Source organism: Fundulus heteroclitus, chromosome 16, assembly GCF_011125445.2.
Source record: "Fundulus heteroclitus isolate FHET01 chromosome 16, MU-UCD_Fhet_4.1, whole genome shotgun sequence".
Taxonomy (NCBI): domain Eukaryota; kingdom Metazoa; phylum Chordata; class Actinopteri; order Cyprinodontiformes; family Fundulidae; genus Fundulus; species Fundulus heteroclitus.
In genome coordinates, this window is record NC_046376.1 from 6,210,782 (window position 1) to 6,351,838 (window position 141,057).

The 141,057-nt window shown below is 43.6% G+C and overlaps 1 protein-coding gene and 2 long non-coding RNA genes across 3 annotated transcripts; 2 read left to right on the forward strand and 1 right to left on the reverse strand.

Annotated features, from left to right (window-relative positions):
- Positions 1 to 26,249: 26,249 nt before the first annotated feature.
- On the reverse strand, positions 26,250 to 27,295 carry LOC118566475. The gene is made up of 3 exons (XR_004933046.1): positions 27,107 to 27,295; positions 26,980 to 27,037; positions 26,250 to 26,916 (listed from the first exon to the last, which is right to left on the reverse strand). It is a non-coding gene; the product is annotated as an uncharacterized LOC118566475 (long non-coding RNA).
- An 8,701-nt stretch (positions 27,296 to 35,996) lies between these two features.
- On the forward strand, positions 35,997 to 36,938 carry LOC118566504. The gene is made up of 2 exons (XR_004933081.1): positions 35,997 to 36,263; positions 36,817 to 36,938. It is a non-coding gene; the product is annotated as an uncharacterized LOC118566504 (long non-coding RNA).
- Positions 36,939 to 44,241: 7,303 nt separating this feature from the next.
- On the forward strand, positions 44,242 to 82,413 carry ddx51 (DEAD (Asp-Glu-Ala-Asp) box polypeptide 51). Its single transcript, XM_036148784.1, has 16 exons — positions 44,242 to 44,513; positions 44,787 to 45,106; positions 47,034 to 47,176; positions 47,264 to 47,414; positions 61,209 to 61,354; positions 61,445 to 61,516; positions 61,589 to 61,695; positions 62,070 to 62,178; positions 62,273 to 62,418; positions 69,079 to 69,268; positions 69,358 to 69,473; positions 69,557 to 69,673; positions 71,625 to 71,726; positions 71,814 to 71,877; positions 81,955 to 82,089; positions 82,185 to 82,413. Exons 1-16 carry the CDS (start codon positions 44,491 to 44,493, stop codon positions 82,203 to 82,205), a joined length of 1,962 nt encoding a protein of 653 aa, XP_036004677.1. The 5' UTR covers positions 44,242 to 44,490; the 3' UTR covers positions 82,206 to 82,413.
- The last annotated feature ends 58,644 nt before the right edge of the window (positions 82,414 to 141,057 follow it).

A 141,057-nucleotide genomic window follows, 5' to 3' on the forward strand; every position in this document is an offset into this window, starting at 1 on the left:
AGATGACATACTGAGCCCGGTTCTGCTGGAGGTTTTTCCTTCCTATTAATGGGGAGTTTTTCTTTCCACTATCGCTTCATGCTTGCTCAGTATGAGGGATTGCTGCAAAGCTTCTCCAGGAGTGAATGCTGCTTGTCGGGACTTTGAAGCAATCAACTGGTTCCCTTATAAAGAAATGTTTGACCAATCTGTATAATATGATTGAATTTGAATTTGTAAGGTGCCTCATGATGACATGTTTCATGAATTGGCGCTATATAAATAAAACTGAATTGAATTGAATTGAATAGTGGACTACCTGCTTGGCAGTACTAATTCCAGAAACAACTGCAGGAAGGTGGAGGTCCCAGTCATTATGGCTTTTGTTCACGTACTTCCTCAGAGCACATTTTATGTTTTGATTTGTCCTTTCATCCTAAATGAAAAATATGATTTGTTATGCCAGAAGCTGTTTGAATATGATTATTATCATTAATTATAATTTGGTATTATAATTTTAATAATAGGTAATTCAAAATCAAATAGTAGCTGTAACAAAATATGGCTCAAATGGTGGTGATACCAGGCTATAAGTTTGCAAGGATTTATAACACTAATGCATTTATTAATTAGCTGTTATGGACTCATTTATGCTGCAACAGGAGGCCTGATCGGTTTCTGGCCGATGAGATTTATTCAGCAGCGTTGATAACTCAAATTATAACTGCATTTAGAGTTTAAACCCTTACTCCTTATCACCAATCTAATGTTAATGTCTCTGTATTTATGTCGGAGGTTAACTCAAAAAGAGGCGACTCTTTATTCTGAAAAATCATGCAACTCTGAATTGGAATGAACACAAACAATTACTATTCCACAGGTTGTCTTTAATTGAACCAAAAGCAATTCCCTGTTACAGTAATTCTCTGATTCAACAACCTTGGAAGCTCTACTCACTACTAAAATGAATACGCGAAAATACATGAAAATAAGTCAAAAATTGATTAAAATGAGAGGTAGCAAATCTTAGTTCAACTCACAGTTGTTTAAACATCACATTCAAGACGTCAGCATTTGACGTAGCAGCATTGAAAGGCAGAGACAGCTCTGAGAAACTGCAGGGTTTCCGCGGGGCATTGAAAGTCATTAAAAGTCATTAAATGAAATGTTTTAAAATTAAGGCCTTAATTAGCCATAAAAGTCATTAAATGTGATTATCTGTGGCATTAAAAATAGCTTTTTTTTTTCTAAAACAAATACGGTCATAAAAACAGTTTCGTCAGATATATTATCAGATATAACCGATTCCGCGTTGTGCGCGGAACTGCTTCCGGTTGATCGTAAAGCCGTATGTTTACAATGTTCGGCAAAGATGCTCGAGGCGGAGAAAGAGCTGGAGAATGGGGAAAATGCTAAAAGTGGATGGAAAACATGGCTGCAGCCTGTCGATGGTAAGGATGATGAAGGATTTTGCTGTGTGTGTAAAAAAAACAAAAATTAAGATGCACAATGGGTGTCAATGCTTCACGATCTCATTTGAAGTCGGACAGTGTATTTCAGGGTGTATGCGGCGCATACCCACTTATTTCTCAGTCAGCATTTTTCGGAAGCGATATTTGTGTCTTTTGTTTGAGCGCGCAGTGAGACAGGTATTCAGCGTTTAAACATCATGCGCGCGTGCTCAAAACTGATAAACTTTTCTCAATCCACTATCCTCGCTCGCGTTCGGTTCCGTGTCTGCCCGTGACCTAATACTTCCACGCTCACCACCAGCTGTGCGCGGCTCGCTAGATTCCGTGAGCTCTGACTTAAAAAAAAACTGTCCACCTCATCAGCCAATCACAGACAGGTTTCTTTCCATCCAATCAGAGTAGGGCTTGCAAATACTGCATTCAAATGGATTAAATGAAAATGCTGCAGCTTTGGGCAGAAATTAATAAACATAACGGTGGGATTTAAGAAAAAAAAAAACAACAACCAATAAACAGTTTCATATTTTAGCATAAAATATTTAGTTTGAAATAATTCCTTGAGTTACTAAATGAGGTATGAAAAATATTTTGTCTCTTTTCTTTCCAGCTTCTGGGTGATAATACAAAAGTTTCTTGTGATCATAATCATCATCATTATTTAAAGAGCACTTTAACACGAGGTAAAACAAAAATAACATCTAATAAAATTACTTGAGTAAAGACTCAACAGTTTAAAACAACAACAACAATAATAATAAGCTGTTTAAAACATTAAAAACAAACAGATGTTCTTTAAACTGAACTCTAAGATAAACAGGTAACCATTGAAGGGAGGCCAGGATCGGGTAATGTGCTTAATTTTATGTTTTTCCATTAAAATGTGTGCAGCAACATTTGAACCAGCTGTAGACATCTGAGTGAGGACTGACCAATTCAGAGATAAAGAGAATTACACTAATCCAGCCATGATGAAATGAAGGCTTGGAGTAGTGTTTTCATATTTATGCCTTGAAAGAATAGGTTTCACCTTTGCTTTGTTCCTTACATGATAAAAATGACTTAACTGAGGTCCTTTTTGGCTGTCAAGTTTAAAATCACCGTCCATTTTAAAATCGAGGGGCTAAGCATTCATTGCAGGGTGTCTAAATCAACAGGATCAGCAGTTCTTTGGGTGTTTAAACTGGTATGTTTGACAATTCATGATTTGCAAAGACAAAGAGATTTGAGTTTTGATGTTCTCCTCGTTATTAACTTTAGCTCTTTCTATAGATTCTCTTTCTCATTCAATTTAGGACTTTCCATATGCCTTATCATCTAGGTCTATATTAAAAAAACTACAGTAAAGTAATGAAATGTTGATTCTGGATGTAGTGTAGAAATTCCTTGAATATAAACCAAAGAAAATTGTACATTACCTGCCAGAAGCTGGGTAAAATCTTTAAAAAAAGAGACAACAGTATTTTCCCACCTCACGTAGTAGCTGAAGGAAATATTTTAATCTAAATGTTTTAGGCTAAATTATTTAGGCAAAAATGAGTAAACCCTAGTGATGGATTTTTGGGTAAACTAAATAGAGCAGTGTTACATGTCATTGTTTCTAAAACAGCATTTTTCTGAGCTGGGTTTAAAAGGGCAAACAATGAGAGTATACCCACTTCTCCAGGGACCACTACACCACTGCAGACAGACACAGATCAGCTGCAAGGGGCAGACAGCAGCTAACAATGTCAAGTTACTTTTCTGTAACCAACGCAGTCTTGTCCACATTAGCTACCGCAAACAGCACAGCAGCAGCTGGAGCAAACTTTACTGCCACTAACGTCGGGAAATCGGATGATCTGTGATCAACATTTGGATCCAATGCAACACTGCATGCGGAGGTGTTCTGTTGTCTGAACACAGCCATCAACAAGTTCTCTCTCATTTATTATATATATATATATATATATATATATATATATATATATATATATATATATATATATATATATATATATGGGTACTTGTTGATGGCATTAAATTTATTTCTACGAGCATTAAAAGAGCATTAAAAAGCATTAAATTAGGGTTACTCATTCCTGTATAAACCCTGAACTGGATGGGTGCCTTGACGTTGTCAACAAGCTAGTTACAGCTTAGCTACGCTGCACCTTCCCAAGATGGCGATTATGACGACACAGGATCTGCAACCTTGCGTGGTATGTAAAGGGGAGGTCTTTATGACGTAATCAAAGCTTACGCTAATGTGGGGTGGTACCTTGATTAAGAGGCGGCCTGAATGAGAAATTTAAGGGGAGAGCACAAACTGAGGTTCACAAAGAGATTTAACTCACTGATAAGGGGACAGGAAAGAGAGAAATGGGGAAAAGAATGGAAAAAGCGACCAGCGGCAGAGTCACTTATGAACCACAAATGAACATAGCCAAACTATGAAGGTTCTTTTGTTCCAAAACGATTTGTGCATTGCAAGCATGAATTTGAAGTTGTAGAGGGAGTTAAATTCTAAGTTTTGTATTTGTAGAATAAAAAAAAATCACAAGTACAAATTTTTTTTACACCTGTTACACCTTTACAATTTTAACTACAAATACACAAATTGTGTTCTGTGAGTTGCACATCAAAAACCTCTTACATTCTCAGTTTTGCTCCAAATAGTCCAGATCTATTGTTGCAAAACTATTTGTGCATTGTAACGTTGGTGTTTTGTAATTGTAGATTTTTTTTAATCTGTCACAAGTACAAAATAAAGTTACACCTCTTCAAATTGTGTTCTGTGAGTTGCACATCATAAATGTCTGACATTCAGTTCTGCTACAGTTGATCTAAAACAAATGGTGCAAAACAAATTCAAACACGTGTATTAAAATCTTCAAAAAAAAATTTTTTTATATTTTTTCTCCTGTAACACAAATACAAATCAACGAGTACAACTGCACAAATCTGCTGCTGTGAGTCACAAATTCAACTTTACAAGTTACGCCTTCATTTTCACTTTTGACACAAACGTCTCAACGGTAAAAATTATCTGTGACTTGTGAGTAGTACCCTTAATCAGACAGCAGGGGGCGCTGCCTGCTCGGTCAGTCTGTACAACCGGAAATACGGTTGGTACTGCCATAGACGTAATATAAGAGTAGACCCCCCATTGACTGTCGCTGTACAGGAATTACGGCCACCATCTTGGGGTGGTCGACCTGCTACCCAATCCTGCTGATTCAAGCTGAACACACTAATGATGCCTCAGCACTGTGTGGCTCATTTTTGTTTAAATCGACGGACTATCTACGTCAGGCTCAAGGAATAACTTTTCACAACTAAGATGAAATTAAATTCTTTATATTTTTGATTAGAATGTGAGTTTTCAGATGCTAAACAGCTACCAATACCTCTATAATAGACCAAAACCAGTGTAATTGGTAGAAATGTAGTTCTGTAAGATGGAACTGAAACCTCTAAAGTTTCTGCATCCTCCTGGTAAATGCAGGGTATGGATGCATGTTGATGATGTTGGGAAATCTGCTGGAACAACCTCCACCTACATGTCTTCCATTGGAATCTCCCATCCGACCCAGAACTTTACAAGCTCTTTTAGATGCTCTTGGGACCCTGAAAACAAGAACATAAAACTGATATTGTTATTTTAAAAAAGCAATTCTATACCTTTGATTATCACTGTTCATTCTGCATATTCATTGGTGTTGTGTTTTAAACATTAATTTCAGTTCAGAAAAAACAAACGGTGAATGCCAGCCACATCTTGGCAAAGAGAGTCGAATAATTTACTAAATCTTTGTGAGAAAATATCGCTTCTCAAAGAGTTCAGTCTTTTCCTCTAAATACACTAATATGGTTGGACATCATACTGTTATACAGAATTATCCATCCATCCATCTTCTGACTCGCTTAATCCCAAATGGGGTTGCGGGGGTTGCTGGTGCCTATCTCCAGCGTATACAGAATTATATTAATACATTTTTATAGAAAAAATATTTACATATTTCTGAAGCTGTGCTAAAATAGCAACATTAGTACATTTAACAAATCTAAATTATCTTAGTTGTAAAAATATAATCAACATTTTGCTTACAAAAAATTGCTTTCCATAGGAAAACAATTTCATAAAAGGTAAATGTCATATTCTAAATAGGTAACACCAATTTATTATCTTAGTTTACGTCTAAAAAATTACTATTATTGACAACCTGTTGTTATAAACAGACGCAAATATCCCAAGATTCTGCAAATGTTTTCAACAGAGCATCCACTGTCATCAATGTCCCTTAACTGTCCTTCTTCTGGCCATTTGATGTGATCCAAAACATCCTGTTTGGAAAAAAGAAATAAGTCACATAATTGTGAAGGTTAGATAAAGAAAGGTTATTGTTTTTACACACACACACACACACACACACACACATAATATATATATAAATAAATATATTTATAAATGATTTACTGTAGTACACAAAACACAGAATCCTTAACCACAATCAGTAGATTCAGTAAAATTATAAAAAACTATATAGTAAGTTGTGGGCTTCCTAATATTCTGCAGCCCTAATACAGAGGCCTTTTCACAGTTTCTTGGTCTGTAGTCAAATTAGAATATTTATTTTTCTGTTTGCTTTTATAGAAAGACCACAGTACCTTAAAATATTGATCCTTTGCAATCAAATTATGTGGAATACAATTTCTAAATGCACATCTTGATGACCCATGAGGTAGGTGGGCAGCAGTAGGATTACTGCGATAGGATGGCGCCGCAGACGGCAGCAACGGTATGTTGGTGCGTTGTTTTACTATTTAACTCTGGTTTTTGCGATGAGAGTGTAATGAACTGAGAAAGCGGACCCAGAATTCAGCCAGACCAGCAGAGGTTCAGTTAGATCTTTTATTAACAAAAAGCAAAACAGGGAAAAAACCAAAAAGGACCGTCAATCCAAAAACACGGTACAAAAATAAACAGACTAACGGGGCAGGCAGGACAGGAACAGACAGGAACAGGATGGCTCAGATCACTGGAGACAAGGGGTCAAGAATCCAAAAGCAAACCAATAAACAGAAACTTGCAGGAGGAGACTCACCCATACTCAAACAGATGACCTGGCACTGATGTCTGGTCTCAACAGTTTATATGGAGGATGAAGCAGGTGAAACCGGTCAGAGATGATTGCAGCAGGGGTGGAGTAAGGCAGGTGTGCAGAGTAAGTAATTAGACCAGACATCAGTGCAGAGGCTCAAAACAAGAAATAAATCAAAAACCAAACCTAAACTAAGAAGCTGACATGACAAGACAAAACTCAAAGTAGCCAGAAAACCTAAGACAGGGGAGTAAAATAACTAACATAACCAGAACAGAACATTACAGAGAGTTGACCAAAATGTGTTAAATGTGTTGCCCTAATCGGGTTCACGCTCCCTTGACCTCTTTGTTGATCTCCCTCCATGTCAGGGTTTTGATATGTTGTGGTAGTGCCAAATGCCTTTACTTTTAAATGATAAAAACTATTGCTTCTTTGCAGTCTTTATTAGGTAACTGCAAGGCTGTGACAGTAGGTAGCAGTAATCATAGCTACACAAACCATTTGAAATAAGTTTAATAATAAAAAGAAGTGTGAATTTTATCACACTTTTATGCTGCCTGGAATATTTTTATTTTCAAATTTTCATGTGCTGTCCTGGGACTAACAATAAAAGAATCAATAAAAAATCCAATTGCAACAACACAGCGAGTTATAGGACTTTTCATTATGGGATTAAGTCATTATTTAGTTATTTTTGTGACAATAAATTCACATTATTAATGTGATAACTTTATTATCCATCCATCCATTCATCCATCCATTTTCTGACCCGCTTAATCCCTTATGGGGGTGCTGGTGCATATCTCCAGCATTCACTGGGTGAGAGGCGGGGTACACCCTGGACAGGTCGCCAGTCTGTCGCAGGGCAACACAGAGACAGACAGGACAAACAACCATTCACGCACAAACTTACACCTAAGGACAATTTAGAGAGGCCAATTATCCTAACAGTCATGTTTTTGGACTGTGGGAGGAAGCCGGACTACCCGGAGAGAACCCATGCATGCACAGGGATTTGAACCCAGAACCTTCTTGCAGCAAGGCAACAGTGCAACCCACTGCACCACTATTTTAACTTTATTATCAATACAAAATATTAAAAATGCAACAACTTACTATTCACCCAATTTAAGCCAAAGAAAGAATGGTAAAAGATAAATGTTAATCCCATACATAAAAACTAAACACCAGTTTACTGAGTTCGAAATACCAGGAAATGCAACATACCTCTGCACTGCATTCAGCTGCTGCATGACTTGGAAAAACTGTTGACATTGTGTCAGGACGTGATTCCAGTAGTGTCCATATCCCAATTTCTTTTAGGCCTTGTCTGAGCTGTTGCAGTTGTTTTGACGTCCGTCCTAGCACCTTGGCATATCAAGAAAAGACAATTTTTTTCTCCCTCCTCTTAGGAACGTGACTAGGCCTGTCACAATAACACATTTTGCTGGAGAATATATTTTTTTTCCAAAAATTCAGATAAATTATAGCATTTCTGTTTGGAGAGCACCTTCAACTAATATAATGATGATGACAAATTAATGCAACATTAAGTTGTCTGCAATGCTAGCAGCAGTACACATAGTTGCTACGATGATAAATGTTGTGAACAAACTGTAGGTGAGTTCAGGAGCAAGAAGACAGGAACCAAAACATGGAGAGGAAGAGGACACAGAGAGAAAAATGGAAAAAGAGAGAGGAAGAGGATATACCAGTATACAGAAAAAGGAGGATAGAGATAGAGAGGAAGAGGAGATAATAGATGACAGAACAAGATACTGTATGAGAGGCATGACAGAGGAGTTGTTTGTGAAGAACATGAAGACACAGACCACACATTCCCCACGGCAAGTATGTGAGGAGTGTTTCTATTTTTAATTAAGAATGAGACTTGATCTTACAGCATGTTGAAGAAGGTTATGAAGAAGCCAGGTTCTGTTTATTTTAGTCAGTAGAGGTAGGTCCCATGACAGCGCTAAGTCATTCACCGCAGTCTGCTCATCTTCAGTCAACTCACTGTCATCATAGAGCTGTCAGATCAAGACGAGAGTTGTAACTTTTCACATCAATTATATAGTTATAAAGATCATAACTTGTGAATGAAACACATTTAACTGTTTTCATGCAGCTCACTTAAGACTTTATAATTTGTTGTCTGATCTTTGAAGTTGATTATATATATATCTACTAAAATGATTAGTATGAACTAATCATTAAATAATACATCATTTGGATATTAGAAAGCACTTACACTGAACTATTACGTTAATTTTACTTTAAGTTGTTGCAACCTAAAACAAATTTGAGATTATGCTTCTAAAGTATGAGCTAACACCACAGGTACACAATAGGAGAGAAAAATAAATGTACAATATTTCTACCCGTTGACATTGCTTTTATGATGCTTACTGGTCTTAAGGTTTCCCTGATGTCGATATCAGCAACATCTTCAAGCGTGACAGTGGTAGTCTGTGGAGAATTTGTGAGCATCACTTCAAGAATGGTAGGACTGAGGCCTGTCAGACGGGGTCCACCATGAAGGAAGGAGTGGCCAATTATTCTTCCAGCCACTACAAACATCTCATTTTGAGTTAGCACTTAGGAGGTGGAGGGAATCAAGTGGTCTGGTTGGCCGACAAACAAAACAGTGCTGCGACTTCCGGTTGGACCGCAAGATGGAGTAGACGTTTTTTTCCTAAGCTCCCACCTCGAACATTATTACTCTATTAATTTTCACTTCGTGTCTGTTAAACTAATAGTAACTATAAAGTTACACTGGAACCCTGATCAGTTAGTTAAACGATGACCAGCAGAACAAAGAAAGAAGAGCAGAAAAAAGACGAGGGGAACATCATGGCTGTGCTAACGGCTACGCTAGCCGAACACAAGAAATCCCTCTCAGCGGAGTTCAATGCGGCGTTTACTAAACTTGAATCCAAACTGGAGCACTTTGAATCCACCATTACTACCCACCACCAGCGAATTTCATCACTGGAAAATGTGGCCACTACCATGAGCGATGACATACAGGCAATTCAAGCTGAGCTAGCTACGGTGACCGGAGAGAACAACAGGCTGAAAGCTAAGCTAATTGACTTGGAAAGTAGGAGCCGCCGCAACAACGCTAGGTTGGTGGGACTTCCTGAAGGCATAGAAGGATCGCATCCGACAACTTTTTTTTCTCAACTACTGCTGGAGGTCTTCGGGGAAGATGTGTTGAAAAAGGCTCCAGAGCTGGATCGAGCACACCGGGTGCTAACGGCGAAACCGGGCCCCGGTGAGAAACCCAGAGCCGTAATCGTGTGTTTCCACAACTATCTGATCAGGGAGCTCGTTACACGCAAAGCCAGAGAGTTACGAGGCAAGTTGAAGTACAAAGGTACCCCGTTCCATATTTTTGAAGATTACTGCCCAGAGGTCTTACAACAGCGCTCAGCTTACCGTGGGATCATGAAGGAACTCTATGATCGAGGACTCAAGCCCGCTTTACGCTACCCAGCCAAAATTCATCATGACCGAGAATGGGAATCGAAGGTTCCTGGCTTCACCTGAGGACGCCAAGCGCTATATTGGCTCTTGTCATCCGCCTACCGCTGGTCCATCAGTGGAATAATGGTTAGCTGCACCAAGGTTTTTTTTTTCTTGTTTCTCTCTTTTTTTGTGTGTATTAATCTAGCCACCTCTAGAACTCAGATCATTCTTCATAGCTTGTCTAATGCAAAGCTATCTCTAGAAATTCTTTACGTCGTTGTTGTTATTATTCCGATTAACCTATATAATTAAAATAAGCCCTGGACCTGATTACGTGTACTTACACTGGCTGTAATGCCAGTTTGTATGACCAATAGACTGCTTATCTAGAGCCAGCATATCTATCTTGAGGTGTTTTAGCCGATTATTTTTGTTTTTACTCGGTTATGGAGTTTTTTCAGAAGTTCCTCTGCAGTTACGTTGGTTGAATTTGTGGCTATCTGGTTTGAGCTGGTTACCTTCTGACTAGTGACCATTCTAATTTTGGGAGGAGGAAAGTGTTAGTCTAAAATGAGGGAAGTCTCGCAGGGGATAGAAGATGCCCTGCTGTGCAATGGACACTTAAATGTTTGTTTTTGCTTTAAAGGGGGGCTGGGTTCAAATGCATGTGTTGTTACTCGTGGTATAGATGTGTGTGTGAGCGTGTGCTATGTGTTTTTTTTTTTTTTTTTTTTTTTTTTTTCCTTCTCTTACAGTTGTCGGCCAACAATATGCCAAGTATCAATCTCCGCTCAGCCAATTTGGACTGCCATATTGCAATGTATACTTCTCTCGTGGAATAATAAGGTATGACCAACACAAGTAATAATTTGAGGGTTGTTTCGTGGAATGTGAGAGGTCTGGGAAATGCCACTAAGATTGCTAAGGTCATGGCTCATTTGCAGCAACTTAAAGGGGACATATTCTTTTTACAAGAAACACACCTTCGTAATAGAGAAATAATGCGACTTAAAAGAAGCTGGATTGGCCATATATTTCACTCTAGATTCAACGCCAAGGCTCGAGGAACAGCCATACTTATTTGTAATAATATTATGTTTGAACAACACAAAATAATAGCGGACACGGAGGGCCGTTTCATAATTGTGTTCTGCAAATTACAAAACTCTCTGGCCATACTAGCCTGCGTCTATGGTCCGAATTGGGATGACGACACCTTTGTGTCTAGACTCTTTTCGTCTATGCCTGATATTGAAAACTATTATTTGATCTTAGGAGGAGACTTTAATATGATCCAGGATACCCTTTTGGACAGATCCTCAAAAAAAACAATCTCATTATCTAATGCTGCAAAAAGTCTTAATGTTTATAAAACTGAGTTGGGACTGGTAGATCCGTGGAGACATGGGAACCCGGCACTTAAACAGTTTTCCTTCTTTTCCCATGTCCACCATCCCTATACACGCATTGATTTTTTCCTAATTGATATCAGACTGCTTTCTAAAGTAAAAGCCTGTGATTATCACACTATAGCTATATCTGACCACTCACCAGTCTCCTTAGACTTAGAATTACTCTGTCATTCTCGTTTTAATTTTTGGAGATTTAATTCTATACTGCTTACAGAGGAGGACTATAAACAGTTTTTAAAAGATCAGCTTTCACTCTACTTTGATCTTAATGACTCACCTGATATATCGAGAAGCACCCTCTGGGAAGCCTCCAAAGCATATATAAGAGGTCAGCTCATTAGCTTTACTTCTAATTTGACAAGGAAGAGGTTACATTACACCAATGATTTACTGAACCAGATTAAAGAGGTGGATTCTAGATATTCAATCAACCCGGATCCTGACCTTTACAATGAACGTGTAAAACTTCAAACCGATTTCAATCTGACTACATCTACGAATGTTCTACTACAGCTAACCAAGACAAGGCAGCGCTTCTTTGAATCTGGTGACAAAGCGGGGAAGCTTTTAGCTTTCCAAGCGCGAGCTCAAGCAACCTCCAAATTAATTCCATCCATCAGATCAGCTACAGGGGAGATTCTCTCTGATCCCAGGAAGATAAATGATAGATTTGCGTCTTTCTATTCTGAACTGTATACCTCCCTAGCCCCTTCCTTGTCACATGATACACTTAATGATATCAACTTTCCAAGGATAGATGGTGAACTGGGGGGAGGTCTGGGTGGGCCTATCACTATAATGGAGGTGCAAGAATCTATCAAGTCTTTAAGTTTGGGCAAATCTCCTGGCCAGGATGGCTTCACCTCAGAATATTATAAGGCCAATGGGGATCTTCTGGCGCCAGTATTAAAGGCATACTATGCAACATTTTTCAGTTAATTAATGTGTTCCATACCGTTTTGGATGATTAAATGAGTCATTTCAGGTCGAACAAAGGTTTTCTCGGCCGTCCTGGGGGTCTGTGGGGGAAATACCGCACTTGCAATTGCAAGAGCTCTCGGCCCGCACTCACAGAAGTCTCGCGCAAGACCGCGAGAGTCGGTCTTGCTTTACGGCGAGAACTCCATGTGTTTTTGCCCTGCCATTCACTATATGCACGCGCGAAAGCAACAACAAAGAACCGCGTGTTAACGTCAAATAAACATGCAAGCATATCGAGTTTTATTATTATTATTATTATTATTTATTTATTTATTTTTTTTTTTTTTTTATGTTGGCGAGACGCTACCGCGGCGAGGCGGCGGTGGCGGCTGCGGCTTGGCGAGGCGGCGGCCGCGGCTTGGCGAGGCGGTGGCGGTAGCGTCTCGCCAACATAAAAAAAAATAAATAATAATAATAATAATAAAACTGGCGAGGCGGCGGCGGCGGTGGTAGCGGGCGCGGCTTGGCGAGGCGGTGGCGGCGGCCGGCCGCCTCGCCAAGATAGCGCTGCGGGAAGCTTGATGTTCATACCTTCACTGTGTTAGTCATTGTTTGTACTGCCGTTTTTTCCACTTTTCGTGGCGTTCGCCTGTCTGCTAAGCTCAAAACAACCGCGCCTGGCTTGATGTAGAACCCAGAACAGCTGAGCATATTTACGACAGTGCACTTTTACTTTCGCCCTCTGGGGGGAGCCTCGCTGGAAAATCAACCCCGGTTGCATAGTATACCTTTAACGGATGTGTATAATGAGGCCTTCTCAAACCAGCGCCTGCCTAGCACCTTATCAGAGGTTACAATATCGCTGATCCTTAAGAATGATAAAGACCCCTCACTGTGTAGTAGCTATAGACCTATTTCCCTCCTAAATGTAGATTTGAAGATTCTATCTAAAATTCTTGCAACCCGCCTCCAACGAGTACTTCCCCGCATTATTTCATTAGATCAGACAGGCTTTATGACTGGGCGACAATCATTCCATAACACCAGACGTCTTCTAAATATTATTCATATGCCAGACCCCTTATCTCCTGAAATAATTGTATCTCTTGATGCCGAGAAAGCTTTTGATCGGGTCGAATGGGGATTTTTATATAAAGTAATGGAAAGATTTGGTTTTGATAACAATTTTATCCTTTGGGTTAAGCTGTTGTACTCATCGCCAGTGGCCTCAATTAAAACAAATGACACGGTGTCCTCACCCTTTCCTCTTGGAAGGGGCACTAGGCAGGGATGCCCTCTGTCTCCCTTGTTAGTTACTATCGCGATAGAGCCTCTGGCAATCTGGTTGCGTGCGGAGGAGGGCTTTAAGGGTATTCTGAGATCTGGTGTAACCCATAAAGTGTCCCTTTATGCGGATGACTTGCTCTTATACATTTCTGATCCTCAAACATCTCTTCCAGTGCTCTTTAACATTCTAGAACAGTATAGCAAGCTTTCTGGTTACAAGCTCAACTACCAGAAAAGCCAATTATTTCCCTTGAACTCTTTGGCAAGAAACCTTCCTCGCTCAATTTCACCTTTTAAATGGGCTGAAGCAGGGTTTCGTTACTTAGGGATATTTATTTGTTCTTCTATGTCCAACTTGATGAATAAGAATTTTTTACCGTTATTAGAGAACATGGAGAAAGATTTCGACAGGTGGTCCTTATTGCCATTATCTTTGATGGGACGGGTGAACCTGGTTAAAATGGTAATTTTACCCAAATTTTTCTACCTTTTCCAACATGTTCCTATATTAATTACAAAGTCCTTTTTTGACAAGTTGGATAAGAAAATATCCCAATTCTTATGGCTTAAAAGACCTGCCAGACTTCGTAAATTAGTGCTACAGTCCCCAAATTTTGAGGGTGGATTTGCTCTTTCCAACTTCAGACAATACTACTGGGCAGCTAATATACAGAAACTATTATATTGGGGGTGTGATGCTGAGGCTTCACCTGCCTGGGTGCAGATTGAAAGGGCATCTAGCCGTTATTCGTTGTCCTCTCTGCTTTGCTCTCAGCTCCCCATTCCCCTCTCCCTGATAGAGAATAATCCCATAGTTAAAGCCACATTAAGGATTTGGATCCAATTCAGGAAACAGTTTGGCCTGCATGGACCCTCGATACAAACTCCTCTAGCTAAAAATTGTAACTTCATGCCTTCAGTCACTGATTTAGTTTTTAACTCGTGGCACGACAGAGGGATCAAGACTGTAAAGGATCTTTATAACAATAATACCTTTTCATCCTTTGCTGAACTTTCATCCAAATTCCAACTGCCCAATTCTCATCTCTTTCGGTTCTTTCAGGCCAAGGATTATGTTAAAAAAGTGTTTCCACACTTTCCTAATTGACCCCCTGAAACACTCTTACATACCCTTCTACAATTAGACCCACAACGGAAAAAATGTATTTCATTCATCTATAATTCTATTAATAATGATAACACCTTAAGACCTGAAGCCTTTGTTAAAACGGCATGGGAGGGGGAGTTGGGTGCTGGGGTGGAGGAGGAGCAGTGGGAGGCTGCCAAGGATTTAATTCATAAGTCCTTGATCTGTGCCCGGCATGTTTTAATACAGTGCAAAATATTCTATAAAGTGCATTACACAAATGCAAAATTAGCAAAGATTTACCCATCAGTCAGCGACATTTGCAATAGGTGCGGACAGTCGCCAGCTAACCATACCCACATGTTTTGGGCGTGCCCAAAGCTAAGCGGGTATTGGGGTAACATTTTTAAAACACTAAGTCAAGCATATAACCAGACAATTCTCCCCAATCCATTATCGGCTATATTTGGCATCCCTCCAGACCCGGGCCTTTCGCGTTCTCTGAAACAAGCCCTAGCCTTCACTACCCTTTTGGCTCGAAGACTTATCCTACTTAGATGGAAACTAAACGTCCCCCCATCTCATGACTACTGGGTCAGAGAAGTTCTTTACAACCTGAAGCTGGAAAAACTCAGATTTTCACTTAAGGGTTCCTCCAGTAAATTTATGGAGACTTGGAGACCTTTCCTATCTACTGTGGGTACCATGACCTTGCTACCTGATTCAGAAGAAAATTAAATTATCTGTAGGCCTTCTCATTGATATCCAATCCAATTCTTTGGTTTTTAACCGATATATATTCTTCGTCTTATAATTCATTTATTTATTTATTATGATTATTATTTATTTATTTTTTATTTATTTTTATTTTTTTCTCTTTCCTTCTTAATTAGTAATTTATTTGTATACTTGTTTAACTTAATAACATGTATTCTCAAGTATATATTCATTTATTTACTTAGTATCAGTAATATTATTTTTTCTTTATTTCTTTTCTTGCCTACCTTAAATGTGTGTGGATGGATGTGTGTGTATGTCGCGTTGCTAGAATCTGCTACAAGTTGGAAAAAAAACAAAAACAAAAAAAAAACCAGTGCTGCAAGAATGACCTTCAAAAACAAAAGTAAAATTAGACAGCAGAATTCAATATTAAACTCTATATAAACATTTAGAAAAAATTATTCTTGTAGTTCACATTTTAAGACTGGTTCACCCCAAGAATCCAGTCCCCTGGCAGAAACAGAGTAATGTTGTTTTTTTTGCTGTTAAGTGCCAGGAGGATTGTGGCCAGGTTTACAACAGGGCGATGAAGCGGCCACAGGCCAAACGAATAGCCCAACACAGAAGAGCCACATCATCAGGCCAGGACTTTGCAGTGTAATCTAATTTATAGAGTAGTGGACAGTCTTTCATGAATTAAGATGTTCTCATTCTTGATAGGGAAGAACGTTGTTTTGAGGGAGGAGTAAAAGAAGACATTTTAGTAAAGAAAAACCGCCCATCGTTACACAGGGGTGGATGGCTCTGGGTCACTTTGTTCCCCTCTTACAATGCTGTTACTGCGAGCCTAACTCAGTCTCCTTAGAATGACAAAACATGAATAAGACTTAAATGATCAGTCTTTGGGCTAATGGTCCCTTTTGAATGTGATCAAATGTGACCAGTTTCGATTTCCATCATAAACTTATTGCAAACGTTCTGTTTAAAAGGGTGAATTTACTTGTAGCTGTCAGACTGAAGTCCGTTGGAGAAGATGTAAAACACTTCAACAGAAGAAACCATACATACAACTTACTCAGTTTTTTGTGATTAACATAATTGTTACATCCCATCTGACTTTCATAAAGAGCCTAATGTATGTCAATTTCTTCAATTTGATTATTATTATTACAACATCAATCTTTCAAGTAAACAGACCTAAATCAAGTTTGAAACCATGGAGCATCTTAGACATGACCATACTGAAGAAGTACAGATTCACTCCATCACCAGCAGACACGTCTCCTGATAAAGACTTAAAATGACACATGCAACTAGTAAGGACTGTAGTGGAATTAAATTATCCATGTGACTCAAAAGTATTTCAACTAGTTATTTTAATTACCTGCTAACTTGACTTTGAACGGTCTGTTCCAGTCAATGTTTGGAGCTTTGTAAAAGCTGAGTAGCATGGCCTCTTGGTCTTCAATGTCTTCTGTGATGTCCAATTTAAATCTCAATGTAGGATCATCTTCCCTGGCTTGAAGCAACTGTTTTCTGTACTGGTCTGCTGCCATGACAGGATCAGTTATGGTTTCCCATGCTGAGAGCAAAAATAAATAAATACATAATTTAAATAAAATACAGCACTATAAAGTAAAAGTCCACTCTTGATCAATAGGTGCAGAAACAACTTTGTAGAGTCTTTGACTTCTTGGTATTCTTATATTCTTTAGTTTTTAATTTCTGGAGACTGAAAACTTGGTTACTATTTCTTTGTGGTTTCATTTGAACAAAATGGTGTTATCAATGCATTTACAGAAGTAAGCTAGACATTGGGGTAACTGAAACATGTATGCATTAATATTTAGATTTGCTGACCATTTTCCAGTTCAGTATTTGTAGAGGGAAAAAATATATCCTCTTGAGGCACAGAAGTAGATGTGCTTGGTGCTGAGCTGGAACCACATGTCTTTATGGGTTATCTATAGATCTATCTGTGTATTTAATTTAGTATGTTGTCAGTATTTACAACATCACACACAACATCACCTTTCCCCACAGGAACTTGCATGGTAAACCATAGCCTCTGCAGGAAAGTCCTCTCCACAGATTGGACATGGATCCTAAAGATCAAATATTCATGAGTTAAAATATATAAAACACAGGAATATCTTCCTTAAAAAAATTTAAATCACTAAGACTTTTGTTATCAGCATTTCAGAAACTAATCAATTATTTTTAAAATGTCCATTCAGTGCAGATTACCACACCACAATCATCTTCAACCTCCACTGTGTCGTACACCTGATTGTCAACATCTATGTTCTGAAACAGGAGTAATGGACAATACAAAATCCAAACAAAAGTAGTAACTTCCGAAAATGTTATTTTAAAGATATAACATCTCTTAAAATGTTTTCCATATAGGTACCACTTAAAAAATTATACGTAACTAACATTACGTAAAAGACTTACCTGATTTGTACATCTTTGGATATGAAACTGAATAAGAGGCAATGAAATCAATTCACCACAGGTCATGCAGTTGTTCTTGGGCATTTTTTCAAATTCCGGGGCATCAGACGGCAGTGGTTCCAGACTGATTTTTTTCTTGCAATGGAACAATGTAGATCACATTTTTGCCATTGTTTGATGCAATCCTTAACATCTTTGCCATGTAGCCTTAGTAGTTTTTCTCTGCCCACTGCCTCCTTTTGAAACAACATATTTTTGGGTTTTTAATACATTAGATGCAGCTGTATTTTTACATAATTAACTAAAATTCCACATTTACAACATTAATTATAAAATATTTAGGAATATTTGTTATATAAAGGGGGCGTATGGAAGAAATCGTACCTGAAGCTTTTTTTAGGAGCCATCCGCCTTTCAAAGATTGCATCTTTGTATACTGTTCAAGCAACAATCTTGTAATCTGAAATGAAATGTTTTTAGATGATACCGTGCTTATCCTTTCATAACATTTCACTTAATCATGAGAACATTTTGTGTCAACTTTTCTAATTTGCTTAACTTTTTACTTTTACACTTAGTTCACCTAAAATAATACGCCTCACCCCTTGTGCAGCCATTATTGGCATTAATATCTAAGTATAACTTGGTTAGATAGAAAGTTGCTTAAGACCAGCACCAGACAAACCTTGGCATCTTAGTTTATAACAAAACATATGACTTAGAACATGAATAAATACCATTTATGTAAGACCGTGTTACTAAAAGCCATAATTTCATTAAGATTTCACAAAATACCACTATTTCAAAAGTCCAAAAATAGATAAATGAGACCTTCTGTTAGTTACTATAGTGATTTGCTAGGCTAACCTCTATGTGATCTGCATCATCTGGTAATGTAATAGTCCTCCTTCCAAGGCCTGCTTGGAGAAGAACTGTCTCATCCTTTGGTGTTTTGTCACTGTTCAGAGGCTGTAGACAGAACTGAAAGTCTGTAAACTTCATATAGGACTTCCGTGGCTGTTCTGCAGATTTTCTTTTGCGTTTAAAGCCTCCAGAAAACATGGAGGGGAAAGATCTGCAATAAAGCATAACTGAAGTTAGAGTTTGAGTAATGTATGTACATTGAAATTAAATTGTTACAATGATTAAAATGATTGTCTTAGAAATTTCATGTCTTTCATGCAGAATTCTACGGTAATCCAACTGTAACCTGATAAATACATTTATAAGCTGCATCTGGTTAAAACGCGATAATTATCTGGTAAGAACAAGAAGGGTTGTCATTATAATGAAATTTAATGACAACCCATTATATCTATATATATAATAAGATATCACTCTCTCTCTCTCTCTCTCTCTCTCTCTCTCTCTCTCTATATATATATATATATATATATATATATATATATATATATATATATATATATATATATATATATTTATATATATAAAATATAATATGTATATATATATATATATATATATATATATATATATATATATATTTATATATATAAAATATAATATGTATATATATATATATATATATATATATATATATATATATATTATTGTGTTTTCTTTTTAACGAAATATAGTTCTATGGCATATAAATTTTTTCCCCACCACGCTCCCGGACTGTGTTTCTTTTACCCTCTGCGCTTTCCGTAGTTTCAAGAGTGCTAGAGACTGTAGCAAAACAGACCCGCGGTCACTGGTTGCACAGACTGTTTATTTCATGTGCTTGCAATTTTATTTCAAGGTGCTTAAAAATTTTATAAGTCACGGGTTGTTGTTTTTTTTAGCACGTTTCTGAAAGTGAAGTCGCTTATTTGTGCTCTAAAATAAGGGACGAAACAGCGGTTATTAAGAGGCCTGCCTTCACTAGTGTATCCAGCTGGAATATCCCTTAGGAGGGACGGTAGTAAAGGCAGAAAGAGCAACTCTGCAGTTTACGGTGCAATAACCGGTGATAACTGCTGAAAGTAGATTACTTGGGGCAGATCACCATTTTGAGCAGACATTGGTTCTGAAGATGAAATTTTAACATGCTGATAACATTGCAGAAACCCAACCCATAAACCATACTTTAATGCTTATTAATTTGTTTTCTCTGTATTTGACAAACTAAGGCTGAATTACGTTTCCAAACGAAGTACCTGGAGTTACCAAACAGTTACTAAACAGTCTCATTCAGGGTATTAAGCTCCTGCCCAGTTGCAAGCAAAGTGTAAGACTGGAATGACCTGGAGATTTAAAACCTTTTTCCAGGCGTAAACTCTATGAATATGGATATAAACAGAAAGCAAAAATATTCAAAGAAATTACTTTTTGACTTTGACTTTATTGAAATCTACAATTTTTATTAATTTATATGTATATGCCTAATATCTAGGTTAGTATCAATAGTTCAATTCAATTCAATTCAATTTTATTTATATAGCGCCAAATCATGAAACATGTCATCTCAAGGCACTTTACAAAGTCAAGTTCAATCATATTATACAGATTGGGTCAGATTATACAGATTGGTCAAAAATGTCCTATATAAGGAAACCAGTTGATTGCATCAAAGTCCCGACAAGCAGCATTCACTCCTGGGGAACCGTAGAGCCACAGGAAGAGTCATCTGCATTGTACATGGCTTTGCTGCAATCCCTCATACTGAGCAAGCATGAAGCGACAGTGGGAAGAAAAACCACCCATTAACGGGAAAAAAAACCTCCGGCAGAACCGGGCTCAGTATGAACGGTCATCTGCCTCGACCGACTGGGGTTACAGAAGACAGAACAGAGACACAACAAGAGAAACAAAAAAGCACAGAAGCACACATTGATCTAGTAATCTGTTCTACATTAGATGGTAGTAGCGGGTGAGCCGTCTTCTCTGGATGATGTCACAGTTAACAGAACGCCAGACCAGGTGTACCTACTATGAAGAGAAAAGAGAGAGAACAGAAAGTTAAAGCAGAAATGACAACACATAATGCATAATTGAAGAACAGTAGAACTCAATATAGTGAGAAAATTAGATCCTGATATACTCCAGTAACCTAAGCCTATAGCAGTAAAACTATAAAGGTAGCTGAGAGTAACATGAGTCACTAGTTATAATTTTTGTCAAAAAGAAAAGTTTTAAGCCTAGTCTTAAAAGTAGACAGGGTGTCTGCCTCACGGACCAAAACTGGGAGTTGGTTCCACAGAAGAGGAGCCTGATAGCTAAAGGATCTGCCTCCCATTCTACTTTTAGAGACTCTAGGAACCACCAGCAGACCTGCGGTCTGAGAGCGAAGTGCTCTGTTAGGAACATACGGGGTAATCAGAGCTCTGATATATGATGGAGCTTGATTATTAAGGGCTTTATACGTTAGAAGAAGAATTTTAAATTCTATTCTTGATTTAACAGGAAGCCAATGAAGTTGATCTAGGTTAGTTGCAAGGTTTTTTTAGCCTCAATATAAGTAGTTAAAGTGATAGAAATCATGTTGCTTTTATATCACCCTATAGCTCAGAAAGAAATTACTTTTTGACTTTGACTTTATTGAAATGTACAATTTTTATTAATTTATATGTATATGCCTAATACCATGTCTATCTTTGTTTGAGAGGCAAAAAAAATTACCGGCATGAAAATAGGTATTTATTTACATATTTATTTACACATTGTCAGGTACTGATTACTGAGCCTGAATTCAGCCACACACAGAGCTTCGTTTTAAGAGTTTTATTGAAGGAGATGAGTGGTGGAAAGGTAACCAGTAGACTGTACCAGATGGCAGCAGAGTGATGTTGACCGTGGCTGGAGCAGGAGAACGTAGTGGAGCCGAAGCCGGGGGACTTGAGGGAACGCAGGCAGGAAGGCAGAGACGAGGCTGGCTGGAGATGGGAGCACACGATGTGGGACGAAGGACGCTGGGAGACGTGAGGCATGAGCAGACGTGGGAAGGACGTTGACGAACCAGCAGTGAAAGCAGAAATGAGAGGAGTTTATGTAGGAGGTTGAACAGGTGGAATGAGTCCAGACTTGATTATTGCAGCAGGTGAAACTGATCCAGCATGGAGTGAAGCAGGGGAGAGAAGGTAGTGGAAGGCTCCGGAACTGTCCATGGTGCAGCAGGAGAACTGCATCCTGACATCACCCCCCCCCCCTCAAGGCCGAATCCCAGGCGGCCTAAACAAAACACCAGTTCAAAAACAGGAACACCCATCCCGGGTGGGCGGAGGGAGGACAGGACGGGGGGTCAGACTCCAACAAAAGGTGCCGGGAGAACAGAAACATCTTGAAGCGCGCTGAAACTCAAAAACTTCTTGAAGCGCGCTGAAACTCAAACTCAGAAACTTCTTGAAGCGCGGTGGAACTCGGGGAACTTGAGAGCGTGGAACTTGAGAGCGTGGAACTCGGGGAACTTGAGAGCGTGGAACTCGGGGAATTGTGAGCGACTGCTTGGGAGCAACGCCTCTTGAACGGCGGCTTGGGAGCAACGCCTCTTGAACGGCGGCTTGGGAGCAACGCCTCTTGAACGGCGGCTTGGGAGCAACGGAGGACGTCCTGGGCGCGGCAGGCGACGGAGCAGCAGAGTCCTCGGCAGGCTCCGTGGAGGACGACCTGGGCGCGGCAGGCGGCGGAGCAGGAGAGTCCTCGGCAGGCTCCGTGGAGGACGGCCTGGGCGCGGCAGGCGGCAAAGCAGCAGAGTTCTCGGCAGGCTCCGTGGAGGATGGCCTGGGTGCGGCAGGCGGCGAAGCAGGGTCAGCCGGCGGCAGAGCAGTAGAGACTCAGGCGGCGGGCGTCGCGGTGGGCGACCCCGGCGAGGCGCAGTCATCGGGCGTCGAAACGGCAGGGTCTTTGGTGGTGGTCGTCGCGGAGGGCGGCCCCGGCGTGGCTGGAACAGAGGCGGGCGTCGCGGTGGGCGACCTCGTCGTGGCTGGGTCAGCTGGCAGAGAGGCAGGAGGATCTCAGGTAGCTGGCAGTGGAGCTTTGCCCTTATTCTCCTGTCATGAAACTCCACTGAAGGAACCTCGGAGAGTTCTGAAGCTGAGAGTGGAGGAGGGTCCTCTTGGACCACCTCACAGGACCTTGGAGCTTTGACTGGAGGCGGATTCCCCTGGTCCGCCTCAGAGCACTCTGGAGCCTTGGCTGGAGGCGAGTTCCCCTGGACCGCCTCTCTGGACTGGAGAGCTGGCACTGGAGGCGGGTTCCCCTGGACTGCCTCTCTGGACTCTGGAGGCTTGACCGGAGGCGGGTCCTCCTGGACCGCCTCGGAGGACTCTGGAGGCTTAACCGGAGGCGGGTCCCCCTGGACCGCCTCGGAGGACTCTGGAGGCTTGACCGGAGGCGGGTCCCCCTGGACCGCCTCGGAGGACTCTGGAGGCTTGACCGGAGGCGGGTCCCCCTGGACCGCCTCGGAGGACTCTGGAGGCTTGACCGGAGGCGGGTCCCCCTGGACCGCCTCGGAGGACTCTGGAGGCTTGACCGGAGGCGGGTACCCCTGAACCGCCTCGGAGGACTCTGGAGGCTTGACCGGAGGCGGGTACCCCTGAACCGCCTCGGAGGACTCTGGAGGCTTGACCGGAGGCGGGTCCCCCTGGACCGCCTCGGAGGACTCTGGAGGCTTGACCGGAGGCGGGTCCCCCTGGACCGCCTCGCTGGACTCGGGAACGTAGACTGGAGGCGGGTCCACCTGGACCCCCTCGCTGGACTTGGGAGCGTAGACTGGAGGCGGGTCCACCTGGACCGCCTCGCTGGACTCGGGAACGTAGACTAGAGGCGGGTCCCCCTGGACCGCCTCGCTGGACTCGGGAACGTAGACTGGAGGCGGGTCCACCAGGACCCCCTCACTGGACTCGGGAGCGTAGACTGGAGGCGGGTCCACCGGGACCCCCTCGCGGGACTCGGGAGCGTAGACTGGAGGCGGGTCCACCGGGACCGCCTCACTGGACTCGGGAGCGTAGGGAGGAAGCGGGTCCACCGGGACCCCCTCGCGGGACTGCAGGACTTCAGCTTGAGGGTGGTCTTTTCTCTCGACGGCCGGCGGCTCTTTTCTCTCGTCGGCCAGCGGGAAGTCAGTGAAGACCGGCAGCGGCGAGATGTGTGCACCCACGGAGGCCTCGGGCTGAGGCACAGCAGCACCATCGGAGGCCTCGGGCTGAGGCACAGCAGCACCATCGGAGGCCTCGGGCTGAGGCACAGCAGCTCCCTCGGAGGCCTCGGGCTGAGGCACAGCAGCACCATCGGAGGCCTCGAGCTGTCCTTTCTTCCCGGCAGCCGGCAAGTCCTCTCTCTCAGCGGCCGGCGGGTCTTTCCTCTCGGCGGCCGGCGGGACGTCAGCGAAAACTGGCGGTGGCGAGATGTGCGCACCCACGCAGGCTTTGGCCGTGGCGTGCGCAGCAGGAATCTCAACTATAGCCAGCTGAGCGGAGGTTGCGTCGGCCGGCTGAGCGGAGGTTGCGTCGGCCGGCTGAGCGGGGTTTGCGTCGGCCGGCTGAGCGGAGCTTGCGTCGGCCGGCTGAGCGGAGCTTGCGTCGGCCGGCTGAGCGGAGCTTGCGTCGGCCGGCTGAGCAGATAGGCGCACACCCACGCAGGCTTGGGCCGTGGCGTGTGCGGTAGGAACCTCTGCGATGGCTGGCAAGGCGGTGTGCATCCTGGCCTCGTAAACTGTGCGGGTCTTGTCAGGGGCGGACCAACATGGGAGAAGGTCGTCCCTGTCCCCGTAGAAAAAATCCCACAGCTGATCTTCATGAATGCGGGGTGCTCTAGCCAGACTCTCCTGAGCGGCGGCATCTGCACTCGGCCGACTCACCGGGGAAAAGGAGGTAACGTCGGCTGCAGTTGGTGCAGCTTCAGCGGAGATGTCAGGCTTGGCCTCGGGAGAAATCTTGGGGCGCCGCGTCCGGCGTCTGCGCCGGGAGGGGCCGGGCAGCGATGTAGAGACTGCTGCTGACGGTGGGGCATCGGGAGCAGCAGCAGAGACAGTAGTGGCAACAGTTGCTGGAGCGGCGGGAACAGCCGAGGCAGGAGCTGCAGCAGCGGCGGAGACAACCGAGGCAGGTGCTGCAGCAGCGGCGGAGACAGGTGCTGCAGCAGCGGTGGAGACAGCAGAGGCAGGTGCTGCAGCAGCGGTGGAGACAGCAGAGGCAGGTGCTGCAGCAGCGGTGGAGACAGCAGAGGCAGGTGCTGCAGCAGCGGCGGACAGGCTGGCCAACGGAGGTCTGGTTGGGGGTGGTCTGTGGAGAATCTGGGCGTAGGCAGCCTGCTTAATCCACTCGATCTCCTCCGCTAGCCCAGTGATTCCAAGGACAGACAACACAGTGGTTTGATCCTTATAAAGGTTCCACAGGCTCTCCGCCGTGTCAACCCGCACCCAGGGCGGGTCAAAGGTGGGTAAAGTGTCCAGAAGCTTCCTCAGATCCAGGAACATGGTTTCAGCCAAGGAGCTCAGATGGGAGGCAGGCACTGGACTCTGTGTGGGCAACAGGCTCATTCTGGCTGGTTCGTACTGTCAGGTACTGATTACTGAGCCTGAATTCAGCCACACACAGAGCTTCGTTTTAAGAGTTTTATTGAAGGAGATGAGTGGTGGAAAGGTAACCAGTAGACTGTACCAGATGGCAGCAGAGTGATGTTGACCGTGGCTGGAGCAGGAGAACGTAGTGGAGCCGAAGCCGGGGGACTTGAGGGAACGCAGGCAGGAAGGCAGAGACGAGGCTGGCTGGAGATGGGAGCACACGATGTGGGACGAAGGACGCTGGGAGACGTGAGGCATGAGCAGACGTGGGAAGGACGTTGACGAACCAGCAGTGAAAGCAGAAATGAGAGGAGTTTATGTAGGAGGTTGAACAGGTGGAATGAGTCCAGACTTGATTATTGCAGCAGGTGAAACTGATCCAGCATGGAGTGAAGCAGGGGAGAGAAGATAGTGGAAGGCTCCGGAACTGTCCATGGTGCAGCAGGAGAACTGCATCCTGACACACATTGTGCAAACATCAGGGCGTCATAATTAGTCAATTAGCCATTATAGTCCAGAGTTTAACATTTGGCACTAGGATGTTTTCATTCCAATTCTCAAAAGTGCTTGAAAAATAACAAAATAAAAATATTTTTTGTACAAGCATGTATTTTATTAGTGTCATTTATTGCAAAATTGCATATTAAAATTCCCAAACAGGCTATTACACTTTCAGAAATAAAAGGATAAAACATGCGATTAATTTGCAATTAACCTCGAGTTAACTATCGACATTATGTGATTAATCGATTCAAATTAAAAATTTTAATCGTTTGACAGCCCTAATATAAATACATGTCTTGTGTCCTTCACATTTGTTAATGTGGTTGTACCAGTGTTTTACAAATGGGCAACTTGAATTAATAAAAACCAATTTAACAATTATACGGTTGTAATTAATTCTCCTCCAAGTCACCTTTAAGGCACACAGGCCCGCTACAGATGAGGCTTGAGACAATCTCACCCAATTCAATAATTTTATTTATTGCACAATTGTTTTGGGTTCAGTTTGATAAAACATACATTAAAACCAATCACACAGTAAAATGACAGTTTGGCTCACTCTAGGTGGCAGTCCAAATCAGGGTAGTGGCGTACAAAAGAAACGCAGCAAACAAAAATAAAAGAAAATCATGCACCAAACCAAAAAGCACCACCACCCGGAAAGTCCACCGCCAACACCACGAGCTGGCTGTTCCTGGCAAATATACAATAGACACTCAAATAACATGCATTAAATGATACAGTTTAGTCCACAACAACTCAAGCAGCAGTTATAATTAAGAATCCGTCTTGGGGCACACGGCCACACCACAGCTCGCGCCACCCAGAGAAGCACCAGAAGAATCAGTAGAGCTGGTCGCAAACCAGCCCAAATCAGCCACAGTGGACGAGGGCCAGGAGCCAGCTTTACGCCAACCAGGTTGACGGGTAAGCCGCAGACGATGGATACCCAAGGTAGCAGGCAAGTGGCAGCTCGGAGTAACAGTCTGGCAAACAGCCAGCCAAGGACAAACAGCAGCGTCTATCAAAAGTAGATGTCAAAAATAGAATCTGAACGTGTACAGAAAATAAGCTTCTCACTTACCCCTGAGCTCTGTGTAGTGCCTCAAGCAGGGAGGGGAATCAAACAGTGTACTGGCCACCTGGATACACAGGTAAAGCTGAGCTAAAGCTAAGTTAAGCAAACATTAAGAGTGTGGGAAGCTTCTTACCACAGGAAGAATTGGTCTGAGATAAATGTCAGTCTTTCATGCGTGCATTTGTATGCAGCTGGCATGCAGCACCAGCAAACGCCGAGGTCTGAACCAGAAGACAGACATGTCTGCCAGGTGAGGGAGGGCCCTTTATATACAGACAGCACCACAACCAATTAGATTCAGGCACCTGTATGGTGCGTTCAGGGCCAGCAGGGCATATTGCCACATTAATTTAATTTTTTGTTGTCTGTTTTTAAAGAGTATTAATACGTTTTCTGCTTGAAGCGGTTAAAGTAAACTAATACTCACTCCCGAGTCCAGACAGTAGATGGCACAAGTTGTTTAAGCCGTCATGCTTCCCCGGGTTCGTTAATTCGTTGTGCAGGACTTTAAAATAATAACTCAGCCATGGACGCAGAATTCCATTTCACCTTTGCAAAGGGGAGAGATGATACACCTGCCAACTGCGGGCAACAACTCTCTCTCTCCCCCCGTTTAGGCTTGTTTTTATTAAAGTTAGAAAATAGATTATACAATAAGTCACACAATGAATAACGCACACATCTTATCGCTATCTTACTCCCTAATAACTATCTTCTCTTGTTGTTTTCTCCTGCTGCGTGTGAATTGGAGTTTCTGTTCTTTCCCACTGCCTAGGAACTGGCCTTGAAACTCTCTCCTGATACATTTGCTCATAAACAGAATCTATTCAAATTCTCTTATTCTGATCAACAGACATGGCCTTAAAGCATATAAATTGCATATTAAAAGCATGTTAAACCTCCATAAAATGTAAATCATGTAAATTTACATTTTGGTGCAAAATGAATTTCTTTTAGCGGTGTCCCCTATTTCTTATCATGCATGATGTATTTTGCGATGCTTATTGTATCTTAAAGGTGCCTCTTTGAATCTTATTCAAACCCCTTGTGGGGTTAATAAACTCCAAAACATATCTATATATGTATATTTAGATGAGTTAAGTAAAAAGTAAAAGAAAATCCCTCATATTAGGAGGCAGACACCCTATCTATTTTTAAGACTAATGTTAAAACTTTCCTTTTTGACAAAGCTTATAGTTAGAGTGGCTCATACCCTGAGCTATCTCTATAGTTGTGCTGTGATAGGCCTAGGCTGCTGGAGGACATCAGGGTCTAATTTTCTCACTCTACTGATTTCCACTGTTCTTCAGTCTACTGTTCTCCAGTTTTGCATTGTATTACATTGAAATGACTGTCGTCATTTCAGCTTTTAACTTTTTGCTCTCTCTCTTTTTCTTCATAGTAGGTACACCTGGTCTGGCGTTCTGTTAACTGTGACATCATCCAGAGAAGACGGCTCACCCGCTACTACCATCTAATGTAGAACAGATTACTGGATCAATGTATGCTTCTGTGCTTTTTTGTCTCTCTTGTTGTGTCTCTGTTCTGTCTTCTGTAACCCCAGTCGGTCGAGGCAGATGACCGTTCATACTGAGCCCGGTTCTGCCGGAGGTTTTTCCTTCCCGTTAATGGGTGGTTTTTCTTCCCACTGTCGCTTCATGCTTGCTCAGTATGAGGGATTGCATCAAAGCCATGTACAATGCAGATGACTCTCCCTGTGGCTCTACGGTTCCCCAGGAGTGACTGCTGCTTGTCGGGACTTTGATGCAATCAACTGGTTTCCTTATATAGGACATTTTTGACCAATCTGTATAATCTGACCCAATCTGTATAATATGATTGAACTTGACTTTGTAAAGTGCCTTGAGATGACATGTTTCATGATTTGGCGCTATATAAATAAAATTGAATTGAATTGAATTGAATTCTTTGCTTGTTGATTTTTCCAGCAGTCTTCAGAACTCCTGCCTGACACAGAATATTTAGTTTTATAAAAGAAAATTGTCATGATTTTAGTTTCTGTCTTAAGTTTGAATTATGGAATAGTTTGAGTTTTGTTGTGGTTTGATTTTGTTCTTTGTTTTATACTATCTGTTGGGGTTCTGTAAGCTTTTAGCTCAGTTCTGTTCACCTGCCAGCTCACCTCCAGTCACTAGCCAATCAGTTCAGTTCAGTTTCCACCTGTCACTTGTAATTAGTCTTCACTCCCGTTTACCTGCTCACTCCACTATATAGTTCTGCCTCGGTCTTCAGTTCTCTGCCAGATCATTAACGAGCCACGGTGAGTTTTGTTCCAGCGTTCCTTTCTTGTGTGACCTGTTGATGATAACCCGAGAGCCTTTTTGATTCTGAGCCAGCCTGTTCCCTGATCTGTTTTTCCTGCCCTGTCTGACTGATTTACCGGTTTACCGACTAGTTTCTGTCCCATGGTTATCCGAGCTTGCTTTGCCCTGTCTGTACCTCTGCCTATTTTGGACTGCTTTTTGTGTACCGGATTTTGGACTGCCCTTTTGACTATTGAGCCCGCCTGTCCCTGTTTTCATTATTAAAATCCTGTTTTTTGCCTTAACCTCACTTGTTGGGTTTGAATACTGGGTTTGCCTGATTCTAGTTCATAACAGAATGATCTGGCCCCACTAAAACCTATCGCCCAACAAGTTTTTAGAGGTTTTTTTTTTCCCTCCACACGCTATGGCTTGGGAGGGGTCCAGATTGGCGTTCTGTCCCCCTGGTATCGGTCCCAGACGCCATCTCTCCAGCAGCCGCAGCAGCAGTAACCCGCTGCCTGCTCCGAGCTTACGATTGGGAGGGCTTTTTGTCACTAATTCAGGTTCTGCTCAGAATAGAGGGGATCACTCACCCAGCGACACCGCTGTCGGCTCTGCCCATGGGTTTTATCCAGACCCAACTTTGTTTATGGAGGTCGAAGCGGAGGTGGTGCGGGATCTTCGCCCGGATCTTTTTCTCTCTCTCCCTCCAGAGGAGGAGATGCAGGGAACGCTGTGGGCTCCGCCGATCCCGGCTCTACCGACAGAATCAAACCTCCAGCAAGTCCTGCCGTCCCGCCGTCGGAGGAGGGGAAGGAAACCTGTGGGTCGCTACCTCACCCGTTCTGTTCGGCCGACAGGCGAGTCAGTACCGCGCCCGTCCGTTGCCACTTCCTGCTCAGTGGATCGGAGTCCGGTGCTCCCCAGAGCTGAGCAGCCCACAGCGCCTCCTGGTGGCGCCCGTGATGCTGAGGATCTGGCTCTGGAGGACCAGTTAAGAGCGTTTGCCCCTATTATTAAAGACCTTAGGGAGGCTCTTTTCAGCCAGTATTCAGAGGAGCTGGAGGCTAAATTAAAGGAGGTCGAGGGGCACTATAGAGCGGCTCTCCAGGGTTTCTATAGTGGACTCAATCCTGTCCCCAAGGGTCCAGCCGACGCCCCTGCACCTGTCCCAGAGGACCCGCCTCCTACCTCAGCTCCAGTGCCGGCCTCCGGCAACTATAAAGCAGCACTGTCTGCGCAGCCGGCCCAAGACGTTGCAACCCCGGAGGGTCCGCAGCCGGCCCAAGACGCTGCAACCCCGGAGGGTCCGCAGCCGGCCCAAGACGTTGCAACCCCGGAGGGTCCGCAGCCGGCCCAAGACGCTGCAACCCCGGAGGGTCCGCAGCCGGCCCAAGACGCTGCAACCCCGGAGGGTCCGCAGCCGGTCCAAGACGCTGCAACCCCGAAGGGTCCGCAGCCGGCGCAAGACGCCGCAACCCAGGAGGGTCCGCAACCGGCCCGAGACGCTGCAACCCAGGAGGGTCCGCAGCCGGCCCGAGACACTGCAACCCAGGAGGGTCCGCAGCCGGCCCGAGACGCTGCTACCCAGGAGGGTCCGCAGCCGGCCCGAGACGCTGCTACCCAGGAGGGTCCGCAGCCGGCCCGAGACGCTGCAACCCAGGAGGGTCCGCAGCCGGCCCGAGACGCTGCAACCCAGGAGGGTCCGCAGCCGGCCCGAGACGCTGCAACCCAGGAGGGTCCGCAGTCGGCCCGCGACGTGGGAACCCAGGAGGGTCCGCCGCCAGTCTGCGACGTGGGAACCCAGGAGGGTCCGCCGCCAGTCTGCGACGTGGGAACCCAGGAGGGTCCGCCGCCAGTCTGCGACGTGGGAACCCAGGAGGGTCCGCCGCCAGTCTGCGACGTGGGAACCCAGGAGGGCCCGCCGCCAGTCTGCGACGTGGGAACCCAGGAGGGTCTCCCACTGGCCCACGATGAGGGGGTTCAGACGAGCCCTCTTTCAGGCCGCAACTCGGGGGCTCATCGGGACACTGGGCGCCGTGGCCCTCGCCCAGACGACAAGCGGCGCCGTGGCCCTCGCCCAGACGACAAGCGGCGCCGTGGCCCTCGCCCAGACGACAAGCGGCGCCGTGGCCCTCGCCCAGACGACAAGCGGCGTCGTGGCCCTCGCCCAAACGACAAGCTCCGTCGGGGGTCTCGCCGAGAAGACAAGCACCCAGAGCCCCATGGAGACTTAGAGGCCCCTGGACCTCTTTTGAAGCTCTTACCCCCTCATCTTTGGCTTGACAGCCAATTTCCCAAGTGGCTGACCAAACTGTCTTTGTCGGAGGTTCTGGAAGGGTTACTGATGAGGTTCTGGGTGTTAAAGGGTCTGGGAGCATCTGAAGCCTGTAGCCAGGTCCCGTCTGAACCTGTAGCCTGTAGCCAGGCCCCGTCTGAACCTGTAGCCTGTAGCCAGGCCCCGTCTGAACCTGTAGCCTGTAGCCAGGCCCCGTCTGAACCTGTAGCCTGTAGCCAGGCGCCGTCTGAACCTGAAGCCTGTAGCCAGGGGCCGTCTGAACCTGAAGCCTGTAGCCAGGGGCCGTCTGAACCTGAAGCCTGTAGCCAGGGGCCGTCTGAACCTGAAGCCTGTAGCCAGGGGCCGACTGAACCTGAAGCCTGTAGCCAGGGGCCGACTGAACCTGAAGCCAGTAGCCAGGGGCCGACTGAACCTGAAGCCAGTAGCCAGGGGCCGACTGAACCTGAAGCCAGTAGCCAGGGGCCGACTGAACCTGAAGCCTGTAGCCAGGCTCCTCCTGAACTCTGTAGCCAGGCTCCTCCTGAACTCTGTAGCCAGGCTCCTCCTGAACTCTGTAGCCAGGCTCCTCCTGAACTCTGTAGCCAGGCGCCTCCTGAACTCTGTAGCCAGGCGCCCCCTGAACTCTGTAGCCAGGCGCCTCCTGAACTCTGTAGCCAGACGCCTCCTGAACTCTTTAGCCAGGCCTCTCTTCTAGCTCTTAGTCCGGCGTTGTCTCCAGCCTTTAGTCCGGCGGCAGGTTCTGTTCTTTCTCTCTCCAGACGTCGGTTCCTGAGGGTCCTGTTCTACCGACGGTCCCCGAGGTTGCTGCTCTGCCGCCGGTCTCCGAGAGACCTGCTCCGCCGCCGGCCTATGAGAGACCTGCTCCGCCGCCGGCCTATGAGAGACCTGCTCCGCCGCCGGCCTATGAGAGACCTGCTCCGCCGCCGGCCTATGAGAGACCTGCTCCGCCACCGGCCGCCGGACATCTTTGCTAACCGGGGCCGTCCTACAGGACACCCGCCGGATTACCTGTCTCACAGGGGTCGTCCGCCGGGACGTCCGCCGGAGAACCTGACACGCCTAGGACGTCCGCCGGCGAACCTGACACGCCGAGGACGTCCGCCGGAGAACCTGACACGCCGAGGACGTCCGCCGGAGAACCTGACACGCCGAGGACGTCCGCCGGAGAACCTGACACGCCGAGGACGTCCGCCGGAGAACCTGACACGCCGAGGACGTCCGCCGGAGAACCTGACACGCCGAGGACGTCCGCCGGAGAACCTGACACGCCGAGGACGTCCGCCGGAGAACCTGACACGCCGAGGACGTCCGCCGGAGAACCTGACACGCCGAGGACGTCCGCCGGAGAACCTGACACGCCGAGGACGTCCGCCGGAGAACCTGACACGCCGAGGACGTCCGCCGGAGAACCTGACACGCCGAGGACGTCCGCCGGAGAACCTGACACGCCGAGACCGTCCTTCGGGACGTCCGCCGGATAACCTGACACGCCGAGGCCGTCCTTCGGGACGTCCGCCGGATAACCTGACACGCCGAGGCCGTCCTTCGGGACGTCCGCCGAACAACCTGACACGCCGAGGCCGTCCTTCGGGACGTCCGCCGGACAACCTGACACGCCGAGGCCGTCCTCCTCGACGCCCGCCTGAGAACCTGACTCGTCGGGGCCGTCCTGCTGGACGCCCGCCTGAAAACCTGACTCGTCGGGGCCGTCCTCCTGGACGCCCGCCTGAGAACCTGACTCGTCGGGGCCGTCCTCCTGGACGCCCGCCTGAGAACTTGACTCATCTTGCTTTGTTTTAGTTTGTATTTGGACATTTGTTTGACTCTAGCCCTCCGTCCTGCACCTCCCTCCACCCACCCGATCTAGTCTGTCTTCTTTGTCTTGATTTAGGCCGTCTGGAATCCGGCCTTAAGGGGGGGGGTTCTGTCATGATTTTAGGTTCTGTCTTAAGTTTGAATTATGGAATAGTTTGAGTTTTGTTGTGGTTTGATTTTGTTCTTTGTTTTATACTATCTGTTGGGGTTCTGTAAGCTTTTAGCTCAGTTCTGTTCACCTGCCAGCTCACCTCCAGTCACTAGCCAATCAGTTCAGTTCAGTTTCCACCTGTCACTTGTAATTAGTCTTCACTCCCGTTCACCTGCTCACTCCACTATATAGTTCTGCCTCGGTCTTCAGTTCTCTGCCAGATCATTAACGAGCCACGGTGAGTTTTGTTCCAGCGTTCCTTTCTTGTGTGACCTGTTGATGATAACCCGAGAGCCTTTTTGATTCTGAGCCAGCCTGTTCCCTGATCTGTTTTTCCTGCCCTGTCTGACTGATTTACCGGTTTACCGACTAGTTTCTGTCCCATGGTTATCCGAGCTTGCTTTGCCCTGTCTGTACCTCTGCCTATTTTGGACTGCTTTTTGTGTACCGGATTTTGGACTGCCCTTTTGACTATTGAGCCCGCCTGTCCCTGTTTTCATTATTAAAATCCTGTTTTTTGCCTTAACCTCACTTGTTGGGTTTGAATACTGGGTTTGCCTGATTCTAGTTCATAACAGAAAATAAGTTTTTTGTTGATAAAATGTGTTATACTTCAGAATTAAATATTATTTTGAGATGCTAACGTTGGTTACTTACATTTCTTAAGTTCCACAAATCAAAACTACTCTCTCCTGCTTCTTCTTTCGCCTGTTATAGCGTAGATAATATAACATTTTTTAATTGGGACTAGTTTCGTAGTCTAATATTCGTTGTAGTAACCGCGGTATTCTAGCGTGAATTAAATGTAAATTTCGGGCTGCAACAGCCAACCAGGGAGAGAGAAGGCGGGACTTAAGGCAAAACAACCAATGCGAGTGGAGTTAAACAGCACACAGCACAGTTACGTGCGCTGCTAAGTTAAAGCGACAGGAAAGACCGACGACTAGACACGCAGGCTGGCAGACGGAGCTGCGGCAGCAGCCACCGCCAAGCAGCGGAGCTGCGAGAGGAAAATAAGCGACTGCTGTAACAACGCTGTATTGTAAATTATAAACATGTTATTCACATCGAATTATTGGTAGGGACAATTAGGTCGGTCCAAAATTTTGATAGGGACATGTCCCTATGGTCCCTATACAAACCTACGCCCATGGTAATGTTACAGGACGAACTTTGGTGGATGATGAAGATTTGCAGGCAGCGTCACAAGACAAGAAGCAGCAGCAGCCGATTTCTCCACCCTCCCGCCCAGGACAGGTTGGAGGCTGTCTCGAGCCAGACCGCATGCAGGCCACATAACCTTGTTATGTTCATTTATAAAATCACTTGAAATGATCCCCCCCCCCCTCTGGTTTTTTTGCAAATCGCACACTGGGTACCATGGTCTAACAAAAGACCCAAACAGGTGGGCATTTTTGTTATTAGCACTGTTTAGATTTTGGTGAAACATAAGGAAAGGAAAAAACATAAGGAAATCTGCTACAATCCTTACAGTTTTGAAAGAAGCTTACATAATTATTTATTTTCATTTTATCAAGCTATTTTATTTTTATTTTTCATTACAATTATTGTTATTTTTATGTCGGACACATACCCAGTTCACTTGGACAAGATGTGTGCAGATCCGCAGCCGCAATGTTGCCAGCAGGTCAGATGAAATGGGAGGGAAGGGATGCGATTGAAGGTGTTCTTGTTCCAATATGATTTGTGCATTGTAAGCGTGAATTTGAAGTTGTAGAGGGAGTTAAATTCTAAGTTTTGTATTTATAGAATAAAAAAAAAATTACAAGTACAAATTTTTTTTACACCTGTTCAAATTTTAAGTACAAGTACACAAATTGTGTTCTGTGAGTTGCACATCAAACACCTCTTACATTCTCAGTTTTGCTCCAAATGGTCTAGAACTATTGTTGCAAAACTATTTGTGCATTGTAACTTTGGTGTTTTGTAATTGTAGATTTTTTTAAATCTGCCACAAGTACAAAATAAAGTTACACGTCTTCAAATTCTTGAGTACAAGTACACAAATTGTGTTCTGTGAGTTGCACATCATAAATGTCTGTCATTCAGTTCTGCTACAGTTGATCTAAAACAAATGGTGCAAAAGAAATTCAAACACGTGTATTAAAATCTTCAAAAAAAAACATTTTCTATATATTTTTTTCCTTGACACAAATACAAATCAACGAGTACAACTGCATGAATCTGCTGCTGTGAGTCACAAGTTCAACTTTAAAAGTTACGCCTTCATTTTGAGTTTTGACACAAACGCCCCAACGGTAAAAATTATCTGTGAGTTGTGGGTAGTACCCTTGATCAGACAGCAGGGGGCGCTGCCTGCTCCGTCTGTCTGCACCAACCGGAAATACGGCCTACTGCCATGTTGCCTTCGAAGAACGCAGCTCTCACTGTCATAGTAGCTGTGTCTCAATTCGGCGGCTGCGTCCTTCGAAGGACCCAGCCTACTCAGCCTTAGGAGGACCCAGCCATCGGAGGATGCTCCGGAGGATCCTCAGCCGTTGGTAAATGGGACGGTCTAGCCTTTGGAGCACTTCCTGGTTGCGATACGACGTCATCACGTCTACCCCAAGCCCGGCGAAAACAGCACCAGCGCCGATAAACGACGCAAAAAAATGGATATTGAATTTATTTATTTTTTATTTACTTGTTATTGGTGGAGGAGAGTCGGTTTACACGGCTTCGGCGGCAGTAAAACCGGCGACGAATTTTTCTCAGGCTGGAGGAGCGCAGTGGAGAGGTAACATTTACCTGCTATTATTTTCACCCACAGGGGCCTGCTAATGATCATAATATACCAGTTATTAAACAAACGCTTTTCAGCAGATTGATGAATATGTTTAAATATAAAATGTTATATTTATTTGTAAGACTTGATATAGGCTTATGTTTGTAACTTTAGTAATTTGAATTGAATAGTTAAATGTGTACAAACCCTGTAAATAACTGACTTAAATCACTACTTTCACTATCACTAATGTTGTGTTGAGAAGCCAAACTAATATTGAGAAATAAATCATTATTTGTCTAAATTGTTATCCCCTTACTGCCTGATTTTATTTGTAATTATATAACGAAAAAATAATACAGGAAATATAAATCTAAATATAAAAACGTAAAAAAAAAAAGTTAAATAGGGGATCTAGATGAAGTAAAATAAGTAAAGGCCAGAATTGTTTGGTCACAAATTAGCAACACCAGGCGTTAAGCGGTTAACATTCACTAGAATTATATCAGCTAAAATGAAATTGCTATCATCTAATCCTGTTCTTAATCTTCATGTCTCTATCCAGACACGGCCGATGTACTGCTGCATCAACTTAAATGCACAACATCTGCCTGGGAGCCGGTGACATCATGGCCCCAGACGATGAAGTGCAGGACGACATGCCAGAGGATGAGGAGGGGGAGAACGTGTTGGAAGCAGTCAGTGGTGCTCCCTGGTGGGACCAGCTGTCTGCCGAGGTGTCTGCCCTGGAGGAGGGTCTACCCGACCACGATTACATTTAGATGGCAAGTATAATCACTTTTTAGCTTTTCTCATGTAAGGGTTATGAAAACAGTTGTAGTAAAGTCATTTTCTGCGTCGTCTTAAACATTTTTAGGAACATGGCAGCCGTCGATTGGGTCAGCCCTGCAAACCCTGATGGACGATATGGTGAACAGTGGAGAGAGGCATCCCCCACCCCCCAGATGATGTCCCACTCGCAGTCAGAAGACTCCAAGGTCATCTGTGTGGCATCCCATCCAGTCCAGCAGCACCACCAGGGACTCCTGCTCAGTCAAAATTGTATATATGTATATATATATATATATATATATATATATATATATATATATATATATATATATATATATATATGTTCTTCAGTAATATTTATTTTATATCTTCTGTAAATAGTTAAAATGTTTTTAACTGCTCTGTTTTACTTTATTGTAAATACTTGTTTCCCTAAAAATAAATTGATGTTATCACTGAGAAGTTGTTCTAAGTTTACTTAAATTGTAAAGAAGTGATGAAACAGATGATGTAAAAGGTTAAAAGACTTTAAGAACACACAGACAACAATAACTTTTATAAACAATTTAATAATTTAATTTAACAATAACAGCAAAACAGAACATGAGGACAAACCATGGCCAGGTGGCAGCAGTAGGCTTCCCACTGACCCCCTGCCCTGTCCCTGGATCTTTGCATTCCTAAAGTAGAGGAAAACAATTTGTGTCAACAGATGCAATTTTCTGTAGTGTTTCTTTGAAGCTAGAAAAAAGGAGAGGACTTCTTTGAACTTGTGTGACTTTTACATATAAATGCAACATGTATATGGAATTATGCCTCAACTCTTACCTCCATCCGACTACAGCAGTGTTTTTGGCCCCGGTAAAGAGGTGGTTATTTTGCCCACGGAGTTTTATCAACTCCTCTGTATGCTCCCTGCTGCCTAGAACAAAATGACATGTAAAGCATATTTCTGTTATGTCAACAGGCTGTTCTGACTGTTCTGTATAATTACGCCGGTATTGTTCTTCAAGTGAATTATACTTTAAACCTTATTATACTGTACTGTAAATTAACTATACGTTATTGAGTATTCAAACAAAACGTTTGCAGTATTGACAGCCCAGCACAGCTGGACTGATGTTATTTCTTCAGCTGCATTAAGCTTTGACAGTTCTAATCACTTGTAATAAACTGTATGAGAATAAATTGATCGGATTTGTGAGGGACATGGCTATCAGCACAGTTACAATAAGATGTAGGTTAAAATAAAAAATTGTGACATTTTTATTCAGTCTTTTAATGTTGCTAAAAGTCTCGTATCAACAGATTAGCTCTACAAATTCCGGTGGCTCCGTTACCGTCATGTATTTTAATAATGTTCAGTTAAAAAAATAAAAACAAACTACTTACATAGCTGTACTCAGCACTACTGCCAGCGCTGCTGCTGCTTTCCATTAGTCTTGATGAAAATCCGCCTTCTTTCTTCTTCTTAAACTACAAAAAAAAAAGCGAGCAAAGCACCTTGGGAAATCTTATGGCAGGCAAGACCAGTAAGGATGGTCGCGGTGCATCCTCAGAATTCGGGGAAAAGGAGGACGCATTTGAAGGCTGCATTTTAAGCATCCTCAGAATTTTTGCCAAATGGGACAGCCTCCGCGCATCGTTGTGACGTCACCGGCCTTAAAATGCGTCCTTCGAAGGACGCAGCCGCCGAATTGAGACACAGCTACAGTGTACATTTAAGTTTGTTTAAATATTTGATTTTCTCTGTACTTAACTGTGCACTCCCACAGTTTTGATCACGCAATGGATTCGTTTGTAATCTTTTGTGACCTGCAGTTCTTCATTGAATCCATTTACAGGATGAACTCCCTAAAAGGGGATATTTACCAAAGATGTGGATTTTTATTCCAGAAAAATTTAAAAAATAATAAAAAGGATGTGTCCACCATTTTTATTCAGAGGTAAAAAAAAATTACAACGTAAATTAATATTGTATTTATTATAATATAAAATAATGTATTTGTTCTATTCTATATTTATTTAATCTATAAGTTTAACAATTTTTCAATGTAATATTTAAATAAGAATAACACATTTTTTTTGTCCCTTGGAAAGCAGTGTTTTCAATTTCAAGTTCAATCTAGAATATATTACACATTTAAGATGATTATGTTGTTATTTTATTCATTTTTTATTCTGGCAGGTACCTTACAGTCAAAGTAAAAATATTTATTTAAAATGTTAAAATAAAATATGCATTTCTGTTATTATTATTATTATTATTATTATTATTATTAGTAGTAGTAGTAGTAGTAGTAGTAGTAGTAGTAGTAGTAGTAGTTGTAGTAGTAGTATTAATAATAATAATAATAATAATATTGGCTCACCATCACAAAGGATGTTAATGACTGGGTAATGTTAAACAAATGAATTATGGCTCAAGCCTTCCTTAACCATCACTTTTAACTTTTAAGACTTTTACCATAAAGAATTTCATAGACACATAGTACTATGTCTACATATTTTATGTTATTTACTATTTTCATTTCATTTATCATATATATTTATTTACTCTTTACTACTAAGAAGTTTTAAGGTTTTAGATCTCTCTCTTACAGTTGCAGAAGGCCTGCAGAAAGCAGAGAAATATGTTGTGACTATGATAAGTGTTTTTATGAACTCTATTCAGCCATCTGGAGTGCTGCACTGTGTGAACTGCTTGGTTTTATCTGGAAGGTCACAGTTATTTTGCTTATCCCTACCCCTTAGATTCAAAATGGAACCAGGGATTCCCTTTCCTAATAAATAGAGAGGGGGCGACGGATTTGCTTCAGATCGGATTTGGACATCTGTATTAAGCATCTCCGTTCGATCTCCTTGCAAGATTATTTGAAAACCAATTTCATTGTTGTCTCTCCTTCTTGTGTTGTTAATGAATGTTTTAGGTGTTTGAACCTGACAGTATATATATCACTTATTAGTTCAGCTACATAATAAGAAATGTTTTGATCGATTTGTCTGGAGACCTGCTCATGTAGGTATAGAAGTAAATGAAGTAGACACACTACCGTTGAAAAGTTTGGGGTCACCCAAACAATTTTGTGTTTTCCATGAAAAGTCGCACTTATTCACCACCATACGTTGTGAAATTAATAGAAAATAGAGTCAGGACATTGACAAGGCTAGAAATAATGATTTGTATTTGAAATAAGATTTTTTTTACATCAAACTGCATTCGTCAAAGAATCCTCCATTTGCAGCTATTACAGCATTGCAGACCTTTTGCATTCTAGTTGTTAATTTGCTGATGTAATCTGGAGAAATTGCACCCCACGCTTCCAGAAGCAGCTCCCACAGGTGTGATTGGTTGGATGGACACTTCCTGCGTACCATACGGTCAAGCAGCTCCCACAGGTGTGATTGGTTGGATGGACACTTCCTGCGTACCATACGGTCAAGCAGCTCCCACAACAGGTCAATGGGTTTCAGATCTGTTGACTGCGCTGGCCACTCCATTACTGATAAAATACCAGCTGCCTGCTTCTCCTCTAAATAGTTCTTGTACAATTTAGAGGTGTGTTTAGGGTCATTGTCCTGTTGTAGGATGAAATTGGCTCCGATCAAGCGCTGTCCACTGGGTATGGCATGGCGTTGCAAAATGGAGTGATAGCCTTCCTTATTCAGAATCCCCTTTACCCTGTACAAATCTCCCACCTTACCAGCACCAAAGCAACCCCAGACCATCACATTACCTCCACCATGCTTAACAGGCATTCTTCCAGCATCTTTTCATTTGTTCTGCGTCTCACAAGCATTCTTCTTTGTGATCCAAACACCTCAAACTTGAATTCATTCGTCCACAACACTTCTTTCCAGTCTTCCTCTGTCCAATGTCTGTGTTCTTTTGCCCATCTTAATCTTTTTCTTTTATTGGCCAGTCTCAGATATGGCTTTTTCTTTGCCACTCTGCCCTGAAGCCCAGAATCCCGCAGTCGCCTCTTCACTGTAGATGTTGACGCTGGTGTTTTGCGGGTACTATTTAATGAAGATGGCAGTTGGGGACCTGTGAGGCGTCTGTTTCTCAAACTAGAGACTCTAATGTACTTATCTTCTTGCTCAGTTGTGCAACGTGGCCTCCCACTTCTTTTTCTACTCTGGTTAGAGCCTGTTTGTGCTGTCCTCTGAAGGGCGTAGTGCACACCGTTGTAGGAAATCTTCAATTTCTTAGCAATTTCTCGCATGGAATATCCTTCATTTCTTATAACAAGAATAGACTGTCGAGTTTCAGATGAAAGTTCTCTTTTTCTGGCCATTTTGAACGTTTAATTGACCCCACAAATGTGATGCTCCAGAAACTCAATCTGCTCAAAGGAAGGTGAGTTTTGTAGCTTCTGTAACGAGCTAAACTGTTTTCAGACATGTGAACATGATTGAACAAGGGTTTTCTAATCATCTATTAGCCTTCTGAGCCAATGAGCAAATACATTGTACCATTAGAACACTGGAATGATAGTTGCTGGAAATGGGCCTATATACACCTATGTAGATATTGCACCAAAAACCAGACATTTGCAGCTAGAATAGTCATTTACCACATTAGTAATGTATAGAGCGTATTTCTTTAAAGTTAAGACTAGTTTAAAGTTATCTTCATTGAAAAGTACAGTGCTTTTCAATGTGACCCCAAACTTTTGAACGGTAGTCCATATTATCTAAACAGGCCCTAAAATCAGATATCATTAACTTAAGTATTCCTTTAAGCAAAAGTGAGGGTAAATCTATTATTCAAAATAAAATCTGTAAGGTTTGGCAGGTACAATGGGCTAATCATGACACTAGTAGATATAAAATTCAAAAGACTGTGGAGGGTAATAGTTGTATGAATGGAAGGCGGAAAGAAGAGGTAGTCATATCTTGACTTAGAATTGGTCATACTGGACTTAATAGTTCTCTTTTCAGAACAGGGAAACATGAAACAGGGACTTGTAATTACTGTAATCAGGTGGAAACAGTGGAACATGTCTTATTAGAATAGAATTTAAAATTCTTCTTCTAACGTATAAAGCCCTTAATAATCAAGCTCCATCATATATCAGAGCTCTGATTACCCCGTATGTTCCTAACAGAGCACTTCGCTCTCAGACTGCAGGTCTGCTGGTGGTTCCTAGAGTCTCTAAAAGTAGAATGGGAGGCAGATCCTTTAGCTATCAGGCTCCTCTCCTGTGGAACCAACTCCCAGTTTTGGTCCGTGAGGCAGACACCCTGTCTACTTTTAAGATTAATCTTAAAACTTTCCTTTTTGACAAAGCTTCTAGTCAGAGTGGCTCATGTTACTCTGAGCTACCTCTATAGTAATGCTGCTATAGGCTTAGGCTGCTGGAGGACATCAGGGCCTATTTTTGTCACTTTACTGATTTCTACTATTCTCCAGTCTGCTGTTCTCCAGTTTTGCATTGCATTGAAATGACTGTTGTCATTTCAGCTTTTAACTTTTTGCTCTGTCTCTTTTTTCTTTATAGTAGGTACACCTGGTCTGACGTTCTGTTAACTGTGACATCATCCAGGGAAGACAGATCACCCGCTACTACCATCTAATGTAGAACAGATTACTGGATCAATGTGTGCTTCTGTGCTCCATGCTCAGTATGAGGGATTGCAGCAAAGCCATGTACAATGCAGACGACTCTTCCTGTTGCTCTACGGTTCCCCAGGAGTGAATGCTGCTTGTCGGGACTTTGAAGCAATCAACTGGTTCCCTTATATAGGACATTTTTGACCAATCTGTATAATATGATTGAATTTGACTTTGTAAAGTGCCTTGAGATGACATGTTTCATGAATTGGCGCTATATAAATAAAATTGAATTGAATTGAATTATTAGAATGTAATAAGTATTCAGAGGAACGTCAGCACTTAAAGTCAATACTAAATAGAGAGAAAATAGAAATCAATTCATTAGATTTTATAAAAAGACACTGAGTTATTTAATCGTATTTAAAGTATGTATGTATGTGCATATATATATATATATATACATTTTCCAAACTGCTTAATCCCTCAATCCCTTAATCCCACAGGGGTTGCTGGTGCCTATCTCCAGCATTCACTGGGCGAGAGGCGGGGTTCACCCTGGACAGGTTGCCAGTCTGTCGCAGGGCAACACATAGACAAACAGGACAAACAAACATTCACGCACACCTAAGGACAATTTGGAGAAGCCAATTAACCTAACAGTCATGTTTTTGGACTGTGGGAGGAAGCCAGAGTACCCGGAGAGAACCCACGCATGCACAGGGAGAACATGCAAACTCCATGCAGAAAGACCCAGGGGTGTACTCGAACCCAGGACCTTCTTGCTGCAAGGCAACAGCGGGTTTAGCTGGCAAAATTGCCTCGCACCGCCGTGACCGCTCATCCCACCGGCCGTCCGACGCCTCGCCTCCGCAGAGACAAGCCCCAACACCCCGCCACTGTGTTTCTGTTCTATAGTTTCTAACGTTTCACAGTTTTTTTTTAGCAATTTCTCCCGACTAGCCGACAGAAGCGTCTAACCAGTCCATCACTAAAATGTGTCCCCCGCGCAACACTGTGCATCTTAATTTCCGTTCCTTTTTCTTTCTTTCTTTTTAATGCAACTGCCCCATAGACATTATATACGTATATGACTGCCCCGACCAACCGCCGTCTGCACTCAGAACGCTCTCCTGCGCAACAGAAGCCAAAAATACATCGATCTGTCCTCCCACTTATCTCCACGCTGCACAATCCTATTTATTCTCACTAATATCCTGATCAAATGCTCCCTACGTGTTGAACACTTTTTACTTGTTTTACTTGTTTCTTCTTTTCTTGTTTCTTTCTTTTTAATGCAACTGCAACTGTTAATCTTTGTATCAATAAAAAAAAAAAAAAAAAAAATATATATATATATATATATATATATATATATATATATATATATATATATATATATATATATATATATATATATATATATATATATGTGTGTGTGTGTGTGTGTGTGTGTGTGCGTGTGTGTGTGTGTGTGTGTGTGTGTATGTAAATTTGTAAATTTGGATGTAAAATGTGCATACCATTGAGGTATGTATTATTAATTTCCCTCTGAGATCATTGTGGACCACACTCCAGTCTGGTAGGTGGCGATAAATGCACCTTAAGTTAGTTGCCGTCCGCCGATGAAAAACAAAAGAAGAAGGAGAAGTAGACGAAGAAGAAGAAGAAGCGGAGACTTGGTTGCGTCACATTCCCGCGTCTAACACGCGTTAAAAGGGTATTCTGTGTATTGTTAGAAAGGACAGAAGCTGCTTGAAAGAAGAAAAACATTTGTTGTGTTACTTTTTAGGGAACATACGCGGTCCTTATCAGTTCGAATGGGATTATTTCAGATATCCAGATCCACTGGGTTATTTTTTCTTTAAAGGCTTTGATCTACCAGTATAAATGTCACTGTTTCTTGTGAACAGGTAGGCATAACATTTTCTTCTGCAGCCTGTTTTATCACTACCCCCTCCATCAAACAGCGGGGAAAAAACGAAACAGCAAACTGTTTTAGCAAATGTGTTTTTTTTTATTTGTGAATTGATGGCTAAAGCTTAGAAAGTGACACAAAACCAATATGGATCAACAGAAGAGTGTACAATGACCGGCCTGCATTTTGTTAAGACTTTAATTAATCAACGTATAGATGGGAACCTCTATCTGTACTAGTTGGGATATAATTTTATTAATCTTTTCAGGTATCTTGGAGACGATGAGGACGGAGTTATCTCCAAGGAGTCCCATTCCCAAGCGTTGCTAAGCAAACTTCAGCAGAAGGTGAAGCAGAAGCAAAGACAGAGTTTCACAAAAGAGAGAGAATGGATTGAAGAAGAAACAGAGAAGCATGGAGTCACAGCGATATCCGAAGATGAGAGACAAAGCAATGGAAAGCATCAACTTCACAAGAGAAAATCAGAAGTCGGAGTTTTCTGTGATAGAGCCACTAACAAGTATGAGTCTGTGGGAAGAAAGAAGAGAAAGGGAGTGCCAGATATGATGCATAAGAATCAACAGTCAGGTGTGATTTATCTCTCTTCTCTATACTCACGTAGTCAGTTCATGCATGTGCCTGATATTCTTTTATTGTTATATTTCTTTGCCTTATTAATTTTGAATTTATTTAATCATTAACCCTGTTAGTGATGTGATAAATGGATCCCAGTCTACAACTAGTTATGATTCAGCAGACAAGCTGTAAATAACAACCCATTTTGGAAATTACCTTTAATTCAATTAAATTTTATTTATATAGCACCAAATCATGAAACATGTCATCTCAAGGCACTTTCCAATGTCAAATTCAATCATATTATACAGATTGGGTCAGATTATACAGATTGGTCAAAAATTTCCTATATAAGGAAACCAGTTGATTGCATCAAAGTCCTGACAAGCAGCATTCACTCCTGGGGAACCGTAGAGCCACAGGGAGAGTCGTCTGCATTGTACATGGCTTTGCTGCAATCCCTCATACTGAGCAAGCATGAAGCGACAGTGGGAAGAAAAACCACCCATTAACGGGAAGGAAAAACCTCCAGCAGAACCAGAACCAGGCTCAGTATGAACGGTCATCTGCCTCGACCGACCGGGGGTTACAGAAGACAGAACAGAGACACAACAAGAGAGACAAAAAGCACAGAAGCACACATTGATCTAGTAATCTGTTCTACATTAGATGGTAGTAGCGGGTGAGCCGTCTTCTCTGGATGATGTCACAGTTAACAGAACGCCAGACCAGGTGTACCTACTATGAAGATAAAAGAGAGAGAACAAAAAGTTAAAAGCTGAAATGACGACAACCAATGCAAATTGCAGAACAGTAGAACAAAGCAGAGTGAGAGAAATAGGCCCTGATGTCCTCAAGTAGCCTAAGCGTATAGCAGCATAACTATAGAGATAGCTCAGGGTAACATGAGCCACTCTAACTATAAGATTAGTCTTAAAAGTAGACGGGGTGTCTGCCTCACGGACCAAAACTGGGAGTTGGTTCCACAGGAGAGGAGCCTGATAGCTAAAGGATCTGCCTCCCATTCTACTTTTAGAGACTCTAGGAACCACCAGCAGACCTGCAGTCTGAGAGCGAAGTGCTCTGTTAGGAACATACGGGCAATCTTTAGCACAAGATGGGCAATATAGGCTAAAAATTACCACATTATTTTTTTGTCTTTGAATTTTCATGATAAAGTTTAAAAATAAATATTCAGATTGTAGCAGTGCATCTGTTTTAACACAGATAAATCATATGAGAATAAACAATACTAATGACTAATGTGTTCATTTTCAAAATCTGTTACAAATTGAACACACAGTTCCTTTAATAATAATAATACATTTTATTTAAAAGGCGCCTTTCTGGATGCTCAAGGTCACCGAATTTAAGGCAAGGTTTAAGTATTGTGGGACATTATGGATTACATGTAGAAGGGTAAAACAAAAGCAATAGATTTATGTACAAACCCCTTTTCCTGTGCTTAAGAGTTTAAACATGTTTTAGTGCAAGCATGTCAAGTTTACACCACTGGTGGCATCATCTTGGAAAAAATAACTAAATAATGGTGGTCCCAAAGATTGCATGATAGACCTCGTGTTGTCTATCTTACTGAATTTCAAAACATACCTGTGTCATTTTTACAGTCTCCCCCCTCCCCTCCCCCCCAGTAAAAACCTTAGAATGTTGCTTTCTGTCAGATGTTTGAGTCTTTACCCATGGTGTAAGGCACCTAGAACATCTCTAAACATTTCTGCCTCTTCATCTCATATATGGATGGAAATGGTGCCTGCCTGCAGTGAAGCTAGTGGGGGTGGGGGGTAGTTATAACATTTATAGATCAATAAGATGCACACAAAAGCTAATTTAATGTTTTGTTGCATATTTCATGAACCAATGACCAGACAGACTTACTACACTGTAATCTGTTATTTCTGTTTTCTTCTTTCCGCCATAGATACGTCAGTGAAGGATGTTTGTTCTGAGAGCTCATCATATGAAACTGAGGGGGAACAGGAATTGGAAGACAGAAAAAAGGACTCATCTGCCCTGAGAGGATTTCCTGTTCTTGGTGGTTTTGAAAGCAGATCTGCCCATAAGGTGTGATCATATAGGGAAGGGACCACATAACACCACTAAAATCAGGATTCCCTCCATCTATTTCACATTGTTGTTTTTTTCTCACAGATGAAGAGGGTCCTACCGCAGTGGCTTGCCGAGCCAGATGTGATTCACAGAGATATTAAATGCAACCTGGTCCCCATTTCTTCTACTTCTGGGGTTTCTGCTCAGCTCCTTCAGAAACTGGAGACTAATGGAATTCAGCATTTTTTTCCAGGTATATTGACTAATAATGAATCAGTATCATGCCTCTGCTTAATAACTTCAGCGGTACTTCAGCCCTGTGCGTGAAGTATACAGTCAAAAGAATACCCTCCAAATGTATTTTCCTAAGCTGGTTTCTGGCTCCTGTATGGCCCATTATAAGCCTGATGAATCATAGTAGAGGAAATAACTGGCACCGATAGAAAAAGTGCCTCTATAAGAATCCTGTGCTGCTGTTCGAGTTCATAAAGGTAAAATGGTATCCCGGACATCAAAGATGTTACAGACGTACCCTCTTTTTCTTACATTTCTTGTTTTTATTAATACATATCTCACTCAGTCCTGCTTTACGAAAGCAATTGAGTGGGAAATTAAATAGTTTATTGTGTGGGGTTGACAATGTTCTCTTTCATTGTCAATGAATGCTGCATTGTTACGTGTGCGAACTCAGACAGAAAAAGAACATATGTCTGCTTCTCTTCTTACTATAGCTGCCAGTAAAAATGTTCAGGTAATTTACCCAGATTGTAACCTTGGCAAGGAAACTTCAGATTTATTCCTCTGGACCTTAACTGCACCTTAACTTAAGTATAACTTAAATCTTTTATTCCACTTTTTAGTTTTAAGCATTTGGCAGTTGTTTTAATTGTCTGAGTAAATACAGTGATAACATTGAGACAACTTAATTCAACATACTACCAATTAGGGGTGGGCGATATATCGAATATACTCGATGTATCTCGGGTTTTCTTTGCCGTGATATTGAAAATGGCTTTAACGCGACCATCGCGTGCAAATTTTCACGGTAAGATCGAGCCGCTGTATTTAATTCACTGTGAGTTTAGTTTCTCCCACATTCTGTGAACGCATCATTCGTTCCGCCTCCAAGCCAGAAAGCATAGACATACGGAGACGCTTCGTTGGGCGCAGGTTCGCACGTCAACGTCACCTCCATATTGTATGTGGCAGAAAAAAGTTAAGTTCTGTTGTAGTGAACGTGGATCAGAGAAGATGCCTCATTCCTGTGCTGCATGGAAATGTATTCGGGCTGATTCACTACTTGTATCTGCCTTCTATAAACTAAGGCTGCACCATGTTGCAAAACTGGACACAATAAAGCTGCAGAGTGGCAACACTAGGAAAAAGCTGTGCAAGACCATTCTTTTTCAAGGTTTTTAGCTTGCATACAGTACAGACTATTTATACATAGATGTGGATATATAGATTTTCAAATATGAGAAAAAAAGACCTAGGACAATAAAGTAAAAAAAACAAACACAAAAAAACATAAAAGTGGTAATGTTATGAGAAAAACATCATATTATGAGAATTAAGAGGGAACATTTCCAGAATAGTCAGTTTGCAGAATTATTTCACTCCTGGAGTAATAGGGTCAGGTTAGATTATTTTAATTATTTTTATTCTTTACGAGTATAAAGTCAGGAGAATGAAGCTAAAGGGATACGAAAATAAACTTGTAATATTACAAAAATAAAAATATTCCAAATACAAAGTATATTCTGAGGTTAAAGTCCCTCTGATACTGTTTAAGTGACTGAGTAACTGCAGATTTGCCACATTTAAGATGGCGGACGCTCTGACGCATCGCAGCATAGGCAGAACCCGCCCAATGACGCGTCTACGTAAATGATGTCTATGGCCAGAAAGCGCAAACACGCACACACAACAACATACCCGTGCGATTACTTACGTTGATGAGACGCAGAGAACCATGGCAACAGTGGCCGTTTCAGGCAGTGGTTTGGATTTCAGAAGAAGGATGTCGAACAAAATGCAGTAATTTACAAAACATGCCTTAACACCATTGTCACAAAAGGTAGCAGTAGCGCAAATTTGTTCCACCTAAAAAGTCATCCAGTGCAACTCTTGTAAACTCCGCCTGTCGACACCCCCCAAACACAGAAGGAAACTTCAATTAAACCAGCCGTAAAACTGTTGAAACTGGCGTCTTCTTTTGCTAAATCCCATATGACAGAAAAAAACGTTTATTTAAAATTAAAATTTCAATGCTTTTGTTGACGGTGTCACTTCCTCGTTGTGTTTTGCATTAGACAATGTAGCCCCCTTGAAAAAGAAGGTGATTATTCACAGGAAGCTGGCTCCCTGGTTTGATTTAGAGCTGCGTTCTTTGAAGCCAGACTTCATTTTCTTTATCTACTTTCACCATGACTGACTGTTGGGTTTCTTAGGTTTGAAATACTCATCAACTTCTTGTCACCCTGGTGAAACAGCTCAATTTTTGTTTATCTGAGAATCAAATGTTTCTCCATAAGCCATTTGGCTTGTCCCTATGGGCCAAAATAATCTGATCATTCAATCAAATCAGTTTGCACCAATTTACAACACATACTATCTCAAGGCACTTTACAGAGTGAAGATCCTGATCTAAAGATGTTTAACCTTCTTCAAAAAGCGTCCAAAGTACCAATTATGAATAAGAAGTTCCTGGCAGCTATGTTGTTGTTAGGACAAACACAATTGGACCACAACAGTCAATGACCCACCACACCTTCCTATAGGCCCGTTTCCACTACACTTTTTTAACCGAGCCGAGACCAGTCCGAGCTCAGTAACCGAGATAACTCTTGTGTGTAAATGGTCAGCAGACATAACCGGACCGCGCTAACTGCAGACCAGTTCCTGAGCAGGTCTCGGACTGGTTTTTTTTAATCCCGGTTATCTGATAACGAAGAGCGCATGAGCTGACCGCGTCATCCCCTTACAGTCAGCTGACTGTCCGCGGGTTTTCCGGCGTGTCTGGCTGCACGTCCCGATTCACACTCCATTCAGACAAATTTCAGACATTCATAAAAATACTAGCTTCCTTACCGTGCCACACGGTTTCCAGTGATGATTCTGCTCAGCAGTGTGATGAACCTCAGTGTCTGTCGTTGTTTCCTGCGTCTCTAAATCCTTATTAGACGTTTGTCTTATCCACGTCCCAAAAGCCGACTCTGTCTAACCATATCATCCTGAAAGTTACGGGCGCCGCCATTTTGATTTGCTCGGTCACGCCTTCAACCCCAGAGAGCAGCAGTACCGCAGATCATCACTAGGAGGCGAGGAGCAACCAAGGAACCGGGATAGTGTGGTGTGTAAACGGTCGTCTCGGCTTGGTTAACTGATCCAAGCTCAGACTGGTCTCGACTCGGCTAAAAAAGTGTAGTGTAAACGGGCCTAATGAGTCATGTGGGTTGTTCTTCAAGTTTCTTCCTTTTTGTGTGGATTAGTAAAAATTCACTATTCAAAATTCTTGGTACTGCATTCAGATGAATGCGATTTGAACTGCAAAGGTTCAGTTTTTGCAACTCTAGCGTCTGCTCCTTTGGAGATGCTGGACACGCATCAGATGCTTTAAAATCTCTTTGATACAACTCTGCCCAGTTTTTTTTTTTTTTGGAACTTTTTATTTTTCAAGAATTTTCACAACAAAAGAACATTCCCTGAGCCAAGAGCAATAAGATCAATAACAGAAATACTGATGCCACATATACAATATTTAAAATTAAATGCAACACAATAAACCGGATCACCAGAGACTTTGAATTCACGTAAGAATACAGATGACGGAGCAGATTGCAATTCACTAGAATCCCTGCAGCCCAAAATCATACACCCAAATATAATTTCACCATATGCCATCTTTGATTGAACTTGTCTACTTTGAGTTGTAAACATGCGGTCATTTTTTCCATCCTATACACTTGGTTTACCCTATTCTTCCACTCTGCTATAGATGGTGACATAACTTGTTTTCAGTTAGCCGTAATAATTTTTTTAGCTACTAATAGTAAAATGTGCAAAATATACTTTTGGTCTACGTCAAAATAAACTGGTATTATACTTACTAAATAAAACAAAGCATTTGAAGGTATTTCTCTGTTTATAATTGTCTCTATTTCATTCCTAATCCCCTTACAATACTCACTGATAGCAGGACAGTCCCAAAGAATGTGCGTATGGTCACCAATCTTCCCACACTGTCTCCAACATAGGGCTGCTGAAGGGTTTTTGACAAATCTAGAAATTACAAACAGGGTGCGAAAAAATCTTATTACAATTTTCCAACTGAATTCTTTCCACATTTGGCTGTTAAGTCCTTTGTGACTGCCCTTGCACAATTTGTCCCATTGTTCATCCTCTATTGTAGAATTGGATTCTAATTCCCATTCTTCTTTTACATTATAGGTATTTTGATGATTATTAGATGAGAGAATTTTATACAAATGTGAAACTTGCTTCTTGGTTGGAAAGTTTTTTTCTGCAATGGTAATAAAATATTGTTCTATATCATTTGGATTTCTATTAAGTCTATCACTTTCCTTGTGACTAATAATGTAATGCCTAATTTGCAGGTATCTATATAAATGACTTACCTTTGCAGGTCAGAGAGGCCCCTTCTCTGTCCACTTTTAAAGCTCGTCTTAAAACCCATCTATTTAACTTGGCTTTCAACACCAGCGAGATCTAGTTTAAAGTGTATGTCTTTGTTTTTAAACTACTTTTAATTATAATTATTTTTATTTTGTTGTGTTTTTGGATTGTACAGCACTTTGTATCAACTGGGGTTGTTTTAAAGTGCTTTATAAATAAAGCTGGTATGGTATGGTAAATTAGGGCTGTCAATCGATTAAAAAAATTAATGTAATTAATTACATACTCTGTAATTAATTAATCTAAATTAATCACATATAATTTTTGCTGTGAAAGTATTTTAAATATTTAAATTCAAATGATTCAATGAAAAAACTCAAACTCTTATTCACATTTCATGCCTTCAGACGTTTTAACATGTGTCGTTGTGGCATATGTGGCACACAGCAACGTAGGGGACGCACTGAAAATAAATGAACACTCCCCTCAATATCAACTCTTTACAACAGTAGAGTGACATCCGCGCTACTTCAGGGTTACGCCGGTAGGCAAAAGCAGGACTGTTCTCGCCAAACACTGTGACAAAACGGGTGAATTAGAGCGTGCTTTTAGTTAATTTTCGAAATGTAAACAATGCCCATGACTTGTTGTGCTCCCGGTTGCACACAGAGGCATTCCCAATCGTTGGATGTACGTTTCTTTCGTTTACTGAAGAATGAAGAAAGAAATGTATGTTTTCAATTAAAAAGGACCCAGGCAGACAATCCCAATCGACTTTGGGAGCCATCATACCCCGACAGAATTTACAGTCTACACTTCATCTCCGGTAAATACAACTTAATTTTGCACTAGTCATTGTTCTGCTTAAATAATTAAAGCCGCAAGCAGCATCGATCGGCCCTGCAGCGCCGCTCTGGCCTATTGGACACCGCGGGGGTTCGCGCACCGCCGGCCGCCAGCCACCGCAGAAGCTGTCATGTGTTTTACATGCTACTTTTACTGAAACATCACGGACAGTCATTAGAGCAAATTCATAAACAATTGTTTTCAACAGCAGACAAACTGAACTAAACAGATGCCAATGTCAAACTGAACTCACGTCAACAGGAGATGTCAACTGAAATAATGATAAAAAAGATTACCTGAATTTGACGGACGTCAACATATTCCATATTCCAATCTACTTTTTAGGCTAATTATACACAATTTAGACCTAGTGCTATTTTAACAAACAAGCATTTTTTTAGTTGTTATCTCTTATCTGATGTATTTCTGATGTTTGGCACTTTGTTTTACCTCATGTTAAAGTGCTCTTTAAATAATGATGACATTCATGATGATTATGATCAGAATAAACTTTTGCATCACCTCCCAGAAGCTGGAAAGAAAAGAGACAAAAACATTTTTCACGCCTCACTTAGTAACTCTAATATTTTAGTCTAAATACTTTAGCCTAAATATTTTAGGCTAAAATATTACACTTTTTTTTTTTTTCTTCAATCCCACGGTGATGTTTAGTAACTTCGGCCAAAGGCTGCAGCATTTTGATTTAATTCATCTGAATGCAGTATTTGCAAGCCATACTCAGATTGAATGGGAAAAAAAATGTCTGATTGGCTGAAACAGCTGAGCGAGCGCACAGCTGGTGTTGAGCGTGGAATGAGCAGGTGCTGCGAGCAAAGTAGCGCGCGAGCAGAGATGGAACTCACCGCGAGGACAGCGGGTTGAGAAGAGTTTTTCAGACCGTGCCAGACCGGTTTTGAGCGTTGAGTTGTCTCACTGCGCGCTTGGATTGGTTCCTGCGCGCTCAAACAGAAGGCACGAATATCACTACATAGTTTCACAGAGTTGAGCGGCAGCGCTGTCCTCTTCTCTGTCTTCATGCGCCTCCCCTGTGACTCTTTGGCGCCCCCCAGGGGAGGCGCGCCTCACCTATTGAAAACCGCTGCTCTATACGACATTGATTAATCTGCGTTATTTCTTTTAATCCGTTTTTTTTTTTTTTTTTTTTTTTTATTAATCGAAATCAACGCGTTATTTTGACGGCCCTAATATAAATCATTTGCGGGGAGACCGAACTGTTCCTGAAGTTGTGCAAAGGACTTTAAGTCGGCCCTATCGAATAATTGGTTTAGTATTTTAAGACCTTTAGCTGCCCATCTCTTAAAGCCTTGGTCACATGTGGAAGGTGGAAAGTCTATATTGCCCACAATTGGCATAGCCATGGAGACTGACCCTGTATCTCTAAGCATCTTTTTAACTTCTGTCCATATTTATAAAGTGTGTCTGGTCCATTCATTTCCTATTTTCAATCTATTAACACCTCTGATGTCTAGGAAGGGAAGAGTAGATAATTGTATACCTTTAGTTTCACCCTTTTCTATTTGAAGCCATTTTGCTTCCTCATCCCCTCCAATCCAAGTCACAATAGCTGATAACTGCGCTGCCCAATAATAACATTTTAAATTGGGTAAAGCTAAACCACCCCTATTTTTGGGTAGATGAAGTGTTTTAAGTTTAATTCTTGCTCTTTTTTGTTGCCAAATAAATTTAGATATTTATTTGTTGCAACTGGGACTCTTACTGGCAGAGATTGAAACAGGAACAGAAGATGAGGAAGCAAGTTTATTCTGACAGTTTCCACTCTGCCATATAGGGATAAAGGTAGGACCTCCCATCGGGACAAGTTCAATTCAATTCAATTTTATTTACATAGCGCCAAATCATGAAACATGTCATCTCAAGGCACTTTACAAAGTCAAGTTCAATCATATTATACAGATTGGGTCAGATTATACAGATTGGTCAAAAATGTCCTATATAAGGAAACCAGTTGATTGCATCAAAGTCCCGACAAGCAGCATTCACTCCTGGGGAACCGTAGAGCCACAGGAAGAGTCATCTGCATTGTACATGGCTTTGCTGCAATCCCTCATACTGAGCAAGCATGAAGCGACAGTGGGAAGAAAAACCACCCATTAACGGGAAGGAAAAACCTCCGGCAGAACCGGGCTCAGTATGAACGGTCATCTGCCTCGACCGACTGGGGTTACAGAAGACAGAACAGAGACACAACAAGAGAGACAAAAAAGCACAGAAGCACACATTGATCTAGTAATCTGTTCTACATTAGATGGTAGTAGCGGGTGATCTGTCTTCTCTGGATGATGTCACAGTTAACAGAACGCCAGACCAGGTGTACCTACTATGAAGAGAAAAGAGAGAGAACAGAAAGTTAAAGCAGAAATGACAACACATAGTGCATAATTGAAGAACAGTAGAACTCAATAGAGTGAGAAAATTAGATCCTGATATACTCCAGTAGCCTAAGCCTATAGCAGTAAAACTATAAAGGTAGCTGAGAGTAACATGAGCCACTCTAACTATAAGCTTTGTCAAAAAGGAAAGTTTTAAGATTATTCTTAAAAATAGATAGGGTGTCTGCCTCACGGACCAAAACTGGGAGTTGGTTCCACAGGAGAGGAGCCTGATAGCTAAAGGATCTGCCTCCCATTCTACTTTTAGAGACTCTAGGAACCACCAGCAGACCTGCAGTCTGAGAGCGAAGTGCTCTGTTAAGAACATACGGGGTAATCAGAGCTCTGATATATGATGGAGCTTGATTATTAAGGGCTTTATACGTTAGAAGGAGAATTTTAAATTCTTTTCTTGATTTAACAGGAAGCCAATGAAGGGAAGCTAAAATTGGAGAAATATGATCCCTCTTGTTGATTTTCATCAGAACTCTTGCTGCAGCATTTTGAATCAGCTGAAGACTTTGAACTGCATTTTGTGGACTTCCTGATAGTAAAGAATTACAATAGTCCAGCCTTGAAGTAACAAATGCATGGACCAGTTTTTCAGCATCACTCCTGGACAGAATGTTTCTAATTTTGGCGATATTCCTGAGGTGAAAAGAGGAAACTCTGGAAACCTGTTTAATATGGGATTTAAATGACATGTCTTGGTCGAAAATAACACCAAGATGTTTTTACTTTATTACCAGGGGCCAGGTTAATGCCACCCAGATTAAGTGATTGGTTAAGAAGTTTATTTTTTGAGGACTCTGGCCCAAAGATTAAAACTTCGGTCTTGTCAGAATTTAGATGCAGGAAATTTAAAGTCATCCAGCTTTTGAGTCAATTTTAATTTTAATTTTCTTTATCAATTTGTTATAATTTGCATCCAACATTTGTGAGGGTTTGGGTGTGAGAATTATCCCTAAGTACCTAAATCCTTGTTCTGACCAATGAAAGATCTCACTAAATTGGCTTGGTCGTTGTCCAGATGTCATTATTGCTTCTGACTTACTTTGGTTAATTTCGTATCCAGATATATCGCCATATTACTTTAAGCAATGCATGAGCTTGGGGACTGATGTAAGAGGGTCCTTTTTATAAAGAATAAAAATCATCTGCGAAAAGGGCAAGTTTATGAGTTGCCCCTTCCCCATCCCTGATTCCTTGTATGTCTTCGTCCTGACGTAGGGCTGGACGATGTAGAAAAAAGCTTATCGATTAAAAAAATGCATATTGATCGATATCGATAATTATTGAAAATATTTAAAACCATATTTTATGTGCAGCTCTGCCTGGACATTTTATGATATTGCTAAATGATTTAATTTTGATGAAGAACACAAACACAGAATTCCAATTAAATCTTTATTTAACCAACTTTTTTAACCATAACAGAAATTTTTTAAAGAAAAATAACTTAAGAGACCTGAGTTATGTTATTAAATAATGACAAAGAATAAACTAAAGTGACCAGTGAAATTACCAAAATAAATTTACCAAATAAATAAATAAATAAAATAGCCTATTTAGGTGGGAATAGTACACTAGTTACTTCTCAGGTTTCATAATAGAGAGGCTGACGCAGGGCAGAAGTCCGAGGTTGTGGCGTGGGAGAACACAGATTGCAGCTCATTTTGCACTGATTCCCTGCACTCGTTGCACAATTTAGGGAGCGCTGTTAGAGAAAAACTTGCGTCCCGGAACTTTATATCGCGGATCAAGAATGGCGAGTAATTGTTTTAAGCCAGGATTTTCAGCTGCAGAAGCATATCCCTCACTATGAAGCACGTTACTGCATGCGTGATATCCTTACGCCGCTTGGACGCTTTGTCATTGTATCACAAAGAAGGTAGCCCAGTTTAGCTGCTATACCTGCTTTGTTTTGGAAGAACTTCCAGAAGATTCCTAAGAAGACGCGTAGCAGCGCGAGCTGTGTCAGCCCTGCAGCAGCGCGGGGCTGACACAGCTCGCGCTGCTGCTGTTGTGAGCGGCTTACGTGATGAAACAAGTTGGTTGCGTTACCAGACTTTGTTTTTACTGGTTCCTTGCAAGTTTTACAAATCACTGTGGTTTATTTCTGTCAGACTGGCGAACTAGTAAAACCCCGTTTTGGGACCATTTCCTCCGCCACTCCTTGCTGCGACATATTCACGGGCTTTGTGTTGTGGTTTGAGAGGGCGGCGCTTTGTGACGGCATGCCTGGGTCTGCGATTACGATTGGTCGAGAGGAAGTAGTGACTGTAGCATCAACTAATATGAATGAAAGGCAGGAAGGAAGGAAAACTCTCTATCGAACTTTTATCGACCCTATTTTTTCGTATCGCGATCAATATATTGTATCAATATATTGTTATTGAATTATCGTGCTGCCCTATCCTGATGTATGGCCTCTGCCAGAGGTTCAATACTCAGGGCGAACAAAATCAGGGAAAACGAATCTCCCTGACGCATCCCCCGCTCCACGTTAAAAAATTCTGAACAACATCCATTAACTCTAACCTTGGATTTGGAATTTTTATAAAATAACGTAACCCAACTTACGAATGTTTCGCCAAAGCCCATCTCAATTAGTGTATGTTTAAGAAATTGCCAATCAACACGATCAAACACTTTTTCTGCGTCTAAACTGAGAAGCATGGATGGTTGGGGATCTTTTGTCATCAATGATTGTAAGTTTAGGGCTCTTCTTACATTATTAGATCGACCCAGGATCGACCCAGGATAAACCCAGTTTGATCTGGATTAATGAGTTTTTTTATATACTTTTGAATTCAAGTGGATAGAGCCAGTGGCGTAGAGCCACAGGGAGAGTTGTCTGCATTGTACATTGCAGCAAAGCCACGTACAATGCAGACGACTCTCCCTGTGGCTCTACGCTTCCTCAGGAGTGAATGCTGCTTGTCGGGACTTTGATGCTTATATAGTGAAATCCTCAGTCTCAAAAACGCTCAGTAATCTTCCAACTCAACCAACATCTTCACACCTCTCAGTTGCTTGAAACTTTTCAATCTGGATTCTGCACACAGCACAGAAACTGCCCTGCTCAAAGTCACCAATGACTTCGTCGCTGACTCTGGTTCCATCTCCATCCTTCTTCTGCTTGAACTGTCCGTCGATTTCGGTACAATAAACCACCTTCTCCACTGTCGTCAGTCCATCGGCATCTCCGGTACAACACTCCTTTGGTTCAACTGTTACCTCTCCGACAGTTACCATTTTGTTTCCATTAACAACGTTAAGTCCCATACATCCCTCGTCGCTTATGGTGTTACCCAAGGTTCGGTGTTGGGCCCCCTCCTCTTCATTATCTATATGTTGATAATTGGACAGATAATTCACCATCATTGACTCCATCATGAGGGCAGTTCCCCTGGATTGGCAGACTGGGGTGGTGGTCCCCCTATTTAAAAAGGAGGACCGGAGGGTATGTTCCAACTACAGAGGAATCACACTCTTAAGCCTTCCTGGTAAGGTCTATTCTGGGGTTCTGGAAAGGAGGGTCCGTCTGATAGTCTAATCTCGGATTCAGGAAGAGCAGTGTGGTTTTCGTTCTGGGCGTGGCACACTGGATCAGCTCTACACCCTCAGCAGGATCCTGGAGGGGGCATGGGAGTTTGCCCAACCAGTCTACATGTGCTTTGTGGATCTGGAGAGGGCATTTGACCGCGTCCCTCAAGGGATCCTGTGGGGGGTACCGAGTATGGAGTACTTGGCTCTTTAATAAGGGCTGTCAGGTCTCTGTATGACGGGTGTCAGAGTCTGTTCCGCATTGCCGGTAGTAAGTCGGACTCGTTTCCGGTGAGAGTTGGACTCCGCCAAGGTTGCCGTTTGTCACCGATTCTGTTCATAACTTATGGACAGAATTTCTAGGTGCAGCCAAGGTGTTGAGGGGATCCTTTTTGGTGGCCTTAGGATTGCGTCTCTGCTATTCGCGGATGACGTGGTCCTATTGGCTTCATCAGGGCGTGATCTACAGCTCTCACTAGAGCGGTTCGCAGCCGAGTGTGAAGCGGCCGGGATGAGAATCAGTGCCTCCAAATCCGAGACCATGATCTTGAACTGGAAAAGGGTAGAGTGCCTCCACCGGGTTGGGGAGGATGTGCTGCCCCTAGTGGAGGAGTTCAAGTATCTTGGGGTCTTGTTCACGAATGAGGAAAAGATGGAGCGGGAGATCGACAGGCGGATTGGTGCGGCGTCTGCTGTGAAGCGGGAGCTGTACCGATCCGTTGTGGTGAAGAGAGAGCTGAACCAAAGGGTGAAGCTCTCGATTTACCGGTCGATCTATGTTCCTACCCTCATCTATGGTCACGAGCTTTGGGTCGTGACCGAAAGAACGAGATCCTGGATACAAGCGGCCGAAATGAGTTTTCTCCGTAGTGTGTCTGGGCTCTCCCTTAGAGATAGGGTGAGGAGCTCAGTCATCTGGGGAGGACTCAGAGTAGAGCCGCTGCTCCTCCACGTCGAGAGGAGCCGCTGCTCTACTCTGCTCAGCAGCTGAGGTGGCTTGGGCATCTGGTTAGGATGCCTCCTGGACGCCTCCCTGGTGAGGTGTTCCGGGCACGTCCCACCGGGAGGAGGCCCAGGGGAAGACCCAGGACACGCTGGAGGGACTATGTCTCTCGGTTGGCCTGGGAACGCCTTGGGATTCCCCTGGAGGAGCTGGCCCAAGTGTCTGGGGAGAGGGACATCTGGGCCTCCCTACTGAAGCTACTACCCCCGCGACCCGACCCCGGATAAGCGGAAGACGATGGACGGACTTCAATTTCACTGTTATGCTAATGACACTCAACTTTACATATCAACAAAATCAAACACCCCAGTCATTCTCTATACCATCAACCACTGCATTTCAGACATTAAAACCTGGATGGACAATAATTTTCTAAAGCTCAATAGCAACAAAACAGAACTCCTCATCACTGGTCCAAAATCCCTCCTCCCTTCTGTTTGAAACTTTAGCATCACTATTGATGGTCATAATGTTCCCCTCTTCTTCCGTTTGTAACCTTGGCACCATCCTGGATTCCACCGTCATTTCAAACACATATCAGCCATATCAACCAAAACATCTTTCTTCCACCTCCGCAATATCGCCCGCCTCCGTTCATAACTCTCCAAGTCTGCAGCTGAAAGCCTCATACATGCCTTTATCACCTCCAGAATTGACTACTGCAATAGCCTCCTCTATGGTCTTCCCTTCAGTCATCTCCAAAAATTACAATACATCCAGAATTCTGATGCCCGCCTACTTACCCGTACCCGGTCCAGAGATCACATCACCCATGTCCTCCAACAGCTTCACTGGCTCCATGTCCAATGTCCAGTACAAGCTTCTTCTCCTCACCTACAGGTCTCTATTTCTATTGCAATCTCATTATATTGACGTAAGCTGTATGCAATGAAATTTTTCATATATTTCTGTTTTTTTGGAAAGCGTCTTTGAGTGTCCAAAAAAACACTATATAAGTTTGAATCATCATCATCATCATCATCGTCATCATTGGGGGTTTTGTGAATGAAATTGAAAGGGGTTTTCAGACATTTCAAATGCATTTGTGGGATGGATGTAAATGCTATAATTGCACTGGATCTACAGTTATGGTTATCCTTTATGCGCTGAAAAAAACAGGGAAACCTTTTAAAGTTAAGTAAGGAATAGTTCTATGAAAACAGACCCTGCTTTAAAGAGCTAAGAGCAACTGAGTGAGGGATAATCTTGTGCTACTGACAAAGTTCTTATTAGAATGATTTTCTGGAAAATCTAGGCTTAATGCGGGGTTACAATGGGGGATTCCCTACTGTCAGCTGCCTCAAATTCTATTGAGGAGGTAACTCTGTGGTCAGGAGCTTGAATCCTTGACTGTTAATCCTTTTAGTTGTCTTCTGACCAAAGATGACTCAGTGCAAGTATCAATCAGCCTCAAACATCTTCTGCCATAATGTGCTGTGTGACTGCTGCTGGATCAGATGTTTCATTTCTGGCCTCAGCTGCTCAGACACAAACTTTTCTCCTTTTCCTCCTCTTCATTTCACTACAAGCAGTTTGATATTTACACACTCCGCAGTTTCAAAAAGCACACATTAGTAAAAAAGCATATATATTCCATTCCCAGTTCAGGCAGAGGTGATTCCCGCCATCTTGGAGGGTGTACAACATGGACCTCTCATTGGTAGAGGAGGTTACAGACCCAGAGATATCTGTGTATCTGCACCAACAGGCAGTGGCAAGACTCTTTCCTTTGTCATACCTGTCATCCAGGTGAGTAGCCAACATTTCTCCTGTAACTATTTGAGCAAGCTCTGCTGGCCCTGGTACAGTATTTCCAAAGACACATTTGTTTCCTGGCAGGTGCTAATGGAGCGGGTGGTGTGTGAAATCAGGGCTCTAGCTGTGCTTCCCACGAAAGAGCTTGCCCAGCAGGTTAGACCTTTCTAACCATTTGTACAAACATTTTAATCCTGATAGTTCTCTATCAATAATGTTCTTTTGTAGGTGTACAAAGTGTTTACATCATACGCTGAAGGAACCCCTGTGAAAGTGGTCATGCTGGTAGGTCAGAGATCGTTTGCTGCAGAGTGTGCTTCACTTTCAGAGCAAAGGTAAGGACCTAAAGACCTGGCTTCAGAAAGAGGAATTTAAAACAATACTGTCACATTATATATAAGTTTTTTTCTGTAACTAAAATAAGGAAAATTGGTGCACGCAACTCCAGTGTGACAAGAATGGGAGAGTAGATTGGTGCACGTTTCTAAAGAATCAAAAAATTTGGATAACCAGCACTCCATGGCTTTTCTAAGATTTAACATGGACTAAAATGGATATGTGTCAGCTACATGCCGCCGTCATCTTTTTCTGTAGCCAAAGCTGTGATTGTTATCATTTATATATAAGATGATCGTTAAAAATAAAGTTTAATGCATGCCAGACTGGAAAGTCCTAAACTGACAATCTGCTGTAATGTCTTATGTTTCAGAGGGAATGTAAGGTGTAGTGCAGCAGACATAGTTGTGGCTACTCCAGGTCGACTGGTTGATCACATTAACAAAAACTCAAGCTTATGTCTGGAACACCTTAGATTTCTTGTAAGTTCCTTAAACCATTATTACTGATTTGTACGAGCACCACTCATCTTATTTGATGTTATGTTGTATGTTTGTTTTCCTATCTGTGTCTCAGATAATTGATGAAGCTGACAGGATGATCGACAGCATGCACCAGTCATGGCTCAGCCAGGTAGTGAAGGCAGTGTACTGTTCGAAGGCTGGGCCTGAATCCAGAACCCTCTTCAGAAGAACAGACCCTGCATGCATCACAGCATCCAGGTGGGTCAGAGGGGTGTTAACAATATCAATCCAGTGTTTCCCGCAGGAATTTGCTTAGGCGAGGCGGTAAGTTTGGCGGGGGAGGTGGGGGGGTGGACGACACGCTTTCCGTGGACCAACTCGCGGAGCGGGGGGTATCCATGTGTTTTTTCCCTGCCATTCACGCACGTGCGAAAGCAACAACAACAAACCGCGTGTTAACGTCACATTTTTTTTTTTTTTTTGGAATGTTGGCAAGGCGGTAGCGTGAGTTAGCGCCAAGATAGCGCTGCGGGAAACCTCTTTCCATGGACGCAATGGGGGAGGGGGGCCTAAACCAAGGTTTATAAACAAATTATTCAGACAACCCTTCTTTAACCACAGAGATAGATGCCTGTTTACAATAGCAGAAATATTAAAAGATTTCTCCTGTGAATAATTGTTGAGGTCTGTGATTGAAGTGTTTGATTTCAGAATACCACAAGATAACGAAGCATAAGCATAAATTATGAAATCCTCAACATGTTCCATCAGCCCACTATGCTTCAATTTGTTGTCTGAAACGGAGGGGATAGAAGTAAATGCTTATTTGTTCTCTTCAGTGAAGGACAGCGTGGTTCAGTGTGGGCTCTTTGAAACATTGAAAGAAAGAATTTGATTTAAACATCTGCTTTGTCTTAGTTTTTGTATTCCAGTTTTCCTGGAGTCCATCAAGAATGATTACATGATTTTACTGTTTAGTTGTACAGTATTCCTTGTACCATATGCTGGTGAAGATTCTCAGTCATCCAGGTCATGGTCATTCCAAAAAAGTTAAAAAACAAAACTGAAAAAAAAAAACTGAAAAAAAGTCCAGTTTTGTTTTTGTTTTGTTTTTTAACTTTTTGGAATCATTGTACCATGTAACCACTCCCACTCATTTTCCTCCTCATCACCATTGCATAGCCCTTTGCTTAAACTTGCTACATTATTTACATGCAGTACTTCTCTGAACAAAATTTTTATTTTTCATTAGCTTCTGAGTATTATTTTCTGTGTTGATGATTTTACTTAATTACTTAGAGTTTAATTAAAATACATTTGATTGCAGGGCTAACATACGTTGAAGGGTTATAACCTACAAAATATACAATAATAATCATAAAAAGTCATCTTTGAAGATTATACAAATTTTTAATCAAGTTGGAAGTTCTGATCAAGTTTTGACAGCTGAAATTTGCATTTTAGGTAATTTTAAGGAACATTACAGGGCTCCAATGAGATAAGTTTTAGTCCTTACCATATAATACTCCAATAAGACTGTTATTTTAAAAAACAATATACCAGTTTGGAGTTAAGATGGTAGGTCTAAAAAATGAGTCATTTTTGATTATTTTGATGTAGATTACTATGTCGAAGTGATATAATGTATTTTAATCCACACAATATTACTTTTTAGCATCAACTAGAGTCCCTTCAAAGCAAATGTATCTTTTTTGTGTCAAGCTGGATGCCGTAATAAATTTTGGCAACAGAACAATTTTATTTTTGTTCATTTCTAGGTTTATCAAAGGCTAAAATGATCAGTTTGTTTTATTCCAAGAAGGAACTGGAGCCAGAAAGTCTATTTTTGTAGCTTAGACTGAAGTAGCATTACTTTGCCCAGCCAAAGTCATATCAAATGGATAAACAACTACATGTGTGATACTCTTTAAAGTGAATCTAAATGATTACATTGTTTTTGTATGTTGTTGTTCAATCAATCAATCAATTTTTATTGTCAAATACAATTTGCATTGTAATCGAAAATTACAGTTCCAGTACAACCGTCCATCACATACATTTGGGGGGAACGATTGACTGAGGCCTTGCTTTGCCAAAAAACGCAGCCGTTAGGCGCATTCTTCCAAACTGCCAAGGACCCCGCCTCAGGTGCTTTACATAGGGTGCCTTTTAACTCTGTAGAAAGATAGGAGCCACATTTGGGGAGGGAGAGGAAAAAAGGCATATTTCACACTTTATCCTTTTCCAGGGTACAGTTTGAGATATCAAAAAACCTCAGCACGAGAAAAGCACATTTGACGAGACAACATTTCAGCAGAGGGCTACATTGGAGGCCTTTTGGGGTCGCAGTGTCAGACTGTGTAGAATTTGTGCATCAGTTGTGTGTGTTTGAGTGAATGTTGTGAAAATTGATGAGCTGGCACCACTGTTCTGAACGCGTCCACAGGTGTCCGTGGGGGAAGGAGGGAGCGGGGAGTAGTTCTGGGCCCTTTCGCCAGAAACATCCAGGGGGGGTTTTGATAAGTTGGGAAGCCAAAATCCAAATACACTATTTGTTTTGAGAACAAGCTGGACACATTTTTCCGTCAGCTTTACAGTCTTTTGTCACTGGCTCCACGTGGCAAATCCAATATTCCAATTTTGTTGGGCATTTTTCCGCGTTTCACATCCAGATTTATCCCATCTATCCTCTGAGTTCAACCATCGCTGCCAGTTTGCGGCTCTGCTCATCCAATTTACGTTTCTGCTCGTTCACAGCCTTAGTGATCTCATCAAATGCAGCCGGCAGCCTGATCAAGGCCGTATTTGCCACAGCTAGAAAGCTGCGTTGGCGCTTTTTAGCTCCAACTTCCGCAGTCTCACCACCTGGTCAGCCTCAATCTCCAGTCTCCTCACTTTGAGCTGGAGTTGCCTCTGATGTTCTCTGTCTTGTGCCTCATACTGGAGACGGGCAAGGCGTACCTTGATCCGTGCTTCTCCTAGCGAACGAGCACTGCTGCCAGAGGTGGGATCAAACCTGGGCAGCATAAATGGTGTTGCTGGCCTTCTATCTACTTTGTCTGAGTCCGCTACGTCTGTAGCAGGGTCAGGGGTAGGCGTAACCTCCCCTTTGGCAGCTGGACCAGCAACTGGGTACATGAGCACTTTCTCCGGCTGTTCTGGCACTACAAGTATTTCCCTCTCAACTAATGCTAACAATAGCATAGGTTTCAATTCTTTCTTAAGAATGGTTTTGGGAACCAAGATGCCGAAGTGGGCTGCTAACTGGACTAGCTCATCTTTCCGACACATATTAAATTGCTCAACTGAGGGCTGTTTTAGAAAGACCTCTAACTCAAACCGTGCAGCGGCCATGATTCCCTGAATCAGGCAAGCTGTACCTTGTTACCGTCAAGCTAGTCACGCAACTGTTACCAAGAACCAGTTAATGCCGATCGGGATTCCTCTAGAAAGAGCGCTCCCGGACGAAGTTGCAGATAACTCAGATATTATCCGAATCCAAATAGAAGAAAGAGTATCATGAATCCAAACATGTATACGTCTTCAACGTCCTCGACTGACAAAATCAAAAGACACACCAATCTCCACCTTTCCCAGGAGTCCAGGGTGCATCCCACGAAGTGTGCTCAGTCAGGACAGGATGGGTCCCCTTTTCTCTCTCTTCCCGTCGAAATCTTTTTATCAATAGCATTAAGAGACCAGCTGACCAGATCCATAGTTTCCAGAGTTCGGGTGATATGAAGAGAGAGCTCAGAAAGACAGACACAGCAGAAGCGGGGACAGCCCAGGGGAGGGGGGCGCGGGCTCAGGCAGGAGCTGGAGGAAAATGCGACTGCCTCCACCAAGAAAAAGAACATAAAGCTGAGTGTGACTCACCCAAAATCAACTTTTTTGCAGATAAACTGTGTAAACTTTTTTGCATGTGTGCCTTCATGAATACGCAGATCACATGCTAATGACCAAACTACGCAAATCTATGTGATATGCAAACGCAAATGCTTGCCACCCGCAAAGTGATTTATCAAAACTGATAGTGGGTGCAGGTCTGTGCGGCTCGGCTTGTGTGTAAGCAGGCATGGACTGGTATTCGGGCGTACCGGGCATTTTCCCAGTGGGCCGACATGCTGTTTGGGCCGGCAGACCCGACATATATATTAATAATATTTATTATTATTATTATTATTATTATTATTATTATTATTATTATTATTATTATTATTTTATGTATCTGCCTCGTTATATTTGCATAATACATGAAGAAAAATAAAATCAGCAGCGCAAGAGTCTGTTCCGATCATCCGGCCCTTACCACAGGCTACTGCAGCCCATTGGTTATAATCCCTGACAGTCTAAAGGGCTAGGCCAATCATAAAGTAGAAAAACACCTTCACGCTCCATGTGGAACTTTGTGCAGCGGTGTTCACAGTAGTAATGGATAAGAAACACAAGGGAGGCGCAGAGAAACTGTACGAAAAAAAGAAACGAGTTCTTCAAACGGACGCTGCGAAATGTGTCAAACTGACTGACATGTTCCCAACAGCAGGCCCTTCATCTGCTCCGTTGTCTGATGTAAAATATGGTGGTGGTGGTTGTAGTCAGTGACGTACGGTAGGGTTCATAGCTGGTGAGGCACTGACGTCATCAGAGTCAGATTTACAAATATATACACTCAGAGTAGACTTGTTGCAAAGTGCTGAAGGAGACTGATTGAGCCAAATAAATTCACCAAGATACATGGAAAAATAGTGATTCTTTGATGAAAAAAAATTTGTCATTTGATTGGTAACAGTTTGAGTTATGATGGATTTCTGCATTTGTAACACATTCTAAAACTATAACCCACATTACGCACATTTTATCACAAAAACAAAACATGAATAAGTATCGCTGTCTTACCTCTACTTATAATTTAAGTCCCTGCGGCACTCTTTCTGAACAAAAATATCGGTCATTTTCCGGTAAAAGTTCTCTTGATCTTCTTCAGTTTTAAAAGTCTCTCAGTCTCAATGGAGCTCACTGGCGGGGAGGAAAGCCTTCCTTCATCAGTCCTGTTCCGGCTGTATGTTTAGAGTCTTTTTAGTGCTTTACTTGTTTAGCAAAACTCGCTAATAAAACATCAATAACTTGTTTTGACTCTACTATTTGGGGATCACGAGCGGTGCCCCTTGAGCGCCCCCTGCCTAGCAGCCAAGGAACTGCCGACCTCACATACAACCAGTTCTTTGCTGTTTATGATCGGCCAGCAGCACAACATGTTATCTGCACACAGTTTGATGACCAAAACACAATTCGTAATCCACATATATAAAATTGTGGAAAATCAGTTCATAACTGTTTGAACAATTGAATTTATGATCTAGAGACAGGAACATGCATTCACAGAATGGAAGTCAGCGCAGTTAACATGGGATTGCGCAATCCCAGGGGAGGCCAAGCTCGCTGTGGCCTCACTGGCTTCGCTATGAAGCGCCACCAAGGATTTACATGAAAAATAGCGAAAAGTCTGTGATTTTAAAGAAAATATGATCAAAAATTAGGAAATTAGATAAATAAAATACTTATTACAAATGACTGAGTAAATCAAAATTTATATTATGTTATTATATATTTTCTTTCTTTCCATAATGACAAGTGAGGCCTTTCTCTGGTTCATTTTGTTATTGGCATCCTTTTTTACACAGTGAGTGCACATTAGTCCAATGTTACCCTACAGTATCTGGAAGACTGAATAGATCTGATGAGCAACTAACAATAACTTCTTATGATGATGTAACGTGATAATATGTGTGATTGACTGTGACACCTCTCTTTCTTTCTCTCTCTCTGATCTAAGAATTGTTGCTGTGCTGTGGTGGAGTTTACATTTTACAGTGTTAATAAATCAAGATTTTGGAAGTATTTTAAGTGTCCATTCTCACTAATTTCCATTAACCTGGCCTCAAGGTATTGCACAGTTGGTATACACATTCAGTGCACAAAAAAAATGTGGTGGGCCAGGCTAATCCAAAATGCCAGGGCCGATTTTTTTTTATCCCAGTCCACCCCTGTGTGTAAGGGGAGGTAACTTTGGCCGCAGTCTCCTTATCTGCGAGCCTAACTGACAGCAGGAACTTTAGGCCCAGTTCTCATTCATAAAATGGTGAAATTTCTGACAAATGTGGGTACAGATTATCCAAAACCGTGACTATTCCTCTTATTTATGGACATCTGGTCATGCTGGAACATCAGGTTCACAAGTTACCCGACCATAACTCTAACTTCTATCCATCCATTATCTATAATGGGCTCTCTGTACTTACCCCTTTTTTTTCTTTATTTTTTATTAATATTGTGTCTAAACAGTTAAATAGCAGAAATTCCTAATTGATTAAAAATGGTTTTGTGCATTCTTGGTGTCTGGAGTGAGATAATTTGAGGGATTTGATTTTCCTATTTCTTTGACAGTAGCTCCTAAACAGCCAGTGGTGCACATAATTTATCTCATTTAATTAGGCCGGCCCAAATCCATTTTGCAACACTTATCCACCATCTTTGATGATCCGGCACAACACACCCAGTTATTGCTCTCACAGTTTTTCCTGTCCACACAATGTATTGGTCCTAATTTGGAATACTTAAATATTCGGCCCAAAGAGCACACTCTCCATACTTACTAATCTTAAAACTTTTAAAAAGTTTTTTTTTGTATTTACCTTAAATATTTGTGCTGTTTTAGCATGTGTAACATTAGTAGGGATTTATTTAATGACTGCAATTCAGACAGTGCTGTTAAAAAAACTGAAAGAAAAAATTTTCAAAGGTGTCTTGCCCTTGATATTTAACAGATTCAGGTCTGTTACCTCAAATTAAATCAATGAAGGGAATTAAATCTGCATGATACGCTCACATCTTATTAGTAACTTTTGCTTCTTGTCTCAGTTTATCCCCTGCTCAGATGCCACTTCAGAAGCTGCTTTTTTCTGCCACGCTTACTCAGAACCCAGAGAAGCTGCAACAGCTAGGCCTCCAGCAGCCCCAACTATTCAGTTCAATTCACAGCCCCTCCAACAGCACAACAGCAGACCCCACCAAGAAACAAGATGGCTTCGACTTCCCTCAGGGACTTACGGTAAGAGGTGACCTTTGACTTTGCAGAAAACAAGTAACAGGAAATAAAGAAAAAATTCTGAGATGCTCTTGGGTCACCTTTCCTTGTAGGAGTATTATGTTCCATGTACGATGAACAAGAAGCCCCTGCTCATTCTTCACTTCATCCTTTACTTGAAGCTCTGCCCCATCCTGTGTTTCACCAACTCCAGAGAGACGGCGCACAGGTTTGAAGGACTGCGTGACTCTCACCTTGTGGCTTTCAAATGTGTGTCTATCTATCAACTATCTATCTCAATTTTCTTTTCAGACTGTACCATTTAGTGCAGCTATTTGGTGGAGTGCAGGCAGCCGAGTTCTCCTCACGACTGTCTCCTGGTGAGAGGAAGAACACCCTGAAGGACTTCGAACAGGGGAAGATCCATCTGTGAGTCTGCATCCAGTCAATCAATAAATTCACCACATGTTTTCATGTGCATCGTTCCTTTAACTGAGCAGTTAAAGGAACTTTGCACCCGAATATATATGTATATATATATATGTATATTCACTAGCGGAATAAGTCAGAGCCGGGCCGGGGGGCAAATGACTGGGCCCTTTTTAATAAAGCGGTTGTTGATGATGAGTTTTACCCAGAATGCATTTGGAGAAAATATCGCCGATCCACTTGAAAATTTGCATCATAAAGTTAAATATACGAGTGAAAATGCAGAAAAACATTTTATTCAATATTTTAAACCCACTACATCACTAAAATTGTCAGTCTTTTACAATTTTTAGAAACCATGACTGAGTCCTAACTGTCTAGCAGTCATAAACAATTCTCCGTAATAAAACTGAACATGATATTGCTGGCTCTGATGACATTTTCTGCCATGTAAACAGGGTTGTAGGGTCCTTTATGAAATTATTTATCCTATATTTTCCAGTCAGCACAGGTATACTGCCGTTCTATGGTGAAACATAAAATTGCTTTTTCCAGCTCCAGAACCAGGCTCAGTATGAACGGTCATCTGCCTCGACCGACTGGAGGTTACAGAGAACAGGGCAGAGACACAACAACAGAGATACATACTTTAAATACGATTAAATAACTCAGTGTCTTTTTATAAAATCTAATGAATTGATTTCTAACATAAATTTAATTATTTCCTAAAAGATATATCATTGAAAATCCTATTTTCTCTCTATTTAGTATTGACTTTAAGTGCTGACGTTCCTCTGAATATTTATTACATTCTAATAATTCAATTCAATTCAATTTTATTTATATAGCGCCAATTCATGAAACATGTCATCTCAAGGCACTTTACAAAGTCAAATTCAATCATATTATACAGATTGGGTCAGATTATACAGATTGGTCAAAAATGTCCTAGTTGATTGCTTCAAAGTCCCGATAAGCAGCATTCACTCCTGGAGAAGTGTAGAGCTACATGGAGTCGTCTGCATTGTCCATGGCTTTGCAGCAATCCCTCATACTGAGCATGCATGGAGCACAGAAGCACACATTGATCCAGTAATCTGTTCTACATTAGATGGTAGTAGCGGGTGATCTGTCTTCTCTGGATGATGTCACAGTTAACAGAACGCCAGACCAGGTGTACCTACTATGAAGAAAAAAGAGAGAGAACAAAAGGTTAAAAGCTGAAATGACGACAAGCAATGCAAAACTGGAGAACAGTAGAACTCAGTAGAGTGAGAGAAATAAACTCTGGTGTCCTCCAGTAGCCTAAGCCTATAGCAGCATAACTATAGAGATAGCTCAGGGTAACATAAGGCACTCTAACTATAAGCTTTGTCTTAAAAGTAGACAGGGTGTCTGCCTCACAGACCAAAACTGGGAGTTGGTTCCACAGGAGAGGAGCCTGATAGCTAAAGGATCTGCCTCCCATTCTACTTTTAGAGACTCTAGGAACCACCAGCAGACCTGCAGTCTGAGAGCGAAGTGCTCTGTTAGGAACATACGGGGTAATCAGAGCTCTGATATATGATGGAGCTTGATTATTAAGGGCTTTATACGTTAGAAGGAGAATTTTAAATTCTATTCTAGATGTAACATGATGCCAATGAAGGGAAGCTAAAATTGGAGAAATATGATCCCTCTTGTTGATTTTGATCAGAACTCTTGTGGAAGTGTGTTTGTGTTTTTTATGCTATAGTACATTGCCCTGTCATGGGACAGCTTTGAATTGTATAAATTCCCAATTTATTCCCATAAATTCCCATTTATTTCCATGGAAAATTTCCAACATTGAAAATTCCTGAAATTGTGTAACCCTATCTGTTATCTCTGTGGTAACATGAATCTGACTCAACTTTGGGCTGGAGCCTGTTTGGTCCCTCTGATGTATTTTCCCTGAACTGTCATCCTGCAGACTGATCAGCACAGATGCAACTGCCAGAGGCATCGATGTTAACGGGGTCAAATGTGTTGTCAATTATGATGCTCCGCAGTACATCAGGACCTACATTCACAGGTTAGCAGGCCTACCATGTCATTTTTCAAACTGTCCCAACTTTAAGTCAGAACATTATGTTTTGTCCTTGCTTCTGTCATCACTTAGGGTTGGAAGAACAGCGAGAGCTGGAAAACCTGGATTGGCTTTTACCTTTCTGCTCAGAGTACAGGTACATTGAATGATTCAAAATAAGAAGTAATTCATGTAAGCGGAGAAGAGCTGGGATTTCTAATGAGTGATAAAATAGGCCCCCGTTAACTTACATGTCTCCACTTAAAATGGGTAGAATTGGGCACATGCATATCACATCAGAGGCACATGGTTAGTACTGTATTTTTCGGACTATAAGTCGCTCCGGACTATAAGTCGCATAAGTCAAAATATGTGTCATACAGAGGAAAAAACATTTATAAGTCGCACTAGACTATAAGTATTTTAGACATTTATGTCACACAATCCAAGACTAAAAACTGTCATTTAATCTGGTAAGCCAATTTATTAAATTACACAGCAGCATCCACATCCGGCTGAATAACATGGAACATACCTGGGAGGATGAATGGGGTAAATTAGCAACTCCAACCATCAAGGTGTTATCCAGCGCATTTCAGTGTATTGGCACGTTACACTGAAAGTTGTCAAAATTACACCTAAATTAGACGATGAGTTTAATGGTGCTACGTGCTAAGCTAACAGTACGACACAGTGTGGAAAAGGATTGAACTTTAAAAAAGATAAGACGAGATAAAGCTGTATCTATCTGTGGCCAGCGGGGACTCATTTTATTCATATATGCATTTCACAGTTGCATTCCACAAAGTCCCGTATTTTACATGTCTCAACCCCCTTTTATAAGCTTCACCTAACATGGTTGTGTATTGGAAATGTTCCAGTTACGTATCCCACCAGACGTTTCCTATCATCCCTGGAAAGAATCCTTATCTAACTGATCTACTGTGAAAAACAGGAAAAAGCCAAACATTAATCACCCTTGATATCATTAGGAGGGTCTCTAGTGTTGATGAAATACAGGGCCAAGTTTATATCAACCAACTTCAGCAAAAGTCCAGTTGTCCTCATTTTACCCCTACTGTGGAACACTAGAACTTTCTAATCTCCCATAACGAATGTTTTAGAGCAGCAATAAAGTTCACGTGCATCGGTGTAGTTGTATCCGCCTGGAAAACAGACCTGTAATCCAGAAGCGGCTGTGATAATTGCTGGTGACTTTAACCATGTTAATTTGAAGGCTGTGCTCCCCAAGTTTCATAAATGTATTAAGTTCCTGACCAGAGACAATAATACATTACATCCCAGGAGTATACAAAGCTGCTACAGCCCCTCACTTTGGTTCATCAGATCACATCTCTGTGGACCTGATCATGCCTACAAGCCACTGATCTGCAGAACCAGATGGGTGATAAAAAACATTCAGGTTTGGACAGAAGAGGCCTGCTCAGCTCTACAGGACTGTTTTGGAAACGATGAATGGGATGTATTTAAAAAGGGCACTGACCTAGAAAGCTACATATCATCTTTCCTATATCCACTTCTGCACTGATGCTGTCCTACCCACAAAGACAGTTGGTGTTTCCTAACCACAAACCATGGGTGGACAGCTTAGTGCGATCCTGCTGAAGGCCTGGGATGCAGTGTTGAGATCAGGAGACCGAGTGGGCTACAGCAGGGCTAGAATCTGGCATCAGAAACATCACAGACAACAAGCGCAGCGGCTGAGCAATGACCCGGCTCTCCCTGACACCTTAAACAGCTTCTTCACACACACTGACTCTCCAAGCAGCAGGGAGCCTGACCATCTTCCCCAGCCAGACAAGCACCATCAGCCTACCGTCCTGCAGCTCCACCAAGTGACCTCTTCTCTGAAAAAGGTAAACACCAACAAGGCCGCAGGTCCAGACATGGTGTCAGCCTGGACGCAAACCGTGTGTGGACCAGCTAGCAGGGGTCTTTCTGGACATCTTGAACCTCCCCCTGTAGTTCTCCACGGTTCCTGTCTGTCTGAAATCATCCGTTATCGTGCCTGTCCCTTAAGAAACCAATCATCACGCGCCTCAATGAGACAGGTGATGTTGTCCCATCCCTCTGACCCCTGTCATCATGAAGTGCTTCAAGAGGATCCTCGTAAAGTACATCAAGGACGCCATCCCTGCTGGCCTGAACAGCCTGCAGTTTGGCTACAAGGAGAATTGCTCCACAGAGGACGCTGTCTCGTTAGCTCTGACTCATCTACAGCAGCCCAACACCTATGCTAGGATGCTCTTTGTGGACTTCAGCTCAGCATTCAACATGCTGGCTCTGAAGCTCCACAACATGGGATTATCCACACCTCAGTCCATCCATCCATTTTCTAACTCGCTTATCCCTGCTGGGTTCATGAGGGGTGCCGGTGCCGATCTCCAGCCTTCAATGGTCGAGAGGCGAGGTACAACCTGGACAGGTCGCCAGTTCATCGCAGGGCAGAAATAGTCCAGACTTTGGCCCAATTTACTGTGATATCACCAAGACCTGCTGCGCTAGGATAGCACAGGCGACAGGTGTTGTCGTGCCAAACGACTTATCCCCACCAGAATTTGTATGCCCTGCATCGGGAGAGTGCTTGAAATCAATAAAACTTTTAACCTCCCTCGTTGGGAAGTCTAAATATTTTTAAACATCACATTCTAATAAAATGAAATAGATTTTTTAAACTCCTCATATTATTCTATTTTTAAAAGCGACATATCTCGTTTTCTTAATATGGTTAATATCTCTAAATGGTTCTTGGTTGAATTAAAATCTTATTAGGTCTGATAATTTTGGCTGTACCTTTATTCAGTGTTTATTTGATCACACGTGAAATCTGCTTTCAGCAATCCAATCCAATAATCCAATAACATAAAGATAATATTTTTTAATGACACATATGGAAATGACCACAGATCCGTTTAATTTCTTAGAATGTGTTATATTGAGTGATCAATAGAGTTTTAACCGACATAGCAATCCCTTACGATAGCACTAACACGTGTTAAATTTTCTGTTTTAACCCACTAACTGAATGATAACGTAACAACACTATTGCTATATTTCATTAAGAAAAGTAAAACATCTTCATTTCCACGCCTAATAGGTTGGAAATGAGGCGGAGTTGACATGATTCATTCTTCCAGCTGAATGTGCTCCTGACGCAGGGGATACAATTTAAGTCGTTTGGCATGACTTTTGGGGATAAGTCGTTTGGCACGACAACACCTGTCGCCTGTGCTATCCTAGTGCAGCAGGTCTTGGTGATATCACAGTAAATTGGGCCAAAGTCTGGACTATTTCTGCCCTGCGATGGACTGCCGACCTGTCCAGGGTGTACCCCGCCTCTCACCCATTGACAGCTGGGGATAGACACCGGCATCCTTCGCAATCCCAGCAGGGATAAGCGTGTAGGAAAATGGATGGATGGATGGATGGAATGGGCTATTCCTGTTTCCTTGCCATCAAGATCTCTGCCAACTGGCACCAGAAAATGCTATTATTGGGCTTTTTTCGTCTGGAAACGGATGCATACAACACCTTACGGGCGCAGCCATGATGAACTGGTTGAACTTGCACAGCTGACAATACAGCGATCTCATTGGCTGAGCAGCAAAACTGGAATCACGTGACCTCTTGGACCGGAGCGCAACAGTTTATATTTTTTATCGGCTATAACTTATTAATGTGCAGGTAAAAAAGGTTGGAACATTGGTTTTGTGAGATCACTGCTATGTGTAGCAACTTATCCAAGTCGAAGAAAGTTGCCCCCAGACAGTTCATACGAAAAGTCATCCGACAGATTCTGGCCCACGGCCTACAGGTGGTGAGAATAGGGTAACGCACATCTTCTCCACTAATCTTTAACACAGGAATGTCGCAGGGTTGTGTGCTTAGCCCAGCGTTCTTCACCCTTTTCATCAAAGACTGTTCTGCTGTCCACCCCACAAACACAGTGGTCAAGTTTGTGGACGACACCACTGTCCGTGGGTCTCATTTCCAAAAATTATGAGTCCCACTGCAGGGATGAGATCAGCAATCTCACACAGTGGTGCTCCAGGAACATCCTGATCACCAGTAAGACCAAAGACGTAATATTAGACCACAGGAGGTCCAGGAGGACTGAACACACTCCTCTCTACATACGTGTGGCAGCGTGTGGACAGCATTAGGTTCCTGGGCATTCACATCTCCTCTGACCTTTCCTGGACTGCAAACAACTCCCACCTGGTGAAGAAGGCCCAACAACGACTCTTCTCCCTCAGGAAACTGAAAAGGAATGGACTTTCCACTAAACTGCTAAAGAACTTCTATAGAGCTACCATAGAGAGGGTTTTATGTATCAGCATAACTTTATGGTATGGGAGCGGCACAATCCAGGAGAGGAAGGATTTAGCACGGATGGTGAGACCAGCACAAGGGATTATGGGATGCCATCTGCAGGATCTAGACTCAATTTAAACAGAACGAGTCCAAAGAAGGGTCAGATGCTTCTCCACTGATCCCACCCACCCAGGCAATGCGCTGTTTGCCCCTTTCCCATCAGGTAAACACTTCAGATGCTTCAAAGCAAAAACAAATAAACTTAGAAACTGCTTTTTCTCTAGAGCTGTTAGGGCAATCGCCCCCTGATGGGAGACTGCAGTCGATCGCTTTAAAATCACCCCACTGTTACCAGCCTGTCATACGTTACAATCACGTTAATGTTACTGCCTACTTGCACACAATTGTCTCAGAATATGTGAGTGCACATTGCTGTGGACGAAGCCTCAGGTCATCATTGTTCAATGGGCACGCTACTACCTCATTATCTGTTATCTGGGACTATCCTGAACACTTAAAAAAAAATGAACCCTTGTTCATTGCCTGTTTGTCAGTTTTTGCCTCACTATGTGTAATGTGAACCAGAGTGGCCAAAGATAAATTTTACCGAGGTGACAAATAAAATATATTCCTGTAAGCTAGTGCTAGTTGTTATTAGCTTCACAGACAACCCAATGACAGGGTTCACATCACAGGAGCCTTCACACTCCAAGTCTGGGAGGTGAATTTTTAATGTCATATTTTTGATAATGCACCAGGTTAGTATCCAAATTCAGTGTCCCTTTTGATTTGATAAAGTGTTGTTGGACTGAATAGAAATTGCAGCTGTAGATATCAATGTAATACAATGCAAAACTGGAGAACAGTAGACTGAAGAACAGTAGAAATCAGTAGAGTGAGAAAATTAGACCCTGATGTCCTCCAGCAGCCTAGGCCTATCACAGCACAACTATAGAGATAGCTCAGGGTATGAGCCACTCTAACTATAAGCTTTGTCAAAAAGGAAAGTTTTAACATTAGTCTTAAAAATAGATAGGGTGTCTGCCTCACGGACCAAAACTGGGAGTTGGTTCCACAGGAGAGGAGCCTGATAGCTAAAGGATCTGCCTCCCATTCTACTTTTAGAGACTCTAGGAACCACCAGCAGACCTGCAGTCTGAGAGCGAAGTGCTCTGTTAGGAACATACGGGGTAATCAGAGCTCTGATATATGATGGAGCTTGATTATTAAGGGCTTTATACGTTAGAAGGAGAATTTTAAATTCTATTCTTGATTTAACAGGAAGCCAATGAAGGGAAGCTAAAATTGGAGAAATATGATCCCTCTTGTTGATTTTCATCAGAACTCTTGCTGCAGCATTTTGGATCAGCTGAAGACTTCGAACTGCATTTTGTGGACTTCCTGATAGTAAAGAATTACAATAGTCCAGCCTTGAAGTAACAAATGCATGGACTAGTTTTTCAGCATCACTCCTGGACAGAATGTTTCTAATTTTGGCGATATTCCGGAGGTGAAAAAAGGAAACTCTGGAAACCTGTTTAATATGGGATTTAAATGACATGTCTTGGTCGAAAACAACACTATTTACAACAAGCATTACTTTATTAATTTGCGGTTGAATGTTAATATGATACTAGTATCAATATGTCGCTTAACTACATGAAATTCAATTCAATTTTTTTTATACAGCGCCAATTCATGAAAGATGTCATCTCAAGGCACTTTACAAAGTCAAATTCAATCGTATTATACAGATTGGGTCAGATTATACAGATTGGTAAAAAATGTCCCATATAAGGAAACCAGTTGATTGCATCAAAGTCCCGACAAGCAGCATTCACTCCTGGAGTAGCATAGAGCCACAGGGAGAGTCGTCTGCATTGTCCATGGCTTTGCAGCAATCCCTCATACTGAGCAAGCATGAAGCGACATTGGAAAGAAAAACTCCTCTTTAACGGGAAGGAAAAACCTCCAGCAGAACCAGGCTCACGGCAAACTGAAGCCAGTATTCCTGTGTTATGATTCGGTGAACCCAGGCTGGCGTCATGAGGGAATCCCATCTTTGTGAGAGGAACGTCACTATAACTCTCCCTCCTTTCTCAAACGTTGGCTTATGGGGCCTCCTTGCGGTAGCGCAGAGTAGTCAACGATGGACGGCACTGTGCATGCGCAGGGAGATAACTCTGTCACAGAGTCGGTCTCAACCTTCTGCCTGTGAGCCGAGGCTCCCCGTGATGGAGGAGGGATGTGACTGATCCGTTTGTTCTCCTTTTTTGTCTTTTCATCTGTGCCCTCGACCTTGGGTCTGGATGCAACAGGAGAACATGGTTTATTTACTCCCAGAAACCTGGCTGGTATCTCCTAGAGGAGATGTCACTTGAAGCAAGAAGAGGTTTCCAAATGATGCTGCGTTGTGGCGCAAGCTATTTATAGGATTGGCAACGCAGGTGTCGCGATTAGCAGCCTGTTAGGATTGGCAGAATGAGACAAATGCTTCTGAGGAATAAGGCAAGGAATGTATCCCATAGTGCAGGGGTGGCAAACTTTTTAACTCGTGGGCCAAAATTGGTTCTTAAATTTGACAGAGGGGCCGGGCCAGGAGCAGATGTATGAGGTGTTTATGTAAACTACTAAAAATGACATGTAAAAGCCATTACATAAAATGTTTTCCCCATTACATAGTGAAATCCTGTTCACTTTCAGTAGGAACAGTGCTGTTGGTCTCCCTTTTTTGCCAGCGCAAGTCTGGAGTTAGTTTTGTTGTGGCACTTCTCAGGATGGAGCTCAGGTGTTGGTCTGTTAACTTGGATCTTTGATGGGCTTTATTGAAGTTCCTGACTCTGGAGGTCTGCTCACACAGGTAGGTTAAGCCAAACAGCGACAGCATCTTCTTTGCCGTCCTACGCAGGTTTTTAAACGTGGCTTCGGTAAGCGAAGCCTAAAAGTCATTCAGTTTAAGAGAGTTGAACATGTCCTTTAAAATGGAGTCCGACTGAAGATCAATCAGTTCCAACTGCAGCTCCTGTGGTCCTGTTTCAGGATCTTGTGACAATGGACATGACACCAGCTGAAGTGACATTTTTTTTTCGATGCTGTAGAATCCCAGAAAGTTGCTCTGCACAGGCCTTTCATTACTCTGGGATAGACACCATCTGGATCTGCAGATGGAGCATCACCATATTGTGATTTGGTTGAGAACAAATACACACAAGCGGAAGAGGGTAGGAAGTTGTTGAACTTGTTCCTGAACTGAACTTGTTCGGCTTATTTGTTCCGGAAAGCAAGATCTCTATTTTATATTCCTTACACTGGCTACAGTTATAGTTCTGGATCCGCTTTAAAATTCTCACACTAAGGAGACTGTCTTGAGGCTGCCGTGGAAGAAGATTATTCTGAATGGGAAACAGATTTAATTTGACCGTGACTATGCCTATGAGGTACTAGAGGAACGCAAGACGTATGGGGAAATGAAAATGGTGCTCAAAGAGAGGGGCGTCCGTTTCCAAACACCTTTCACCAGAATCCCCATCAGCTGGAGCACGCTGTGAGAGATGAGGGTGCGAGGGATTGAGGTTAATTTGATCAGAGCACAAACAAAGGAGAATGTGGTGATGGAGGACAGGATCTGCAGTTGTTTTCCCTGGGAAGCAGTGAGCAGAGGAGATCCCATGAAAAGCAGGGTGAGACTCAGACTTCAAGAGTTCAGAAGAGGAGATGTGCTCATAGAGGGGTGTCTGATAAGCTTCATGGTATCTCTGCATAATTGTTCATAGACCAGAAAAGAAACAATTTGTTATCTCAAAGTTTAAAATGTAATTGGTTTACATAAGAGATTAGTAATTGTTAGACATATTGTGGTTGAGGAGTGTATTGGCTGGTTCAACATTCCACCGGAAGGGAGAGCCCCAACCATGACTGACTGTTGTCAGATGACCCTGAGGATAAGGAAGACCTTTTATGTTTTGTTTTCTTTGTTCCTGAGTTCTTGTATGTTCTTGGTTGTTGTTTAACAGTGGGGGTTAAAAGTGTGGTTTTTTTTATTCATATACTTAAAGATTGTATCAGAGGATGATTGGATGTGTATTGAAGAAAATTACAATCAGGTCGGACAAAATGCTTTACATTTTTCACTTAATGTAAACGGGCTGCAGAGTGTGACCAAACAAGGCTAAATGTTGTTAAATTTAAAATGGTAGAATGTAGATGTGGCATTCCTATAAGAAACACATATGGCAGCATTGGAACATAAGAGACAGGATTTTAAGAAGGCATTTTTTTTTCTTCAATTTGTGTGAAACACACTAGAGGTGTGGCCATTTTAATTGCCAGTAGAATACAATTTGAGCGTATGGCAACAATCAAGGACAAGGAAGGCAGATATGTAATGGTAAAAGGCAGACTTGGGGGGAGGATTTATATCTTTTTATTACGTATATGTCCCACCTGGTGCTAAATCTATGTAAATAGTTCAGCTCAGACATAAATACTCTGGTCAGGACAGTTGCTTGAGATTATGTGGTCAAGCGCAGGCTAACCACTTCCATATTTTTTGGAGTTGTCCCTTTGTGGCTCAATTTTGGAGAAAGGTTCATGGGGTCCTGGAAGAGGTCTTTCAAAGGACCTCTTCCAGTACGATGTTTGTACAATGTTTTCCTAATGAGAGTATTATTAGTGGCTGCTAAAAAGGCTACAATTCAAAATTGGTTGAGTTTGAAAACACATTACATGAGTGGGTAGATCAGATTCATAATACTTTCAAAATGGAAAGGATTTCGAAAGAGGTTGGTGATAGATATATTTCAGGGTTACTGGTCAAAGTGGTTGACTTATGTGACAGTATAAAGGTCCAATTTTGTATAATGTCATGTTTGTATAATTGCCCTAATTTTTAATGTGTACAACAGTTATTACAAAAATGTAATAAAGTGAATAACAAAAAAATCTGACATTAATATTAATGTCAGATTTTTTTTGTCTTTCAGAGCACAAAACAACTATAGTTTGAATCTTATTCCTGCTGCTCGTTCCCTTTGTTCAGGGGCTCAGATTCTGTTTGTTGTTCCAAGCCCCAGATTAAAGACAAATCCTTTCCGTCCACAGCTTTAGTCAAAGTAGAAACTCTCTGACATTTGCAGAGTTTTTATTTATGTAAAACAACAGGCACAAAACAAGATTTTTTGTACTTTTGCCCATGCAGATAAAAGAATGACAGGTAAAAATAGAAACGCATAGGTAAGTTGGTTGTGACTGTTCTAGGGCCCATAAAATGGACCCATACCAGATTCTGAGGGTGGTCAAGGAGTTGTTGCTTTCCATAATTAAGATAAGAAATTCCTTTATTGTCCCACAATGGTGAAATTCTGGCATGACAGTGGTAAAGATACAGTTACAACAATTTATAGTAATGAAAAAAAAACAAGCTTTAATCTAAAGTTAGTTCTAAAGCAACAGGATGAACTTATCAGAAAGGTAAAAGGTAAAGGTATATGCATGATAGTACATAGTACAGGTGTACCTTAGCATCTGACAGACAGTCTAAGTGATTCATGATCAGATTAGATCATGAATCACTTAGACTGTCTGTCAACCTACGTATTACCTACTCTGGTTGGTTTAAAATGCTTTGGTTTGAAAAGAAAAACAATAAGTAAATGATATCTTTTATAATGAAAAAGCAAATTAGTTATTTTAAAGAACCAGTTAAAACTGGTTTTAGTTTCAGCCCCGGTTGAGAAAGGGAATGTCTTTGGTGGAAAAGCCTCTAACAGCATTTTACTTTATTTCACAAAATAAATGTCTCGAGAAGCAGTATCAATAAATGAATTGTTCTTGCAGATGGAAGGGTGGGATATTTTTGACTCCTTCACATTCAAACCATGGTTTGTGTTCCCATCTTCAGGAGAAAAATTTCCTTCGGATGGTGATGGAGGCAGGAAGCCCAGGAATTCAGAAGCAGATGATTAAACCAGAAAGCCTGAAGGGGATGGAAGTCCGGTATGAGGAAATCCTGCAGAAGCTAGCTGATGTTATTAAGGTAAATGGAGTCACATTACCCAAATATCCACTGTTTCAAACGCTTATGGATTGTTTTTATCAAATACAAACTGCACTTTTTTTCTCTTTCTACAGGATGAGAATGCAAGACATTGAGGCTACATATTTTCTTTTGTACTGAGACTACTCCTGAAATTTAATTATGTACTATCTTTGGAACAACTTTACTTGTTGATTTTCCAGAAAAGATTGGTATGATGCAGCTGTTCCTTGTATTGTTAACTCATTGAATGTAAGGGGGTCTAAGGTGTTTACATATCAGCTCACATAATAAAAGATCATCTGATCACTTGTTATAGTTAGACCCGAGCAGCAATGCGCTGCGAAGGCCTATTGTTTCTGTACTGTTTCTTATTATTAGGCCCGAGCAGCGAAGCCCTATTGTATCTGTAGTGTTAATTATTATTATTCTGCCCCCCTAAAGAGGGGCCTTTTTGGGGGCTTTGTCATTTTCAAAAACTCACCAAACTTTGCAGATGCATGATGACTGTTTAAAAATTTTGTATATTGAGGTTGTTACAAAAATCTAAAGAAAAATGCCTCAATGGCGCCACCTAGAAATTTTCAAAGGACCCTTTGCTATTCACTTACTTCATCATAGAGACGTGAAATTTGTTACAGTTGCAGAGCTCAACAAGACGCTCAGAATTTACAATTAATGTCATAGTGCAAGTATCACAGGAAGTTGGCCATTTTAGATTGAAGGTCGTAATTTGACATCATTTTTGAGGTTTACAGCATTGGTATATGATCGAACTCCTCCTAGAGATTTTGAGCGAGCGGCTTGAAACTCGGGCAGTTTGATCATAAGGCATGGCCAATTAAAAGTTATCAAAACAGTGAGTTTTTGAGCACGCTGAAGGGGCGTTAGCAGGGGTCAAAGTTCACCTACTCACCATGAAACACAAAACTGTTATATTTCATACACAAAAACTCACAGAGCCACCAAACTTTCAGTAGTTGATCACCACTAGGTCTCCTACAATATCCAATGGTCAAATGATGACATTGCTTAGGCCACGCCCCCTGACAACAGGAAGTGTCATGTTTTATTGTTAACAGTCACTATGTTACCCCTCTGAGCTAATCAACATGAAACTGTGTCCACAGACAGAAGACATGTTGGTGTGTTGTGGATTCCAGGCCCAACTGGATTCCATGGAGCAGGGCGGCGTGGTGGCGTAGCGAAGTCACCTGAAACACTCCTGCCATATGTCCAGACTTCCATAGGATATTGACAAATTTAATGAAAAGTAACTTAAGATAAGATTACCTTAAAAGGACAACATTTTTAAAAGTCAAAAGGCTTATTTAATGCTTTGAGAACATCTCTTCTATTCGGCTACAAAATCAATCAAAACAGGATGATCTTTTAAGCTATATAGTCCGTGGGCCAGAATCTGTAGGACGCTTCCTTAAGAAGTTTCGTATGAACTGTCAGGGGGCAACTTTCTTCCACCGGGAAAAGTTGCTACGCATAGCAGTGATCTCAAAACACTATTCCACGTTTTCACTTGCACATTAATAAGTTATAGGCGATAAAAAAATCTAAACTATGGCGCTCCGGTCTAAGAGGTCACGTGATTCGATTTTTGCTGCTCAGCCAATCAGATCGTTGTATTGTCAGCTGAGTGCGTTCACCAGTTCATCATGGCTGCGCTCGTAAGATGTTTGTATGCATTTGTTTCCAGACGAAGAAAGCCCAATAATAGCATTTTTCTGGCGCCAGCTGGCAGAGATCTTGATGACAAGAAGAAAGAAATAGCCCAGACCATCCATCCATCCATCCATCCGTCCATCCATTCATTTTCTAACACGCTTATCCCCGCTGGGTATGCGAGGTGCTGGTGCCGATCTCCAGCTGTCAATGGGCGAGACGCGTTGTATAAACTCGTTGTGCCAAACGAGTTATCCCCTTCGGAATTTGTAGAATTTTGTATTGTATTTTTGAAATCAATAAAAGTTTTAACCTCCAGCTTTGTGAAGTCTAAATATTTTAAACATCACATTCTAATAAAATGAAATTGATTTTTTTTTTAAACTCCTAATACATTGTTCTATTTTTTAAAGAGACATATCTCGTTTTCTTAATATGGTTAATATCTCTATATGGTTCTCGGTTGAATTCAGATCTTATTAAATCTGATAATTTTGGCTGTACCTTTATTCAGTGTTCATTTGATCACACGTGAAATCCGCTTTATACGATCTATTCATGAGGGTCAAAAAGAAAAGGAAAAAGAAGACGAACCAGCAGACAGCTGTGATGGACTCAGGAAGGTGGATTTTTGGTTTAAGCAGACAGACATGCGACAATCTAATAACATAAAGCTAATATTTTTGTGACACGTGAAAATGACCACAGAGCCGTTTACTTTCTCATAACGTGTTATATTGAGTGATCAATCGAGTTTTAACCGACATAGCAATCCCTTGATCGCACTAAAAAGTGTTACATTTTAATTTTTTTTCCCACACTAACTGAACGACAATGTAACGACACCATTTCTATCAGTGGCGGCTGGCCAGTAGGGGGTGCTCGGGCGCCGCCCCCTTTAAATCGTTTAGATAATAAATCAACAAGAGGGATCATATTTCTCCAATTTTAGCTTCCCTTCATTGGCTTCCTGTTAAATCAAGAATAGAATTTAAAATTCTTCTTCTAACGTATAAAGCCCTTAATAATCAAGCTCCATCATATATCAGAGCTCTGATTACCCCGTATGTTCCTAACAGAGCACTTCGCTCTCAGACTGCAGGTCTGCTGGTGGTTCCTAGAGTCTCTAAAAGTAGAATGGGAGGCAGATCCTTTAGCTATCAGGCTCCTCTCCTGTGGAACCAACTCCCAGTTTTGGTCCGTGAGGCAGACACCCTGTCTACTTTTAAGACTAATCTCAAAACTTTCCTTTTTGACAAAGCTTATAACTAGAGTGGCTCATGTTCCTCTGAGCTACCTCTATAGTTATGCTGCTATAGGCTTAGGCTACTGGAGGACATCAGGATCTAATTTTCTACTGTTCTTCAATTATGCATTACTTGTTGTCATTTCTGCTTTCTGTTCTCTCTCTTTTATCTTCATAGTAGGTACACCTGGTCTGGCGTTCTGTTAACTGTGACATCATCCAGAGAAGACGGCTCACCCGCTATAACCATCTAACGTAGAACAGATTACTGGATCAATGTGTGCTTCTGTGCTTTTTTGTCTCTCTTGTTGTGTCTCTGCTCTGTCTTCTGTAACCCCCAGCCGGTCGAGGCAGATGACCGTTCATACTGAGCCCGGTTCTGCCAGAGGTTTTCCTTCCCGTTAATGGGGAGTTTTTCTTCCCACTGTTGCTTCATGCTTGCTCAGTATGAGGGATTGCAGCAAAGCCATGGACAATGCAGACAACTCTCCCTGTGGCTCTACGTTTCTCCAGGAGTGAATGCTGCTTGTCGGGACTTTGATGCAATCAACTGGTTTCCTTACATAGGAAATTTTTTACCAATCTGTATAATCTGACCCAATCTGTATAATATGATTGAACTTGACTTTGTAAAGTGCCTTGAGATGACATGTTTCATGAATTGGCGCTATATAAATAAAATTTAATTGAACTGAATTGCTTGCACATCTCTCTCTGGTTTCACATGTTGGAAAATGTCCAGGACCATCTTTTCTCACATCAAGGGGCACACTGCAGCTTGGTCTTTTACATGGTGGTGTTAGAGTCAATACCTCCCATGAACTTGCTAAATGTTTCAACAATGGCTGGTCTGGGAGACATATGAGTTTTGGATTTGCGATCCCAACGTTTCACATTTGCAACACTTTGATCATGACAGTCTTCCTCATCACTGCTCAATAATGATGAGGACTGGAACTCCAGTCCTCATCATCATCCTCATCTTCTGCTAGCTGCTTTATGTCAAACGCCGCTGCCATACGTTTGGCTCTGAATTCCACAGTTTTGGGCCGAGCTGCTTAAAACTCACTTGGATGCATCCTTATCCACCCCCCGACAGGAATCCATAACAAACTTTGGTGGGCGTGACCTAATTTCTCTATAGCGCCCCCTAGAATATTTTAAATGATCAGCCCCAAGCCATGCTTTAAGCTATTCAATTCAGTTCAATTCAATTTTAGTTATATAAGATAAGATAGTCTTTATTGATCTCACAATGGAGAAATTCACTCGTCACATCGGCTCATACAAGAGGTGCAGAGTAGGGAAGGTGCATTCAGTTATATACAGTGAATCTTCATATATACAATGGACCAAAAAAAAAACCAAAAAAATAAAAAAAATACAAAAAAAAAGAAATAGGAATGGGCATATGATGTCTTATTTACATTCATAGTGGTCTATATATATATATATATATATATATATATATATATATATATATACCTACATACATACGTACCTACGCATATATATGTGCATATACATTGTATACATTTGTACATACATACATACATACATGTGTACTGACATGTTCAGGTGTTGATAGCAGCAGAAGTAACTACATCAGGATTATTGCACGGGTTGTAGTACAGTGTATTAATTAGATTATTGCACATTAGTTATTGCACATTAATTATTACAGTTATGGTCACAGTTGCAGTTATAGTGCAGCATTGTAAAATCTGATAGCAGCAGGAATGAATGACCTGCAGTAGCGCTCCTTTTTACAGACAGGATGTCTAAGTCTTGCACTAAAGGAGCTGCTCAGCTCCTCTACAGTCTGGTGCAGGGGGTGGAAGGTGTTGTCCATGATGGATGTGAACTTGGACAACACCCTCCTCTCAGCCACTGCCTCCACAGAGTCCAGAGAGCAGCCCAGGATAGAAGTAGCGTTCCTCACCAGCTTGTTCAGTCTCTTTCTGTCCCTCTCTGTGCTGCCAGGAGCCCAGCAGACGACAGCGTAGAGGAGGGCTGAGGCCACCCCAGAGTCATAGAAGGTCTTAAGCAGGGGCCTGCTCACTCCAAAGGACCTCAGCCTCCTCAGGAGGTGGAGGCGGCTCTGGCCCTTCTTATACAGGGCGTCGGTGTTGTGAGTCCAGTCCAGTTTATTGTTGACGTGAACACCCAGTATTTGAAACTCCACAGTTTCTATGTCCTGCCCCTGGATGTTTACAGGTGAGTGAGGTGGGGGTCTTCTCCTGAAGTCAATCACCATCTCCTTAGTCTTACTGGTGTTTAAGCACAGATGGTTTCTCTCCAGCTCGTTCCCCTCAGACACACAGCCCACAATGGCCGAGTCATCAGAGAACTTCTGAAGGTGGCAGCTGTCTGTGTTGTAAACTTTCAGTTTGGTGCTGCTGGGGCAGGCTGACCTGCCAGAAAGAAGAGGAAACATCTGGATATCATTGTTTAACTGTAATGTTCCGAGATATGTCAAGTAGCGGAATGAATCGCTCTGTTTTTGTACTCTGAGATAAACATTTACCAGAATTGTAAGTCCAGCTGCCAAGACTCGGACGTCATTAGCTTGCAACACACACACCAATGGACACACACAGACTGTTGTTACAATGCACACACATCTGTAGGCCTTAAAAGGCCAGCGCAAGATATGAATGTTAGAACTCACGCTTCACACCCGTTTGTACGTGCGAAGATGAATATGGCATAAATGAGTTCTCATTTGGCACAGGCAGAGGACCCATCTCTCCCCGAGTCTTCTTTCTTAAGGTTCAATAGTTAAATCTTTCTCCCACAGTGCCTAATTGATCATCATCAGATCTCCTACAATATCCAATAGTCAGATGATGATATCACTTAGGCCACGCCCCCTGACAACAGGAAGTGTCATATTTCTTCTGCTATACGCCTTACTTTTACTGTATTTTTAATACGGATTTAATGCTGTGCATGCTGACATAAAATGATATGATGATGAACTCATTGCTGGCTGAACCTTGTGGGCGTGGCCAAAGGGCCAATATCAGTCCCTCGCCGTATTCATATGACTGTCTTTAAATCACACATGGATGATCCGACTGGCGCCAAACTACATATGTAAGACCTGTGTTCACCTCTGAAGAACCCGACAGTATTGAAATGTAATTTGACTCCGTTGCGCCCCCTAGGTTAATCCGTTGGCTGTATCTCCTCGCAGCTTCGACCGATCTGCACCAGATTTTTTGTGAGTCGTGGGGGAGCGCTGCCCATCGCGTTCATGTGTATCGCCCGGTGGCCGGGCGGGGAAATGCGTGACAGCTTCTGCGGTGACTGGCGGTGCGCGAACCCCTGCGGTGGCCAATAGGCCGGAGCGGCACTTGGCTGCGAGGGCCGATCAACGCCGCTTGCGGCTTTAATTTTACTTTTTCTTCTTGGAATTACTTTGCAAAACATTTTTGTTAAGCTTTAACCAGCCACAGAAGGTGTTTGGACATATACAATTTGTCTTTTTATACATTATATTGCCAAAAGTGTTGAGTCACTTGAGTCACAGATGAACTTTTAATGAATCCCATTCTTGATACAAATGCATTGGCCCACCCTTTGCAGCTATAACAGTGTCAACTCCACAAGATTGAGCAGTGTGGTTATGGCAATTTCTGAATATTCCTCCAAAAGGAACATTTGTGAGGTCATTGAAACTGGACGAGAAGGCTTTGCAAACATTATATGCTCTAAATCAGGGGTTCACCTTTCAGCCCCAAAATAACAGTGCCAGTGATTGGCAACCTACGTTTGGTGGAAATTAAGATGATAAAGTCATATTACAAGAATGAAGACGTACAGTTATGAGAATATAGTAGCATTTTTATAAGAACTCAAAATAATGTACCCTTCCCCAATGTTGCCTCTAATTGTTTGTGTGTCTGACCATATATACGAACCCACTGAGCTTTCACTTGTCCTCTGTGAGCAACATCCCACGTGCACACTGAGGCTACATTATGCCTGTCCAAAACCTCAGATTATAACAAGGTACATGGGTTACTAAAAGAATCTGATTACAGCAATAATTTATTTTAGATGACTTAGTTTAGATACAACTAATTAATCCAATTATATGTAAAACACAAAAATCTTGGATTTTTTTAAGAGCTGTATAGTATGCTTTATTTCAGAGTAGGGGTCATGCTAAGGTAGAACTGAGAGACATGTACATATTTCAGAGTTAAAATTTTATTGCCATGTAAAAAATGTAAAGAGCTCTACACAAGGAAGTGTCGGGAAAGGCCTGTCCTTTTTTGGAGGAGCATGTATGCTGGAGCGCAAATACTCCACAGAAATCTCTATTGGGACAGCTGAGCAGACCACGATTAAATATCTAATAATTACTGGATAATTATATTTTTAAGCTTTACCGTTTTCCGCAGCTGGCAATGACTTAAGTCAATATTCTCAGCCGTACATCGCTTTTCTAACACAACGAGCAGGTGCTCTGTTCTGAACAATTTATTTGTGCTGCTCTTCGTTTTTATGCAATTGGCAGCTTTTTAATGTCGGAGATGCAGAAAATCTTTCAGAGGCAGCTAGCTGTATGTCGCACTGTCAGAAATGTTACTGTTACTGTTGTTCCATAGTCAGAGACCCACAAGATTTATAAAAGAACTACACGGAATGAATGCAATAATTTATTCTGTATCAAATTCTGAGAGCTCTAATTTCCATTCACATATTTTAGTTTCCATTCATATATAACCCCCCCCCCCCCCCCACCCCCCCACCCCCGTTAGGGCTGCGGCACATTTCTTCACTTAAATAAAGCCACCTCCACTTCAGTTTAAAATTTAAATATAGCCAATATGATTAATATAAGTATATAGACACCTACAAGAAAATCTGTCAACTCATTTTCAGAAAGATTGGTGAGCATTGCTGGCAAAAACATGAACGTATCAGTTATTTCAATAACTCACACTATCCCATCATTAATTGCATATGTTGAATACAGCCAATTGATGCTTTAGTTGAGTGTGGTTAAACACAAGAAAACTTATAACACCAGCTGGGGAGACGGAGATGAGCGGCTGAGATCTGGCGAGAGCTGTGCGTAAGTAAAATGGAGGCGTTCATGTAATTCAAACCAAAAAAGCTAAGGTAAGAACGGACCAATAACTGAAAATAATATAAAGTAAAAGCCCAAACATTTACAACTGTCTTATTTTTTATGAGGGAACAAACTGGACGAAGAGACCGTGACGAGCCTGGAGTGCTACCTGGACGAGTGTTTTGATAGCATCGTGATGGGGAAGGCCCAGAAGCCTACGGCTGCTAGCACACCGTCACTTAAGCGCACTCGTTCTAATTCCACCAGCGCGTCATCTTCATCCACTTTGTTCCCAGACAGGAACTTCAGCGACATCTTGGAATCCATCGACAAGAAGCTTACCAGCCTTGACGCGCGTCTCGCCTTGGTAGAGGTTCTACATAAGGAGTTTCAGTCTCTGAGAGAATCGGTGGAGTTTAGCCAAGCCCAGCTAACTGCTATGGCCGCCGAGAATGACGCACTGAGGGGGAAGGTTACGGAGCTGACCGAAGGGATTATCCAGCTTTCCGGCGAAAATAAGAAAATGAAGGAATCCATTCTGGACATACAGTCGCGAAGTATGAGAGATAATCTCGTCTTTGCAGACATCCAGGAGCAGCAGGGAGAGATAGCAGAAGAAACGGTCCAGAACTTTCTCCAGCAGAAGCTAAAAATCCCGGCGGATCAGGTAAAAAACATCACTTTTCATCGAGTCCACCGGCTCGGAGGTAAGAAACCCGACAAAACCCGTCCTCGCCCGATCATAGCTAAATTTGAGCATTATAAACAAAAAGAATTTGTTAGAAGTTGTGGCAGGGAACTGAGAGGGACAGACTTTAGTGTTAATGATCAGTTTCCTAAGGAAATCCTAGATCGCAGGCGAGTACTGTTCCCAATCAGGAAAAGGCATGCACCTTTTAACTTCTCACTCACATTTATGGTGAATGTAAAGTTTGTGACATGGAATGTGCATGGGGCTGGCACCAGAGAGAAAAAAATTAAGATCATTAACCAGCTTACTAGATTAAAGGCAGATGTTGTCTTATTGCAAGAAACCCACAAATCAGCTACAAATGCAAGTGAGCTTAATTCACCTGAGTTCCCTGATGTGTTTGCGGCCGGCTATAACTCTAGACAGAGAGGTGTAGCAATCTTAATCCACAAAAACGTTAGTTTTAAAATATTAGATAAAACTATAGATCCTGAAGGTAGATACATAATAATTAAAATAGCTATCCATAACCAGAAGCTATGTATTGTCAGTATATATGGTCCAAATGTTGATGACCCCTCTTTTTTCCACCAATTCTTCCTTGCACTTTCAAAACACGGGGATTGTTCACTAATTATAGGAGGTGACTTCAACTTTGGTTTAAATAATGATATAGACAGGTTGAATAAAACAGGGGCTCAGCGTAGTTGGCAGTCAGTAAGTGTAGTCAAACAATACATGAGTGATTTTGGTCTTTGCGATGCATGGCGTTCTCTTCATCCTATTAGTAAAGAATACACTTTTTTCTCAAATGTTCACCATTCGTACTCTCGTCTGGACTACTTTCTAATAAGTAGCTCACTGCTGTCGGTTGTTTCAGAGACGGTAATTCATCCTATTGTTATCAGTGATCACGCTCCTGTTACTCTCACCTTAATTAATAAAAAAATAACCCCACAAAACAAAAGCTTGAGATTTAATACATCACTGCTTAAAGATGAAGAATTTATAAAATTCATCAAAGAACAGTGGGCTTCATACTTGGAATACAATGATCAGGTACATCGGCATCAATATTGTGGGAAGCTGGAAAAGCAGTGATGAGAGGTAAAATAATTTCTTTCTCATCTCATAAAAAGAAAAAAGAAAACAAAAAGATTCAGGAATTAGAAGAAAAACTTAAGTTACTAGAATCCTCTCAAGAAGAAGGAAAGTTAGGTAAAATCCGTGAAGTAAAATTAGAACTAAACCACTATATTGAAAAGCAAAATAGATTTCTAATACAAAGACTTAGAATAGAAAATGTTGAACATGGTTTTAAGTCAGGAAGCTTCCTAGCTAATCAGCTTAAAATAAATAAGGAGAAAACTACTATATTTGCAGTTACAGATTCAACTAGTAATACAGTAAGTGAACCGGAGTGTATAAATAATACCTTCTGCGATTTCTACAAATCTTTATAGACACCACAGATAAATCCATCAGAGAAGGATATTAAGCAATTTCTGGATAAAATTACACTTCCTAAATTATCAGATAACCAAAGAATGACACTGGATTCCCCGCTGACAACAGCTGAAACCCAGGAAGCTCTTAAAAGCATGCCTAATACTGAGTTTTATAAAGAGTTCTGGAATATTCTAGCTCCAACGTTCCACAGAATGTTGCAGGAAATACAGGAATAAGGTAGATTTCCAGCTAATATGAACTCTGCCACCATCAGCCTTCTGCTCAAGCCAGACAAAGATCCTGTGTTGCCCATTAGTTATCGTCCCATATCCTTAATTAATCTGGATATTAAGATAATCTGTAAAGCTTTTGCAAAAAGATTAGACAAAGTAACTCCTCTCATAATACATCCAGATCAAACTGGTTTCATCAGAGGAAGACAGTCATCCACAAATACACGCCGATTACTTAATTTAATTGATTATTCCTACAGTAAAAACATTAAAACCAATATATTGTCTTTAGACGCAGAAAAAGAATTTGATAGAGTAAATTGGAAATTTTTATTCGCTACTCTTCATAAATTCGGTTTTGGCGATTTATTCATAAATTGGTTAAAAATTGTATACAATTCTCCAACAGCCTGTGTCAGGACAAATAATCAAATATCTTCCAGTTTTTGTCTACAGAGGGGCACCAGGCAAGGATGCCCTCTTTCTCCATCATTTTTTGCCATCTTTATAGAACCTCTAGCAGCAACAATCAGACAAACAAAAGCTGTAAAAGGTATAAAATGCATGAAAATAGAGCATAAGATTAGTCTGTACGCAGATGATGTATTACTTTATCTCCAGCATTCAAATAATTCTCTTTTACAAGTAATTAGAATACTAGAATCTTTCTCTAAAGTATCAGACTACTCTTTAAACTGGTCTAAATCTATGGTACTGTCAATTAATTGCTCTCTCGAAAACTCCCTAGATTTACAAATGCAATCAGGAAATATTAAATATTTAGGTATTACTGTGTCGTCTAAATTAACGGATTTACTTAAACCTAACCACGCCCCACTTTTAAACAGGATAGAAGAGGACCTTGAAAGATGGAAATCGCTTCCAATCACACTTATGGGTAGGGTAGCTTCAATAAAAATGATGGTCCTACCTAGAATTAATTATTTATTTTCAATGATCCCCAATAAACCATCATCTGACTGGTTTAAATCTCTAGACTCTGCCATTTCTAAATTTCTTTGGAAAGATAAACCCCCACGTATTAGCTTAAAGACAATACAGAAGACTAAAGACAGGGGAGGATTACAATACATCTCTAAATGGATAAAAAATAGTCTTTTAGATGAGCCTTGGTTAGATATAGAACAGGAAATGTGCAATAATATCATGATTTCAGATTTGCCGTTTATTAGCTCAAATATAAAACGGCATACATGCTTCAAAAATATCAACATTAGTTTTACTCTGACAGCATGGTGGGAGTTCCTTAAAATGACAAAGTCATCCCTTATCCCATGCAGTCGTACACCTATCTGGAATAACCCTGATATCCTACAAAATAATAAAATGATAAACTTTACATACTGGAAGAATAAAGGTATTAAAAATCTGGAACATCTACTTGACGGAACCGAGTTCATCAATTTTGCTAAACTAAATATGCAATATGGCATTAGTAAAAATAAATTCTTGGAATATGAACAACTTAAATCTATAATTAGAAATAAATTTAAGCATATTAATGGTGGTTTATAAATCCCAACTAATATATTAGAGTTCCTAGATTTACCCCCCCAAACTACTGTCTAAGTCATACAGGACACTGACTAAAATAGATGATTGGATATCTCTTCCTATTATGAAATGGGAACAGGATTTTTCAGGCACCTTTGAACAAAATTTCTGGGCTCGGATATGTCTAAGAACTTTCAAATTGACTAGAAACACCAACTTACAACTAATACACTACACAGGACAAAGATTATTCAAGATGGGTTTGGCACAATCTAATATCTGTCCACACTGCATAGGCAATCATCCTGATAATTATTTTCATGCGTTATGGTTATGCACACCAGTCCAGAGGTTCTGGACACAGATATGTAAGGACTTATCAAAGTGCTTGAGCTGTAAAATTACACCTTCCCCATCAGTTTGCTTGCTCTGTAAAGCAAAAGTAAAGAAAATCTCAGTATCAATCAGTATAGAGATCTTTTGTTGGATCATATTAATCTAGAGACAGCATCTGCTTCCACATCTGATTGGTCTCTTTGGGCTCCTCTGATCAACACCATCACTTAGTGGAATAGGGGGCGGTGGGTTGCTTCCTGCAGGGCGCAGTGGCTGGATGGAGGGGTTCCTGGGGCTCTGGGGGCACTTGGAGTGGGGCGCCTGGTGGATCCGACTCCACGGTCTGTTGCCCCCATCTGGGAGGAGCTTGGGAGGCCTACGGGCGGCCTACAGCGCCGCTTGCGGCGCTCTTGGGGAGCTGCGTGGTGACGGACGTGGGTTACTGACCTGGTAGCTGTGCTGCCACTGGGTAGGGCCAGGGTGGGTCTGGGGTCCCTGGGGCACGCCGGGGGTTCCGGTTCCGGGGGGTGTGCCGCTTTTGGTGTGGGCCGGCGCGCGCCCGGGTGTCAGCCCCTGCACGGGGCCTCTGGTGTGCTGGGGGGCCTCGGGGCCTGTTGAGCTGGTAGGGGGGCATCTCAGGGCAGATGCTCTTCTCCTTCATTGGATAGGCACTCTGCTAGTGGGGGGAGGGGGAAGGAGGGGGAGTAGGGACCTACCCAGCCTGGATGTCTACTGTCGAATGTATGGTGAGTTGTTTGAACGTTAGTGTTGGGGAGGGATTAAATCTACGGGTGTGGGGAGGGGGGTGTGGACGTTCTGGTGGGCTTGTGTCCGGCCCCCTGTCCCGGTCCTGGTTCGTGTCGTCTTCCGGTGCGGGTTTCGCTTGGGGGGTGGGGTTTGGAATGGCTCATGCGGGCTGGCTGGCCAGGGTCCCCCTCTCTTATTTATTTATTTATTTATTTATTATTATTATTTTTTATTTTATTTTTTTGGGGTGGGGGTAAAGCCAGTAGGCTTGGTGGGTGGGCTGGGGGGGGGTTGAGGTGTTGGTCCTGGTGGGTGGTTGGCTGGCGGGCCCTGCGGCCTCTCCCTGGCCCCCGGGCTACGGTGGTGCCGCTGGTGAGGCCCCCTTCTCTGGGTGGGGCTTTCGTGGAGCGGGGGTGCCTATTGGAGTCAGTAGGGGAGCTGGCTCCCTGGGATGGCTTCCCAGTCCTTTGCTCCCCATCCCCGGACTCCTCCCTCTGCCTGCTCCATCACGCCGCCACACATGTAGGTCCTGGGGGAAAGGGCGTTACTGGAGGTTGCCACTTTCTGGTGACGCCCCTCTCCCCAATTTTATCATGCATCTTAGACACTTTCACTCCAAACATTTTCACAACGCACACTCATGTAGGCCATGGTATGGGGGTGGGGTGGGGGGAAGACGTCTGGGATTATGGGTCCCCTGACTCCTGCCTCTGTGTTCGGGGAAGGCGGGCCTTTGGTTCTCCACAACCACTATCAAGCTATTTCCTTCTGGATAATTTTCACCTAAACTAGTGCACTCTCACAAACTCCCACAGGTGTTGGGTCCCAGGTATTAAATGTTCACTTATATACAGTAATCTTATAATTTATTTATTTATTTATGTTCTTTCATTTTCTTTTTTCAAGTATCACATTACACATGTCAGCTTACATAATAATATATATGATTTAGCAATGGCATCTAGGTGTTATTCCATTGTGTCTGTTGCTTCATGTCTGTTGGTTGTGCTGTTCTTTTTGCATCTCTCTTTCCAGGTGACGGAGCAGACGGAGAAGGTTTTATCATTCTCTCCCTTTTATCTCTTCTTTCTTTCACCTCTTTTTTTTCTTTTCTTTCTCTTTCACTTCTTGTTCTTCCTTTACTCTCCCATTGTAATGTCCATATAATTTGAAATTCTCCCTGCAGGAATCACAATAAAGCTATTTACAAGCATAAATCAAGTAGAGCACTATGGCGAAAGCTGTTCGCTCCACTTGTAAAAGCAAAATCTGTCGAGCTCTATCTGGCATTGAGACATCAATTCCTATTGCTGTTACGATATTTTTCTGGGATGAACCCGGACACAGCACGCACACACAGAGTCAGTTCTTATGAGTGAGTTTTATTGAATGGTGTGGAAGATGGATGATGAGACCAGAGTCTTTCAACAGACGAAGGTGTAGGGTGTAGAAGCTGGCCGGCAGGAGGCGTGTGGAGAGAGTGACCGGGAGGAACTCTGGAGCCGAACGCTGGAGAGCAGAACGTCTGAGCCGTGCAGTGGAGAGCTGAACATCAGAGCCGTGTACTGGAGAGCAGAACGTCTGAGCCGTGCACTGGAGAGCTGAACATCAGAGCCGTGCACTGGAGAGCTGAACATCAGAGCCGTGCACTGGAGAGCAGAACGTCTGAGCTGTGCAGTGGAAAGCTGAACATCAGAGCCGTGCACTGGAGAAAACAAACTGACGAAAAGTCTATGGGCTGACTGTAACAAAAACCAGGTAGAAAGGAGTCTTCAGGCTGACGGTAACAAAACGGAGCTGACAAGAATACTGGCTGAGAACAGAGCGGGAGTGAACGCTATGGACCGGCGACGGGAACAGAAAGAGGTGAGTCTTATAAAGCGGTGGAAACAGGTGGAGGCAGTTGCGGGTTAATTGCAGCCTGCCAGGTGAAACCGATCAGGCTGTGCAGGAACAAGAGAGAGGGAGAGAGGCTCAGCATGCAGCCAATAAGCTGCATCCTGACAGTACCCCCCCCCCCCCCCAAGGCCGGACACCGGACGGCCCAGAATCCCCCACGCCGGGCAGGTGGAGGGGGCCCAGGAAGGCGGGCAAGAGTCGAAACCGAACATTGAGGGACCAAAGAGCCAGCAAACACGAGGAACCAAAAGGGGCCAGAGAACACGGGGAACCAAAGGGGCCAGAGAACACGGGGAACCAAAGAACTAGAGAACACTGGGGAACCAAGGAACTAGAGAACACTGGGGAACCAAGGAACTAGAGAACAGCAGGGAATCAAGGAGCCAAAGAACACGGGGAACCAAGGAGCTAGAGAACACTGATGTGCCAAAGCACAACCAGGGCGCGGCACATCAGGGAAAGGCAAGAACGCTTGACTGCGCCGGGGGAAAAAGCGAGCGCTTGACAGCGCCGGGGGAAAGAGCGAGCGCAACACAGCGCCAAAGGGAAGGAACGGGCGTCTGGAAACGCCAAAAGGGAAGGATCGGGCGTCTGGAAACGCCAAAAGGGAAGGATCGGGCGTCTGGAAACGCCAAAAGGGAAGGAACGGGCGTATGGAAACGCCAAGGGGAAGGAACGAGCGTAAGGAAACGCCAAGGGGAAGGAACGGGCGTATGGAAACGCCAAAGGGAAGAACGGGCATACTTAACGCCAAAGGGAAGGATCGGGCGCACGACAGCGCCAAAGTGAAGGAACGGGTGTACTCAACGCCAAAGGGAAGGATCGGGCGCACGACAGCGCCAAAGGGAAGGAACGGGCGTACTTAACGCCAAAGGGAAGGAACGGGCGCACGACAGCGCCAAAGGGAAGGAACGGGCGTACTTAACGCCAAAGGGAAGGAACGGGCGTACTCAACGCCAGAGGGAAGAACAGGCGTGCGACAACGCCAGAGGGAAGAACAGGCGTACGACATCGCCAGAGGGACACCCGCCGGGGCGTGAGGGGAACACCGGGGCTTGGGGAAAAGAACGGCGGGGCGTGGGGAGAACACCGGGGCGCGAGGAAAGAGAACACCGGGACGCGAGGAAAAACGCCGGGGCGCAAGGAAGGAGATTGCCGGGGCGCAAGGAAGGAGATTGCCGGGGTGCAAGGAAGGAGATTGCCGGGGCGCAAAGGGAATGCCGGGGCACAAGGGAAACAGGAATATCTAAAACACCAGGGAACAAGAACGGAGGGCGTACTAACACGCCGGGGAACCGAGAAAAGAGGGCGTCCTAACACGCCGGGGAACCGAAAATCAGAGGGCGTCCTAACACGCCGGGGAACCGAGAATCAGAGGGCGTCCTAACACGCCGGGGAACCGAAAATCAGAGGGCGTCCTAACACGCCGGGGAACCGAGAATCAGAGGGCGTCCTAACACGCCGGGGAACCGAAAATCAGAGGGCGTCCTAACACGCCGGGGAACCGAGAATCAGAGGGCGTCCTAACACGCCGGGGAACCGAGAATCAGAGGGCGTCTAAACACGCCGGGGAATCAAGATAAACGTAAACACCAGGAACTAGAGGGTAAGCTAAGCAGCAAGAGGCCAGTGGCGCCAGAGGGCACAGACAGCGACTTAAGCACCGGAGGGCTCTGGCGGCGACCTGCGTGCGCTGGGCAGCGACAGGTTGGCGCACCAGAGGGCTCAGCCGGCGACATAGGAGCGCCGGAGGGCTCTGGCGGCGCCTAAACAAGGGAATAACAAGAACAAGAGGATGAGCTAGGCAATTGAGAAAGCTTCCGGGAGAGGAAGCGAAACGTCTTCAACTACGGAAAACAAGTCCAGTTGTTTTGTTTTTTACCTTTTTTTGGAGTGAGCTAGGCAGCAACAGGCCAGGCGCGCCAGAGGGCACAGACAGCGACTTAAGCACCGGAGGGCTCTGGCGGCGACCTGCGTGCACTGGGTAGCGACAGGCTGGCGCACCAGAGGGCTCAGCCGGCGACATAGGAGCGCCGGAGGGCTCTGGCAGCGACCTGCATGCGCAGGGCAGCGACAGTCTGGGGCACCAGAGGGCTCAGCCGGCGACATGGGAGCGCCGAAGGGCTCTGGCGGCGACCTGCATGTGCCTAAACAGGGGAACAACAAGAACAAGAGGGCTAGGGGAACAGAACAGAGACACTAGGGCAAGACAGAACAAAACAACTACTGAAGGGAACTAAACTAACCTAATCAGAGCAAAAACAAACAAAGAAAACAGAAGGGTGTAGGGACCTAGAAAGCGCAGGGACCTTAGAGAGCGCAGGGACCTTTAAGAGCTCTGGACTCCATCCAACGCAGGAACCCATACAGCGCAGGAACCCAGATGGCGCAGGAACCCAGACACATAAATACTAAGGGGGGAAAAAATAAAGACAAACAAAACTTAATAAAGTAAAAACAAATACAGAACAAGACTAAAACTACAGGGCTAGGACAGAAACTACAGGGGCTAGACTGGAATTACGGGGGCTAGACAGGGACTACAGGGCTGACGAAGCTACAGGGCTAAAACCGGATCTACAAACAAATGAAAACAAGACTGACAACTAGGCAAGGAACCAAACGCTAAAGCAAAACTATGATACGGAACAGAACAGGGAGTCTAAGGTAAAAAAAACTGGAACTAAAAAACATAACTCAGAAGACTAAAGGCGAACCTAGAACACTAAATCAGGGCTATGGCTAAAACAAGAAGACGGAGAACAAAAACCCGAACTAGCTGACTAAAAAAAAAAAAAAAAACTAGAATGCTAAAGAAAAACCCGATTGACTAGACTAACCTGGGACACAAAAACCCGGACAAAAACAACAAACTAAAACACAATACTCAAAGCAACATAAATCCCAAAAAATCCTAAGTAAACAAAAGAACAGAAGGTGGAACTAATTCTTCTAAAACAATAAAAAATATACAAAAAGACTAGAAACTAAAGCAGAACTAGAACACAACAAAACCAAACCTGAATAACTTTAAGAAATCTAAGGAACGTTAAGTAATTAAAAAATAACTCAAAAACCAGGACCCAAAAATAACTTAAAACAAAACAGAAACCAGGACGTGCTGGACAGCAAAGTCTCTGTATGCTGGGCAGCGGCAAAAGTCAACGCTGGGCAGCGACGACGAGGAGCGCAGTCTTTAACGGCTGCGCAGCGTAGGAGGCGGAACTTGCGAAAGGCGATCCAGGAGACAGAGTCAGAAGCGGGGCGTCGCGGATGCGACCCCGGCAGACAAACCGGAAGCGTGACGTCGCAATCCAGCGACCATGGCGAGACAAAAACAGAGGCAAGGCGTCGCCGCACGGCGACCCAGGCAAGATGAACCGGAGGCGAGGCAGATCCTACCAGCTTCTACACCAGGCTCTGTGCGTGCTCGGGTTCATCCCTTGGCCGGTCCATAATGTTAAGATATTTTTCTGGGATGAACCCGGACACAGCACGCACACACAGAGTCAGTTCTTATGAGTGAGTTTTATTGAATGGTGTGGAAGATGGATGATGAGACCAGAGTCTTTCAACAGACGGAGGTGTAGGGTGTAGAAGCTGGCCGGCAGGAGGCGTGTGGAGAGACTGACCGGGAGGAACTCTGGAGCCGAACACTGGAGAGCAGAACATCTGAGCCGAGCACTGGAGAGCAGAACATCTGAGCCGAGCACTGGAGAGCAGAACATCTGAGCCGAGCACTGGAGAGCAGAACATCTGAGCCGTGCAGTGGAGAGCTGAACATCAGAGCCGTGTACTGGAGAGCAGAACGTCTGAGCCGTGCACTGGAGAGCAGAACGTCTGAGCCGTGCACTGGAGAGCTGAACATCAGAGCCGTGCACTGGAGAGCAGAACGTCTGAGCCGTGCACTGGAGAGCTGAACATCAGAGCCGTGCACTGGAGAGCTGAACATCAGAGCCGTGCACTGGAGAGCTGAACATCAGAGCCGTGCACTGGAGAGCTGAACATCAGAGCCGTGCACTGGAGAAAACAAACTGACGAAAAGTCTATGGGCTGAATGTAACAAAAACCAGGTAGAAAGGAGTCTTCAGGCTGACGGTAACAAAACGGAGCTGACAAGAATACTGGCAGAGAACAGAGCGGGAGTGAACGCTATGGAACGGCGACGGGAACAGAAAGAGGTGAGTCTTATAAAGCGGTGGAAACAGGTGGAGGCAGTTGCGGGTTAATTGCAGCCTGCCAGGTGAAACCGATCAGGCTGCGCAGGAACAAGAGAGAGGGAGAGAGGCTCAGCATGCAGCCAATAAGCTGCATCCTGACAATTGCCACATTGCTAGACAGGACACTGGGGGGAAAAAAGCCCCATGACTCATGTCCCCTGCTTTCTCCCTTGTCTTGATAAATAAAACTATTGCACTCACACGAATGGTACGCATCTGGGACAAATATTAACCTCCCTTATTATAGTTTTGATTCTCTTTGTATATTTAGTATGTGCTTTTTTCCATGCTTGAAGTCAATTGTGCAGAAAGCCATTGGAAATGTTATATGACAGTATCAAATGTTGAGAGAGGAGCAACCCCTGAACCAGATACAGCAGTTTAATTGTGCAATTTGACATGAAAACTGCTGAAAATGTGAAAACAAGTGGTACAAGTTGGTTGAAATGATATTCCCATTAACTTTTGCATATACAAAGATAAACAGGTGGGAAATGTTGGTTTAATTAATCCTTTACCATTTTATATACTTATAGTCTTATTACTCTGTGCTTATGAACATGTTTGTGTGGAAATAAAATGTACTCATTTGACTCATGTCTGCGGCACCCGCAAAGAGAAGAGCTGATGTTAATATTTTTAAAGCCTGTAAGCCGTTTTATATTTGAGCTAATAAACCATCCGTCCGTCCGTTTTCTTCCGCTTATCTGGGGTCGGGTCGCGGGGGTAACAGCTTCAGTAGGGAGGCCCAGACGTCCCTCTCCCCAGCCACTTGGACCAGCTCTTCCGGGGGAATCCCAAGGTGTTTACCAGGCCAGCCGGGAGACATAGTCCCTCCAGCGTGTCCTGGGTCTTCCCCTGGGCCTCCTCACGCTGGGACGTGCCAGGAACACCTCACCAGGGAGGCGTCCAGGAAGCATCCTAACCAGATGCCCGAGCCACCTCAACTGGCTCCTCCCAACGTGGAGGAGCAGCGGCTCTACTCTGAGTCCTCCCCGGATGACTGAGTTCCTCACCCTATCTCTAAGGGAGAGCCCAGACACACTACGGAGAAAACTCATTTCAGCCGCTTGTATCCGGGATCTCGTTCTTTCGGTCACGACCCAAAGTTCATGACCATAGATGAGGGTAGGAACATAGATCGACCAGTAAATCGAGAGCTTCGACTTTTGGCTCAGCTCTCTCTTTACCACAACGGATCGGTACAGGGCCCGCTTCACAGCAGACGCCGCACGAATCCGCCTGTCGATCTCCCGCTCCATCTTCCCCTCATTCATGAACAAGACCCCAAGATACTTGAACTCCTCCACTAGGGGCAGCACATCCTCCCCAACCCGGAGGTGGCACTCTACCCTTTTCCGGTTCAAGACCATGGTCTCGGATTTGGAGGCACTGATTTTCATCCCGGTCGCTTCGCACTCGGCTGCGAACCGCTCCAGTGAGAGCTGTAGATCACGCCCTGATGAAGCCAATAGGACCACGTCATCCGCGAATAGCAGAGACGCAATCCTAAGGCCACCAAAACGGATCCCCTCAACACCTTGGCTGCGCCTAGAAATTCTGTCCATAAAAGTTATGAACAGAATCGGTGACAAAGGGCAACCTTGGCGGAGTCAAAGTCTCACCGGAAACGAGTCCGACTTACTGCCGGCAATGTGGACCAGACTCTGACACCGGTCGTACAGAGACCTGACAGCCCTTATTAAAGGGTCCGGTACTCCATACTCCCGGAGTACCCTCCACAGGATCCCTCGGGGGACACGGTCGAATGCCTTCTCCAGATCCACAAAGCACATGTAGACTGGTTGGGCAAACTCCCATGCCCCCTCCAGAATCCTGCTGAGGGTATAGAGCTGGTCCAGTGTTCCACGGCCAGGACGAAAAGCACACTGCTCTTCCTGAATCCGAGATTCAACTATCCGACGGACCCTCCTTTCCAGAACCCCTGAATAGACCTTACCAGGGAGGCTTAAGAGTGTGATCCCTCTGTAGTTGGAACACACCCTCCGGGCCCCCTTTTTAAATAGGGGAACCACCACCCCAGTCTGCCAATCCAGGGGAACTGCCCCCGATGTCCACGCAATGTTGCAGAGCCACGTTAACCAACACAGCCCCACAACATCCAGAGCCTTAAGGTACTCCGGGCGAATCTCATCCACCCCCGGGGCCTTGCCACCGAGGAGCTTTTTAACAACCTCGGCAACCTCAGCACCAGAGATGGGAGAACCCGACCCAGAGTCCTCAGGCTCTGCTTCCGCAACAGAAGACGTGTTGGTGGGATTAAGGAGGTCTTCGAAGTATTCCGCCCACCGAAACACAACATCCCGAGTCGAGGTCAGCAGCACACCACCCCCACTGTAAACAGTGGGGGTGGTGTGCTGCTTCCCCCTCCTGAGACGGCAGATAGTGGACCAGAATCGCTTCAAAGCCGTACGGAAGTCTTTCTCCATGGCCTCTCCGAACTCTTCCCACGCCCGAGTTTTTGCCTCGGCGACCAGCCGAGCCGCCTGCCGCTTCGACTGCCGGTACACATCAGCTGCTTCCGGAGTCCCACAGGCCAAAAAAGCCCGATAGGACTCATTCTTCAGCTTGACGGCTTCCCTCACCGCTGGTGTCCACCAGCGGGTTCGAGGGTTGCCGCCGCGACATGCACCGACAACCTTGCGGCCACAGCTCCGACTAGCCGCCTCAACAATAGAGGCGTGGAACATGGTCCATTCAGACTCAATGTCCCCCGCCCCCCTTGGGCAGGGTGTCTGCGTCACAGACCAAACTGGGAGTTGGTTCCACAGGAAAGGAGCCTGATAGCTAAAGGATCTGCCTCCCATTCTACTTTTAGAGACTCTAGGAACCACCAGCAGACCTGCAGTCTGAGAGCGAAGTGCTCTATTAGGAACATACGGAGTAATCAGAGCTCTGATATATGATGGAGCTTGATTATTAAGGGCTTTATACGTTAGGAGAAGAATTTTAAATTCTATTCTTGATTTAACAGGAAGCTAATGAAGAGAAGCTAAAATTGGAGAAATAAGATCCCTCTTGTTGATTTTCATCAGAACTCTTGCTGCAGCATTTTGGATCAGCTGAAGACCTTGAACTGCATTTTGTGGACTTCCTGATGGTAAAGAATTACAATAGTCCAGCCTTGAAGTAACAAATGCATGGACTAGTTTTTCAGCTTTACCCCTGGACAGAATGTTTCTAATTTTGGCGATATTCCTGAGGTGAAAAAAGGAAACTCTGGAAACCTGTTTGATATGGGATTTATATGACATGTCTTGGTTGAAAACAACACAAAGATGTTTTACTTTTTTACCAGAGGCCAAGTTAATGGCATCCAGATTAAGTGATTGATTAAGAAGTTTATTTTTCATGACTCTTGTCCAAAGATTACAACTTCTGTCTTGTCAGAATTTAAGTGCAGGAAATTTAAAGTCATCCAGCTTTTGATGTCATCAAGACATGACTGCAGTCGAAGTAACTGATTTGATTCATCAGGATTTATGGATAAATATATCTGAGTGTCATCAGCATAACAATGGAAATAATTCCCATGCTGTCTGATAATTTTGCCAATCAGAACCACATATATAGTAAAGAGAATTGGTCCAAGGACTGAACCCTGTGGTACTCCACAGGTGACCCTTGAGTTTGAGGAAGATTTATTATTAATATGAACAAACTGGAATCTGTCCGACAGATAAGATTTAAACCATGCTAATGCTTTCCCCTTAATCCCTACAGTATGCTCAAGTCTTTGTAGGAGAATATTGTGATCAACTGTATCAAACGCAGCACTGAGATCTAACAGGACAAGTATAGACACAAGTCCATTATCTGAGGCCATGAGAATATCATTTGTGACCTTCACCAGAGGCTGTTTCAGTGCCATGATGAGCTCTGAAGCCTGACTGAAACTCCTCAAGTAGGTCATTACTTTGTAAATTTTCACAAAGTTGATTAGCAACTACTTTCTGAGGCAGAAAACTGCCTCACTTACTGAGGCTGTGGTAATCATGTTTGGGGGGATGCCAATTATTTTATTTTTATTGGAATCAATTTTATTTATGAAGAATCCCATAAAATCATTACTGCTAAGAGCTAAGGGAATGGATGGATCAACGGAACTGTGACTCTGAGTAAGTTTGGCAACTGTACTGAACAGAAATCTAGTATTATTTTTATTCTCCTCAATTAATGATGAAAGATATGCTGCTCTAACTCTGCGAAGGGTCTTTTTATACAACAATAGACTGTCCCTCCAGATTAGGTAGGATTCCTCTTGGTGTGCAGAGCGCCTGTAATATTCTGGGTTCTGTTCTAGTTATGTAAGTTATTTTACCCTCCTGTCTTTGGTTCTCTGGCTACTTAGAGTTTTGTCTTGTCTAGATTATTGTTTACTGTTTTAGTTTATCCTGTTATGTCTTCATCAGCTTTTTAGTTTATGTTTGGTTTTTGATCTGTTCTTGTTTTGAGCTTCAGCACTGATGTCTGGTCTAATTACTTATTCTGCACACCTGCTGCAATCACCTCTTACCGGTTTCACCTGCTTCCATCTCCATATAAACTGTTGAGACCAGACATCAGTGCCAGGTTGTCTGTTTGAGTATGGGTAAGTCTCCTCCTGCAAGTTTCTGTTTATTGGTTTGCTTTTTGATTTTTTAACCCTTGTCTCCAGTGATCTGAGCCATCCTGTTTCTGTCTCTTCCTGCCCTGCCTGCCCAACTAGACTGTTTTGTTTCTCTGCTGTTTTTCGTGCAACAGGCTTTTTGGATTTTGTCTCTGTTTTGATTTCTGTTATTAAAGATCCTCCTTTTTAAAAAAAAAAAACCTCTGCTGGTCTCGCTGAATTCTGGGTCCGCTTCCTCTGATCATTACAGCGCCATTTTTCTCTCCAATTTCCTAACATTGTGCTTCAAGGAACGCAGCTCTGAATTAAACCAGGGAGCCAGCTTCCTGTGAATAATCACCTTCTTTTTCAAGGGAGCTACATTGTCTAATGCAGAACGCAATGACGAAGTCACACCGTTAACAAAGACATCTATTTGTGAATGGGAAGAAACAACATTGCTGCTATTTGCAGGGTATTTCTGCAATACTGATGATATTAGGAGGGGGACAGACTCTTTAAAGTTTGATGCAGCATTGTCCAATAAAGATCTATTATAATGGAACCCTCTTTTGGGGGTGGAGAACCCAGTTAGATTAAACTCAAATGTTATTAAAAAATTATCAGATAGGACAGGGTTGTGAGGAAATACTGTTAATTCTTCACAATCAGTGCCAAATGTCAGCACAACGTCTAAAGTATGGAGCCAAGAGTGCGTCCGTTTATGCACATTATTCAATTCAATTCAATTCAATTCAATTTTATTTATATAGCGCCAAATCATGAAACATGTCATCTCAAGGCACTTTACAAAGTCAAGTTCAATCATATTATACAGATTGGGTCATATTATACAGATTGGTCAAAAATGTCCTATATAAGGAAACCAGTTGATTGCATCAAAGTCCCGACAAGTAGCATTCACTCCTGGGGAACCGTAGAGCCACAGGAAGAGTCATCTGCATTGTACATGGCTTTGCTGCAATCCCTCATACTGAGCAAGCATGAAGCGACAGTGGGAAGAAAAACCACCCATTAACGGGAAAAAAACCTCCGGCAATTATATGCATTATAAGCAAAACCAATTGAATCTAGGATAGTTTTAAAGGCTACACTTGTCAGGGTTCTCTGTTTGGCCAGTGCTCCAGCTCTGCTTCACAGGTGGTTCTAGTTTGCAGCGGGGCGTGGCCTACACCTGCGGCTCGTTTGGAGCGCCGTTCACTGGTGTCTTAAGGAAGGCACAGACAGATGGAAGACGCCAGAGCCTTACCCAATCATGGTATGATGTGGCCTCTGACCTGATCCTGCAAACCTGAACTTGAGTTTTTTCGTATCTTTGGAACCTGACTAATTTTGTTTCTCCTGCCTTTCTTGTAGTTTTGTGTTTGGATTGCTCACCCGTCTCGACGTCTCGCTCGACGAACCAGCTTCCAAGAATCCCTGAAGCTCAGATGTTGCTCTGGCATTCCCCCTCATACTCTCTGGATTTTACCCAGCTGGGCTCGAGGTTTCCCTTCCCTGGATTCTGCTGGTTTCCTCTGATCTCTGGTCAAACCGTCTGTCTCCCCTGTCTGTCGTGTCTCGCTCCGGATCCATCGCCGCCTTGCTATCAGTCCGCCCTCCAGCTGCTAACCACCGGCCATCCTCGTGAACACTCGGCCTCAGAGTTTCCCTCACCTTCCCCTCCCCGGTTAGGTTAGCTCAACTAAACGGTAAGCGGCTTGGCTTCTGAAATTTTCTGTCTGGTTTAGTCTTTCGTAAACACTCTCCTCCTCTTCCCACAGTACATCTGGCATTGACGTTCAGACCTCGACAGATCTCCACACCCGTGCGATCCCTGTACCTGAACCCTTTAATAAACACCTTTAGACTGCACTCTGTCTTCCGTATTGTGTCTGCATGTGGGCAAGACATATAAAAACCATGACAACGCTAAGGTTATCACATTCTGTGTCAACATGAATGTTGAAATCCCCCACTATAATAACCTTGTCAGTGTTTATCACCAAATCAGATGAGAAGTCTGAAAACTTATCCAAAAACTGAGAGTAAGGGCCTGGTGGATGATACAAAACAACAAACAGAAGAGGTTTTATTGCTTTGCAATTTGGATTAGGGAAACTGAGGGTTAAGTGTTCAAATGAACTGTAATTATTAATTGGCCTGGGACCAATTAATAAATCAGACTGAAAGATGGTTGCCACTCCTCCTCCTCTTCCCACAGATCTGGGAATATGGAAATTTTAATAATTTGAGGGAGTTGACTCATTTATACTAACGTAGTCCTCTTGTAGCCAGGTTTCTGTGAGACAAAATCAATACTGACAGATAAATCAATCTGTTTATCAGAAATCAATTAATTAACTAACAAAGTCTTTGGAGGGAGAGACCTTATATTTAATAGACCACATTTAATTGTTTTATTTTTTTGGTTCAAGGTGAGTCGTATTGATTTTTATTAGATTTTTATGATTTGTTCCATTTAGATCAGTGTTTGATCTGTTAAGTTTTGGCCGTGGGAAAGACACCGTCTCAATAGGGTTTTGAGGTGGTAACAGTACAGAAGCTGCAGAGAGGTGTGTTAAACTACAGCTCTGCTTCCTGGTCTGGACCCTGGGTTGTCAGCATTTAGGAGGACTAATAAATCCGGCCAGATTCCTAGAAAGAAGAGCTGCACCATCCAAAGTGGGATGGATGCCGTCTCTCCGGATCAGACCAGGTTTTCCCCAGAAAGTTTGCCAGTTATCAATGTAGCCCACGTCGTTTTCAGGACACCACCTAGACAACCAGCGGTTGAATGATGACATGCGGCTAAACATGTCATCACTGGTCAGATCAGGCAGGGGACCAGAGAAAATTACGGAGTCCGACATTGTTTCAGCAAACTTACATACCGAAGCAACACCAACTTTAGTGACCTCCGATCCGTGTGACCGGGTGTCATTACCGGCAGCGTGAATAACAATCTTACTGTATATACGCTTATCCTTAGCCAGCAGTTTCAGGTAAGATTCCATGTCGCCGGTTCTGGCCACTGGCAGGCATTTAACGATGGTCCCTGGTGTCTCTAGTGCCACGTTTCTCACTATAGAGCTCCCAATAATCAGGGTCAGCTTCTCAGCGGGTGTTTCGCTGAGTGGAGAAAATTTGTTAGAAACGCAGACATGTTGATGGTGACTTGGGGGCAGGAATCTAGAGCTATGCTTCCTACGAACCGTCACCCAGCTCGCCTAGTTACCCAGCTGCTCGGGTGCTTCTGGAGGACCATTCCATAAAGTAACACTATATGGCTCCGCGCTTGTAAAGGGGCGGCTATAAGCTGGTTTTCCATAGCCAAAGCCGGGTCTCCAATTCTGACACCCTCGCCTCCAAAGCTACATGTGGCAACCTGAGGGTGGGAAACCAACAAAGCCACCTGGAATAACTCCAGGAAGAGGACACAGGTAAGTTCTGCTGGAAATAAAACACAGTATAGAAAATTGTACAAACTTTTATTACAATGAATTTAATTCAACAATAACCTGGACTTATATGTTAAAACAGTGAATGCATTTGGAATCAAATTGAGTATAATTTTTTTTTAATTTCAAAGAAAACAGAGGTTTACCAATGGGGGAGAAAGTGGTGAATAGAGGGGCAACATCTAGTGAAGAAAAGGGACCACTCTGGACACTACAAAAACACAGCAAACACAAGCAAAGGGTGCTCCAACACAACACACAAATGAAAACACCGCCACCAGGGGTCACCACTGCCACCACAGCAGCCTCAGTCCCTAAATGAAAGACAAAAACAAACAATATGAGTAAAACAATGATACAATGGCACTACAATATTGCACTGCATCCCATAAATCGTGCCACCAATACTCCCGGCAGCAGGGGAAAGTTCAGGTAAGTCTTTTTAAAACAGAGATCAGAGGAAACCAGGCAAAACAGCAGCGAGTGTCAATCCACGTTGAATGCTGATCAGAGGCTCCTCAGGTGGCTGTGACTGGTAAACAAGTTCACAATTTTGCCTATGCAGTGTAGCTTCCTGCCAGCAAACAACAGATCGATCCAGAGGTCGGAGGAGCAACAACGGAGCCCAGCACAGTTTGACAAACAAAGAAGCAGCTGACGCACGTAGCCTTGTGGTAGGTGGAGACCTGCTTATATGTAGCAGCCAAAATTGGCCTTAAAGTGGCAGCGTACCATTTATGCTGCTACATACAAAAACACTACATTTATTACAAGTACCATTATCACTAAAGGAGGCAGAGGAATAACTAAACATCTGACACAGAGAGAGCAGGAGATAGGGGGAGACTTAGACAGAGATGGAGAAGCGGAGGAGAGAGTAAGGGGGAAGCCATTGTGGAGCTAAATCAATCAATCAATCAATTTTATTGTCAACTGCAACTTGCATTGCAATCGAAAATTCAGTTCCAGTACAACAATCCATCACATACACTTAAACAGTTTGGGGGAACGATTGACTGAGGCCTAGCATTGCCAAGGAACTCAGCCAGTCGGCCGCTGCTGTTTCAGCGCAGCCGCTAGGTGTGTTCCTCCAATCTGCCCCGGACCCCGCCTTACACGGAGTCTACAGGCGCTGCTCTTGAAATCTGTAGAAGAAAGATTTTACATGGGGCAAGTGGAGGGAGATAAAAAAGAAAGGTGCTTCCCAATTTATGTTTCCACATGTACTGTGGAGCATCTGACAAAAAACCTCATTGCACGAGAAGCACAAATAATTACGAGACACATATATGCAGAAAGGTAAACATTTGAGACTGGTCGCTTTAAGTTTATCTGTATTTGTGAGCATCAGTTTATGTGTGTCTGCTTGGGTGAAGTGTTTATATTTCCGTGGAAGCTCTCCAGAGGCCATTTGTCCTTGATGTTATCAGCCGCCCAACAGTTCAGAAAACATCCACAGATGTTAGCGGGGGGAGGAAAGGGCAGGGGGGTTTGTGCGATCTCGCCATAACAACTCAGGGGAGAATTTAGATAGTGGGAAGACTAAAGCTAGGCTGGGCTAAAGCTAGGCTAGCACCCTTTTACCATGCCAAAAAGAAAACCATGTGAAACACGAGGAGTTCCCAAGAACGATGTGACATGTGTAATGTGATACTTGAAAAAAGAAAGTGAAAGAACATAAATAAATAAATTATAAGATTACTGTATATAAGTGAACTTTTAATACCTGGGACCTAGCACCTGTGGGAGTTTGTGAGAGTGCACTAGTTTAGGTGAAAATTATCCAAAAGGAAATAGCTTGATAGTGGTTGTGGAGAACCAAATGCCCGCCTTCCCCGAGCACAGAGGCAGGAGTCAGGGGACCCATAACCCCGGACTCCCAAAGGGGCCCCTAAAGCAGGTCGCCCAGGAGGGGCCGACACAGGATATCTGCAACCCCCCCCCCCCCAAGGAAGGAGCAGAGACGACCCCGAGGAAATCCCCCAGCCACCGCAATGCCGACGCCCTCAAGAGCCGCGGGGACTCCGCCGGCAGCCGGCCCCGCTGAAGTGGTCCCGGCCATGGGCCCTGGCGGCCAGAGGCCCCAGGGGTTCCCGCCCCCGCGACGGGGGCCCCGGCCGCCCCCGGGGGGCCAGGCCCCGCGAAGAGGTCGTCGGGAGTGGGTCGGCGCACGCCCGGGAAACCCGCCCCAAACCCGAAGCCAACCAACGCGCCAGAGGGCCAAGGCGCTCGCCAACGAAGTGGAGGAGGGCAGGACGTGGGGGGATGGGCTCCGCACCTAGCGGAGACTTAAGATGTTTTTGGGAGAGGGAGCGTACCACACCCATACCTGGGGAGAAAAAAAAAAAAAAAAAATGGAAAACTCATTCACACCATCCCTCGCTTGTGCCCCCCTCACCACACACAGATTAAAAAAAAAAGACGCTGTACACACATTCCCACATAACACTCGCATCCAACACTGACCAGAGGGGGGGGGTCACCCCAAATCGACTATACGACTGCTTGTGCCCGACCCCCGGCCCCGGACCAGACGCCCCCCCGGACCGGGCCCCCCAAAGAGGGCGGGCCAACACGACCCGCACAAGCCACCCAGCCAGAGCCCCCCTCACCCCTAAATACCTAATAACCCCTCTCCATCCCCCACCTTCCCCGTGCCATCCCTGCCCCCCGCCCCTCCTGCGGGGAGCGGAGGCATCAGCCCCAGACCTGGCAAGCCGCTGACTACGCACCGCAGCCCCCCGCCAAGACCCCGGACACAGTGGCCCGCACCTCCTCCAGGCCCCAGACTCCTTGCCGCCATCGGAGAACGGGGGTGTGCAGAAGACGTCTTCCCCCACCCACCCCTACCATGGCCTACATGTGCGATGTGAAAATGTTTGAAGTGAAAGTGTCTAAGATGCATGATAAAATGGGAGAGAGGGGCGTCACCAGAAAGTGGCAACCTCCAGTAACGCCCTTTCCCCCAGGACCTACATGTGTGGCAGCGTGATGGAGCAGGCAGAGGGAGGAGTCCGGGGATGGGGAGCAAATGACTGGGAAGCTATCCCAGGGAGCCAGCTCCCCTACTGACTCCAATAGGCGCCCCCGCTCCCCGAAAGCCCCACCCAGAGAAGGGGGCCTCGCCAGCGGCACCACCGTAGCCCGGGGCCAGGGAGAGGCCGCAGGGCCCGCCAGCCAACCACCCACCAGGACCAACACCTCAACCCCCCCCAGCCCACCCACCAAGCCTACTGGCTTTACCCCCACCCCAAAAAAACTAAATAAATAAATAATAATTATAATAATAATAATAAATAAATAAGAGGGGAGGACCCTGGCCAGCCGGCCCGCACGAGCCATCCCAAACCCCACCCCCCAAGTGAAACCCGCACCGGAAGACGACATGGACCAGGACCGGGACAGGGGGCCGGACACAAGCCCACCAGAACGTCCACCCCCCCCCCACCCGTAGATTTAATCCCTCCCCAACACTAACGTTCAAACAACTCACCATACATTCGACAGTAGACATCCAGGCTGGGTAGGTCCCTACTCCCCCTCCTTCCCCCTCCCCCCACTGGCAGAGTGCCTATCCAATGAAGGAGAAGAGCATCTGCCCAGAGATGTTAATGACCATGCCCCCCTACCAGCTCAACGGACCCCGAGGCCCCCCAGCGCACCCGAGGCCCCGTGCAGGGGCGGACACCTGGCCGCGCGCCGGCCCACACCAAAAGCGGCACATCCCCCGGAACCGGAACCCCCGAGGCCCCGCCGGGGCCCCCGCCCCAGGAACCCCAGACCCACCCCGGCCCCACCCAGCGGCAGCACAGCTACCAGGTCAGTAACCCACGTCCGTCAACACGCAGCTCCCAAAGAGCGCCGCAAGCGGTGCTGTGGGCCACCCGTAGGCCTCCCAAGCTCCTCCCAGATGGAGGCAACAGACCCCGGAGCTGGATCCACCAGGCGCCCTACTCCAAGTGCCCCCAGGGCCCCAGGAACCCCTCCATCCAGCCACTGCGCCCTGCAGGAAGCAACCCACCGCCCCCTATTCCACTAAGTGATTGTGTTGATCAGAGGAGCCCAAAAAAACCAATCAGATGTGGAAGCAGATGCTGTCTCTAGATTAATATGATCCAACAAAAGATCTCTATACTGATTGATACTGAGATTTTGTTTACTTTTCCAATTAATGAGGATAGTTTTCTTTGCGATACATAAAGCAGTGAAAACCATGTAAACTATTTCTTTTTTCAGAGGGCTTTCCTCAAAATTACAGAGCAAGCAAACAGGAAGTGATGAGCATCCAATGCTCGTCAATTATGAGACACTGCAGGCCTGCTTTGAAGTGACCGACTGGCCTGCACTCTGTGAGCCCCACGGGGAGGACATTGATGGGCTCACAGAGTGCATCACGAACTACATCAACTTCTGTGTGGACTGCAATGTCCCAGCTCGGACTGTGTGGACGGAATTCTAAACAATAGTAACTGAATTCCCAGATTTGCTGAATAAGGAGATGGCGGTGATGAAGTTCCAGTACTTTTATTGAGAAACTGAGCAGAGATCAGATAGATGGAAAGTAATCGCACCCCATGGTCCCGCTGCAGTCTGCGTCTGCCATGTCTCTGAATATCTTCATTCTAGCTTACCTTCTAAATACCCCACAGCAGGCCCGCAGTTAGACAAAACAGAGCCAGTCTATCCTAGACAATCAGTATTCTACATAGTAACACACAAGCATTGACCTTGCAATCAGTGTAACCTTTAGCCTATGTTCTCTGCGTCGTGTTTTTAATAATGGCCAGGAAACAGGATGAGTGAAAAGGCTTTTATCTGTATGAAATGGAATATACAACCGAATCAGGCTTCAGGCTCATCAGCATAGGAACAGCACCTCGTGCTCGTCACTCACCGACTGGCTTAATAGCAATATTTAACACATTTACAAAGACATAAAATATGTACCTGTATGAAATGGAATATACACCCGAATCAGGCTTCAGGCTTATCAGCACAGGAACAGCACCTTGTGAGGAATAGCATTTTCTATTAGCTGGCTAGCCGACACATTCCCTCATGTGTGTTAACACAGCCAATAGTTTCCTCAAATACATAATTTATAATACATTAACATCCTAGTTAATCTTAATACATTTTACAGTTGGCTAACAATAACATAAAATGGTAAAACATCCATTGTACTAGAGCCTCCCCAAAGTGAACCTACCTCGTGCTCATCACTCACCGGCTGGCAACGAGATCCCTGTGTCCACTACACTTATTACCGCCAGCTACCAGTAAGAGGTGCTGTTTCTCACAAATATACCTGAATCCACTAAATATATTACAAGTGGAATCCTCTGCATGTTAAACACTGTTACATCAGCAAACAGTGGATTTCATACACAGACATCATGTCTCCTGGCCCCTATGTCCGAGAGGCAGCCGGTCACAGTGGCTGTAGGATAAGACTTCATTAACACTCCATCCTTTTGATCACAGAGAGAACGTTTGCTCTGTGTGATCACACACAAAACAAGATGACCCATCACATGAATATGTGCACAAACACAAAGGACCCATTTCAGTAAACTCATAATGTGGGACCCCAAAAGGTTCCCATGTTGGAACCGGGCAGTGCTGGAACTTTTAGTCATGATCAACATGATTGCTTCATAGGGGTTTAAAACACAAGATCAAAAGTTTAGCATTTATCTACAATTTGGGTTTCCACTAATTGAGCTAGGCCTGTTTTAGGTTCCTACGCGCACATTATATTGGTATATCAGACTAGGTAAGCTAATCCTGTATACTAATTAAGGTAGAATCCGTCTACTCTATCTCCACCCTGAAAACCCTCCTACTCGATCCTCCACTAACCACTTTGATGGATACCCATCCACCACCCTCAAACTTACAAACCAGGACCAAAAGCAGGAGAGGTTCAGTCTGGGTGGGGAAACTACAGAAAATGCTACTCACAGGTGTAGTAAAAACTGGTGAGACCCCCAGGGAGATCTGCTCTCGGACAATCTGAGCAAGAAGACCCCGTATTGGAACTAGGAGTTACCATTACCAGCTAATATTAAAGGATCTTTAGAGCCAATCCGATCCTGGTTCTTCCCATATCAAATCAAAAGATTGCATAAACCGTAGGTCTTTGTGTGTGTCTGAAGCTGACAGTTTCCAGTCTTTATCATAAAACCATATAGATCAATATAATGCAACATTACAGTGTAGATGTCATAACACAGAAAATCAAACATCTAAGTCAGTGGAACAGAGCAGTTAAACAACCAGTAACACAATATGAGACGAGTCAGAACGTCAAGAACGCAAAGTTAAGAAAGCCTTCATGCCATTCAGTGCACGAGGCAGAAATTAATCGCACTTAGGATTCTCAGGCAACTCCTCCCGTTGAAGAATAAGAAAACAGAGTTCTCTGGCTTCTTCATCCCCAGTCCTTTACTTGTTTCCCGCTTGCAAGACGGACGATTGAGCTGGATAGTAATGAATATTCAGTTCTAGCTTGGGCAATGAGCATTTCTCCATGATAAAATGCTCCATGAGGCTTATCCTCTGTTCAGGAACAGAAGCAAATGTGTAATTAGTGTTCTTATTAAACTCCCATTCATGTAATTTATTAAAAATATCCTCCAAGCACTTTCACATCCTAGATATACCTGTGCACAATAATTTAGCTCCCCTCTTAAAATTCTACAATTTAATTATTAATCAAAGAGTAATATTTAGGTTCAAATGTATTTGCAGTAGTTTTCCAGTAATTCTTAACAGAATGCATCCAATGTGTGTCTTAACTTTTATTGTCTGACAGTTGAATCAACTTCAGCTTGACTTGCATCAAACCTTTTTCCCTCTCTCTCTCTTTTTTAAGGGAAGTTCTGTTGTATTAAAAGACGAGGTGCAAATCTGCACAGGGAAGACAAAATATTTATTCACAACAAAGCAGCGAGCAGGAGAGGTAGAGAATATGAGCACTTTTGAAAACGTTCAAACATTGTTGAACAAAGCTACTTAAGCAAATTAGAGTTAGTTCCCAATTAAATCCTTAAAAAAAGTAAACCTTACATGTGATTATTTGCTATTTTTAACTGAGGATTAAGGACTTTGATTTAGAAGTTCTTGGATGAACGCGTCCCTGCGTTCGTATTTGTCTAGGTCTCGGCAATTGGATCTATGTGCTTTGAGCGCGGACCTGGTCAGGACAGGGCAGGTTTTCTCTGATGCTTTCTTTTTTCTGCAACCCCAAAAAGCCAAAACCCCTTACAGTCAGTGTTAGGCTTCAGGTAATCCCTGTGGGACCACCTCGTTCCAAGTGCCTCGGCCATCGAAACATTTCTGTGATAAGTTTATAACAGCTCCAAACCACAGCAGCTTGTCCTGGGTGTCTCCACAACCCCTGGGTGCATGAAATATGTTAAATAAAAGCTAAAAAGAAAAAGAGAGACTTCAATAACATAAAGTTTGTTTTTTCCCCCACTTTAAATGTCCGGCCCAAATTAAATTGATACACGGCTCCAGGAGAAGGTGCTTCTCCCAATATAAATGCCTGATATCACGCGAGCAATCTTTGGTCTAACAGCTCTTCTCGCTCCTAGAAGCAAACCTCAGACAGCTAGTACAGTACTATTGGGCTAGCTTAACTGTTCATAGAGCGAGCTAACAACTTGGTCACCGAACGCTTCTCTATAGCTGTGCTTGGTTGTTCTGAGTTCTTCTACCGCTGGTTTGTCACCAAACAGCAGCAGCTGCAGCTAGTCTCCAAACTAGCAGCACCTTTTTGCTTTTATTTTAAACAAAGCTGATAGTCACGAAGCTTGGACCTGGATTCACCATAGACGGGACCAAACTACCGACTAAAACATGCACGTGTGACAACCTCATTGCTGGGGCAGATACCTGTCTGCGCTTCGTGTCTGGGGCCGCAACATTCCCAGGACGGGTTAGCGTCGCCAGCGAGCTGCGAACATTGTGCACGGTTCTCTGTTAAAACTCGTTGACGCAGGCTAGCGTGCCAAGCTAGCTTGTCAGAGGCGGACCCTGTGCTGGGGGTATCCAATCCTCCTCCACCGGTTCCTGTTGCAACCGATAAGGGAGAGCTCTCTTTAGCTCAAGCCAGTTGGGGTGACCAGCTTGATGCTGTTGCACTACTTGACATGGAGAAAGACTTTCAGTAATTTCGCTGCTGCAGAATCTGACTCCAAGGAGGAATACATTAGTCAAGACATTCTCCATCCCGTTGGCTGCAAAGCCCATGGAAACTGGTGAAACCTGCTGCAGCGGTTCCCCAAACCCGACTGCATCGGACCTGCACGATGTCTGCAGAAGAGCAGCTACAAAGCTGGGCATTGAATGGTCGGAACCCCCCCGGCCGGGACCACCACGTCTCGGTATGAAGGAAAAGGCTCTGAAAAGCCAATTCTTCCAACAGACAGTTCCAGAGTGCCTCAAGGAAGCAACCCGGTCCTGGCGTAATCCGCTCACCGCCAAGAACCCTGTTCTGGGAGGGTCGGCGCTGGACTGGACGGCATGGAGGACAGCGTTTATTTCCGCCTGCCTCCTGTTGAACCTCAGCTGGCATTCCACCTACACCCCTCACAGAAATCGACCATGACGGCAGGACCAACCCTCCCGTTCAAGGCCGATTAATTTCAGTCAGCTTTAAAGGAACAAGGCTACAAAACAGTGGTAGCATCGGTTAAAGCCCTGAACGCCTCATCTCTTCGCTTATCAAGCAGCAAAGGTCACGAACCGAGGGCGCAGCCAAAACAAAAACACATAATGTCAAAAATGACATTAGGACAGAACATGGCCATGCAGCTGTACATGAGGCCAACAGGGGGAGCTCTTTCCCCACCTTTGGCGTACCCGGCAGCTCTCTCTATGAATGCGAATGCGGACCGACAGCAGCTTACTCAGCAGGCATGGAACAATGCTCTCACAGAAGCACTTCCGAGCCGTCCAGCGAGAAAAATCCAGCTGTGGCGAGCGTGCGGGGCATCAGATTGGGTGCTAAAGACAGTATCCAGAGGATACAGGCTCCAGTTTGTAACAGCTCTTCCCCGTTTCAAAGGCATAATACAGTCATATGCCCGGGGAGAACACGCACGCATTTTGCAGGGGGAAATAATATCTCTGCAGAACAAAAATGCAAATCAGCTGGTCCTGCAGGAGCAAAGCAGAGACGGCTTTTACTCCAGATATTTTCTCATACCGAAAAAAGGCGGGGGACTGCAGCTGATATTAAATCTGCAAGGTCTGAACGCATATCTGATATGGTATATGTTCAGGATGCTGACGTATATTTTCAGATCCCTATATACCCCGCTCACAGAAAGTACCTCAGATTTGCCTTTCAGGGGAAGACGTACAAATGTCTCATACTTTCCTTTGGCCTCTCACTGAGCCTATGCATGTTTGTGAAATGCACCAAGGCTGCAGTCGCACCTCTAAAGCCCCGCGTACACTGTACGAGTTTTTGCCCTTTTCGGGCCGATTCTTCAGTCATGCAAGCATTTTTTTAATCGTGCCGAATTTCAGCTTGATCGTACAGGGGGGAGGAGGGGCGACTGGCTTCTCACGACCACCTCCCAATCAGGAATCGGACGGTCGGTTGAAATCAAACATGTTTGAAATTCAGTCGGCCGTCGTGAGGTTTTCGTGAGCGCATCCTGCTGTTCAAGCAGAGCGTGTTTCCCCCAACCTCGCGCAGTGCACACGCGCAAACAAGTAGATTTAACTGACTATTGTGACATTGTTGATAAACAAAGATGAAAAGGCTGGGGTGTTACATGTGCACGGCCGCCAGCTTACCTCAAGTTCTTTCTGTAAAACTGATAAACCGTAGTAGTCACGTTTGCTCAGCCATGTCTTTGTCCAAATACGTCGTCGCCTTTTCTTTTTAGGGCTTTCTGCACACAAAATTGCACATATTGCCAAAGCAGCGCGTTTCTCTCCGGTAATGTTTACAGTAACCATCGACACTTCCGTCTTCTTCTTCTTCTTCTTCTTCCCTTTCGTTGTCTTCTTCTTCTGTCTACGTTCGGATGTACAGTGTGAGCACTCCGGTCGCGTCCGAGCGTTGCGCCGTACACAGATCGTGAGCGGTGAACTTTTAAACCCTGCGGTTCCGTCGCACAGTTTGAGATGTATATAAGTACCACGACTGAAAAACTCGTACAGTGTATGCCCGGCTTAAGGGAAAAGGGAATACGTCTGGCTATGTATATAGTCTCCAGGGGAACTTATGGCGCATGCCGAGATGCTGATATCACATCTGGTGGCTCTGAGTTTCAACTAGGAGAAGAGTATACTAACCCCAGTACAAACAATAACCTTCATCGGGATGTCCCTGAATTCAGAGGAGTTCAGAGAATGCCTCTCAGCAGAACGATTAAAAGCCTTCCAGACTTGTCTGGCAGTTTTTCGCAGAGGCCCGCTCATGAAATTCAGACTGTGCCACAGGCTGGTTGGACTAATGGCGTCAGCACTATCGGTCATCACGCTCGGCCGTTTGCACATGCGGACGTTTCAACGGTGGGTAGCATCGCTTAATTTGAGCCCAACACACCATGCCCACCGGAAGGTGGTCGTTTCTGAGACATCTGCACTCGCTCTGAGTCCGTGGAAACGCACCACATTCCTGAACAGCGGCGTGCCATGGGAACCACCCTAGCACGGAAGGTTGTTACCACGGATGCCTTGTTAACTGGCTGGGGAGCCACACACGAGGGCATGATGGTAAACGGTGTCTGGTACTCACAAAAACGGACAGCTCACATAAACTGTCTGGAGCTCCGAGCTGTTATACTGGCTCTGAGACATTTTCTGCCCTTTATCAGAGGGCACCGTGTTTTGTTAAGAGCAGACAATAAAACGGTGGTTGCATACATCAACAGTCAGGGAGGCCTGAGCTCACATCATTTACACACGGTGGCACAGACTGATAGTCTGGACCAGCTCACGCCTTCTGTCACCGAGAGCCACTGAGTGCCAGAGGTGATAAACATGGGTGCAGACCTGCTGTCGAGAGGCAATCCCTCCTTCAAGGAGTGGAGACTCCACAGCGAGGTTGTAACCCAAATATGGCAGTGGTACGGTCAGGCGGAGGTAGACCTCTTTGCATCAGAGAAGAACACTCAATGTGCAAGGTTTTTCTCCCTGACCGAGGTGGGCGCTTCGCCGGGGCTGGATGCTCTAGCACACAAGTGGCCTCCGGTTCTCCTGTATGCTTTTCCTACCCTCGCCAGGGCACAAGAGAGGAAACATTCACTCATCCTGGTAGCTCCCCGCTGGCCGGGGAAACACTGGTTCGCAGAGACTTCCAGTTACTGCAGGGCAAACTGTGGTGGCTCCCCCTCCGCAGAGATCTCCTACTGCAGGCAAGCGGAGAACTATTTCATCCTCAACCGGAATGCCTAGCTCTATGGCCTTGGCCTGTGAGAGGGTAAATCTGGCAGCCAGTGGGCTTCCCCAGAATGTCATTGACACGATTCAGAGCGCAAGAGCAGTCTCAACTCGTAGCACATATGAGGGAAAATGGCACGCGTTTGAGGGTTGGTGCGCAAAAACCACGTTTAGCGCAATGCAGAGCCCTGTGTCAGTTATTCTGACATTTCTACAAGAGCTGCTGGATAAAGGCTTGGTTTTGGCAAAGTGTACCTTGCAGCTCTTTCAGCTTGCCATGTAGACTTTGGAGACAAAACAGTGGGACAACATCCTCTGGTGTGCCAGTTCATGAATGGAGCACGAAGGCTCCGGCCAGTGTCCAAAAGCCTCACTCCTTCAAGGGATTTACCGATGGTGCTTGGTACTTTTTCACATGCACCTTTCAAACCTTTGGAGCAGGCTGAGCTTAAAGTGCTCTCATTCAAGACAGCTTTGTTAGTCGCATTGCCAAACGTGTGAGTGACATTCAAGCTTATTTAGTACATCCCTCCTGCATGCGGTTTACTGAGCGGAATCATAAGGTTTTACTGAAACATGATCTGGCTTATATGCCAAAGGTTTTTTAACCCAGCCTTGTCGTGCCGCCCTTTGGAGTTGATGGTTTTTCTTTTTTTCCAAGATGGGACTTTGGTGCTTAGTTTTCTGCTATTTTCGGCACTTTTTGATGCAGCAAGGGGAGATCCCTTTGTCCGCGACTCCGAGTGGCCCATTGTTGATACGCGGACCCAGCTCCTCGGACTACGGGAATCTACGCGCAGCGGCCCAGATCGCCACCACGCTGAGAAACCGGACATCCCCGCAGACATACGGAGGAGACGGCGAGGCTGCCGGGGTGGCAGGACAAAGCGGAGGAAGAGTTATTTACCATCGGTTGTCATAGGAAACATAAGAACCCCCCTGCAACAAGACCGAGGAGCTCGCAGCACTAACCCATCTCCAAAGGAAATACAAGGATGCTAGTTTCATGTGCTTCACGGAGACGTGGTTAGATGGATCTGTCCTGGACTCGGTGGTCTCACAGGATGGCTTTAAACTCATCCGCGCGGACAGAACTTTGGCGGCGAGCGGAAAAAAGAGAGGAGGGGGGCTGGCGGCGTTTGTGTATGAGAGATGGTGTAATGCGGCTCATGTTCACGTGAAGCAGCAGATATGCTGCTCGGATGTCGAAATTCTCGCAGTGAGTTTAAGACCTTATTACTTGCTGCGAGAGTTTGGTCACGTGACTGTGCTCTATGTTTATATTCCTCCCTCCGCAGACGCCGCCGCTGCATGTGAGCGGATTCACGGCGCGATAAACAAACTGCAAACACAGCACCTCCGTTCTCTCCTGCTAATCACGGGGGATTTCAATGCCTCCTCCATTCCACCCTCCCCACGCTCACCCAGTACACCACGTGTACAACAAGGGACAATAAAATGCTGGACCTCTTCTATGCTAACGTTAAGGACGCCTACACCTCCGCCCCCTCCCCCACTCGGACGCTCGGATCACAACCTCGTCTGCCTGCTCCCCCATTACATTCCACTGGTGAGGAGGACAATAGCAGTGAAAAGTCAGTGAAAGTTTGGTCAGATGAGGCCTGTGAGAGACTGAGGGATTGTTTCAGAACCACAGACTGGAGCATGTTCCAAAGCTCTCATGATTCATGAACTTCTGTGTGGAGAGCATTGTGCCAACACGACGGCTACCATGCTTTCCAAACAACCCTCCCTGGGTGACCCCTGAGCTGAAAGTCCTCCTGAACCAGAAGAAGAGGGCTTTCTACTCAGGGGACAGAGAGGAGCAGCGTAGAGCTCAGCGGGAGCTTCAGTGGAGGATCAGGGCTGCAAAGAAGGACTATGGGAAGAAGATGGCGCAGAACAACGTCAGAGATGTGTGGAAAGGTCTGAAGAACATCTCCGGCTTCGGGCAGAGGTCCAGCAGGGCAGCAGACGGTGACACTGTTATGGGAGTTCTGAACAGATAACTGACTTCCCTGAGTTACTGAAGAAGGAGACGGTAGAGTAATATAGTTCCAGCACTTTTATTGAGAGACAGAGCAGAGATCACATAGATGGAAAGTAATTGCACCCCACGGTTCCGCTGCGGTCTGCGTCTGCCCTGTCTCTGCCCGTCTCGCTTTTCGGCTCCCCTAATACTGCACAGTGACCTTCTCATGAGACAAAACAAAGACAGTCTATCGTAAACAATCAGTATCCCTCAGCAGCTGCAGCATTTGACCTTGCAATCAGCAAACAGTGGATCTTATACACAGACATCAGGTCTCCAGGCCTCCTCTGTCCGAGTGGTGTGAGGCCATAGTGACTTCAGAATAATAAATCTTATAACATTCCTCTCTTTTTTTGATGATGGCATCGTCAGCATCAAGACAAAACAAGATGACCCATCACATGAATATGTGAACAAAACACAGAGGACCCATTTCTGCAAACTCGTAAAGTGGGACCCAAAAGGTTCCCGTGTTGGAACCGGGCAGTGTTGGAACTTTTAGTACAGATCAACATGAATGCTTCATAGAGGTTGAACACACAAGATCAAAGGTTTAGCTTTTATCTACAATTTAGGGTTCATCTAATTAAGTAAGGCCTGTTTTAGGTACCTATGCGCACATTATTTTATAATTACATTAGACTAGGTAAGCTAAACCTGTTCAGTAACCAAGGTCGAATCCATCTACTCTCACCCCACCCTGAATACCCTCCTACTCCTTTCTCCACTCACCCCTCCGATGAACAATAATCCACCACTCCAAACTTACAACACCAGGAGCAAAGGCAGGAGAGGTTCAGTGCGGGCAGGGGAACACCAGAAAACGCTACCCCCAGGGGTAGTAAACACTGGTAAGGCCCCCCCTCTCAGATTCAATACAGGGTTTTCAGGCTCAGATTGGCCGAGAGCAGATGTCCCTAAGTGTTAACATTACCAGCTAATATTAAAGGATCTTTAGAGCCAATCCGATCCTGGTTCTTCCTGTATCAAATCAAAAAGGTGCATAAACCATAGATCTTTGGTTTTCATTTTTTCATAAACCCATATTGATCAACATGATGTAACATTAAAGTGTAGATCTCATAACACAAAAAAAAATTAAACATGTGAGTCAGTGGAACAGAGCAGTTAAACAAACAGCAACACAATATGAGAAGAGTCCAAAACGTCAAGAACGCAAAGTTAAGGAAGCCTTCAGGCCTTTCATGGCACAAGGCAGAAAATAATCTAATCGCGCTTAGGGTCTCTTCAGGCAACTCCTCCTGGTGAAGAATAAGGAATCAGAGTTCTGTGGCTTCTTCATCCCCAGTCCTCTTCTTGGTTCCCCCTCGCAGGCTGGACGATTGAGCTGGATGGTAATAAGCGTTCAGTTCTGAATGGGGCACTGAGCATTTTATTTTGCATTTCTCTCTTATAAAACACTTTGTGAAGATGGTCTGCAGACACAAGTCCTTGTTTCCACTGGGGAACAGAAACAAGGTGTAATTAGTGTTCTTATCAAAACTGCCATTCATGTGTCATTTATTAAAACATCCTCTAAGCATTTCACATTCAAAATATTTCTGTGCACAATTATTTAGCTCTCAGAATTCTGCAATTTAATTATTAATTAAAAGAGTAATCTTTAAGTTCAAATGTATCTGCAGTAAATTCATAGTAATTCTTAACAGAATGTTTTCAATTTGTGTCTGAACTGTTTTTGTTCTCTGCAACATAATTTCATCAACATATTCGTTTCATGTCATTTCCCGTTTTATTTTGAAAACCCAACTGAGAAAAAGAAAGCCTTTCCATGTGAAAGCCTTTTCCCTCTTTCTCTCTCTTTTTTTAAAAGAAAGAAAGGGAGGTGCTGTTCTGCACAGAGAAGACAAAATATTAATACCATGCCAGTAACTGTTCAAGGATGCGAAGGTTCTACGAAACAAAGCAGTGAGCAGGAGAGCTTTTTGAAAACGTTCTAACATTGTTGAACAACTAAAGCTATTTAAGCAAATCAGAATTAGTTCCCAAATTAATCCTAAAATAAAGTAAACCTTACATTGTGTACATTGTGATTATTTATTTATTTATCTTCTTAAACTGAGGATTAAGGACTTTGATTAAGAAGTTCCTGGACGAACGCGTCTCTGCGTTCCTATTTATCTAGGCCCGGTAATCTGATCTATGTTTTCTGAGTGCCTGGTCAGGAAGGGTTAAGGTTCTCTGAAGCTTTCTGTTTTCAGCAACCCTGAAAACCCAGAACCCTTTACAGTCAGCGTTAGGTGTCAGGTAACCTGTGGGACCACCTCGTCGTCTCTCTGGTTCCACCAGCTGTGTCAAGTCCACAACAGCTCCAGACCACAGCAGCTCGTCCCTGGGTGCCATGCAGTGTTGTAGTACTCGAGTCCGAGACTCGAACTCGAGTCCAAGTCATTAGCTAAATTTAGAGACTCGTGACTTGACTTGGACTTGAGCACTGATGACTCGAACTTGGACTCAGACTCCTACATTCAGATCATTCTGACTCGTAAATTGAGAAAAAGACTCAACTTTTTTTTATATCATTAGGCTATAATTTTATTATTTATTATTGTCATTAGAATATTATTTGGTGTATGATTTTAATATCTAAATTATTAGTGCAATGTGGTGGAGTGTGGATTTTTTTTTTAGTTTAAAAACATGTTGGCTATGCTTACTTTAGTGCGGAACTTCGACTCGACTCGACTTGATCAATAGTGACTCGACTCGGACTTGACTCGGATGAGTAGTGGTCTTGACTCGGACTTGACTCGGATTTTCTTTTAATGACTTGGACTTGACTCGGACTCGAGGCATAGTGACTTGACTACAACACTGGTGCCATGCCCCAGGTGTCTCCACACCCCCAGGTGTCTCCACACTCCCCTGTGTGGAACGTCTCTCATTGTAAGAATCTCACTTTATGTCCCGTTCAAGATGTTCTTTACACAACAGGAGTTCCAATGTGGGATGTCATTGCTGCTTTGCTGTTCCTCAGAGAAAACCTTCATTCACTGATATCACCTTCAAGCTGTTACCCTTTTATCATCACAGCCTCCCAGCAATCCTGACCAGATCCAAAATGTCCCCATAATTGAATCTAATTAAATTGATCTTACTTATTTTCTGTATGTAAGACGATAACCATAAAATTATCCTGACCTAAAAGCCCCCAGGTTAACAGTTAGCTAAAACTCAGTGTTATGTGTTTTTCTCCCCTTAGGATGTTTAACTGGTTAAAAAGACTATTGAGTTATTTGTGTTCTAGTCGAAAGATATTAAATCTCCATAAATATTGTAACGATTGTACCCTGATGCTTTAATCCTAAATTTACCCATGTTAGTTAGTAGGATGTGTCATTATGCAAATTTTATTGCAACCTTATCCATTTTAGCCAGTAACCTTTTCTTTGTGTTTTATTGAAGCCTGCCAGAGTAGCAGAAATCAGCTTACTCTAAGATGTTTATTAAATGAAATGCTATTTAAAAGTTCACATTACTCTACCTATATAGTGAAAACTAATTAATTAATTTATTTATTTAACTGTTGATATAATACCCACTTAATTTATTAAATTGCTCTATGATTCCATTAAGTTGCTTCTTTAAAAGTTTTCCACCTTTACATAATCTTAATGTGTTTCGTAGTGTGTGTTTTGTTTTAATTGTGTACAAGAAAATCTGAAGTGAAATGCATAAAGTTGTGTCTGCAGAACTCATCTGCGTTTTTGTCGAAGGTTGTCCGATGCCTCAGACATAGTCCATCATTGTCCATTTTCAGTCCAATGTCTGAGTTCAGCAGCACAACTTTCTCCTTCCCTTCAAGAGCCCATCCTCCAGTCCTCACGCCTGCAAACAGAATGAATTCTGCCAGCATTTTTTGCCAAAGAAAATGCTCCATAGGTTGAAAAGAAATTACAGCAAAGCAGTCACAAACAACATTTTAACTACAGTGTTCCCTCTAAACTGACAAACATAAAAGAAATAAAAGGATAAAAAATAAATCAAACTTTGCCTCTGACAAAATAAAACTCAAAACTGCATCAGGCTGAAGTCAATGACATCACCTTTTCTCTTGTCCAAAGGATCAGCCCTCATGTCACTGTGGGACCGTTTTAGTATTCTCTCATCTTAGAATGTCTAAAAAAAAAAGAGTCCAGAATCTCTATGTTAGCACATTCCTATCATATTGACCAGGTTTCTTTGCAAAGAAAAAGAAGCAGAAAGATAGAAATGTTAATAACAGAAAGCAACAAACATTTTTAAGACACCACCTTTCCCCGCTGGAAGATCTCCTGGCTTGGTTAAAATTAAGTATAATTTAGTGTCCAAATCTGATTATGACTCCTTACCGCACTGCTTGCACTGTCTTCTCAGAGTCTTCTGTTGGGAGAAAGGTGGCGTCTCCTTTAATCTGAAAGCAATAACTCAGAGAAAAACAAGAGTGTTAATAGCATGCAGTTAAAACCCTGGTCCCCTTAGTGTCCCTTTAACGTGATGTTGTTCTGCTGATCTGTATAGCAAACTATATCTATTCCTCACCTTTCCTTTGAAACTCTGTTCAAAACACCTCCAAAACAAAGAAAACAAAAAAATTACCAAAAAACTAAAACAAAATTGACTCCCAAGGAGCACAATTATGTCTTTTCCAATATGACAGGTTTTTGACTTATTACAAACTTGTTTTATACCTTTCTGGTCCTTTGACCATGTGTATTTGCTGTTAGTAATACTTTTATTCATATATACCTTTTCAATCTAAATTGGTCAAGTGTAAAACTTTAGAGCAATGATTTTTCCCTTTTAGTTTTAGTTTTTTAATGATAAGAGTTTTCCCCGTAAGCACATTGAGAAGGCTACCCAAAACAACCCAAAATTAGAATTAGAATTAAACCCTTCAGAAGCTGGCTTTATTTTATTTTTTTCCTCTGACATAGTTTTCGTGCTCCCAGGCCAGAACACACAGAACCAGCCTTGCCATAACATTCAGATGTTTACATCATGGTCAGATTTGTTTATCATATCTATTGTCCTTCTCAGATTATAATGTCCCTCTGAGGTTCGCCTCAGTTCAGCATAACTAATAACATCAGATGATTTTGCAACTGTTGACGCGTGTATAGTGAACTTCTGATATTTTGACGCTTTTCAAAATTTCTCATTAGTTGCATTCAAATTCCAAGTAAAAAATAAATAAAATAAATGAATAGAGAACCCTTAGAAAAGCAACCATATTTAGTTCCATACAGTTTGTTCAGTTTGTTCTCATCTATTTAAATCAAAAATCATGTATATCTAAACTTCCTTCAACTGGACTGGTTTGTGATGAATCGTTATTATTACAAGCAATGAGATCTCAGTAATTTTAAATTACTTTAGGGCTAAAAAATAAGTGATAGGATCTAATTTCATACAGTAAACTCAAGAAGCTTTATGTAAAGCTTATTACCAGTTCCAATTTTCATAACAAAGCTGAAATATTTTTGTTCCAGACAGGTTAATCTCCCTGTGTATTAATTTAATTTGGTCCGGATATTTAATGTGAAAAAAACAAACGTTATTATTGAAGTCTCTCTTTTCCTTTCCCTTTTAGTTAACATAGTCCATGCTTAAAATGTCATTTGAATTACGGAGCTGCAGTTCTCCCAAAACAAATGAACCGAATTAATTTTGACCGAATTAATTCACACAGACGAACGTTTAGTTACATACGATACATACATACGTACAGTTACATACAAACGGTGACATTCAGACAGACAAACACATGCAGGCCTGTTTTTTTTTCATTATCTTGCACAGATCTGTGTTTTTCATAATTTTTAAACATCTATGGCAACGCCGAAAGATGTTTTCAACGTGTTAAGTTCCCGCTTAGTTTAAAAGTTAGTTTAAAAGCTAGTTTAAAGGCTAGCTTTTAAACTAACTTTTACAACCCCCTAATGTTTCGTCAACACGCGGTTTTACGCTTCAGTCCCACAAGGATACAACTCTTTGTCTCGCAGACACCTGGACGCTTACCCATTTTTGAAAGTTATACGTCGTTATTAGCAGTTCAGAACACTTTTGCCCATAACGGAAGTGTCTCTTGTCAGTCCCCCTGTAAACGCTTCCCCGGTGCAACGTCCTTTTAGTTCTGTTTCCGTTTTCTGTTTTTATTAATTTTATTAAAGTTTCGCTTTTCTTTTTTTTCTCTTGATTTTATTTTTATTATTTAGTAGCAGTACTGCAATATAAAAAAATAAACCCCGATGGGAGAAATCTGCATGTTTAATCAAATAATTTCAAATCATTTATGCATGTCATGCTTCTGGGCCCCTACCTTTTCAGCATGAAATCGAACGTCCCACCCTGGGGCAAGGCTTGACCCTGGGAACTCTGCCTTTGACCCATTATACGGACTCTTCTGCATCCAGACTTTTTTTTTTAATTCTTTTTTTGCTTTTTTATTATTATTATCTACTTGTCCTTAGCACGACCGACCAACTAAAATGAAAGGCCTCACATCTGATGGTCGGCTTCTTGGTATAATGGTCGGGGTCCCCACTTATCAAAGCTCCAAACGTCTTCGCAATAGTCAAGGACTTAAGCATCCCTGCCTCTTTCACCCACAACAGAAGTGGACAGCCTCTTGTGCAAAACCAAGACAAGAGAACTTTAATTGACCAGCTGCAAACTGCTCAGCCCGGTCACCCGTTCTCCAGGTGAAAATCACTCTGCCCCTCCTTCTCCCAGCATGAGAGTCCGTATTTCAGCTGAAAACGTATTTTAATTAAATTATGAATTTTAGTTTAATGTTAAAACCTTAGTCACTGTTCTGTATTGCGAATCCTGTTTTATATAAATATAATTAATTATTTCTACCGGTTTTTACTTTTACTACCTTTTAGTTTTAAATTTAAAAATATCTTGAGGTATTCTTTAAATGGGGTTTAAATTTTAAAAGCTTGCACGCATTTTTGAGCAATTGCGTTTGTTTTTAAAAGAGCTGGAAAATAATCCCCTTACCGTCTCATGAAAGAAAGGTTCGGATCTTCGCGCCAACACCCAGAGACGCTCTGAGACCAGGAGCTCCTCCACGTCCTTTGAAAATCCATTCGAGGTACCAGAGGCCGGATAACCTCTCCGGGCCGGCCAAAGCAGCTCCTGTCCTCGGACTCCCCCGCTTGCCGGTCGGAGATCTTGTTCGTTTACGCCAAATGTTATGGGAGTTCTGAACAGATAACTGACTTCCCTGAGTTACTGAAGAAGGAGACGGTGGAGTGATGTAGTTCTAGCACTTTTATTGAGAGACAGAGCAGAGATCACATAGATGGAAAGTAATCGCACCCCACGGTTCCGCTGCAGTCTCTGTCTGCCCTGTCTCTGTCTGTGTCGCTTTTCGGCTCCCCCTAATACTGCACAGTGACCTTCTCATGAGACAAAACAAAGACAGTCTATCGTAAACAATCAGTATCCCTCAGCAGCTGCAGCATTTGGCCTTGCAATCAGTAAACAGTGGATCTTATAAGCAGACATCAGGTCTCCAGGCCTCCTCTGTCCGAGTGGTGTGAGGCCATAGTGACTTCAGAATAATAATTCTTATAACAAGTTTGCAGATGAGTTAAACAGATTCTTCACCCGGTTGACTCCCCCACACTGGCCCCCTCCCTGCCGTCAACCCTCCACACTTCTCCAACCACCAGCCCTCCAGAGACCTTCCCCCCCCCCCCCCCTCCACCACCCTCAGCAACCCCCGACCCATCCACACCTTTGGTCCTGCCTTGCTCCCCCCTCACAGTCACACCAATGCAGGTGAGAGGTCAGCTGATGAGGCTAAAACAGAGGAAAGCCTGGGGACCAGACGGCACCCCCCCCCCCCCCCCAGGCTGCTGACGACCTGTGCAGATGAGCTCTGTGAGGTCCTCAGCTGCATCTACAACCTGAGCCTCAGCCTGGGGGGGCCCACCCTGTGGAGGACCTCCTGTGTGGTACCGGTTCCCAAAACACCGCACGCCAGGGAACCGGCCCACTTCAGACCAGTCACCCTGACCTCCCACCTGATGAAGACCATGGAGCACCTCATCCTAGCACACCTGCGCACCACGGTAAGCCCCACCCTGGACCCACTGCAGTTTGCCTACTGGCCCAACATCGGAGTAGAGGACGCCATCATCTACCTACTGCAGCGAGTGCTCACCCACCTGGAGACCATTGGGAGCACTGTGAGAGTCATGTTCTTTGACTTCTCCAGTGCTTTCAACACCATCAGACCGGTGTTGCTGAGGGGGAAGCTGGAGGACGCTGGGGTGGACAAACATCTAGCTGACTGGACCATTGACTACCTCACTGACCGCCCTCAGCACGTGCGGCTGCACGGCTGTCAGTCAAAGGTGGCACTCTGCAGCACCGGGGGCCCCCAGGGCACCGTCCTGTCTCCGTTCCTTTTCACCCTCTACACCTCGGACTTCACCTACAACACAGACAGCTGCCATCTTCAAAAGTTCTCTGATGACTCGGCCATTGTGGGCTGCGTGTCTGAGGGGAATGAGCTGGAGTACCGGTCGGTCATGTTACGCCAGTCAGGACGTGACAGACTGCATTTCCCATGATGCAATGTGGTCAGAATGGCCACCAACTCCCATCATGCAACACGGCCCAAAATGGCCGCCGACCGAGATAAGGTTGCTATGATGATAGGTATAAAACCCAGCCGCACCTGTGTTCTTTCTTCTTTTTGGCGCTCCTCCAGTACGGTAAGGCAGGCAGCTGTTTCACTCCGTGGGTTTTCAACCCCCACACGCCACTCGCTGGACCGAGATTTACAGAAGCAACTTTGTCCCTGCGCTGTAGATGCGCAGGAGGTCGACTAAAAAGTACTTTTGAATTCCCTCTGATCTAAGACTGAGAGCCGTTTAATCTCCCGGTGATCGAAAGAGGACCACGCTTTTGTTTTGGCCAAACAAAGCGTCTGAACGCCCAGAGAACGAGAAAGGCGAAGGGACTTCCCCTCCTTTTTTCCCGCTATCCAACACCTGCGTCCATCGAAGCACTTCCACGGCACCACAGATTTGGTGCTGGGACACCCCTGAGACACCACAAGTAACAGGGCTTTCTCTTTTCAGCTATAAGGTGGCATTTCTTTTAGTGCCTGGGCAGAAGTAGAAACTTAGTTTTAGTTGTTGTTACTCCAAGACGGAGTGTCCTTAATTGTTGAAGATTTTTCTGTTGTATGTGCATGCATTTTGAAGGTGATTTTGGCTGTGTTGATTTGTGATTCATAAGCGACTCCGCTGCGGGTCGATTTTTCCATCTTTTCCCTCTCTCCTTGTTTCTATCTTTGCTCTCTCTCTTATCAGCGGATTGAATCTCTTTGTTAGAGCTCAGTTCGTGGTTTGTTTAAACTCCTCAGCCAAGAGCTCCCTCTCTGGCTGAGGCACTGCGCCACTTTAGTGTAAGCGCTGACTGCATCATTAGGACCTCCCCTCACGCATCACGCAAGGTTTTAGGTCATACGCCATCATAGTCGCCATCTTGGGAGGGTGTCACGTAGCTAAATTATAACTAGCTGTTGTGAAAACATAGAGGTGTCTGTCTGGATTCTCAAAGCGGTTTCAATGCTGCGACGTCCAATGCCGACGTCTTGAATGTGATCTTTAAAGGCATACTATGCAACATTTTTCAGTTAATTAATGTGTTCCATACCGTTTTGGATGATTAAATGAGTCATTTCAGGTCGAACAAAGGTTTTCTTGGCTGCCCTGGTGGTCTGTGGGGGAAATACCGCACTTGCAATTGCAAGAGCGCTCGGCCCGCACCCACAGGCTCAGAAGTCTCGTGCAAGACCACGAGAGTCGGTCTTGCTTTACGGCGAGAACTCCATGTGTTTTTGCCCTGCTATTCACTATATGCACGCGTGAAAGCAACAACAAAGAACCGCATGTTAACGTCAAATAAACATGCAAGCATATCGAGTTTTATTATTATTATCATTATTATTATTATTTATTTTTTATTTATTTTTTGAATGTTGGCGAGACGCTCCCGCGGCGGCTGCAGCGAGGCAGCCGCCACGGCAGCATCTCGCCAACGTTTGCCAAGAGAGCGCTGCGGGAAACCCTGATGTTCATACTTTCACTGTTAGTCATTGTTTGTACTGCCGTTTTTTTTTACTTTTCGTTGCGTTCGCCTGTCTGCTAAGCTCAAAACAACCGCGCCTGGCTAGACGGAGAAACCAGAACAGCTGAGCATCTTTATGACAGTGCACTTTTACTTTCGCCCTCTGGGGGGAGCCTCGCTGGAAAATCAACCCCGGTTGCATAGTATACCTTTAAACAACTGTGAGTTGAACTAAGATTTGCTACCTCTCATTTTAATCCATTTTTGACTTTTATTTCCACATATATTTTGCATGTTTTTGTGGCGGTATGCCCGGTGGGCTCTGAACGCACCACACAAGTGCCTTACTCTAATTGGTTGTGGCGCTGTCTGCATATAAAGGGTCCTCCCTCACCTGGTAGACAACACATTGTCCTTCCGGTTCAGACTTCACTGTTTGCTGGCGCTATACGACTGATGCGCTTTTGTTCATGTTAATAATAAATCTTCCTCAAACTCTAGGGTCACTTGTGGTGTCCCACAGGGTTCAGTCCTTGGACCAATTCTATTTACTATATATATGCTTCCGATTGGCAAAATTATCAGACAGCATGGGATTAATTTCCACTGTTATGCTGATGACACTCAGCTATATTTATCCATAAATCCTGATGAATCCAATCAGTTACTTCGACTGCAGTCATGTCTTGATGACATCAAAAGCTGGATGACTTTAAATTTCCTGCATTTAAATTCTGACAAGACAGAAGTTGTAATCTTTGGGCCAGAGTCTTCAAAAAATAAAGTTCTTAATCAATCCCTTAATCTGGATGGCATTAACTTGGCCTCTGGTAATAAAGTTAAAAATCTTGGTGTTGTTTTCGACCAAGACATGTCATTTAAATCCCATATTAAACACGTTTCCAGAGTTTCCTTTTTTTCACCTCCGGAATATCGCCAAAATTAGAAACATTCTGTCCAGGAGTGATGCTGAAAAACTGGTCCATGCATTTGTTACTTCAAGGCTGGACTATTGTAATTCTTTACTATCAGGAAGTCCACAAAATGCAGTTCGAAGTCTTCAGCTGATTCAAAATGCTGCGGCAAGAGTTCTGATGAAAATCAACAAGAGGGATCATATGTCTCCAATTTTAGCTTCCCTTCATTGGCTTCCTGTTAAATCAAGAATAGAATTTAAAATTCTCCTTCTAACGTATAAAGCCCTTAATAATCAAGCTCCATCATATATCAGAGCTCTGATTACCCCGTATGTTCCTAACAGAGCACTTCGCTCTCAGACTGCAGGTCTGCTGGTGGTTCCTAGAGTCTCTAAAAGTAGAATGGGAGGCAGATCCTTTAGCTATCAGACTCCTCTCCTGTGGAACCAACTCCCAGTTTTGGTCCGTGAGGCAGACACCCTATCTATTTTTAAGACTAATGTTAAAACTTTCCTTTTTGACAAAGCTTATAGTTAGAGTGGCTCATACCCTGAGCTATCTCTATAGTTGTGCTGTGATAGGCCTAGGCTGCTGGAGGACATCAGGGTCTAATTTTCTCACTCTACTGATTTCTACTGTTCTTCAGTCTACTGTTCTCCAGTTTTGCATTGTATTACATTGAAATGACTATCGTCATTTCAGCTTTTAACTTTTTGCTCTCTCTCTTTTTCTTCATAGTAGGTACACCTGGTCTGGCGTTCTGTTAACTGTGACATCATCCAGAGAAGACGGCTCACCCGCTACTTCCATCTAATGTAGAACAGATTACTAGATCAATGTGTGCTTCTGTGTTTTTTTTGTCTCTCTTGTTGTGTCTCTGCTCTGTCTTCTGTAACCCCAGTCGGTCGAGGCAGATGACCGTTCATACTGAGCCCGGTTCTGCCGGAGGTTTTTCCTTCCCGTTAATGGGTGGTTTTTCTTCCCACTGTCGCTTCATGCTTGCTCAGTATGAGGGATTGCAGCAAAGCCATGTACAATGCAGATGACTCTTCCTGTGGCTCTATGGTTCCCCAGGAGTGAATGCTGCTTGTCGGGACTTTGATGCAATCAACTGGTTTCCTTATATAGGACATTTTTGACCAATCTGTATAATCTGACCCAATCTGTATAATATGATTGAACTTGACTTTGTAAAGTGCCTTGAGATGACATGTTTCATGATTTGGCGCTATATAAATAAAATTGAATTGAATTGAATTGAATTAAACCCTAATTGCAGATCAAGCTTTCCTTCTGGTAAGAAGCTTCTTACATCCCCATTATTTGTAAAGGTGTCTTCCCAAACAGCTACGGCTCCTGCCTCAGATGGGATCGAGGCAATTGATTTATCACCTTTGCCTGCGGAGGAACAGGGTCGGGTGCGAGCACTTTTGGGCAAATACACTTCCGTCATTGCCACTAATGATCAGGATTTGGGTTGCACCAACCTGATCAGTCATGACATTCCCCTTCTTGATGACGCTCTCGTTCGGCAGCGTTACCGTCGAATTCCTCCATCAGAGTATGAACTTGTGAAGGACCACATAAATCAGCTGTTGGCCGCAAATGTTATTAGGGAAAGCTCCAGCCCCTATGCATCACCAATTGTGCTTGTGCGCAAAAAGGATGGCAGCATTAGGCTGTGTTGATTATCGTCAACTTAACATCAAGACACGGAAGGACGCCTATCCACTCCCTCGTATTGAGGAGTCCCTTGATGCTTTGACGGGGGCCCAGTGGTTCTCCACTATGGACTTGGCTAGTGGTTATAATCAGGTTCCTGTCACAGCAACTGATCGCCATAAAACCGCTTTTTGTACACCTTTCGGGCTTTTTGAGTGGAATCGCATGCCTTTCGGCCTATGCAATGCCCCGAGCACGTTCCAACGCTTAATGCAGCGCATTTTTGGTGACCAGCAATGCCAGTCCCTTTTGCTGTATTTAGATGATATCGTTGTGTTTTCATCCTCTATACAGCAACATCTTGAGAGACTGGATGTGGTGTTGGGACGGCTGCAGAAGGAGGGACTTAAAGCCAAACTGAGCAAATGTCGCTTTTTCCAGAAGGAGGTGCACTACCTGGGCCATGTAATTTTGGACCAGGGAGTAGCCACTGACCCTGCTAAAATCGAGGTGGTAGCAAATTGGCCTGTGCCCACCACGGCCACTGAGTTGCGTTCCTTTTTGGGATTCGCTAGCTACTACCGTAGGTTTGTAGAGGGTTTTGCCAAGATGGCTGCCCCCTTGCATCGTAGAGCAGCAGAACTAACTACTAAATGGCATAAAAGGAAGGATACCCAGAATATTGTTGGAGCCTGGACTGAGGAGTGTCAACAGAGTTTTGAGGCTCTTAAAGCCAAGCTCACTTCTACTCCAGTCCTTGCTTATGCAGATTTTTCCCTCCCTTTCATTTTAGAGGTGGACGCAAGCCACGGTGGGTTGGGAGCAGTCTTGTCACAAGAGCAAGATGGGAAGATAAGACCCATTGCTTTTGCTAGCCGCGGGTTAAGACCTAGCGAGCGAAATATGTCAAATTACAGCTCAATGAAATTGGAGCTGTTGGGTCTGAAATGGGCAATGACAGAAAAATTTAGAGATTACCTTTTGGGCCACAGGTGTGTTGTCTATACAGACAACAATCCGCTGAGCCATTTGGACTCGGCCAAGCTTGGAGCAGTGGAGCAGCGCTGGGCAGCCCAGCTTGCTTCCTTTAACTTTGAGTTAAAATATAGGCCTGCTAAGTCCAATCAAAATGCTGATGCTTTGTCTCGCCGGCCTTGGCCGGCTCCCCCGGAAGTGACTTCCTTGGTTCCAGGTACTTTTGTGCCTCAGCCACTACAGCAAGCTGTGCAAAGTGAGCAAACACAGATCTTCCAGTCCTCTGTAACTGTCTTTCCCTCTTTTGACCCTGGTGATCTCCGTGTTCTCCAGCAGGCTGATCCAGTTCTTCAAGAGGTTATTTCCTTCTGGCAGAGAAAAGAGCGGCCAAATCGTACTGAGCGGCGAGGGCTTTCACAATCTGCTCTTGTATTGCTCAGGCAGTGGGATCGCCTGACTGAGTTGGATGGCCTAATATATCGGCAGGTGTTTCGTTCCGATGGCGGTGGGGCAGTGTACCAACTTCTCCTGCCAAAGGCCCTGACCAAGGACGTACTGACTCAGGTCCATCAGGAGCATGGAAACCAGGGGGTGGATCGGACTTTAGCTTTGCTACGGTCTCGCTGCTATTGGCCAGGTATGTCACAAGAGGTAGCAGACTGGTGTAAAATCTGCGATTTGACAGGAACGTCCAGCCCGTGGTGTTGGTGGTGGTACTTTCTTTGGTTTGGTGCACGATTTCTTTTTCTTTGTTTGCTGTGTTTTTTTTTTGTAGGTCACTGCCAGCTTCGCATTGAGCAGTAAATGTCATTTTAATGTGTGAGTGATTTTAAATTAATATATTTCGGACTAGAAAATTGAAATAAATAAACTTATTGGATTTTGTGGAATTGTCTCACGCCTCATATGTAGCGGGCCTGTGTGCCTTAAGGGTAACTTTACCGTATGATTGAATCAGTGGTCTTAAAATTCAAGCTGCCAATCGGGAAAGGATAGGTGCCGTCACATTCTGGCGTTGTTGACAGGATGCTTCATAACCTGTTGAGAACTTTGCCCACGTCCCGGAAACGAAACTGGACTGTTTGTTTGCCCCAGTTGCTTTATGCATATAACACCACTCCTCATCAATCAACTGGTGAGTCACCATTTTTCCTGATATTTGGTCAAGAACCACGTCTCCCAGTTGATTTCTTGTTGGGAAGAGTTCAAAATCCAGTTGCTGAAACTGTTCATGAGTGGGTCAAAGAACATCAGACGCGCCTGCAAATAGCATTTGAGGGTGCTAGAGAAAAACTGAGGACTTCTGCAGGACGCAGAAAAGCTAATCATGATAAAAACATCAGAGAACCTCCTCTTAAGGAGGGCCAGCTTGTGTTGATCCGAAATCTGGGGAGTAAAAGTCGTCAGAAAACTCAGGATTTGTGGAGTTCAGTGAAACACATAGTTGTTCAAGTCCCAAGAGAGGGTGGGGTAGTGTACTCAGTGGCACCAGTTCATGACCAGACCAGGGTAAAAAGGGTACATCGCTCTTTGCTGAAGGTTTTAATTGGTGCTGATGCACCTATTCCAGTTTCTGTTGAAGTTGCATCTCCTGAACATTATTCCATTTCAGATGGTGAGCTGTCATTTGAGGGTGATTTGTTTTTGAGGCCATGGCCTGAGGAGCAGGTAACATCTGCCCCACCTGCTGCTGTGGCTTCTGATGCGGTTCCTAGGGCTTCAGGATCTGCTGTGGCTCCTAGCGTGGCCACAAATCAACCTACCTCATTATTAGCTGTACCAGCTGCAGAGTCTGGTCCCAGCGGGGTGTCGGTGCGTAAATCTGTACGATCAACTGCTGGCCAGCATTATAATCTCCATCATCTTCCAAGGCCAGCAGTAAGAGAAACACCTTCATCCAGTACCATGGTTGCTGTATTTCGACCTTGGTGTTAAGTTGGATCATCGTCGGGACGTCAATGCAGTTTGGGGGGGGTGGAATGTGGCAGTATGCCCGGTGGGCTCTGAACGCACCACACAAGTGCCTTACTCTAATTGGTTGTGGCGCTGTCTGCATATAAAGGGTCCTCCCTCACCTGGTAGACAACACGTTGTCCTTCCGGTTCAGACTTCACTGTTTGCTGGCGCTATACGACTGATGCGCTTAAACCCTAATTGCAGATCAAGCCTTCCTTCTGGTAAGAAGCTTCTTACATCCTCAATATTTGTTAGCTTGACTTTAGCTCAGATTTACCTGTAACATCTAGGTAACTCATCAAGCTCAGTGACGCTGCTGTTTGTCCTGGACCGGCTGCTCGCCCATACTCTATTGTTCCTGGTTGACGGTCCGTCCGCCTGGGACCTGGTTATCCACTGACGGCTGCCTACCCGTCGCCCTGGTCGTCGACTTCGTGCCCGCTGTCCTGGTCGGCGTAAGCTGGCTTTTGACCCTCGTCCGGTGCGGCTGATTCGGGCTGGTTTGTGACCAGCTCGTCCTGACCCTTCTAGCGCTGCTCTGGGCGGCGGTTGCTGTGGCGCGGCTGTTAGTCTCAGGACGGACTCCTAACTTGGACTGCTGCGGCTTGATGCGTGTGGACTGAACGGTATAACCGTGAAATGTATGTAATTTGAATGTCGCTTTTATTTTGACAGGAACGTCCAGCCCGTGGTGTTGGTGGTGGTACTTTCTTTGGTTTGGTGCACGATTTCTTTTTCTTTGTTTGCTGTGTTTTTTTTGTAGGTCACTGCCAGCTTCGCGTTGAGCCGTAAATGTCATTTTAATGTGTGAGTGATTTTAAATTAATATATTTCGGACTAGAAAATTGAAATAAATAAACTTATTGGATTTTGTGGAATTGTCTCACGCCTCATATGTAGCGGGCCTGTGTGCCTTAAGGGTAACTTTACCGTATGATTGAATCAGTGGTCTTAAAATTCAAGCTGCCAATCGGGAAAGCATAGGTACCGTCACATTCTGATTAGTAGCGAGTAGAATTCCAAGGTTGTTGAATCAGAGAATTACCTTGAATTAGATCAGTCATAACATTCATTCTTGTCTCTTCCCAGGCCATCCCGTCTGGAAATCTTTCAAGGCTTTGCCTCAGCTCAGCAAAACTTAAAATGTTTATATAATATACTGTATGATATGGTTAACATGGACTGTAGACAACCTGAAGCCCATAAAATTTCCTTTTTACCTGTCCTTAGAAAAGCAATTATTCTTCAATTCAGTTATTTTATATTTATTATTTTACTAATACTTCTCTTATTAGTGATTGAATATGTAGTGCAATGCAGCTGAATCTTGGATCCAAGGCGAATTTATAGGTTTTGATCTAAGCCAAAGCACATCCACCTGAATTTAAACATGTATTAACTGAAAAAAATGGTTTATTTTGTATATCAAGGATCCTGCATCCATCCATCTTCTGATCCGCTTAATCCGGGGTGCTGGTGCCTATATCCAGCGTTCACCGGACGAGAACACCCTGACAGGTTGCCAGTCTGTCGCAGGGCAACACAGAGACAAACAGGACAAACAACCATTCACGCACACACTCGCACCTAAGAACAATTTACAGAAGTCAATTAACCTAACAATCATGTGGGAGGAAGCCGGAGTGCCCGGAGAGAACATGAACAGGGAGAAAATGCAAACTCCATGTAGAAATGGGTTGGATTTGAACCCTGAACCTTCTTGCTGCAAGGCAACAGTGCTACCCACTGCTCACTGTGCAGTCCAATGATCCTGCAAATGCATCGAAATTACTCGGCAGCATATTATTTGCTTATGACACAACATCATTTTACTCCAGATCAGATATACAAGACGTAATGCAGGTAATAAACCCTGAGTTGGAAAACGTAAAATGTTGATTTGATATAAGCAGTCACTTAATCTTAAGATAAACTTAACATATTATTTAATGACAGAGAAAAACGATGTATCATTAAATCTATACGGAGTTGAAATTCAAAGAGTAAAGGAAGCTTTTTTAGGAGTCATGATAGATGAAGTTGGTTGTTAACATTGTACAACCCTTTGATTGTCCCATACCTACTTTATTGTATAGAAATCTGGGGATCAACATATAAAACTTATATACAGCCATTATTTATTTTGCAAAAAAAGAACCCTAAAAATGAGTAGCAGTAGGTATTTTAGAGATCCTTCCAATCCATTATTCATACGACATAAAATACTCAAAATTCATGACTTAGTTAATTTAACTTAGACAAGATGGATATAAATACTGTAAAAAATATTTAGTAACAGAACTGATGTACAATTATTGTAAGATAAGTTAAGGGGCAGATATAAGATTCCTCTTCTCTCTGCTCCTTTTCATTCAAGATGAATCTATTTTCTAGTATTGTGTGTATGCTTTTTAAAGTTATTTTTGAATGAATTAAATAAACTAAACTAAAAACCAGGAGTCTTGCACTTCTCATATTCTTCTCATATATTTTCTCAAATATTGCTATGCAAAGTATATTTAAAGACTTCCTTCAAATGGACTGGTTTGTGAGGAATCATTATTGTTAAAAGCAATTTCGTAATCTCAGTAATCTTTTATATAGGATCTCAGCTTTCCTGCTGTTTGCCATTCTAATAATATTCTATAATCATAATAGTAGAGCCTCCAATCTGGCACTTCTAAAGCCATGAATCATGAATCCATTGTCAAAAACAACCACTGAGCACTTTTATAGTGTAAAATCTTAAA

Bases quoted from the DNA above. Each gene is read 5' to 3' on its own strand.
- ddx51 (XM_036148784.1), top strand. From the start codon at position 44,491: ATGTCACTGTTTCTTGTGAACAG. The intron at 61,355-61,444 runs GTGAGTAGCCAA...GTTTCCTGGCAG, and splicing joins TTGTCATACCTGTCATCCAG to GTGCTAATGGAGCGGGTGGT. The intron at 62,419-69,078 runs GTGGGTCAGAGG...TTCTTGTCTCAG, and splicing joins GCATGCATCACAGCATCCAG to TTTATCCCCTGCTCAGATGC.